The 126,659-nt window shown below is 40.0% G+C and overlaps 2 protein-coding genes and 1 long non-coding RNA gene across 5 annotated transcripts; 2 read left to right on the top strand and 1 right to left on the bottom strand.

Moving 5' to 3' along the window:
• The first annotated feature begins 31,833 nt into the window (after window positions 1-31,833).
• tm9sf4 (transmembrane 9 superfamily protein member 4) lies at window positions 31,834-50,658 on the top strand. The gene is made up of 18 exons (XM_031750123.2): window positions 31,834-31,927; window positions 35,498-35,608; window positions 37,004-37,103; window positions 37,223-37,379; window positions 37,489-37,630; window positions 38,604-38,727; window positions 38,966-39,087; window positions 39,540-39,651; window positions 40,534-40,604; window positions 40,688-40,820; window positions 42,055-42,136; window positions 42,236-42,311; window positions 42,481-42,564; window positions 45,373-45,548; window positions 45,651-45,714; window positions 45,889-46,008; window positions 46,174-46,263; window positions 47,402-50,658. Exons 1-18 carry the CDS (start codon window positions 31,910-31,912, stop codon window positions 47,549-47,551), a joined length of 1,932 nt encoding a protein of 643 aa, XP_031605983.1. The 5' UTR covers window positions 31,834-31,909; the 3' UTR covers window positions 47,552-50,658.
• A 4,248-nt stretch (window positions 50,659-54,906) lies between these two features.
• plagl2 (pleiomorphic adenoma gene-like 2) lies at window positions 54,907-107,555 on the bottom strand. Of its 3 annotated transcripts, none has more exons than XM_031750119.2 (4): window positions 107,071-107,555; window positions 67,096-67,218; window positions 66,508-66,905; window positions 54,907-64,217 (listed from the first exon to the last, which is right to left on the bottom strand). In XM_031750119.2, the coding sequence occupies exons 3-4, from the start codon at window positions 66,840-66,842 to the stop codon at window positions 62,729-62,731; spliced, it is 1,824 nt and encodes a 607-aa protein (XP_031605979.2). In that variant the 5' UTR covers window positions 66,843-66,905; window positions 67,096-67,218; window positions 107,071-107,555; the 3' UTR covers window positions 54,907-62,728. The 3 variants fall into 3 exon arrangements, with proteins under 3 accessions (XP_031605979.2, XP_039459941.1, XP_039459942.1); XM_039604007.1 differs by having other exon boundaries at window positions 66,508-66,954; XM_039604008.1 differs by having other exon boundaries at window positions 66,508-67,007.
• A 564-nt stretch (window positions 107,556-108,119) lies between these two features.
• LOC120435095 lies at window positions 108,120-114,788 on the top strand. Its single transcript, XR_005609513.1, has 4 exons — window positions 108,120-108,288; window positions 110,962-111,045; window positions 111,253-111,994; window positions 114,731-114,788. It is a non-coding gene; the product is annotated as an uncharacterized LOC120435095 (long non-coding RNA).
• The last annotated feature ends 11,871 nt before the right edge of the window (window positions 114,789-126,659 follow it).

The raw sequence follows: 126,659 nt of genomic DNA on the forward strand, positions 1-126,659 counted from the left end.
TTGTGCTCGGGCCCTAATTAAAGCTGCAAGCAGCGATATGAGGGCCCTCGCACCCCAAGCGTCGAGCCAAGCCCAACACCTAAAACCAGCGCTTCTGATCTGATGTCACATTGATGGAATTCATGCATTTAACCACCAGCTAAAATTTCATCTCATTCAACCATTATTATAGTCGTCCCACTAGGTGGCGCTCTAACCATTACTGACAAATGGCATAACAAACATTTCCGAGCTCGAGTCTTATCACGCCTGCGACCTTTGGGAGAGATTGGACATTGTGTTTTTGAGCGACAGCAGGTTACTGCTTTTTGGCAAGTGATTGAAACTCCACGTGCCGCCATGACCACCCTGTTTCCCTGAACGTAAAAGCTTCGCAATTTAACATCACAAAGGTCTTTAGATTCCACACACAGGAGATCGCGTAAATCTAATGAAATCCCTTGGAGGAGTTCGTCAAAGTATGAGGCCTGAAAAGAGGGGAAAATGTCGCCAAATTTACACCTTAATTTTAAAATGGCTGACTTCCTGTTGGATTTGGGATATTGCTCCAAGAGACTTTTTGTACATCTTGATATCTCCAATAAGCTTGCCAGGTTTCAAACTCATACATAAAACACAGAGCAGGGGCTGTTGTTTTGAAATTTTGTAGGGGGCGCTGTGGAGCCATTTTGCGCTATTCAAGGAAAATGAACATATAAAAGAAATCCCTCATCACATTAGAGGTGTGCGCCAAATTTCAAGACTTTTAAACTTTTCAAGCCCCTCAAAAGCCACTTCATCTTTCATGGTGAACTGCGTTGCCACCAGGGTGCGCCGTTCAGTTTATAGTCACAATTTTCTCACTGAAGCATCAAGAGGGACTGATGGTGATATTCACCGCTTTTGAGGTGGCCACGATGAACCTGTGAAAATCAGTACAACAAAATGAAAGACATGACATTTCCTGGTGCCACTAGGTGGCGCTCTACGTATTCCTGACAATGGGCATATCAATCTGTTCAGGGCGGGTCTGACATCATCCCTGTAAAATCTGGTACTGATCACATTGGATTTCATTGAGTTACACTAATTTGTTTCTTCATGGCGAGACCTCAATGTTCGCCATGCTGCTGGGGTCACACCCTTCAGCGAAAACTCACAGTTTTCTCTGTAACCCAAGACCAACTCCTTAAGGCTTTCCTGGAGAAATTTGAGGCTGCAGATGTCACCCATTACAATACTGTACCCCAAAGTGTAAAACATGACATTTCCTGTTCCCACTAGGTGGCGCTGTCCCTGATGTCAAATATGGCAGTTGAAATATGTTCAGGGTGGAGCCTTATCATATGTGTCCACTTTGGTCAAGGTCGGACAATGTATGACAGAACGAGAGGCAATAAGATTTTCATGGCAAGTCATCGAAATTCGCCGTGGCGCCACGGCCTCACCGTATCCCGAAAACTCAAAAGCTCCGCAATTTAACATGGCCCAGGTGTGTAGTTGACACTGACCAAATATGAAGCTTGTACAATGAAATTCCAATGAGGAGTTCGAAAAAGTTCGAGGCATGGAAATGGCAAAATTAGAGCCAAAATGTCACCTTCACTTCCAAATGGCGGACTTCCTGTTGGGTTTAGGACATGGCCATAATAGACTTTTTCTGCGTCTCCGAACGTTAGATATGTGTTCGAGTTTTATACATGTAGGTCATACCCATCTCGGGGCTCGCGTTTCTCATTTTTCTAGGTGGCGCTACTGAGCCAATTTTCCCTGGACATGTCTCACGGACATTAAAATACGTAAATTTTCACCAGACCTGACGCGTGTGCAAAATTTCATGAGTTTTTGAGCATGTTTAGGCCCTCAAAAGGCCGATTCATTTGCCGAAATAATAATAATAATAATAATAATAATAATAATAATAATAATAATAATAATAATAATTAAAGCTGCAAGCAGCGATATGAGGGCCCTCGCACCCCGACGCGTCGAGCCAAGCCCAACACCTAAAACCAGCGCTTCCGATCTGATGTCACATTGATGGAATTCATGCATTTAACCACCAGCTAACATTTCATCTCATTCAACCATTATTATAGTCGTCCCACTAGGTGGCGCTCTAACCATTACTGACAAATGGCATAACAAACATTTCCAAGCTCGAGTCTCATCACGCCTGCGACCTTTGGGAGAGATTGGACATTGTGTTTTTGAGCGACAGCAGGTTACTGCTTTTGGCGAGTGATTGAAACTCCACGTGCCGCCATGACCACCCCGTTTCCCTGAACGTAAAAGCTTCGCAATTTAACATCACAAAGGTCTTTAGATTCCACACACAGGAGATCGCGTAAATCTAATGAAATCCCTTGGAGGAGTTTGTCAAAGTATGAGGCCTGAAAAGAGGGGAAAATGTCGCCAAATTTACACATTAATTTTAAAATGGCTGACTTCCTGTTGGATTTGGGATATTGCTCCAAGAGACTTTTTGTACATCTTGATATCTCCAATAAGCTTGCCAGGTTTCAAACTCATACATAAAACACAGAGCAGGGGCTGTTGTTTTGAAATTTTGTAGGGGCGCTGTGGAGCCATTTTGCGCTCTTCAAGGAAAATGAACATATAAAAGAAATCCCTCATCACATTAGAGGTGTGCGCCAAATTTCAAGACTTTTAAACTTTTCAAGCCCCTCAAAAGCCACTTCATCTTTCATGGTGAACTGCGTTGCCACCAGGGTGCGCCGTTCAGTTTATAGTCACAATTTTCTCACTGAAGCATCAAGATGGACTGATGGTGATATTCACCGCTTTTGAGGTGGCCACGATGAACCTGTGAAAATCAGTACAACAAAATGAAAGACATGACATTTCCTGGTGCCACTAGGTGGCGCTCTACGTATTCTGACAATGGGCATATCAATCTGTTCAGGGCAGGTCTGACATCATCCCTGTAAAATCTGGTACTGATCAGATTGGATTTCATTGAGTTACACTAATTTGTTTCTTCATGGCGAGACCTCAATGTTCGCCATGCTGCTGGGGTCACACCCTTCAGCGAAAACTCACAGTTTTCTCTGTAACCCAAGACCAACTCCTTAAGGCTTTCCTGGAGAAATTTGAGGCTGCAGATGTCACCCATTACAATACTGTACCCCAAAGTGTAAAACATGACATTTCCTGTTCCCACTAGGTGGCGCTGTCCCTGGTGTCAAATATGGCAGTTGAAATATGTTCAGGGGTGGAGCCTTATCATATGTGTCCACTTTGGTCAAGGTCGGACAATGTATGACAGAACGAGAGGCAATAAGATTTTCATGGCGAGTCATCGAAATTCGCCGTGGCGCCACGGCCTCACAGTAACCCGAAAACTCAAAAGCTCCGCAATTTAACATGGCCCAGGTGTGTAGTTGACACTGACCAAATATGAAGCTTGTACGATGAAATTCCAATGAGGAGTTCGCAAAAAGTTCGAGGCATGGAAATGGCAAAATTAGAGCCAAAATGTCACCTTCACGTCCAAATGGCGGACTTCCTGTTGGGTTTAGGACATGGCCATAATAGACTTTTATGTGCGTCTCCGAACGTTAGATATGTGTTCGAGTTTTATACATGTAGGTCATACCCATCTCGGGGCTCGCGTTTCTCATTTTTCTAGGTGGCGCTACTGAGCCAATTTTCCCTGGACATGTCTACGGACATTAAAATACGTAAATTTTCACCAGACCTGACGCGTCTGCAAAATTTGATGAGTTTTCGAGCATGTTTAGGCCCTCAAAAGGCCGATTCATTTGCCGAAATAATAATAATAATAATAATAATAATAATAATAATAATAATAATAATAATAAGAAACAGAGCAGATACAATAGGGCCTTCGCACTTTTGTGCTCGGGCCCTAATGATAAGAAACAGAGCAGATACAATAGGGCCTTCGCACTTTTGTGCTCGGGCCCTAATTAAAGCTGCAAGCAGCGATATGAGGGCCCGAGCACCCCCGGCGCGTCGAGCCAAGCCCAACACCTAAAACCAGCGCTTCCGATCTGATGTCACATTGATGGAATTCATGCATTTAACCACCAGCTAACATTTAATCTCATTCAACCATTATTATAGTCGTCCCACTAGGTGGCGCTCTAACCATTACTGACAAATGGCATAACAAACATTTCCGAGCTCGAGTCTCATCACGCCTGCGACCTTTGGGAGAGATTGGACATTGTGTTTTTGAGCGACAGCAGATTACTGCTTTTTGGCGAGTGATTGAAACTCCACGTGCCGCCATGACCACCCCGTTTCCCTGAACGTAAAAAGCTTCGCAATTTAACATCACAAAGGTCTTTAGATTCCACACGCAGGAGATCGCGTAAATCTAATGAAATCCCTTGGAGGAGTTCGTCAAAGTATGAGGCCTGAAAAGAGGAGAAAATGTCACCAAATTTACACATTAATTTTAAAATGGCTGACTTCCTGTTGGATTTGGGATATTGCGCCAAGAGACTTTTTTGTACATCTTGATATCTCCAATAAGCTTGCCAGGTTTCAAACTCATGCATAAAACACAGAACAGGGGCTGTTGTTTTGAAATTTTGTAGGGGGCGCTGTGGAGCCATTTTGCGCTATTCAAGGAAAATGATCACATAACAACAAAGCCTTCATGACATTGGAGGTGTGCGCCAAATTTCAAGACATTTTAAACTTTCCAAGCCCCTTAAAAGCCACTTCATTGTTCATGGTGAACTGCGTTCCCACCAGGGTGCCCCGTTCAGTTTAAAGTCACAATTTTCTCACTGAAGCATCATGAGGGACTGATGGTGATATTCACCGCTTTTGAGGTGGCCACGATGAACCTGTGAAAATCAGTACAACAAAGTAAAATACATGACACTTCCTGTTCCCACTAGGTGGCGCTCTACGTATTCCTGACATTGGGCACACCATTCTGTTCAGGGCGGGTCTGACATTATTCCTGTAAAGTCTGGTACTGATCAGACTAGATTTCATTGAGTTATACTAATTTGTTTCTTAATGGCGAGACGTCAATATTCGCCATGCTGCTGGGGTCACACCCTTTCGCGAAAACTCACAGTTTTCACTGTAACCCAAGACCAGCTCCTTAAGGCTTTCCTGGAGAAATTTGAGGCTGCAGATGTCATCGATCACAATACTGTACCCCAAAGTGTAAAACATGACATTTCCTGTTGCCACTAGGTGGCGCTGTCCCTCATGTCAAATATGGCAGTTGAAATATGTTCAGGGCTGGAGCCTTATCATATGTGTGCTCTTTGGTCCAGGTCGGACCATGTATGACAGAATGAGAGGCAATAAGATTTTCATGGCGAGTCATCGAAATTCGCCGTGGCGCCACGGGCTCACAGTAACCCGAAAACTCAAAAGCTCCGCAATTTAACATGGCCCAGGTGTGTAGTTGACACTGACCAAAGATGAAACTTGTACGATGAAATTCCAATGAGGAGTTCGAAAAAGTTCGAGGCATGGAAATGGCAAAATTAGAGCCAAAATGTCACCTTCAATCCAAAATGGCGGACTTCCTGTTGGGTTTGCGACAATGGTCCCACTGACTTTTTTGTTCGTCTTGGCATGATACACATGTGTGCCAGATTTCATACATGTAGCTCAAACGATGTGTTCGTAGGGCTGCATTTAACAAGGCATAGGTGGCGCTCTAGAGCCATTTCCCAGTGCTCATATGTAAAACCATTAAAATACAAAATTTTTCACCAGACCTGGCATGTGTGCAAAATTTCATGAGTTTTTGAGCATGTTAAAGCCCTCAAAAAGGCAATTCATTTCAATGAAAAATAATAATAATAATAATAATAATAATAATAATAATAATAATAATAAACAGAGCAGATACAATAGGGCCTTCGCACTCGAAGTGCTCGGGCCCTAATAATAATAATAATAAACGGAGCAGATACAATAGGGCCTTCGCACTCTCGGTGCTCGGGCCCTAATAATAATAATAATAATAATAAGAAACGGAGCAGATACAATAGGGCCTTCGCACTCTCGGTGCTCGGGCCCTAATAATAATAATAAGAAACGGAGCAGATACAATAGGGCCTTCGCACTCTCGGTGCTCGGGCCCTAATTAAAGCTGCAAGCAGCGTTATGAGGGCCCTCGCACCCCGGCACGTCGGGCCACGCCCAACACCTACAACCAGCACGTCCGATCTGATGTCACATTGATGGAATTCATGCCTAGAACCACCAGCTAACGATTCATCTCATTCAATCATTATTATAGTCGTCCCACTAGGTGGCGCTCTAACCATTACTGACAAATGGCATAACAAACATTTCCGACCTTGAGTCTCATCACGCCTGCAAACTTTGGGAGAGATTGGACATTGTGTTTTTGAGTGACAGCAGATTACTGCTTTTTGGCGAGGGATTGAAACTCCACGTGCCGCCATGGCCACCCCGTTTCCCTGAACGTAAAAAGCTTCGCAATTTAAAATCACAAAGGTCTTTGGATTCCACACACAGGAGATCGGGTTAATCTGATCAAATCCCTTGGAGGAGTTCGTCAAAGTATGAGGTCTGAAAAGAGGGGAAAAAGTGGCTAAAATTACACTTTAATTTTAAAATGGCTGACTTCCTGTTGGATTTGGGATATTGCTCCAAGAGACTTTTTTGTACATCTTGATATCCTCCATAAGCTTACCAGGTTTCAGACTTATAAATAAAACACAGAGCAGGGGCTGATGTTTTGAAATTTTGTAGGGGGCGCTGTGGAGCCATTTTGCACTATTCAAGGAAAATGATCACATAACAACAAAGCGCTCATCACATTGGAGGTTTGGGCCAAATTCCAAGACTTTTAAAATTTCCAAGCCCTCAAAAGCCACTTTGTCTTTCATGGTGAACCGCGTTGCCACCAGGGTGCGCCGTTCAGTTTAAAGTCACAATTTTCGCACAGAAGCATCATGAAGGACTGATGGTGATACTCACCGCTTTTGAGGTGGCCACGATGAACCTGTGAAAATCAGTACAACAAAATGAAAGACATGACATTTCCTGGTGCCACTAGGTGGCGCTCTACGTATTCCTGACAATGGGCACATCAATCTCTTCAGGGCGGGTCTGACATCATCCCTGTAAAATCTGGTACTGATCAGATTGGATTTCATTGAGTTACACTACTTTGTTTCTTCATGGCGAGACCTCAATGTTCGCCATGCTGCTGGGGTCACACCCTTCAGCGAAAACTCACAGTTTTCTCTGTAACCCAAGACCAACTCCTTAAGGCTTTCCTGGAGAAATTTGAGGCTGCAGATGTCACCCATTACAATACTGTACCCCAAAGTGTAAAACATGACATTTCCTGTTCCCACTAGGTGGCGCTGTACCTGATGTCAAATATGGCAGTTGAAATATGTTCAGGGGTGGAGCCTTATCATATGTGTCCACTTTGGTCAAGGTCGGACAATGTATGACAGAACGAGAGGCAATAAGATTTTCATGGCGAGTCATCGAAATTCGCCGTGGCGCCACGGCCTCACAGTAACCCGAAAACTCAAAAGCTCCGCAATTTAACATGGCCCAGGTGTGTAGTTGACACTGACCAAATATGAAGCTTGTACGATGAAATTCCAATGAGGAGTTCGCAAAAGTTCGAGGCATGGAAATGGCAAAATTAGAGCCAAAATGTGACCTTCAATCCAAAATGGCGGACTTCCTGTTGGGTTTGCGTCAATGGTCCCACTGACTTTTTTGTTCGTCTCGGCATGATACACATGTGTGCCAAATTTCATACATGTAGCTAAAACGATGTGTTTGTAGGGCTGCATTTAACAAGGCATAGGTGGCGCTACAGAGCCATTTCCCAGTGCTCATTTGTAAAACCATTAAAATACGAAATTTTTCACCAGACCTGGCATGTGTGCAAAATTTCATGAGTTTTTGAGCATGTTAAAGCCCTCAAAAAAGCCCTTGTTTTGCCTGAATAATAATAATAATTAAAGCTGCAAGCAGCGATATGAGGGCCCTCGCACCCCCGGCGCATCGAGCCAAGCCCAACACCTAAAACCAGCGCTTCCGATCTGATGTCACATTGATGGAATTCATGCATTTAACCATCAGCTAAAATTTCATCTCATTCAACCATTATTATAGTCGTCCCACTAGGTGGCGCTCTAACCATTACTGACAAATGGCATAACAAACATTTCCGAGCTCGAGTCTCATCACGCCTGCGACCTTTGGGAGAGATTGGACATTGTGTTTTGAGCGACAGCAGGTTACTGCTTTTTGGCGAGTGATTGAAACTCCACGTGCCGCCATGACCACCCCGCTTCCCTGAACGTAAAAGCTTCGCAATTTAACATCACAAAGGTCTTTAGATTCCACACACAGGAGATCGCGTAAATCTAATGAAATCCCTTGGAGGAGTTCGTCAAAGTATGAGGCCTGAAAAGAGGGGAAAATGTCGCCAAATTTACACATTAATTTTAAAATGGCTGACTTCCTGTTGGATTTGGGATATTGCTCCAAGAGACTTTTTGTACATCTTGATATCTCCAATAAGCTTGCCAGGTTTCAAACTCATACATAAAACACAGAGCAGGGGCTGTTGTTTTGAAATTTTGTAGGGGCGCTGTGGAGCCATTTTGCGCTGTTCAAGGAAAATGAACATATAAAAGAAATCCTCATCACATTAGAGGTGTGCGCCAAATTTCAAGACTTTTAAACTTTTCAAGCCCCTCAAAAGCCACTTCATCTTTCATGGTGAACTGCGTTGCCACCAGGGTGCGCCGTTCAGTTTATAGTCACAATTTTCTCACTGAAGCATCAAGAGGGACTGATGGTGATATTCACCGCTTTTGAGGTGGCCACGATGAACCTGTGAAAATCAGTACAACAAAATGAAAGACATGACATTTCCTGGTGCCACTAGGTGGCGCTCTGCGTATTCCTGACAATGGGCATATCAATCTGTTCAGGGCGGGTCTGACATCATCCCTGTAAAATCTGGTACTGATCAGATTGGATTTCATTGAGTTACACTAATTTGTTTCTTCATGGCGAGACCTCAATGTTCGCCATGCTGCTGGGGTCACACCCTTCAGCGAAAACTCACAGTTTTCTCTGTAACCCAAGACCAACTCCTTAAGGCTTTCCTGGAGAAATTTGAGGCTGCAGATGTCACCCATTACAATACTGTACCCCAAAGTGTAAAACATGACATTTCCTGTTCCCACTAGGTGGCGCTGTCCCTGGTGTCAAATATGACAGTTGAAATATGTTCAGGGGTGGAGCCTTATCATATGTGTCCACTTTGGTCAAGGTCGGACAATGTATGACAGAACGAGAGGCAATAAGATTTTCATGGCGAGTCATCGAAATTCGCCATGGCGCCACGGCCTCACCGTATCCCGAAAACTCAAAAGCTCCGCAATTTAACATGGCCCAGGTGTGTAGTTGACACTGACCAAATATGAAGCTTGTACGATGAAATTCCAATGAGGAGTTCGCAAAAGTTCGAGGCATGGAAATGGCAAAATTAGAGCCAAAATGTCACCTTCACTTCCAAATGGCGGACTTCCTGTTGGGTTTAGGACATGGCCATAATAGACTTTTATGTGCGTCTCGAACGTTAGATATGTGTTCCAAGTTTTATACATGTAGGTCATACCCATCTCGGGGCTCGCGTTTCTCATTTTTCTAGGTGGCGCTACTGAGCCAATTTTCCCTGGACATGTCTCACGGACATTAAAATACGTAAATTTTCACCAGACCTGACGCGTGTGCAAAATTTCATGAGATTTCGAGCATGTTTAGGCCCTCAAAAGGCCGATTCATTTGCGAAATAATAATAATAATAATAATAATAAATAATAATAATAATAATAATAATAATAATAATAAGAAACAGAGCAGATACAATAGGGCCTTCGCACTTTTGTGCTCGGGCCCTAATAATAAGAAACGGAGCAGATACAATAGGGCCTTCGCACTCTCAGTGCTCGGGCCCTAATAAACAGAGCAGATACAATAGGGCCTTCGCACTCGAAGTGCTCGGGCCCTAATAATAATAATAATTAAAGCTGCAAGCAGCGATATGAGGGCCCTCGCACCCCCGGCGCGTCGAGCCAAGCCCAACACCTAAAACCAGCGCTTCCGATCTGATGTCACATTGATGGAATTCATACATTTAACCACCAGCTATTCATTTCATCTCATTCAACCATTATTATAGTCGTCCCACTAGGTGGCGCTCTAACCATTACTGACAAATGGCATAACAAACATTTCCGAGCTCGAGTCTCATCACGCCTGCGACCTTTGGGAGAGATTGGACATTGTGTTTTTGAGCGACAGCAGATTACTGCTTTTTGGCGAGTGATTGAAACTCCACGTGCCGCCATGACCACCCCGTTTCCCTGAACGTAAAAAGCTTCGCAATTTAACATCACAAAGGTCTTTAGATTCCACACACAGGAGATCGCGTAAATCTAATGAAATCCCTTGGAGGAGTTCGTAAAAGTATGAGGCCTGAAAAGAGGGGAAAATATCGCCAAATTTACACATTAATTTTAAAATGTCTGACTTCCTGTTGGATTTGGGATATTGCTCCAAGAGACTTTTTTGTACATCTTGATATCTCCAATAAGCTTGCCAGGTTTCAAACTCATACATAAAACACAGAGCAGGGGCTGTTGTTTTGAAATTTTGTAGGGGGCGCTGTGGAGCCATTTTGCGCTATTCAAGGAAAATGATCACATAACAACAAAGCCTTCATGACATTGGAGGTGTGTGCCAAATTTCAAGACTTTTTAAACTTTCCAAGCCCCTTAAAATCCACTTCATTTTTCATGGTGAACTGCGTTGCCACCAGGGTGCGCCGTTCAGTTTAAACTCACAATTTTCTCACTGAAGCATCATGAGGGACTGATGGTGATATTCACCGCTTTTGAGGTGGCCACGATGAACCTTTGAAAATCAGTAGAAGAAAATGAAAGCCATGGCATTTCCTGGTGCCACTAGGTGGCGCTCTACCTATTCCTGACAATGGGCACATCATTCTGTTCAGGGCGGGTCTGACATCATTCCTGTAAAGTCTGGTACTGATCAGACCAGATTTCATTGAGTTATACTAATTTGTTTCTTAATGGCGAGACATCAATAATCGCCATGCTGCTGGGGTCACACCCTTTCGCGAAAACTCAGTTTTCACTGTAACCCAAGACCAACTCCTTAAGGCTTTCCTGGAGAAATTTGAGGATGCAGATGTCAACCATAACAATACTGTACACCAAAGTGTAAAACATGACATTTCCTGTTCCCACTAGGTGGCGCTGTCCCTGGTGTCAAATATGGCAGTTGAAATATGTTCAGGGGTGGAGCCTTATCGTATGTGTTCTCTTTGGTCCAGGTCAGAACATGTATGACAGAATGAGAGGCAATAAGATTTTCATGGCGAGTCATCGAAATTCGCCATGGCGCCACGGCCTCACTGTATCCCGAAAACACAAAAGCTCCGCAATTTAACATGGCCCAGGTGTGTAGTTGACACTGACCAAATATGAAGCTTATGCAATCAAATCCCAAGGAGGAGTTCGCAAAAGTTCGAGGCATGGAAATGGCAAAATTAGAGCCAAAATGTCACCTTCACTTCCAAATGGCGGACTTCCTGTTGGGTTGAGGACATGGCCATAATAGACTTTTTTGTGCGTCTCCAAACGTTAGATATGTGTTCCGAGTTTCATACATGTAGGTCATACCCATCTCGGGGGCTCGCGTTTCCCATTTTTCTAGGTGGCGCTACTGAGCCAATTTTCCCTGGACATGTCTACGGACATTAAAATACGTAAATTTTCACCAGACCTGATGCGTGTGCAAAATTTCATGAGTTTTTGAGCATGTTTAGGCCCTCAAAAGGCCGATTCACTTGCCGTAATAATAATAATAATAATAATAATAATTAAAGCTGCAAGCAGCGATATGAGGGCCCTCGCACACCAGCACGTCGAGCCAAGCCCAACACCTAAAACCAGCGCTTCCGATCTGATGTCACATTGATGGAATTCATGCATTTAACCACCAGCTAAAATTTCATCTCATTCAACCATTATTATAGTCGTCCCACTAGGTGGCGCTGTAACCATTACTGACAAATGGCATAACAAACATTTCCGAGCTCGAGTCTCATCACGCCTGTGACCTTTGGGAGAGATTGGACATTGTGTTTTTGAGCGACAGCAGATTACTGCTTTTTGGCGAGTGATTGAAACTCCACGTGCCGCCATGACCACCCCGTTTCCCTGAAGGTAAAAAGCTTCGCAATTTAACATCACAAAGGTCTTTAGATTCCACACACAGGAGATCGCGTAAATCTAATGAAATCCCTTGGAGGAGTTCGTCAAAGTATGAGGCCTGAAAAGAGGGGAAAATGTCGCCAAATTTACACATTAATTTTAAAATGGCTGACTTCCTGTTGGATTTGGGATATTGCTCCAAGAGACTTTTTTGTACATCTTGATATCTCCAATAAGCTTGCCAGGTTTCAAACTCATACATAAAACACAGAGCAGGGGCTGTTGTTTTGAAATTTTGTAGGGGGCGCTGTGGAGCCATTTTGCGCTATTCAAGGAAAATGATCACATAACAACAAAGCCTTCATCACATTGGAGGTGTGCGCCAAATTTCAAGACTTTTTAAACTTTCCAAGCCCCTTAAAAGCCACTTCATTGTTCATGGTGAACTGCGTTGCCACCAGGGTGCGCCGTTCAGTTTAAACTCACAATTTTCTCACTGAAGCATCATGAGGGACTGATGGTGATATTCACCGCTTTTGAGGTGGCCACGATGAACCTGTGAAAATCAGTAGAAGAAAATGAAAGCCATGGCATTTCCTGGTGCCACTAGGAGGCGCTCTACCTATTCCTGACAATGGGCACATCATTCTGTTCAGGGCGGGTCTGACATCATCCCTGTAAAGTCTGGTACTGATCAGACTAGAGTTCATTGAGTTATACTAATTTGTTTCTTCATGGCGAGACATCAATGTTCGCCATGCTGCTGGGGTCACACCCTTCCGCAAAAACTCACAGTTTTCACTGTAACCCAAGACCAACTCCTTAAGGCTTTCCTGGAGAAATTTGAGGCTGCAGATGTCACCCATTACAATACTGTACCCCAAAGTGTAAAACATGACATTTCCTGTTCCCACTAGGTGGCGCTGTCCCTGGTGTCAAATATGGCAGTTGAAATATGTTCAGGGGTGGAGCCTTATCATATGTGTGCTCTTTGGTCCACGTCGGACCATGTATGACAGAATGAGAGACAATAAGATTTTCATGGCGAGTCATCGAAATTCGCCGTGGCGCCACGGGCTCACCGTATCCCGAAAACTCAAAAGCTCCGCAATTTAACATGGCCCAGGTGTGTAGTTGACACTGACCAAATATGAAGCTTATATAATCAAACCCCAAGGAGGAGTTCGCAAAAGTTCGAGGCATGGAAATGGCAAAATTAGAGCCAAAATGTCACCTTCACTTCCAAATGGCGGACTTCCTGTTGGGTTTTGCGTCAATGGGCCCACAGACTTTTTGTTCGTCTTGGCATGATACACATGTGTGCCAGATTTCATACATGTAGCTCAAACGATGTGTTCGTAGGGCTGCATTAAACAAGGGATAGGTGGCGCTCTAGAGCCATTTCCCAGTGCTCATAAGTAAAACCAATAAAATACAAAATTTTTCACCAGACCTGATGCGTGTGCAAAATTTCAAGAGTTTTTGAGCATGTTAAAGCCCTCAAAAAGGCCCTTGTTTTGCCTGAATAATAATAATAATTAAAGCTGCAAGCAGCATTATGAGGGCCCGCACGCGCGGCACGTCGGGCCACGCCCAACACCTACAACCAGCACGTCCGATCTGATGTCACATTGATGGAATTCATGCCTAGAACCACCAGCTAACGATTCATCTCATTCAATCATTATTATAGTCGTCCCACTAGGTGGCGCTCTAACCATTACTGACAAATGGGATAACAAACATTTCCGACCTTGAGTCTCATCACGCCTGCGAACGTTGGGAGAGATTGGACATTGTGTTTTTGAGTGACAGCAGATTACTGCTTTTTGGCGAGGGATTGAAACTCCACGTGCCGCCATGGCCACCCGTTTCCCTGAACGTAAAAGCTTCGCAATTTAACATCACAAAGGTCTTTAGATTACACACACAGGAGATCGGTTTAATCTGATGAAATCCCTTGGAGGAGTTCGTCAAAGTATGAGGCCTGAAAAGAGGCGAAAAAGTGGCTAAAATTACACCTTAATTTTAAAATGGCTGACTTCCTGTTGGATTTGGGATATTGCTCCAAGAGACTTTTTTGTACATCTTGATATCCTCCATAAGCTTACCAGGTTTCAGACTTATAAATAAAACACAGAGCAGGGGCTGATGTTTAGAAATTTTGTAGGGGGCGCTGTGGAGCCATTTTGCACTATTCACGGAAAATGATCAGATAACAACAAAGCCCTCATCACATTGGAGGTTTGGGCCAAATTTCAAGACTTTTTAAAATTTCCAAGCCCCTCAAAAGCCACTTCGTCTTTCATGGTGAACCGCGTTGCCACCAGGGTGCGCCGTTCAGTTTAAAGTCACAATTTTCGCACAGAAGCATCATGAAGGACTGATGGTGATACTCATCGCTTTTGAGGTGGCCACGATGAACCTGTGAAAATCAGTACAACAAAATGAAAGACACGACATTTCCTGTTGCCACTAGGTGGCGCTCTACGTATTCCTGACAATGGGCATATCAATCTGTTCAGGGCGGGTCTGACATCATCCCTTTAAAGTCTGGTACTGATCAGACTGGATTTCATTGAGTTATACTAATTTGTTTCTTCATGGCGAGACATCAAAGTTCGCCATGCTGCAGGGGTCACACCCTTTCGCGAAAACTCACAGTTTTCACTGTAAGCCAAGACCAACTCCTTAAGGCTTTCCTGGAAAAATTTGAGGCTGCAAATGTCACGCATCACAATACTATACCCCAAAGTGTAAAACATGACACTTCCTGTTCCCACTAGGTGGCGCTGTCCCTGGTGTCAAATATGGCAGTTGAAATATGTTCAGGGCTGGAGCCTTATCATATGTGTCCTCTTTGGTCCACGTCGGACCATGTATGAGGGAATGAGAGACAATAAGATTTTCATGGCGAGTCATCGAAATTCGCCGTGGCGCCACGCCCTCACCGTATCGCGAAAACTCAAAAGCTCCGCAATTTAACATGGCCCAGGTGTGTAGTTGGCACTGTCCACATATGAAGTTTCTATGACAAAATCCCAAGGAGGAGTTCGAAAAAGTTCGAGGCATGGAAATGGCAAAATTGGAGCCAAAATGTCACCTTCACTTGAAATGGCGGACTTCCTGTTGGGTCTGCGTCAATGGTCCCATTGACTTTTTGTTCGTCTTGGCATGATACACATGTGTGCCAAATTTCATACATGTAGCTCAAAAGATGTGTTCGTAGGGCTGCATTTAACAACGCATAGGTGGCGCTACAGAGCCATTTCCCAGTGCTCATATATAAAACCATTAAAATACAAAATTTTTCACCAGACCTGGCATGTGTGCAAAATTTCATGAGTTTTTGAGCATGTTAAAGCCCTCAAAAGGCAATTCATTTCAAAAATAATAATAATAATAATAATAATAATAATAATAATAATAATAATAATAAACAGAGCAGATACAATAGGGCCTTCGCACTCGAAGTGCTCGGGCCCTAATTAAAGCTGCAAGCAGCGATATGAGGGCCCTCGCACCCCCGGCGCGTCGAGCCAAGCCCAACATCTAAAACCAGTGCTTCCGATCTGATGTCACATTGATGGAATTCATGCCTAGAACAACCAGCTAACGATTCATCTCATTCAATCATTATTATAGTCGTCCCACTAGGTGGCGCTCTAACCATTACTGACAAATGGGATAACAAACATTTCCGACCTTGAGTCTTATCACGCCTGCGAACTTTGGGAGAGTTTGGACATTGTGTTTTTGAGTGACAGCAGATTACTGCTTTTGGCGAGGATTGAAACTCCACGTGCCGCCATGGCCACCCCGTTTCCCTGAACGTAAAAGCTTCGCAATTTAACATCACAAAGGTCTTTAGATTCCACACACAGGAGATCGGGTTAATCTGATGAAATCCTTGGAGGAGTTCGTCAAAGTATGAGGCCTGAAAAGAGGCGACAAAGTGGCTAAAATTACACCTTAATTTTAAAATGGCTGACTTCCTGTTGGATTTGGGATATTGCTCTAAGAGACTTTTTGTACATCTTGATATCCTCCATAAGCTTACCAGGTTTCAGACTTATAAATAAAACACAGAGCAGGGGCTGATGTTTTGAAATTTTGTAGGTGGCGCTGTGGAGCCATTTTGCACTATTCAAGGAAAATGATCACATAACAACAAAGCCCTCATCACATTGGAGGTTTGGGCCAAATTCCAAGACTTTTTAAACTTTCCAAGCCCCTCAAAAGCCACTTCGTCTTTCATGGTGAACCGCGTTGCCACCAGGGTGCGCCGTTCAGTTTAAAGTCACAATTTTCGCACAGAAGCATCATGAAGGACTGATGGTGATATTCACCGCTTTTGAGGTGGCCACGATGAACCTGTGAAAATCAGTACAACAAAATGAAAGATATGACATTTCCTGTTGCCACTAGGTGGCTCTCTACGTATTCCTGACAATGGGCATATCAATCTGTTCAGGGCGGGTCTGACATCATCCCTGTAAAATCTGGTACTGATCAGATTGGATTTCATTGAGTTACACTATTTTGTTTCTTCATGGCGAGACCTCAATGTTCGCCATGCTGCTGGGGTCACACCCTTCAGCGAAAACTCACAGTTTTCTCTGTAACCCAAGACCAACTCCTTAAGGCTTTCCTGGAGAAATTTGAGGCTGCAGATGTCACCCATTACAATACTGTACCCCAAAGTGTAAAACATGACATTTCCTGTTCCCACTAGGTGGCGCTGTACCTGATGTCAAATATGGCAGTTGAAATATGTTCAGGGGTGGAGCCTTATCATATGTGTCCACTTTGGTCAAGGTCGGACAATGTATGACAGAACGAGAGGCAATAAGATTTTCATGGCGAGTCATCGAAATTCGCCGTGGCGCCACGGCCTCACCGTATCCCGAAAACTCAAAAGCTCCGCAATTTAACATGGCCCAGGTGTGTAGTTGACACTGACCAAATATGAAGCTTGTACGATGAAATTCCAATGAGGAGTTCGCAAAAGTTCGAGGCATGGAAATGGCAAAATTAGAGCCAAAATGTCACCTTCACTTCCAAATGGCGGACTTCCTGTTGGGTTTGCGTCAATGGTCCAACTGACTTTTTTGTTCGTCTTGGCATGATACACATGTGTGCCAAATTTCATACATGTAGCTAAAACGATGTGTTCGTAGGGCTGCATTTAACAAGGCATAGGTGGCGCTCTAGAGCCATTTCCCAGTGCTCATATGTAAAACCATTAAAATACAAAATTTTTCACCAGACCTGGCATGTGTGCAAAATTCCAAGAGTTTTCGAGCATGTTAAAGCCCTCAAAAAGGCCCTTCTTTTGCCTGAATAATAATAATAAGAAGAAGAAGAAGAAACGGAGCAGATACAATAGGGCCTTCGCACTCTCAGTGCTCGGGCCCTAATTAAAGCTGCAAGCAGCGATATGAGGGCCCTCGCACTCCCGGCGCGTCGAGCCAAGCCCAACACCTAAAACCAGCGCTTCCGATCTGATGTCACATTGATGGAATTCATGCATTTAACCACCAGCTAAAATTTCATCTCATTCAACCATTATTATAGTCGTCCCACTAGGTGGCGCTCTAACCATTACTGACAAATGGCATAACAAACATTTCCGAGCTCGAGTCTCATCACGCCTGTGACCTTTGGGAGAGATTGGACATTGTGTTTTTGAGCGACAGCAGGTTACTGCTTTTTGGCGAGTGATTGAAACTCCACGTGCCGCCATGACCACCCCGTTTCCCTGAACGTAAAAAGCTTCGCAATTTAACATCACAAAGGTCTTTAGATTCCACACACAGGAGATCGCGTAAATCTAATGAAATCCCTTGGAGGAGTTCGTCAAAGTATGAGGCCTGAAAAGAGGGGAAAATGTCGCCAAATTTACACATTAATTTTAAAATGGCTGACTTCCTGTTGGATTTGGGATATTGCTCCAAGAGACTTTTTTGTACATCTTGATATCTCCAATAAGCTTGCCAGGTTTCAAACTCATACATAAAACACAGAGCAGGGGCTGTTGTTTTGAAATTTTGTAGGGGGCGCTGTGGAGCCATTTTGCGCTCTTCAAGGAAAATGAACATATAAAAGAAATCCCTCATCACATTAGAGGTGTGCGCCAAATTTCAAGACTTTTAAACTTTTCAAGCCCCTCAAAAGCCACTTCATCTTTCATGGTGAACTGCGTTGCCACCAGGGTGCGCCGTTCAGTTTATAGTCACAATTTTCTCACTGAAGCATCAAGAGGGACTGATGGTGATATTCACCGCTTTTGAGGTGGCCACGATGAACCTGTGAAAATCAGTACAACAAAATGAAAGACATGACATTTCCTGGTGCCACTAGGTGGCGCTCTACGTATTCCTGACAATGGGCATATCAATCTGTTTCAGGGCGGGTCTGACATCATCCCTGTAAAATCTGGTACTGATCAGATTGGATTTCATTGAGTTACACTAATTTGTTTCTTCATGGCGAGACCTCAATGTTCGCCATGCTGCTGGGGTCACACCCTTCAGCGAAAACTCACAGTTTTCTCTGTAACCCAAGACCAACTCCTTAAGGCTTTCCTGGAGAAATTTGAGGCTGCAGATGTCACCCATTACAATACTGTACCCCAAAGTGTAAAACATGACATTTCCTGTTCCCACTAGGTGGCGCTGTCCCTGGTGTCAAATATGGCAGTTGAAATATGTTCAGGGTGGAGCCTTATCATATGTGTCCACTTTGGTCAAGGTCGGACAATGTATGACAGAACGAGAGGCAATAAGATTTTCATGGCGAGTCATCGAAATTCGCCGTGGCGCCACGGCCTCACAGTAACCCGAAAACTCAAAAGCTCCGCAATTTAACATGGCCCAGGTGTGTAGTTGACACTGACCAAATATGAAGCTTGTACGATGAAATTCCAATGAGGAGTTCGCAAAAGTTTGAGGCATGGAAATGGCAAAATTAGAGCCAAAATGTCACCTTCACTTCCAAATGGCGGACTTCCTGTTGGGTTTAGGACATGGCCATAATAGACTTTTTTTGTGCGTCTCCGAACGTTAGATATGTGTTCGAGTTTTATACATGTAGGTCATACCCATCTCGGGGCTCGCGTTTCTCATTTTTCTAGGTGGCGCTACTGAGCCAATTTTCCCTGGACATGTCTCACGGACATTAAAATACGTAAATTTTCACCAGACCTGACGCGTCTGCAAAATTTCATGAGTTTTCGAGCATGTTTAGGCCCTCAAAAGGCCGATTCATTTGCCGAAATAATAATAATAATAATAATAATAATAATAATTAAAGCTGCAAGCAGCGATATGAGGGCCCTCGCACCCCGGCACGTCGAGCCAAGCCCAACTCCTAAAACCAGTGCGTCCGATCTGATGTCACATTGGTGGAATTCATGCATTTAACCACCAGCTAACATTTCATCTCATTCAATCATGATTATAGTTGTCCCACTAGGTGGCGTTCTAACCATTACTGACAAATAGCATAACCGAGTTTTCCGAGCTCAAGTCTCATCACGCCTGCGACATTTGGGAGAGATTGGACAGATTACTGCTTTTTGGCGAGGATTGGAACTCCACGTGCTGCCATGACCATCCCGCTTCCCTGGACGTAAAAGCTTCGCAATTTAACATCACAAAGGTCTTTAGATTCCACGCACTGGAGATCGCCTCAATCTGATGAAATCCCTTGGAGGAGTTCGTCAAAGTATGAGGCCTGAAAAGAAGGGAAATTGTCGCCAAAATTACACATTAATTTCAAAATGTCTGACTTCCTGTTGGATTTGGGATATTGCTCCAAGAGACTTTTTGTACATCTTGATATCCTCCATAAGCTTACCAGGTTTGAGACTCATACATAAAACACAGAGCAGGGGCTGTTGATTTGAAATTTTGTAGGGGGCGCTGTGGAGCCATTTTGCGCTATTCAATGAAAATGGTAAAATAACAAGAAAGCGCTCATCACATTGGAGGTATGCGCCAAATTTCAAGACATTTTAAACTTTCCAAGCCCCTCAAAAGCCACTTCAATGGTCATGGTGAACAGCGTTACCACCAGGGTGCGCCGTTCAGTTTAAAGTCACAATTTTCTCACTGAAGCATCATGAGGGACTGATGGTGCTATTCACCGCTTTTCAGGTGGCCACGATGAACCTGTGAAAATCAGTACAACAAAATGAAAGACATGACATTTCCTGCTGCCACTAGGTGGCGCTCCTCGTATTCCTGACAATGGGCACATCAATCTGTTCAGGGCGGGTCTGACATCATGCCTGTAAAGTCTGGTTCTGATCAGACTGGATTTCATTGAGTTACACTAATTTGTTTCTTCATGGCGAGACATCAATGTTCGCCACGCTGCTGGGGTCACACCCTTTCGCGAAACTCACAGTTTTCACTGTAAGCCAAGACCAACTCCTTAAGGCTTTCCTGGAAAAATTTCAGGCTGCAGATGTCACCCATCACAATACTGTACACCAAACTGTAAAACATGACATTTCCTGTTGCCACTAGGTGGCGCTGTCCCTGGTGTCAAATATGGCAGTTGAAATATGTTCAGGGGTGGAGCCTTATCATATGTGTGCTCTTTGGTCCACGTCGGACCATGTATGAGAGAATGAGAGACAATAAGATTTTCGTGGCGAGTCATCGAAATTCGCCGTGGCGCCACGGCCTCACCGTATCACGAAAACTCAAAAGCTCCGCAATTTAACATGGCCCAGGTGTGTAGTTGGCACTGTCCAAATATGAAGTTTCTATGACAAAATCCCAAGGAGGAGTTCGAAAAAGTTCGAGGCATGGAAATGGCAAAATTGGAGCCAAAATGTCACTTTCACTTGAAATGGCGGACTTCCTGTTGGGTCTGCGTCAATGGTCCCATTGACTTTTTGTTCGTCTTGGCATGATACACATGTGTGCTAAATTTCATACATGTAGCTCAAAAGATGTGTTCGTAGGGCTGCATTTAACAACGCATAGGTGGCGCTACAGAGCCATTTCCCAGTGCTCATATAAAACCATTAAAATACAAAATTTTCACCAGACCTGGCATGTGTGCAAAATTTCATGAGTTTTTGAGCATGTTAAAGCCCTCAAAAAGGCAATTCATTTCAATGAAAAATAATAATAATAATAATAATAATAATAATAATAATAATAATAATAAACAGAGCAGATACAATAGGGCCTTCGCACTCTCAGTGCTCGGGCCCTAATAAGAAACAGAGCAGATACAATAGGGCCTTCGCACTTTTGTGCTCGGGCCCTAATTAAAGCTGCAAGCAGCGATATGAGGGCCCTCGCACCCCCGGCGCGTCGAGCCAAGCCCAACACCTAAAACCAGCGCTTCCGATCTGATGTCACATTGATGGAATTCATGCATTTAACCACCAGCTAAAATTTCATCTCATTCAACCATTATTATAGTCGTCCCACTAGGTGGCGCTCTAACCATTACTGACAAATGGCATAACAAACATTTCCGAGCTCGAGTCTCATCACGCCTGCGACCTTTGGGAGAGATTGGACATTGTGTTTTTGAGCGACAGCAGGTTACTGCTTTTTGGCAAGTGATTGAAACTCCACGTGCCGCCATGACCACCCCGTTTCCCTGAACGTAAAAAGCTTCGCAATTTAACATCACAAAGGTCTTTAGATTCCACACACAGGAGATCGCGTAAATCTAATGAAGTCCCTTGGAGGAGTTCGTCAAAGTATAAGGCCTGAAAAGAGGGGAAAATGTCGCCAAATTTACACATTAATTTTAAAATGGCTGACTTCCTGTTGGATTTGGGATATTGCTCCAAGAGACTTTTTTGTACATCTTGATATCTCCAATAAGCTTGCCAGGTTTCAAACTCATACATAAAACACAGAGCAGGGGCTGTTGTTTTGAAATTTTGTAGGGGGCGCTGTGGAGCCATTTTGCGCTGTTCAAGGAAAATGAACATATAAAAGAAATCCCTCATCACATTAGAGGTGTGCGCCAAATTTCAAGACTTTTAAACTTTTCAAGCCCCTCAAAAGCCACTTCATCTTTCATGGTGAACTGCGTTGCCACCAGGGTGCGCCGTTCAGTTTATAGTCACAATTTTCTCACTGAAGCATCAAGAGGGACTGATGGTGATATTCACCGCTTTTGAGGTGGCCACGATGAACCTGTGAAAATCAGTACAACAAAATGAAAGACATGACATTTCCTGGTGCCACTAGGTGGCGCTCTACGTATTCCTGACAATGGGCATATCAATCTGTTCAGGGCGGGTCTGACATCATCCCTGTAAAATCTGGTACTGATCAGATTGGATTTCATTGAGTTACACTAATTTGTTTCTTCATGGCGAGACCTCAATGTTCGCCATGCTGCTGGGGTCACACCCTTCAGCGAAAACTCACAGTTTTCTCTGTAACCCAAGACCAACTCCTTAAGGCTTTCCTGGAGAAATTTGAGGCTGCAGATGTCACCCATTACAATACTGTACCCCAAAGTGTAAAACATGACATTTCCTGTTCCCACTAGGTGGCGCTGTCCCTGATGTCAAATATGGCAGTTGAAATATGTTCAGGGGTGGAGCCTTATCATATGTGTCCACTTTGGTCAAGGTCGGACAATGTATGACAGAACGAGAGGCAATAAGATTTTCATGGCGAGTCATCGAAATTCGCCGTGGCGCCACGGCCTCACAGTAACCCGAAAACTCAAAAGCTCCGCAATTTAACATGGCCCAGGTGTGTAGTTGAGACTGACCAAATATGAAGCTTGTACGATGAAATTCCAATGAGGAGTTCGCAAAAGTTCGAGGCATGGAAATGGCAAAATTAGAGCCAAAATGTCACCTTCACTTCCAAATGGCGGACTTCCTGTTGGGTTTAGGACATGGCCATAATAGACTTTTATGTGCGTCTCCGAACGTTAGATATGTGTTCGAGTTTTATACATGTAGGTCATACCCATCTCGGGGCTCGCGTTTCTCATTTTTCTAGGTGGCGCTACTGAGCCAATTTTCCCTGGACATGTCTCACGGACATTAAAATACGTAAATTTTCACCAGACCTGACGAGTCTGCAAAATTTCATGAGTTTTCGAGCATGTTTAGGCCCTCAAAAGGCCGATTCATTTGCCGAAAAATAATAATAATAATAATAATAATAATAATAATAATAATAATAATAATAATAATAATAAGAAACAGAGCAGATACAATAGGGCCTTCGCACTCGAAGTGCTCGGGCCCCTAATAATAATAATAATAATAAGAAACAGAGCAGATACAATAGGGCCTTCGCACTTTTGTGCTCGGGCCCTAATAATAATAATAATAAGAAGAAGAAGAAACGGAGCAGATACAATAGGGCCTTCGCACTCTCAGTGCTCGGGCCCTAATAAACGGAGCAGATACAATAGGGCCTTCGCACTCTCAGTGCTCGGGCCCTAATAAACGGAGCAGATACAATAGGGCCTTCGCACTTTTAGTGCTCGGGCCCTAATAATAATAAGAAGAAGAAGAAGAAGAAACGGAGCAGATACAATAGGGCCTTCGCACTCGAAGTGCTCGGGCCCTAATAATAAACAGAGCAGATACAATAGGGCCTTCGCACTTTTGTGCTCGGGCCCTAATAATAATAAGAAACGGAGCAGATACAATAGGGCCTTCGCACTCGAAGTGCTCGGGCCCTAATAATAATAATAAACGGAGCAGATACAATAGGGCCTTCGCACTCTCAGTGCTCGGGCCCTAATAATAATAAGAAACGGAGCAGATACAATAGGGCCTTCGCACTCTCAGTGCTCGGGCCCTAATAATAATAAGAAGAAGAAGAAACGGAGCAGATACAATAGGGCCTTCGCACTCTCGGTGCTCGGGCCCTAATAAACAGAGCAGATACAATAGGGCTTTCGCACTCTCGGTGCTCGGGCCCTAATAAACACACAGTATAAGAGGAATCCCAACTGGTAGCTGGTTCCATAATATAGGGCCTGATAGCTGAAAGGTCAAACTACAGGCAAGCCTGTAGTTTGATAGTGCTCTGTTAGAATAATAAGGTATCAGAAGAAGTGATCAGAATTCTTGTCTAAGAGAGTTCAAGCTGTGTTACTGCGTTACTAAACCATGATTTTGTTTGTGACAGTGTCTCATGACAATGACGTACGAGCGTGCGACATGCATGGTAGCAACAGACGTGTGCAGATCAACAATGGATAATATGGAGTGCAGGAGAGAGTACGACCATGCAGTGTTTAAAGTTTGGAAGTACTGACATTACTTTGAGTTTGATTTCGTAAAAAGTGACAAAAACATTTGTGTCCGTTGTACACTTCGCATGGGAAGAAAACTTCTTTCTACAGAGAAAAATTAAACTTTAAATCTGAGCAAACACCGAGCACGCTGCCATGGGAATGTGAAATTCACAGAGAAATCCCCAGATCCCCCCACTGAAATGAGGGCTGTGGCACCGGACAAACCTCCACCTGCCCCACTCTTGCTAAACAGGTGAAAATAGATTTAGGAGCAACAGGAGTTAGTGCTGCTGAATCTTTGATTTTATTTATTTTTTGCTCTGTTTTACTTGCATCTATTTGAAAGAGTGAGTGTAAACAGAAAAAAATAATTTTATTTTATATTCTGGAATATGCAGAAAATAGGTTTAAATGTTAAACAATTTCTTCAAGTCAAAGACAGTTTTTTAAAAGTAACTAAGTAATAAAGTAACTAATTACTTTTTTAAAATAAGTAATCAGTAAAGTAACAGGATTACTTTCTTGGAGAAGTAATCAGTAATTAGTAACTAATTACTATTTTCTAGAGATGGACCGATCCGATATTACGTATCGGTATCGGTCCGATACTGACGTAAATTACTGGATCGGATATCGGTGAGAAATAAAAAATGTAATCCGATCCATTAAATATCAAAAAAGCACCTCACAAAACTTGCTACACGGTGTAACTCGGCTCATAACCGTAGCATGTCGGAGCAGTATGTGTCACGTGATAGAGCGGCTGCATGTATTTGTAGCCTCTACCAAACCAGCATTTCATCTCCGAGAAAGTTATCCCAGAGAGAAGTAAAGGAAGTGTGTAAGTTCATCTCTGAATGTTTGTAAAGCCTTCCCATGTTAAGCTTAACAACCCATATATGGAGCGACTGCCTCTCTCTCCCTCTCCTGCTGCTACTTCAATCGTGAAACTGCTTAATGATCAGCTGATCGGCTTTTCTGTCGCGAGTCCGTCTCTCTTCTTTGTTTTTGGCCCACTTTGCACCAGAAAGAGGAAACCAGCGGCGGAACAACAGCAGCACATTTAAGCTTGATAAGCTGTTGTTAGAATTTATTTAATATTACTTTCTACACCAGGATCCTTTTCTAGCTGACGGCTGGTAACTGTGCAGGGGCGGATCTAGCAAAGTTTAGCCAGGGGGGCCGATAGGGCATGAACAGGGAAAAGGGCGGCACAAAGACATACTTTTCTTTCTTATTCTCATTTAAAATGTCTAGCTTTTAATAAATAATTATCTGAATCTTACACCCAAAGTTTTAATCTGATGTAAAATGTATAGAAGTCCATTACTGTATATAGTAACTGTTAGGTCTAATATACCCTAGTAAGCTATACTACTTTTTCCTTTGGGAAGGTACAATCTGTGAATTCTGCAATTCTGTTGAATCTATTTAATTAATCTTGAAAAATAATTTATTTCTGTGCATTTTTTTTCACCCTGCATCAAATTAAAGTTGATTACATCGATTAAGCATCATGAGGTGGAGGGTGGTGGGTGGTTCCCTATTTTTTTTTTTGCTGGAGGTTTGCAACCCTATTAGTTAGGTTGCTTAATATTTCTGCTAAGTACTCTTTAAAATACCAGAATAGGGAGGATGGTGCAGGTTTAAGTTTATTAGATTGATCAGTATTGCTGAACTATGAAATATTTTGGGTGCAGTGTATTTTTTACATACAAGTATAACTGAATAGCTTTAGTGTTGTTGTTTATTTAAACTTGAGGATGAACTTATACAAAATGCAGCAAGATATTAAAAAAACAGTTTTATTGATTAAAAAACACACTATATCGGATTCATATCGGTATCGGCAGATATCCAAATTTATGATATCGGTATCGGACATAAAAAAGTGGTATCGTGCCATCTCTACTATTTTCAAGTAACTTGACCAAGACTGCTTATAACAGTAACATATTAATAACACTTTCACATTACAGATTTACAATTCTTCAAATTCAACTTCTGAATGTTCTTCTTAGAATAGAATAGAATAGCTTTTTATTGTCACTGTTACAAGAACAGTGAAAGTCAGTTTGGCATCTCTCCATGTGTGTGGAGTACACAATAGCGTAAGTATTTACACAATAACAGACAAATTTACACAAGAAAGATATGTACAAGTTATACATACACCTGCAAACATACACGCACATACATACAGGGAGTGCAGAATTATTAGGCAAATGAGTATTTTGTCCACATCATCCTCTTCATGCATGTTGTCTTACTCCAAGCTGTATAGGCTCAAAAGCCTACTACCAATTAAGCATATTAGATGATGTGCAGCTCTGTAATGAGAAGGGGTGTGGTCTAATGACATCAACACCCTATATCAGGTGTGCATAATTATTAGGCAACTTCCTTTCCTTTGGCAAAATGGGTCAAAAGAAGGACTTGACAGGCTCAGAAAAGTCAAAAATAGTGAGATATCTTGCAGAGGGATGCAGCAGTCTTAAAATTGCAAAGCTTCTGAAGCGTGATCATCGAACAATCAAGCGTTTCATTCAAAATAGTCAACAGGGTCGCAAGAAGCGTGTGGAAAAACCAAGGCGCAAAATAACTGCCCATGAACTGAGAAAAGTCAAGCGTGCAGCTGCCAAGATGCCACTTGCCACCAGTTTGGCCATATTTCAGAGCTGCAACATCACTGGAGTGCCCAAAAGCACAAGGTGTGCAATACTCAGAGACATGGCCAAGGTAAGAAAGGCTGAAAGACGACCACCACTGAACAAGACACACAAGCTGAAACGTCAAGACTGGGCCAAGAAATATCTCAAGACTGATTTTTCTAAGGTTTTATGGACTGATGAAATGAGAGTGAGTCTTGATGGGCCAGATGGATGGGCCCGTGGCTGGATTGGTAAAGGGCAGGGAACTCCAGTCCGACTCAGACGCCAGCAAGGTGGAGGTGGAGTACTGGTTTGGGCTGGTATCATCAAAGATGAGCTTGTGGGGCCTTTTGGGTTGAGGATGGAGTCAAGCTCAACTCCCAGTCCTACTGCCAGTTTCTGGAAGACACCTTCTTCAAGCAGTGGTACAGGAAGAAGTCTGCATCCTTCAAGAAAAACATGATTTTCATGCAGGACAATGCTCCATCACACGCGTCCAAGTACTCCACAGCGTGGCTGGCAAGAAAGGTTATAAAAGGAGAAAAACTAATGACATGGCCTCCTTGTTCACCTGATCTGAACCCCATTGAGAACCTGTGGTCCATCATCAAATGTGAGATTTACAAGGAGGAAAACAGTACACCTCTCTGAACAGTGTCTGTGAGGCTGTGGTTGCTGCTGCACGCAATGTTGATGGTGAACAGATCAAAACACTGACAGAATCCATGGATGGCAGGCTTTTGAGTGTCCTTGTAAAGAAAGGTGGCTATATTGGTCGCTGATTTGTTTTTGTTTTGTTTTGAATGTCAGAAATGTATATTTGTGAATGTGGAGATGTTATATTGGTTTCACTGGTAAAATAAATAATTGAAATGGGTATATATTTGTTTTTGTTAAGTTGCCTAATAATTATGCACAGTAATAGTCACCTGCACACACAGATATCCCCTAAAATAGCTAAAACTAAAAACAAACTAAAACTACTTCCAAAAACATTCAGCTTTGATATTAATGAGTTTTTGGGTTCATTGAGAACATGGTTGTTGTTCAATAATAAAATTATTCCTCAAAAATACAACTTGCCTAATAATTCTGCACTCCCTGTACATATATGTGTATATATACATATTTGCATCCGTACATGCATACACACACATATTTCCACATACACGCTTACATCTATATACATACACATACATGCCATCTAACTAGCAGGTGCATTGAGAGGTGCAGTGTGATCAGTGATATTGCACATTTAGTGTGTGGGGGGGGATGATATTGCACATTGAGTGGGGGGGGTGCTGTTGAAACTATACTAAAAAATGTTATAATAAATACAGTTTAAAGAGGTAAGGGTGTTGGTTGCATTGAAGTATAAACAGAAATACGATTTATAAATAAGGTGTAATGTCCATGAGTGTTGGCAGTGCAGTTATCCTCCAATCAGGGTGGAGGTAGGGCATGTTTGACAGCCTGTGGGTAAAAACTTCTGTTGAGACTGTTTGTCTTCGACCTGATGGACCTGTAGCGTTTACCAGAGGGAAGGGGGGAAAAAGTGAGTGTCCAGGGTGTGAGGGGTCTTTGATGATGATGCTGGCTTTCTGCTGAAGTCTGCCAGTATAGATGTCTCTGAGGGGGGTTAGTGAAGTGCCGATTGCCCGTTCTGCTGCCCTCACCACCCGCTGCAGTTTCCTCTTGTCCTCTGCAGTGCAGCAGTTGAACCAGAGTGTGCAGCAGTAAGTCAGAAGGCTCTCAATGGTGGAGCGGTAGAAGTTTACTAGCAGTCTTTGGGGTAATTGGGCCTGACGTAGTTTCCTGAGGAAGTACAGCCTTTGTTGTGCTTTCCCTACCTGGTGGGAGATGTTTGTGGACCAGGTAAGGTCGGCCGAGATGTGGACTCCGAGGAACTTAAAGCTTTCTACCCTTTCTACCTCCTCCCCATCAATGTAGAGGGTAGAGTGCTCAGATCGCTTTGTTCTTCTGAAGTCGATTACCATCTCCTTGGTCTTGGCTGTGTTCAGATGCAGGTTGTTGTCATCACACCATTGCTTCAGATGCTGAACCTCCTCTCTGTAGGCTGAATCATCGTTGTTGTCGATCAGTCCTATGACAGTGGTGTCATCAGCAAATTTTATAATGGTGTTACTGGTGTGGATTGGTGAACAGTCATGGGTGAAAAGTGAGTATAAGAGGGGACTGAGGACACACCCCTGTGAGACACCCACATTCAGAATGAGGGTGGAGGAGGTGTGCTCTCCCATTCTTACGTTCTGGGGTCTGTTGCTCAGGAAGTCCAGTATCCAGCTGCACAGTGAGCTGCTGAGTCCTAAGTTGCTTAGTTTATTAACCAGTTTGTGGGGTTGAACTGTATTGAAGGCAGAGCTGAAGTCCACAAATAGCATTCTCACATAGGTGTTACTACAGTCCAGGTGTGTGAGGGCTGTGTGAAGAGCTGTTATTATGGCATCCTCTGTCGACCTGTTTGCCCTGTATGCAAACTGGTATGGATCGAGGTTTGCAGGGATGGCAGCTTTAATGTGTGACATGATGAGCTGTTCGAAACATTTGGCAATTATGGGTGTCTTCTTGGGCACTGGAACGATGGTGGCTGACTTAAGGCAGGATGGTACTACAGACTGTAGCAGTGAGAGGTTGAAGATGGTGGTTCTTGGGCACAGTGTTCACTATGCAGCGTTTACGCTTTAGTTTTTGTTTTATTAAAGCAATGTAACAGCTTCCATAAACTGTCCTTACTCTGATTCCAAGCCCCATCACTCAATTTTATCACATCACAGCCAGAAGACATGAATGTACCAGGCAGCTCTGCTAACTAATGGTAAATGTCAAAGTAAACAAAAAGTAATGTGATGCTGCTGAGAGTTATGTTATGGCAGCATTTAGTTATACTTTAGTTATACTTTTATCATTACTTTCTACTCCACTCACCACCATCTTGCTTTTTTTTCTCATCTTCCACTTTTTTCCTCTTTTTTTCACTTGCAGACGGATAAGTCCTCTTTATTTTCAGTGACTGGCATCAGTCGTTAAGTTTGTTTAAACAGAATGATAAACACTATTTACCAATGGAGATTGTAAGGTAGGTAGGAGAATTAACAGGGACTTATGAATGACTTATGAATGAATGGGCTCATTGTGGTTTCTGTTGTCTTTATGGTTGCTCTTGCCTTGGCATTGCTACAGCAATGCCTTGCAGTATTGCATAATTTTTTCTTAGGTTGCATGTCCATCTCTATATGATAGTGTCACAATCAGCGAGCAGCAATATGACAGCAATAGAGCACTACAGATGTGTTGTTTGATTTGAAGGTGATAGATAGAGAAGTGCAGAGAATGTCAGAATGAGTTGTACTGTGTCTTTGTGAATCTAGATAAAGAATATGATCACTAGAAGATCAACGCTTACAACTAGAGCTGAAATTACACCTTTGCTGAATTATATATGTATATATATATATATATATATATATATATATATATATATATATATATATATATATATATATATATATATATATATATATATATATATATATATATATACATAGTCAGCTGAATGGTAAGAACAACGTCCGGGTTATCAACACCTACACCCTGCCCATGATCAGGTACCCTGCCACGGACATCAAGACAAGGAAACTCCTGACCATGCATGGAGGGTTTCACCCCAAGTCCAGCACTCTGAGACTGTACACTAAGCGGAAGGAAGGAAGCCGGGGATTAGTGAGTGTCAGTACCACGGTCCAGGATGACACAATTAAAATCCACGAGTACTGCAGGAAGATGGCCACGATCAAAGACGTACTCAGTGAATACCTCAGGCAGCAAAAACCCAAGAGAGAGGAGCAACAGGAGGAACAATCATGAAAGGATAGGCCCCTGCATGGTATGTACCACTGGCAGATAGAGGAAGGCTGACATCCAGAAATCCTACAGACAGCACAGAGGCACTAATCATGGCAGCACAGGAACAAGTTCTGAGCACAAGATCAATAGAGGCTGAGGTCTATCACACAAGGCAAGACCCCAGGTGCGGGCTGTGTAAAGATGCCCCAGAGACAATCCAGCACATGAAAGCAGGGTTTCAAAGCAGAAGAAGATGGCCGTAGTGATAGGTGTAGAATGACAGCAACATCATAAAGAAGGAACACGAGAAGCTGGAGAAGTACCGAGGGCTCAGAGAAGAGCTGCAGAAATGTGGAGGGTGAAGTTAACAGTTGTCCCAGTGGTAATCGGAGCACTAGGTGCGGTGACTCCCAAACTAGGCGAGTGGCTCCAACAGATCCCAAGAAGATCTCTGTCCAGAAGAGCACAGTCCTAGGAACAGCTAAGATACTGCACAGGACCCCAGGCCTCTGGTAGAGGACCCGAACTTGAAGGATAGACCGCCTCCAGGGGTGAGCAGGGAATTTATTTATTATTTTATATATATATACCTATATATATCAAGTTAAACTTAACCTAAAATAAATAAAAAGTAAAATGTTATTATAGTTAATAGCTAATAGCTATACAGTTTTCTGTAGTCTAGTGAGGACTATTTAAAATAATATTTTCCTAATTATGTTTACCTAATTATAGCTAAATATTATTTTTAAAGGTGGGATTTTAACTTGTAATGGAGCATTTTCACTGCACCCCTCATTAAACACAACAGGAAACATGCCAGAGAAAAAACACTTTAGTCTACTTCCGCAACGTCAGTAATGACACGTATTCAAAATGGCGGCCGCGGCTATGGTAAGTGGAAATAAAGCGAACTCTTTTTGCTTTAAACAGTACATTGCTCTTTCTTTCATTCCAAATTATATCGGACATCGCACTGAAGTCGTAGGAAACTGTAGGTCTTCAGTAGACCGATCAAGTGCTATTTAATGTTAACTAGACTAAACTTCATTGGAATTCGCTGCTGTTTCAATGTTCATGATCCTGCTAAACGAGTTAGCTAGCTATCTAGCCTGGTTGTCAGTAAGCGGTGGCTCTTTAAAACAGATTCTTGTAATTTCTGTGGAATATATAAAATTGCCCTGACAGAGTATGAACTGTGAAACGCTGGGCTTTCAGACTGTCATGTGATGCACGGTCAAAATAAACAGGTTTTGCAATCTTTAGGGAAATGTTAGCTGTTAGCGCTGTGTCGGCGTTTGTTACAGTCCTAAAAGATGGTAAAATGACAGCACAGGAACAGCTACAAAGTATAAACTTAACGTAAATCGGGTTGGTAGCGCCTGATAACATAAATGCAGTCTTATTTTAGGATTCGTGCTTGGTAACTTCGATCACTTCTTTATCTCGAATACCTATAAATCCTAATACAAATGTTTATTTAGTGTTGAATCATTTCAGTTCATTTTTTAACATGTAGTAATAAAACGGGACGTTTTGCCTATCAGAATTAGCGCATGTCCCCAAAGTGTCTTCTTAACTACAGTAAGTAAAGGCACTCTTGTCAGCTCAGGCTTCTCTGTTAAAACATAAAGATCTTATCGCATTTACACATAGTGACAATGTTAAATCTTTGTACGAATTTCACAACAACTGTTTAGAGAACACTGATTTCAGTTGTCCTGCAAATTGGATGGAGCCAAGAAGATTTAAAAGGGTTGATGTCTGTCTCGACTATATACCTTGAATTAAGTAGTAAGCCGTGTTCCTCACTACCGGGAAGAGAAGGGGAGTCATTCTTGACGTCTGAGACAACACAAGCCTCAGCTTACACTTTTTCAACTTTGTAAAAAAAATAAAAAAAACCAGCGAGTATTAGTATTCCTGAATGAGTATTTAATGATGAAATATTACTAATGATGTGTGGGGGGGAATCTATTCATAGAACTCCTATTTTATTTTGGGTAGTCTCATTTCAGCTCAGTGTTTGAGTTTTTACTGCATTACTGCTAGTTTTGCCTTTGGGCGCTCTCACTGAGCGCACCTTCTCATGAACGCACATACAAACACACACACACACACACACACGCTGCATGTGACGTGAAGCAGACAAGTCTGTAAAAATGATCAATTGTGACTGCCACCTAACAAACGAGATGAAGAGGAAGTTGAGAATATGCACTAATGTGACTTTGTGCTGTGGCATAATTAATATACAGCTCAACTGACTGCATTTCTGAAAAAGCCGATTTAATCAAAAAATCTGAACGTGTCCCTTCCTCGAGCAGCTTACATGTGAGGAATACGTTGTGGTGGTATAGTCAGGTTAAAGTTATGTCATGTGGTCATGTGAGAGAGTTCTCCACTGTAAAGCTGCCAGTGCTTGGATCAGCTATGCAACAGTCAGACTGTGTCCCTGCTGAGGAGCACTGAAGTTCCTTTCACAGTTCAGACTGTGATGAATATTTCAGAGGATCTTTGTTGCATAGCTTTGCCAATTTATTCAAACATGTAAGCTAATCGGTTATTTTTAAAATATGTAAATGACATTTACTGCTCTGATGGGACCCCCTTCTATTTCTTAATGATGATTAAGATGATGAGATGAAAAAATAAAAGCATTGAGATGGCGTTTGTTTGGTTCACTTACGCATGTGCACAGTTGACGTTGATGAATGATTAAACTGTTGGCAGACCTTTCACATTATTGTAGTAAAGGTGTATGGAAGGTGTTCTTTGAAATGGAGAAACTCAAATAACTAGAAGCTTCTTTTTTCTTTTTTTTTTGCTTCAATACGATTCTGTAGTGCTTAGTTGTCACTGTGTAAAAGTGAGCATGTCACCCACATTTGCAACCAAAAATAGAATTCCAGCATGGCTATTGCTCACGAGGTAGAGAAGGATATCTTCTAATTGGAAGATTGGCATTTTGATCCCTGGTTGCTCCAATCGCTTGGGCATCCTTGGAACCCCAAGTTGTCCTCAGATGCATCCATCAGAAAAAATGTGGGAATGTGTGTGAATGGGTGAATGAGTCATGTTATATAAAGCCCTTTGCTTAAGTAGGGAGTAGAAAAGTGCTGCATAAGAACCACTCTACCTGCTCAGCAAGCTCCACCGCAAACTTGCTGCTCTCAACTACTGCTGTTTGTAAAATATGCAGATGTACTGTTAACTAAGTAATGATTACCTGAAACAATGTTTAAAGTGGGCATAAAATCTAAATAAAATATTAAATTAAATTAATATTTAAAAATATAATTGTCTGTTTTTTGCAATAGGAAATGTATCAGCGCACAGGCCAAGCCTCAGTTCTGAGAATGTTGATATAGTGGCTTTTCTTCATTGTGGATACACATTTACAAAAACTCATACACCTTATCTACCTCATCCAGGAGATGCAATACTGTCAGAAATTTAAGACAGGCTTCCTAGAAGATAAACTAAACAGTATTTTAATAATGCCTTAGTTTAGGTGGCATATTGATCAAGAGCTATAAGTAAGAAATAACCAAAGTGATCTGCCATAAAACCATTTTTTTTATTCACAATTGAACATAAAAAATAAATCAGATCTTTAAACTGTGTGTTGAAGAGCAATATTAGCTCATTTTGAGTTTGAATCTAGGAATTTTGTCCCGTTTTGTCAAATTGTAGCTGCTCAGCAGTCTTGGACTTTTTTGTCATATTGTTTTTGTTTTATAAACAGTTTGGACTGCAGGCAGGCCAGTTCAGCAACTAGAATTTTACTGCAAAGCCATGCTGTTGTCACAGATACAGCATGATGTGGAATCCATTTTTAATTTTCGACCTTGACTTTTGCTCACAGAGATTTCTCCAGATTCGTGCAATCTTTTCATATCATGTAGTGTAGACCATGAGATATTCAAAGTCTTTGTAATTTTACATTGAGCAGCCTTATTCTGATATTTGTAAATGTAGATTTTTTGCAGGTTGGTGAACCTCTGCACACCTCGTGAGGGACTATGCCTTACTGAGATGCTCTTTTTATACCCAGTCATGTTTCTGGTTTGTTGCCAGTTAACCTAATAAATTCAAACTGTTTACTTACTTTTCCAGTCTCTTGTTGCCCTTCTTCCAACTTTGTTGTGACGTGTTGCTCCAGTCAAATTCAAAGAGTTTATATTTTTCTTAAACAGATACTTTTTAGAACATTTTATGCATATTCTACTGTTAAAAAAAAACAAATTAGTTCACATATTTTTTTTTTTTTAAGCAGTGTCTTTTTTTTGTCACAGTTGGGCTTGTAGAAGGTTTCCAAAATCATGCCCAGAGGCATTATCAAGCTGCCGGAACTTGCTTCTCAACTTTCATTCCACTGTCAGCACACAGTACAACAGAGGCACTCGTGGAATTCATTGTCAGATCTAACATGTGTTGTGTTCATGTGTGTCCGCTCTGCAGGTGAGGTGGTGGGCCTTTTTGCTGTTGTCCCTGCTGCCTGTGAGCCGGTCCTTCTATGTTCCTGGAGTAGCTCCACGGAATTTCCATGATGGCGACGTTGTAGATATCAAGGTAAGATGAAAATTCACTGCTAAACATATCGGCTGTACTATGAGCACTCAGGGGGAAAGCTACATTCGACTCATCACAGAGGGAGGTGTCACTCATTTATCACTAGCTGCTTACAAGGGTTTGAAAAGTCCCTAGTTCTAGCGACAAAGGCGATAATTAGCAATGATGAGGTGAAATGACACAAAATGATCACTGCAGTGAGTGAGCGGAGGGTCAGGTGGACAAGGTGACAGGGTGAACTCTTTTGTTTTAAAAACAATTGCATCATCTGGCAACATCACCAGACAGTGTTTTTTTTGTTTGTTTGTTTTTTAAATCTAAAGAGTAGAAAGTTTGAAGCAACAGAAAGTTAAATATCTTTTGAACTGCACAGCCTCTGTGTGGGTGCAGTAACTGCACACAGAGTGTGAGCAGTGGGAGAGCAGCTGCTGCAGGTCTGCTGCAGAACAGTACTGTCTGTAAATTTGTCTTCACTCATTTAAAGGGGTAGATGTGATACTTCTAGGTGGCAGAGTTGCTAATAAGCATCTACGACAAGAACTGAAAAAAATATTTTGACTATTAAATTAGTGAAAATGGCTACACACCATGGCTTCTAAACATGGCTTTGATTACAAACCCCTTGAAAGATTTCACTCTAAAATCTTGTGTTTATTAGATTTTGGGTTCAGTAGCAGGAATTGGGAGGCAGAATATTCAATGTTCGGGAATGTTTGTAAGCTTCAGCAAAGTCTGGCGGGTGCGTTTAGCGTACTTCTACTCAAAGTAGATCAACTCTACTTTGTTAATCTACAAAAACACAGCTTGCTATCTGAGTGATGTTACAAATGTCTTTTCTCTCAAAAATTCACACCATGTGCTTTCTCCAAGTGAGCACTTTAATCCAGCAAACCTTGCCCTCACAGTTTGGAAGAAGATGTGAGATAGTCTGACCATAAGCCATTACTTCTGAGCCAGAGTACCCAGGATGGTTATGGGGTTAGAGCACTGGTTCTCAAACTCAGTCCCCAGACTGTGGCTCATGCTCGAGCACCTTCCCAGTCGTCTGGCAGTCCCAGGATGATCCCTGTATCTGCAGAGAGCTCTGTAGTCGATGGAGACATTGTGTGTAGTACAACCAGTCTGTGGCTCACTGTTGCTTGTGTGGTCATTGGTCTGCCACCAAGCCGCAGAGAACAGTGAAGTTCTAACATATAAAAAGATGAAACTGAGTGTTAAAATCCTTGACATACAGTTCTCCCAGGAATGGGAGAATGGGAGCCAGTTTGGGGTGTGTGAAAACCCCTGTTCTCACCCTATTCTACTCTGACAAATTTGCTGATGCTTGTCTCTCTCATTCTCAAAGATAAAACAATGATCGTGCAAACACTGGAAAGAGATCCTTTTGTTTTTCAGGCGGTAAAGCTGACCAGCTCCCGTACCCAGCTTCCTTATGAATACTACTCCCTGCCATTCTGTAAACCAAAAGAGGTTGTCTACAAGGGAGAGAACCTGGGTGAGCGCACTGCTGCTTATGTGATAAGTTTAAAGTTGTTGAAATTGTTATCATATATATCTATAAATATATTTGTGATTTTTTGTTTGGTTTTTTTGTGGTTTCCTTGTTGTTTATAGGTGAGGTCTTACGTGGAGACCGTATTGTAAACACCCTTTATAACGTGGAGATGAATAAAGACAAGAAATGTGAGCTGGTGTGTAAAAAGACAAAGCTCAGCATAGACGAGAGTAAGCTGATGGCTGAGCGAATCCAGGAGGAGTATTATGTTCACCTGTGAGCGTCCCTTCTTACTGCTTTCACCAGGCTGAATTCATTCTGGGCTGACTTGCTTCTATAGCATCTATTTTGTTGTTTTTAAATCCCTTCTTGTGTGGGATTCCAGTATTGCAGATAACCTTCCAGTTGCCACCAGGTTAGAGTATCCCAGCAGAGAGGGAGGAGAAGAGGAGGATCAGAAGAAGGACACGATAAAAGATGTCCAGTTTGAACATGGTTACAGATTGGGCTTCTTTGACAAAAACAAGGTACGTACATTACACAGACTCTTCATTTCTGCTTAAAGGAGAAGAGTGCATGTAACTTAAATTGCTGCTGGTCAGTACCAAAGTATTTACAGCATATTTACAGCATTTCCCCACAAATTCATTGGATAGTCTCCCAACAAAATAGCTGCCAAATACACTGGAGGACAAACATCAACAGGACAACACAGTGTAAAAATCAAAGAATCCTGAAACTTACTGAAACTTTATCTGTCCTTAACTGGCTTTGTGGCTTCTACTCTATAAACATGAAGAGGAAGCAGGCAGTGGTCATCAAGGCTCCTCAATTCACTTTTATTTATATTGCGCCAAATCACAGCAACAGTCTCCTCAAAGCTCTTCATATTGTAAGGCATATGGCTTACATACCCTACAATACACTGAACAATAATAGAGAGAACCCCAACAATCAGGCTCAAGGAGGAATGGGCAACTACGTGACTGTTTAGGGGTGAAGGGTGGAAGATGGGACAAAAGATGCACTGTGAAAGAGCAAGAGCTTAATAATAACTAATGATTACATTCAGTAGTAGTAGTTTAACGTTTTTACTGGCTCCTGAAATTGCCCTTCAGGTTGGAATTTTAAAGAATGATTCAAAATAAAGGGTGATAAAGAGTGATTTACTGATCGCCTGTGGCAGCACAAAGCCTTTGCTTTAGAGGCATAGTGTCAGTTCTGTGACTGAAACCTTTGCACGGGTATTTTTGCAGCTGGCCTTATGGCGTATGTAATTCCAGTTTCCCTTTCAGGAGAAGAATATTTAAATGAATCCCAAAAACATGATTTAAAAACTTTGCAGCATATAACTTTCTGCAAGTTAAACTCAATTTAAGGTTGGATATATATTATTAACATGAGAGGTCCGCTTTTGTTGGTGATGTAGTCCATATGCAGCGAGTAAAGACATGAATATATGAAGAGTGTTAAATTATTCTCTTTTTTTCTCCCTCCCAGTTTTATCTGCACAACCATTTGTCCTTCATCCTGTACTTCCACAAGGAGAAACTGGTGGAAGGGGACCTTCATGACTACAGGGTAGTCCGATTTGAGGTTATACCACGGAGTGTCAAAGTAGAAGGTTAGTGTCAGCATACTCTTTTTGAATAGCCTGAGGTTGCTTCAGGCTTGTAGTGAGTTAAACGGAAGAGGAAGAGGAAATAGATTTGTTGACTAAAAAGTTAAGTAAAGTTACCGCTTATACTTAGTATACTACAGCGCCTTGAGGCGACTTCTGTTGTGATTTGGCGCTATATAAATAAAATTGAATTGAATTGAATTGAATACTCTATCCTGTGTCCTGTTATGTTTCTCCTCAGATCTGAAGCCTGCAGAGGCGCTGAAGACCTGCACCCTACCTGAAGCCAGTGGCTCTGCCGCTCAAGAGATCGACCCTACCAAGGAGAATGAAGTCCTGTTCACCTACTCTGTACACTGGGAGGTCAGTTAAGGCTGAATGTGTTTTCAAGTCTTGCAACCCAGTAGTCATAAAAATCTGTAGCCCTGAATAATCGGCTGAAATTACTTTGTTTACATAACTGCTTTAACTTGATTATAATCCTCATTAATAAAAGCGTAGAGTACAGCGTGCAGAGTAGACTGCAGAGTTTACGAACCTTACCAGTGTTAGGAGCCTTGGTTCCTTCATTGCAGGGTTCCTGGTAAAGAACGTGCTTATAGGTCTGTGCCTTTGTTATACTCAAGTTTATTATTCCTACATATTCAATCTAATTAAATAATTTATTAATAATAGTCATAAAAAGAATGTGCAACAAACTAATATTTCAGGCACCTACTAGCAAATTTTAAATGTGTAGTCATCTAGTCATGCACAGAAATAGAGAAAGGACTGAAGCCTTTTTTTTCTCTCTCTCTGTCTCTCTCTCTGTGTAGGAGAGTGAGGTGAAGTGGGCATCTCGCTGGGACACATACCTGACCATGAGTGATGTCCAGATCCACTGGTTCTCCATTGTTAACTCTGTGGTGGTCGTCTTTTTCCTCTCAGGTATGTCCAATCCTCCGTATCAGGCAGGATCTAAGAATTCTAACTAGGCTTTGCTTTATGACCACATTTGTAAAGCATTAAAAATGAGTCTGAAGGCTTTTTTTTTTAAACACTCTTCTAATTTTTAGTGACTTTGCAGGTTTGAGAGTGCATACTTATTTATGTAATATATAGATGGTTCTAGAGTTCTCCTAAATATTGTGATTAGTTATATTATGTTGGCGTCATACAAATGCACCTGTTTTCTGTAGTTCATGTTAGAATTTACCTGTGGCTCATGGCATCTTGCTCTTACTATTTCAGTCATTTCTATTTATTTTTTATGATTTATTTTCACCACCAGTTTGCTGTCGGTGCATTAAAGGCATTAACTAATATAATATTTTTTATATAATATTTACAAAAATGGATAGAAATGTGTAAAATATGTATCAATCTAGTGGATCTAATTTGGCAGATTTACAATGAAACTTTAGATTTGAATTTGAGATGTTTTTGGGGGGTTTTCGGTGTGACACCCAGGTCCTTTTTTCCTGTGCTGTTGTCACTGCCTTTGATTTGATTGTTTTGGATAATCTTTTTAACCACTGTCACTTGTTTATTCAGCCACGTCATCGTTGATGCAAGTTTGAGCAGCTTTTAGAATGGACGTCAAGAGAACTTGCCTTTGTCAGCATAATACTGTGTATAAAATACTAAATAAACACCATCATACTATCCATGCTTCATAACAGCTCCCTAAAATAAGACTACATTCTTTGGCTAACTGAAACATATTAATTAAACTTGTGCTTTATTATATATCGAAGAGATCATTGATGGGTTTATGACAACATAAATAAATATTGCAATTGTATCTTATTCTCTGCCTCTCTCTCTCAGGTATTCTGAGTATGATCATCATCAGGACCTTGAGGAAAGACATTGCTAACTACAACAGAGAGGATGACATAGTAAGATAATACACAGCATCCGTCTCCGGCCTCTGGATTCTTAATGATCACTACCTGACCGCATTTTTCTCCTCTCTAACCAGGAGGACACCATGGAGGAGTCGGGCTGGAAGAACGTCCACGGTGATGTGTTCAGACCACCTCAGTATCCCATGATCCTCAGCTCTCTTCTGGGCTCAGGGATCCAGCTGTTTTGCATGATCCTCATTGTAATCTGTGAGTTTCTTATTTCTCTCATCAGTTTTCTGCACATCCTGACATTATTTACATTTCTGCTTAAGCCGTATTGTTCTAGCCATGTCATTTCTTCACAAAGACAAAACACGAGGAATGCTCACCTTACATATATGAATCAGCAAAGATAAGAGTGTGAAAATATGAAACTGCTCAGTGTTGCACACTTCTACAAAACAAATACACGTTATGTAGCAAATTGTTAATGTTCTATGTTTCACACAAGGAGTGTGAACAAATACTCAATTAAAGCTGAATTTCTGTCAGAAAAGTAGTTAGACCCTGTGCTGCTGGGGGTTTAGTGGTGCATTATCCACCTGTTATACTGCATACTACATGGCAAAGGTGCAGCTCTTAATGACTTGAGTTGTGAGTGGTGGATGATTCACATACCATACCACAACAGAATGTCTTTTAAAGAGGTGCGAGTTTGTTAAATGTAAGTGTTGTTAGTCATGACATTTATCCTGTTCTTTTGCTGACTGACCGTATATCTGTTTAGAACAGTTAACAGTAACATCAGGCTTATTATATTCTTTATCTGCTTTAATAGTTGTAGCTTGTGTCTTCAAAAAATATCCAGCAGGGATTATTTCAGGCTTGAAATATTTCAACAAGAACTTTTTTCAGTGATTGTCACAGTGTTTACAGCCTAGCTTTGCAACAAAGACAGTGATTTACACTCAGTCCAGTTTGGATGACAGAAACTCTGGAATCTTAACTATGCTCACTGAATAATGAGTATGGTAGTCATGAAAGCTTCATGCGTTGCGGCTCCCTCTTGGTGTAATCATTTCCTGTTTCCTGTTGAGAAAAAGATGGTTGTTCCATGTTTTTCGTTGCGGAGCTGCTCAGGGATTCAGGCGTAGCCTAGCCTATTTGTGAGATGTAGGTATTTACATTTTTTTTTTTTTTTTTTTTTTACTTGTTTATGTTTAAATAATTTTACTTGAGTTGTTTGAATCAAACAGTTAAGCTAAAATCTATAAAATGTGATGTTTTACAAAATGATCTGTTGGTGTTTATTGTAACTGTCACAAATTTTGCCAACTGCCATATTAGTCCAGGGCAAAATTGTCTTGTATTCTGATTAACATATGGAGGCTTATTTTATTTAATTGCAGTTTAGAAGAGCTCCTGCTAGCTGAAGCTTTGTGTTTAGCATAGGAGCCCACGAGTCCTGCTGTCTTCTTATCCAGCTCTCATTTGTGTTTAGTTGTTGCCATGTTGGGCATGCTGTCTCCATCAAGTCGAGGAGCCTTGATGACCACTGCCTGCTTCCTCTTCATGTTCATGGGGTAGGAGCCACATTCATCTGTCTAAAGCTCATTAAGGAATTGAGAGGCAGCGAGTTACAGAATTCTTTGATTTTTACACTGTCAATGTTTGTCCTGCAGTGTGTTTGGTGGCTACTTTGCTGGCAGACTGTATCGAACACTGAAGGGTCATCGATGGAGGAAAGGAGCATTCTGTGTGAGTTCAGGTTTCTACAGCAGTGTGTGTGTGTGTTTGGGGGGGGGTTGGGGGGTTGGGTGTGTGTGTGTGTGTGTGTGTGTGTTTGTATATGTGTAATGCGTGTATGCTTAAAAGTGTTGATGTGAGCAGTGAGGCTTAGACTGTTGTTGTTTTATTTGCCATGCAGACAGCAACTTTGTATCCTGCTGTGGTTTTTGGGATCTGCTTCATCCTCAACTGTTTTATCTGGGGAGAACACTCGTCTGGAGCGGTGAGTACCAAGACTTGAGAGTCACACATTCAAAAATGTGTCTGTCAGCTATACTTTTAACCCTCTGGGGGCGACAGATGTGCCGGCGCGTCAAAGTCACATCACCAATTTAAGACGACACAGCAACAAGATGCAGCGATCCAGAGTCTCAATTTCAACCTGTTGAAAGTGCGGACTTCAAACTATATACCAGTTTTTAAATTGTGTCGATAGGCCACGTAAAACCAGAGTTATGATAAAAAATACATGCAATGTTTTTTTTCTGAACAAAACAGTGGCGTTTACAGCGGGAAGAAACTGTAAAAACTGCGTTTTCTAAGGACAGCGCTAGCAAACACTCTCTGCTTGCGAGTGAAAAAAGAAAAAGAAAACACCCGTTTCCTTCCCTATTGGTGTTAAAGTGTACCATGTCAACCAATCAAAAAATGATATGGCAACATGTGGCACTTGGTTGTTTAGGAAGAGGGGTGAGTTTTAGGAGTGATGCCTGTGAGAGAAAGCGGGCGAGCGAAAGAAAGAGAGAGCGAGTTTTCACGTGTGAGACATTAGTGACGTTGAGTGTGTTTGGAGACTATAGTTAGTGTGTAGTTTAGTCATTGTTTTGTTTTGTGTTTCAGTTATACTAGTGAATGTCACATTTGCTCCATAAAAGCCACCAAAGGCATATTCCAGTCTAAACGCTGTCTATACATGGAAAACAGGACTGATGCGCACCTCCTGTTTTCATACCTGCAGGGTTTAGGCCTGTGGTATTCTCCTATGTCTTATAGTGGACAGAAACTATTTTTTTGGAGTGGCACAAATAATTTGTGTGCCTTCTTATTTGATGCAGCACACCTGATTGTTCTGTAAATAGATTTAAATGGTTATATAAAAAACGCCTGAGGCCTTGGCTGCATTTTTAGGTAAATAGTACCATATAACTTTGTTGTTTGCAAAACCTGTGCATAATTTTTAGAAATGTACAATTTCTATTTGCATTTCAAGTTATGAAAATGATTCGTTAAACATGTAAAAAAATATAACTTTTTTCTACTCGGATTTGTCTGAATTTAGATCAATTGTGTTAATATAGTATGTCAAAATGAAAAAAATAACTCCAATTTCAGATATTTGAGGTTGTGCTGAAAATAATGATACCAAACAAGGCAAGATAAACAGTTTTTAAAGGTGAAATATAGAGGTAAAATCAAAAGTAGTCAATAACGGCCAATTATACCCTGGACATGCTATGCTTTTATACTGTTCCAGTTCTAGATGCTCAAAATAACATGGCCAGAGTTTCAGATAATTAAATCAGTGTATGTACAAGTAATCCATGTGAGCCAAAAGCTCTAAATCCTCTGTGTTAGGCAGTTTCTTTCCTGCTCTTGGCTCACTATGATGTCATAGTGAGCGGATATTCCTGCTGATCCAAACTTTACTTTTATTGATTATGAGGTGCAGCCAGTTAAAAGAAAGCTGTTTTGAGATGAAGAGGATGAACTGAGAGGCTGCACCAAGACCCAGGGTACGGCAGAATAGTCGAAAAAACCTCCTGCCTCCTTTGCCAAACTAAGGCTTGGTGAAAAATGTCATAAGATAAAGGAAAGATGCAAAGGCATTTCAACAGAATAGTATCAGCATGCACATTAACAGTGATGGCAGACGTCCTCCAGCTGAAAGTACAGTGTTCAGCAGATTGCACATCTTCTTTACCCCATGTGTTGTTACAATGTTATTTCACAGAGGTCATATAAATGAGAACCACAAAGGGGGATTTCTAAAGACAGGAACATATTGCTAAACATGCCTTCCTCCTTCTTTGTTCAGGCCTGTTATGACCCAATCTATCTGAGCTAACCTGAAATAAAAATTATTATGTGACAATCATCTGGCTGGTAATAGGATAGTCATTACTAATACAAACTGGGCTATGGAAAACCTCAGATGACCTTTGGGGGGAAAAAAGCTAAATGAGGGTCCTGAAGAGAGATTTAGAATGAAATCACCTTCTTACACATAAAAGTTACATATTTAAAGTGAGTGTGTTTGTTTTATATCTCAAACACTCACTTTACCCACTTTTATATTATTTATCTTCCCGCCACTCTAACACAGAAAAGTCTAACTTGGGGATGATAGGTGACACCAATATCATTGATTTTCCATCATTTTTTTTATTGTAAAATTTGATACTGTGTGTTTATGCCCTTGTGAGATTAACTAAAGCTTTAATGGAACAACCGCTTCTTGTTGAAAGCGTCTTTGTGTTGGTTATTGTGTTTTGAAGCGATACCACCTCAAGTAAAAATGGAACTGGACCATATTTGCCTGTAATACCAATTTGTACCGCCAGATGGTGTAGCAAGTCAGTGTAGTGTACAGTCTGGGTCTAATGCACTAATCTGGAAGGACAGGTATTTGAGTGGATGAGACACCAAAGAATGGCTTAATGTGACTCACATCAACTGGAAACCATGTTTGGTTGCAATGGAAACTAAAGTTGGGTAGAAAAACAATTGCAGGGAATTTTGGTAGGTAAAACTGTTAAAGGAAGAAAGTATACTATCCTGTGAAGTGTCTTCTGATTTGTTACAGAATAAAGCATCTGTGCTGTAGGTGTGGTTTAACTTTAAAGATTAACCGAACTCTCACATGGATTCTTAAACATTTTGACATCATCTCTGTAGGGTCTGTAGGTCTTTTCCTTACCATATATAAAGCACCTTCAGGGGACTGTTGTTGTGATTTGCCGCTATGTAAATAAAATCAAATTGAATTTCTGAATAATTTTTCTTGTGTTCCTTATGTCTTCTCTCACTTCAGGTCCCATTCACTACAATGTTGGCCCTACTTTGCATGTGGTTTGGCATTTCCATGCCCTTGGTCTACCTTGGCTACTACTTTGGCTTCCGCAAACAGCCGTATGATAACCCTGTACGCACCAACCAGATCCCTCGGCAGGTACCAGAGCAGCGCTGGTACATGAACAAGTTTGTCGGGTAAGAGTTTAGTCTGTCTCGCATTCTTAGGTGTTCCAATGGCTAATGGTTTGCTTAAACGCGACAGTTATGATTTAATCTTCCTTCTTCTTCTTTCATTAGCATCCTGATGGCTGGGATCCTGCCGTTTGGTGCCATGTTCATTGAACTCTTCTTCATTTTCAGCGTAAGTACATGTGCACCGTTGCACGTCCGAGCTCCTCATCTTTCAGTGCTATTACACAGTTTTCAGAAGTAACACACTATTTATTTTCTATTTAGAGGATATGTAACTGATGTGTAATCCTCCCACTGTCAATAATGCTAGAATCAATGTGTGTATGTGCCCATCCACCTCCAGGCCATCTGGGAGAACCAGTTTTATTACCTCTTTGGCTTCTTGTTTCTGGTCTTCATCATTTTGGTGGTGTCCTGCTCTCAGATCAGCATTGTGATGGTTTATTTCCAGCTCTGTGCAGAGGTAAGCTCATTAAGTGCATACTATTGTCTCTGGCTGGCAGGTTTTTACTTGACATACACACATCACTCACACTTTGTTAGTTATGTTTTTCACCTGCCTGGCACATATGTGTATTATGTGAGCAGAACTTATGCACAGCCTTGTCTCTGTCTTCCTCACTGTCAGGATTACCGGTGGTGGTGGAGAACTTTCCTGGTTTCAGGAGGCTCGGCTTTCTATGTCCTTGTTTACGCCGTTTTCTACTTTGTCAACAAGGTAAAAACCACAGGGTTGTTTGAGACACTCCCACACTAAACTCTGGAGAAAGCGCTGTTCTTAGCCATGCTTTTGTCACTGCCTGAAGAGTCATCAGTGTTGACAAAACCTGCCTAATACCTGAAGTGAAAGGTGGCAGAATTAAATTTAATTTTGAAGATTTTCACCAACGACTCACTCAAAAATGTTATGTTATTTTGTTGGACCTAGTATTTTTGTTTTCTTTTAAATTAAGATTCTTTTAACATACATACATGGACTGTATAAACAAACGTAAGATTTAGTCTCTGATTGGTTTGTGGATTTCTGTTCTGTAACTTCAAAGATGGATATTTTGGACACTTTTATCTTCAGTTTTGAAAGGTAGAAAAACATATTTGGTTGAGAGGGTTCAGCTGGATCTCACTGAGGACCAGTCACAGTTTATGGTTAAGAGTTTACCAGCTCAGTGGAGCCAGCTGCCCTTATCATAGGAAATAGCAGGTAATCAGCTGGTGCTGTCTAACTGGAAGTTAGCAGGTGTTGCAGGTTCTGTGTTTCCTCTATAATACTTCCAACAATGCTGGAAAACAAGATCATGGCTAGCAAAATGAACTCTGGAAATGGCAGCCTACCAGGGGGAGTTCAGAGCATGTTATGGGGTGCTGGAAGGTATATTCAAAATGGAGCATTGGAGAGGGTTTGGGGAAGGTTCACGCAATTTCAACTAAAATCTACAACTACTGCCAAAACAACCTTTCATATGACCTTTTATATCCCAAGCACAGGCTATTTAATTCAAAGAATCAGCACCAAATCACAACAGCAGTCACCTGCAGGCACTTTATATTGGAATGAGCAAGCACTTGGTGTCGGTGTGAAGGAAAAACTCCCTTTTATCAGGAAGAGACCTCCAGCAGAACCAGGCTCAGGGAGGGGCAGCCATCTGTTACAACTAGTTAGGGGTGAGGGGAGGGAGACAGACAAACGACACACCTTCATGAAACAATGTCAAATGATAGACGTTTTCTATTTTCTAGGCAAGAATATCTTGGTCCCTACACTGTAGATACAAGTGATAAATTGCGAGAATAGCTCTTTAATAGAAATGGAAATGTGCAGCATGTTTAAACTGCTTCCTTTTGTCTTTCTTCCCTAGCTGGACATTGTGGAGTTCATCCCCTCCCTTCTGTACTTTGGCTACACCACCCTCATGGTCTTGTCTTTCTGGCTGTTAACGGGCACAATTGGCTTCTATGCCGCCTACATGTTCATCAGGAAAATCTATGCTGCGGTCAAGATCGACTAGTCATTGCTGGTGCTGCTGTTTTTGTTTGTTTTTTTTCTTTTGTTTTTTTTTTGTTTTTGTAACATTCTACATATATATATATATATATAAAAAATGTTCTTCATGTTCAACAAGCACTGACTTGAGTGCAGAAGGAATGAGAGGGTTGCTTTCTACAGTGCATCAGTCCCAACTGCTGGCCTCACAATAAAGAAAACCAAGGTGGCAGATCTAAAACAGCTGTCGCCTTGCTTCTGCCTCCCTCCTCCTCCTCCTCCTTTCCAGGACACCTAGAGGATGTCTGTTCTGCCGGGACTATTAATGTCCTCTGCTGTTTCACCTTTTTCCACAAAGACAGGGGGCCAAAGCTTGTCAAACAAGGGTTTCTGCACATTTTATCTTTTGTGTATGTGTGTGTGTGTGTGTTTGTGTGTGTTTTTTTTGATTGTAACTTATCCAGGTTTTTATTTTTGTCTTCATGGGATTTATCTGTGTCTTGATTTCTATTGGCTGCCTCCTGGGAGGCTACTTCCTTCTGGTTTCCCCACGTAAATTCTGTTTCTACACTTTCTGCTGTCTCCATTTTCAGACATGACCTTCTTTTCAGAGACTTTACAGATCAGGAAAGGATTGAGGATCGTTTCTGTGGTTATGTTGTTTGTTGTGTTGAACTCATGGATGGAAACCACCCTGGGAAGTTCTACATTGTAACACAAAAATGTATAAATTAAATCTTCTATTGTGTTTTTTTAACTTCAGTTTCCATGTCCTGGTGTAACCATGTTAACCACAACTGTAATCCAAATATTAGCTTCTCCCTCCCAAACACTGGGTTTCTTATTCATGTCAAAATATTGCTCCATTTGCGCTAAATGAAGCAGAACTGCTCAGAATGTGACTGAACTTGAATATTTGAACCCAACTACCCATTTTATATTCAAAAGCCTACAACACAAATATGTTTTTCTGCTCGTTAACCACGCCATCAGTGTAGCCTTAGCAGTGCCTGAGCCTGCTGAACTATGCAGTAATGAGGAGAAAAGGTGCAAATTGCAAAGGTTGTTTCAGAGGACCATTTTTATTAAGAAATGCCTATTTTCTTTCATTTTTGAGCCTAACGTACCATACGCTTGTTTGTATAATCTGATGTGTTTTGAAAGCCCAGCAAGATCACCTCTGTGTGGCTGGTAGCGGAGCTTAGAGGTCCTGGGATGTTTTGAATGTAATTGACAGGATTCTTATTAGATGTGTACAGCCTGTGTTTTGTGCGCTGCAGATCACGTTTCCCTTTCTTTTCAAATTATATGTATTTTTCAGCTTAAAAACATGCAGTTTGAAGATGGGTGGAACCTGATTTTTAAAAAATGCTTTACCTTCAACTCAAGGGCTTCATCTAGGCAACCATTTTATTTTACAGTAGCAAAATTACAATATGTATTAATCCAGTTGAGCAAATAGAAATAAACGTATTCGCTTCCTTTAAAAGCTAGGCTAGGCTAGGTAAGAAGACTGATACCACTCCCATGACTGTTTGTTAAATATGAGCTAGTGACAGGTTATTTTCAGTAGGCATAAAGAGGAAAGATGACATTCTTGCTATGTCTCAAGGCATATAACCCTCCCATTAGTTGGGAAGTAATTTGTCTGACTTTTCATGTTATTCAGTCAACTATCGACAACGCCATGGACAATACGCCATGGACAATACGCATATGCTGAGGTTTTTATTGACTGCCTTTCTGACCGTTTGAGTCACCCAATTTTTACAGAATACAAAATAACCTGAAACAAGTGATGCAGATCTACAGATTTCTGTAGGACCAAAAGTCTCTTTGCAACAACAGGTGCCTTCAGTTGGTAAATTAGAAAGAATGCAGGTCTAAGATTCTAAAGCACTAGCTTCACTTTTCAGCCTATGGACTAATCTAGGTTACTTTATGCAGAGCAGCTCTAACCAGATACCGCATTTCAGTTGAATGATAGCCAAATTAAAGGTAAAATATATGAGTTTGCCCCATGAAATTTCTTAAATCTGAATGTTCGTTACCAGCCATGTTTTTATTATAAACAGTGTAAAAGGTGGAAGTGGCTACTCTGACATCATCTGTTGGTTTCTAAAGTTCTGTTTTGGAGCCTCGAGTTTGACGTTTTCATCATTGCCATCTTGGTTTCAAATAACTTGATGTGACAAGGGGGGTATGGCTGACCATGAAACCCCTTGCTCATTGGCTGACTTGTCGCAAGCCTGTGAGTCTATTGAGATTTACAAAACAACTTCATTTTTAGTCAATATGACTTGAAATGAGCAACTAAGCTACACAGAAGCTATGTCCATGTTTTATATCATCTGTGGTTTTTATGTATAACTTCAACAACTTCTGTACAACATGAATTTCTTCTGTCAGAAACAAAACTTTCCAATTATTCCAGCACCACATCTGTACACAATAAATCGGCCTTGTGCTGGCGAGGAGTAGTGACCATCTGTACAGCCAGGTTACCTGGTCATCCATTTTTGCTAAGCTAAGCTACCTGGTCACAAGGGTTAGTTTAATTTACAGAAAGCTAACTGGCTGCTAGCAGTAGATTGCTACAGAAGCATTAGTTTTTGGTCTAAGGTAAGCTATCTAGTACCAAGCTTTTCTGTTTAATGTTAATATATGGGTCTTAATGCTATGCTAAGTTAACCTGCTGCTAGCAAGAACTTTGCTCAGATTGTGATGTCAACGATGCAATGCATTATGGGACTATATAAAGATAGGTGCTGCTTTTGGGTTTGAAAGTAAAACTGGGGACATTAGAACACAGATATTAGTGTTTGTGGTGTGCTAAGCTAGCCAGTAGATAGCAATAGTTTCTTAACTACACAGAGACATAAGTTTTTGTGCTAAATGTCAGTAGATGTGTGGTATCACTCTTCTTAGGAAGATGGCACCTAAGTGCAGATCAGTATCACTAATACAGTATATCTGAAGCAGTATCCATATCTCAAGTAGAAAACAATGGATGGTGTCTGCAGAATGCCAGGTTATCAGACTGTATGTGGTGTGGTTTTAAAGGAAAATATATTTGCAGTATATTTCAATTAGGACTGGATGGCTCAGGCCAAGGCCTTTTTTTTTTTTTTTAATCAAGCAAAACAAAAAGAAGCACCTTGCAGATTTATGAGAAACTCAAACTATAAACTACACAGCATGTAAGGTAATATTTAGTACATTTGTATTTGTTACAGCCTTGACACATTTAGTGGGGTTATTGAAATGCTTCACTTTTGCACAAAAGTACAGATGAGATATTTGCCTAGATAAACCCTGATTCTCCAGGGCAAGAGGAAAGAATGGCTAACTTATCCTCATGGTCTCTCCTTCATTATCATCAACACTCAAGCTACAGACAAGCTGCTTAAAGAGACCGAGAAGGCAAAATGATTTGAAGTTCCCCCTGCCACTTGCTATGTGAAACAACTAATCAAAGCCCCAAGGATCCCTCACTTGAAATGACAGGATCATTACGTTTTTATTTTCATCCTTTACTTGCTGAACCACCCTGTGTTGTGTCAGAGTTTCAGAGCTCTGATACCAGACTGCTGTCTAATATAAGGACAGACACTCCTCTCCTGCAAGTGCACACACCAGGGGAGATTTTTTACAGACTTACTTTTAAGAAGCCAAGTCATGCATGTACGATTGAAGGTTTTACAATGTAAATAAAAGAAAACAGCTTTGTATTTGTTGCATTTTGCTGTTTGTGGCGCTCTCTGTAATGATTCCTGTCATCGTTTTAGCCAAAAAGCATGATGCTCTTGATGACTTTTAAAGAAACTTGTTATTTTTCTCTTTGTTTCTTTTACAGAATGTCCAATTACAAAATGTACCACGACAAAACAATAAAGTGATGACAAGTTGAATATGAAAGTTAGCGTCCTGTGTTTTTGGAACATGCTTAATGGTGCATGTTGATTTTACAATGACACATCCAGTCCACAGAGGCAGCACAACTTTATTTCAGGTTGTTCCCTGTCACAAAATATAATTATTGTCTCTGTTGATAGTTTCTTCTTTCATAACAACTGTGATTATTATAAAACTCTAATATCTCAATACTACAGATAGGTCCTAACAGGAGGCTTTAGCTAATAAGTGTCTGCTAGGTCTCATCTTCACAAGACAAGGCTTACTGAACTGAACATTGCTAACTAAGTTAGCTTGCATTACCTATTGTTCACTTAGCACTCTGGTAAACGGTAGCAATAAAAATGCAGTGTCCAGAAATCAGTGGGCAATATCCATCTTCAATCTACAGTCTAGGGACAAAACCAGCAAAATGATCAATTAAAACTAATCCCCATAAAAGTTCATACCACACAAAAATGAGCACCAGGCAGTGGAGACAGCGCCGAAGAAGTCCTTAATCCATTTGCAGGGCTGCTCTGCTCTGCTCCTTTGTGCAGTGGAGAAACGGAGCACTGCCAAAGTCCTACAACATGACCTCCAGGAGCTCACTGGTGTCACTGTCTGTGACTAAACAATCATTAACAGACTTCATCATGAAGCTGTCCTAAGGGTCCAACGCTGTCTAACGAGCCCTGTGCTCACGGAGGGCTAAAGGGCTGAGGCCTTGTGGCACTTTAGCCCAATACTGGCACTTGCCACAGAAAATGAGAATTGGCTATGAAAAGCCCTGTGTTTTTCATAGATTAGAGTACCTTCAGCCTGAGCGCATATGACAGACGTGACAGGTTCTGAAGAAGCTGTGGACAAGCTGCCTGTAATATTATTCAGCTTGACCAGTTTGGTGGTGGGTCAGTGGTGGTCTGGGGAGGTATATTCACAGAGGATCCTCTACAGGCTAGGCAACAGCACCCTGACTTCCATTAGCTATCAGGATGAAATCCTTGGACTTACTGCCAGACCCTCCTGTGGCGAAAGGGGGTCCTGGGTTCCTCTGGGTGCAAAGCAATGCCCAGCTCATGTGGTGAGAGTATGCGGGCAATTCCTGGAGGATGAAGCAATTGATACCACTGACTGTGCTCGCTTGACCTAAATCCAAGAAAAATCCAACACCACCAGGTTGCACCTTAGACTGTCCAGGACCTTGGTGTTCTCGGGTCCAGATCAGGGAGGGGATCCCTCACGACATTATCATCTCATTATAAGCATGCACTGATGCTGTCATTCAAGCAAACAAGCACATTTCAGTAAAATGGACTAACCTGCTATGTCACGCCACTGCTCTTTTTTTTTTTTTTTTTTTTTTTTTTTTTTTTTGAGCAGTGCATATGGACAAAAGTCCCCCAGTCTAATGATAGTCATGTAGACTGCAATACAGTAACAACACTTTCAGTGTCTAGGACTGTTGTCTGTCTGTCTATGTGAGAAAGAGGCTGTCCGGAGTAGCTATCTATAAAAATATCTATGTTTTCAACACTCCATCCTCAAAATCACAATCAGGGATGAATAAATTGATTTAGAAGGGCTAAAAATTTGTGGTTTTCTATTTCAGCCTGGATCATATAATCACATTGAGCCATTATTCTTAGAAAAACAACAAAGCAAAAACAAAACATGTTAAGGATCTACCAATCAGAGAGAGCGAGGAAATTTAAATGCACCAAGCACAGTGGTCAATAAATGCATGCATTCATTTTTAAAAATTTAAGAAACTCCAGTTTCCAGTGTCATTTTGCTTCCACAAGCATTTACCTTTTTAATTCTTATATTTATATGATTATTATTATTTCTGTAGTTTTCCCTTCGCTTTTTCCCACTACTTATTTCTCTATGTCCTCTATAAAACATTTCTATCAGTGCATTGTTTCAACTACAAAGCATTCATCTTCCAGCTCTTGGTTTTCCCCACCAATAGAGCAGTACTGTTTCACACTATTGGCCTCATTTTTTGTGAGATGCCTGCTGTGTATGGCTTTTAAGGTGTTAATTCCTGATTTGTCCTTCCATAATTGTTCACTGTGTGGAAACCTGTGGTCACATGACAAAGTTTATGCTGTGGTGTCTCAAATCCTATTTACGAACCCTTCTACGAAACCAGAAGAGTTTCTATTCCTGAATTATGGCACAGTTGGCAGCCCGTGAGTACATGTGTTGGAGTCAGTTCAATTGATGTAAGTATAGGTTAGCTCCTTAGTACTATAATTAGGATGGTCTTGACACTCAGTTATGCATGCAGGCGCACTTGTATAGCTCTCTAAGACATAATCCAGACTCTGGTCCTGTACGAGGTTTCGACTCACTCACGCAGCAAGCCATATAGAAAGAAAATATTCTGAGATAGTGTTTTAAGCTATTTTAGCAAAGCAGTAAGTTTCTTACTTAAAAAAATACAATTTGCATAAATAAGAGAAATTTGTAATTTACTGTCAATAATCATCACATCATCGTACTCATGTTCGTAATTTGGTATTCTCTCGCGATAAAAAGAAATAAATAATACCCTAACTGTGGTCAAAACTCAACCCATTTCTCATTACAAGAAACAGCATTGGCATGGCTAATAAAGCCTATCCAGCGAGGTTCTCCCTGTTCCACTCCATGCACATCATATTCCGAAACAGGAAAACTGTTTCTCTACACTACTTCTCCAATCTAAAATCTGTTTAAAATTTCTGCAACTAGTGATGTGCAATATTGCTTATCTTTCAGTCTGATACAGAGTAAAAAAAAATCTTAATGCATGTTGAAAACAGACATATGATATAAAGAAATAAATATGTTTCAGATTTGAATATATCTCGTAGATCGGGTCAAGCGGTAGCGCATTCTTATTCCTGCTGAGAGAAAATAAACAATAATCCCAAAATACAGAGTTCAGGAAAAAAAAATATCCTAAATGAAAATGACTTTAAAAAAATTATTTAACAACTTATTCTGTTTTCTGAATGTTAGATTGTGTTGTCCTTCATAGGAGCACGATCAAAATCCTCTCTTCTCAAGAAAGTCCCATAATCACCTTAAAACATCTAAGTCAGGGGCGTCCAACTCCAGGCCTCAAGGGCCGCCGTCCTGCAGGTTTTAGATCTCACCCTGGGTCAACACACCTGAATCAAATGATTAGTTCATTACCAGGCCTCTGGAGAACCTCAAGACATGTTGAGGAGGTCATTTAGCCTTTAAATCAGCTGTGATGGATCAAGGACACATCTAAAACCTACAGGACACCAGCCCTCGAGGCCTGGAGTTGGACACCCCTGATTTAAGTTGATATAGTAAAAAAAAATTTCTCCTACACTGCTAAAGAGGCCAGATTCTCAAAAGGTACTGAGATCTTATGATAACATCTTATGTGAATCATGTTTTGACATATTTTAGTGTGGTTTAGTGTTTTGCAGATGAAAAAAAAGAATGCCAAGAGGCTATGAAACCACTGGTTTTTCTTTTAATCATTTCAATATAACACATGACAACTCAAAGATAGACTGTACTGTACAATAAGTCAATAGTTCTGTTGTTGTGTTCATCATCTCTTTGGATCAACCAATATACAAATCTGTCACTTTAACATTGCAGCAACTGATTGCATGTGAGATATGTAACAAAAGAAAGCAAGACCTCGCATTGTCTGTCTTATCCAAAGCACATCATTAATAGAACTCTCCCTGTAGTTGATGCTATATAATATAGTGTACGTGGATGCAAAAACTCTATTTTCACCTTCTTTTTTTTAAAATCTTGGTTATTTCGGAGGTGGCTGTAAATAGCAAGTGATAAAAATAAAATGGGCTATGTCACTAAACAAGATACACAAAGAGGTTGGAATGCAAGACTTCCGTTAAGCTAGAAATATATAAAACTACTTGTGGATGTTGCCTGCATCAGACAGTACCCAGTTTCTCATTAACAGCGAAAAAAAAAAGAGGGCAAGAAAGAGAGAGCCTCATTAAAAATCTAATCAGTTTTCTCAGATTTAAACTGATATAGAAATTCCCTTAAAATGTGTGCGTGTGCTGCACCTACTAGTTAAGAAGAAAAGGTGAGAATAAGTGCATCCCTGGTAGGTGCAGGTCGAGGTAATGGAGCTACAACCAAGCAGAGTACTAGAACAACACTGCAATTGTTTCAGAATAGGACTGATATGATATGGACATCAGCTCAAATTACAGAAGCTCATTTCTGCCAAAAAAACAATCGTAAATTGAAATTATGAAATATTGTTTTAATTAAAAATCCTCTTGTAGTTGTGTTATTACAGTCTAAATTAGGAAACGTTAGTCAAAACTTTTATATTTTTAACTTTACGTAAATAATGATAAAATATGATCAAGCAGGACAGAGTTCATAGAGCCTGAAACAAAACTCATTTTAGCAGATGTATTATTTTTTGTGCTTTTTTTTTAATTACTATGATTAAAGTTACATTTACAATTACATTTAAGTAACAAATTATTAGCATGTCAAAATACTGAAAAGTAGAGAAATGTATTGCACTGAATAAAAGTAGAGATGTTATTTTGTAATCTTTTGTATAATTTGAAGTTAAAGATCTCATTGTCCATAGTACTGTGAGATCTTATAGTAACAGGGGCGTAATTTCCAGGGGTGTCAGGGTGGTTATGACCCCCCCCAATAATCAGACCCAACCAATATAACCCCCCCCAATAAAATTCTAAATTACCTTGCATAAATAGGTTGTTGATTTTCTTTACTCATTTCAGGTATTACCAGCAAAATAGTTGCATGTTTAATCATCTGGGAATTTACCCAGATGTGTTTATTTATTTAGACAAAGATCATGATCCCCCCAATGTTCAGCACAAAGTCACGCCGATGTATAGTAATATGTACATCTACAATAGACTAGAGCAGGAAACGGAACATATAATTAACACAGTTTGAGTTTTGTTCAGATCAGTGTGTGTGTTGGCAGTACACAGCAAAATGCAAACAAATACGACCTAAAAACATGGCTTAGTACAAAGACTTTCTGTTTCACTTGAAAATTCACGTTTTTAGTCAACATGACATTTTTCAAAATATTTTGAAAAACTCTGTGAGCAGCCTGATCATTTTTAAACCAAGATGAAATGACCACATTAACACCAACATATAGATCTACTTTGGAAACCAGTACAAAAATGGAAACAATGGATAGGTAGGTCTGTTAGGCCATGCTTTGGCTGTAGCTATTTTCAGGTCCTGTTTGCACATTACCCACAAATGTACCATCACTAAACCCCACCCCACTATCACTAAAGTTAAGTGACACTGAAAAACAAATATTTGATTATTCTCACACAAGTTCTCTACACATTTTTATGGATGGTAAGTCATATTTGTTTCTGCAGCTTGTCCTGCTGAATGTGTAGGTCTGTTACAGACCAGATCCTGGAACTTTGTAACATTCCTGTGTGGAATGATGATGGAATGATTTTAATAGTATTTTAATAGCTATCTCACTTTATCACACTTTGTATAATATCTTATTTTCACTTGACTGTACTGTCTGTATTATTATTAGTATTATTTTTATTATTAGTTCTCTTCTTGGCACAAATGAGCTTCCGTACAATCAGGTGGTAAGACAGGCATGAAATCTGAATTTCACACACACACTTCACCACATGTCCAGTTTGCTTAAAATATCTAAAAAGAAACAATTATTCTTTTCAGGTGCTTGAAACTGAGTTTAGTAACATTAATTTAAATTCATTTTTGAGAGTCAACTTCACTGCTGTGACTCACAAAGTTGTTCGTTTTGGCAGGGACAACCAGTCCTGTGACCACAATGGTAAGCTTTAAAATCTATGTTGTGGGGTCGCTCTGGACTTTACTTTTGTTTGGTTACATGGTCTAAAAATGGCAGGTCTCTTACAACAGGCTTTCAGTGGCAGGCTGTGGTTGGTTTGTGGTTGTTGTCTTCAAAAACTTGGCTGTAGAGTTTGATTAAAAATCACGTGAGAGAAGGCAAAGCTGGTTACCCAAAACGAACAAAAAAAGTAAAAAGGGCAGAGGTCTTTTATGTAGAAGGATATTAGTGAAAGGTATATCAAAAATACTGTTATCCTTTTGGAAAAGAGAAATACACAAGTTGATAAAGTCTACACATCAAACTAATGGCACATACATATACAGGATCAATACAAAATTAAAAACATATGAACACATAAGCTGAAAATCTTAAAGAAAAAAAATACTCTTCTTTTTTTTTTTTTTTTTTTTAAAGGTTGAAAGTGCTAGAATTCAGATTAGCTCACAGAAACCCAGGGAGGACAAACTAAAAGCATGCCAAAAGCTTTTTCAAGACTAAATGACTGTTTGTTACAAAAATATATAAATGCTCAATTTGATTGCTACAAGTTTGGCTTAACCCAAGAGAGTTCTTATAAAACCACCTTTTTTGAGATCATAATAAAGACCAGTCTTACCTTTTCTTAATATGATAAATTCTCAGAAAGGTGCTGACAGCTAATGAATTTAGGATCAGACGTCTGATCATTTTGCAAGAGCCATCATCATCATTATCAAAAAATGACTTTCCAATGGGATTCTAATTAAGTGTAAAACCTGCTCCAATTTAGTTTGAAATTTGGATTATACAAAGGCAATTTTTAGGGATGAAGTTAAACAGTCAGACTGTGCGGGGACGCTTTTTCTACACATTGCAGTGATTCCAAATTTTTCAGCTTCTTATACCTTCTGAAAGGAGGGGTCAGGGTTAACCTGTGTAAATGGAAACTACAGAGTAGAGGTTTCTGGCGCAATTTTACCTGCTTACCAAGGTGCACGGAGAAGAGCAAAAGTCTAAAGAGGTTGAAGCAATAATGTACGCAACTTTAACGCTTGACCAATGTGTTTCCACCCGAAGGCAGTAAAGTTGCTGGACCTTGAACCCCTCCACCTGTGTAAATAACAGGGTCCATCAGCTGCTCATTGTCGGGCTTTTATATCCTACAGTATTAAACGAAAAGCACTTGTAGCATTCTTCAACAAGCAATTGTGCAAAAACATAGTTTCTTCTCCCGAGGTTTTGGTAAAACAAAAAAAACAAAAACATAAAAATGAGGTGATGTGTTGTGTTGTTTTTTTTTTTCGAGGTCCTGTTTTATACAAACAGAAAATAATATATCAAATGACAAAAAACAAAACAAATATATGAGTATAAGCGATACCTCGAGTCCTGCAGTCAAACACGTGTCCGCCCTCTTGCTTTGAATGTCAAAGCACAGAGGTTCGGCGACTGCCTTCCTCCAGATATATCACTATATTTTCAGACCCTTTTCCTTTGACTCTACGAAGCAGCTGAAAGAGGAGGAGGAAAGGAAGGAGTACGGAGGGAGTGGTACTGGGGCCGATGAACACTTTGTCGGTTTGTTTCGTGCACGTTTTCAGCTTGCTGTCCATCTTGCAGATAGAAAAAAAATGAAATGTTCTAGTGGTCTACAGTTGTCATCCATATGCAACCGTAGCTAAAAGCAGCAATATGTGTTTGACTTTCCATTTTTTATGTGCTATGTTTTTTCCTTTTTTTTTCTGTGTTTTTACTTTATGTTTGGGTTCTCATGTAGCACAGCGACTATTAAAAAGGCAGAGTTATCAGGTTTTTCACTGAAATGAGATTCACCAATAAAATGAACTAGCAAAGATATGAACATGCATATTTGTCAGTGTTGGTCAGGCCACAGAAAGACCATCTAACCTTATGAGGTTGTTACCGGTGACGACACTAACCCTAACGCTAACCCTATGCTAAAGGAAATCTAACATTTAAAAGAAAATGTCCTGCCAAGTCTTGCAAATCAAGAGGAAAAAGAAATAATCATGCTAACTGAAACACATCAAAGACTATTTACATTTTTTGCAAAAAAAAAAAAAAAAAAAAAAAGATTCACCAAAATATAGTGTTAGGGTTCAGTATTAAGGTTGGGCATCGTCACCGATGAGAAGATTAAGAATAATTCCAGTTGATCTAAACCTGTATTTCCCATCGATGTGGTTGTTATTGCTCTATGGGTCATGTTAGCAATGAACTTCTGCCTCTTACTACAATGGCAAGTACAAAATATAACTTTGCATCATTAAAATTAGACATGTTTTAATTGTTTTTCTGATTGTGTAATGTGGTTTTTGGTCTTTGTAAAAGTTTAGCTAGTTGCTAGCTAGGCCACTCTGACTGACTCCCAGTTTATGTTTATGGTTGTTGTTCAAATGTCAATAACACTAGTGTTCCTGTGGCTGTCTGATGTATGAGGTAAGTACGGATGGTAGAAGTGCTTAATTACTGGACATGTATATGTCACCCCTCCTAGGACTAAATCATAAATACTGATGACTCAGTGCTATCAGAAAATGCAACTTTTAATTCTGTTGATTCTAACTGACATACATCATAAGCCACTAACTTTTTTAAAAAGTATTTTTCTTTGTCTCTGGTTAGGGTTAGTGTTAGGGGTTAGATTTGGGGTCAACTTAGACCTCAGAGAGGTTTTTTTTTAAGCTACAAGTGTGCAAAATTTTTTTCCCAAATTCTCACCATTTCTAGAATCTCTATAAAAGAGGGACAGAGTGGAGAGTTAGCATGACCCATCAAGGCACAATAATTACATTAAAGGGAATGAATACAGGTTAAATTAAATGGAAAGATAATGAGCACCTATATGACTTTAAGGTTTATGTTAACTTTGGGCTTTGGGTTTTTAAGGACTAGTAATGAATGGTTAGAACTTCAAGACATCCAAGGTAACTGATCTTGGACTGAAGATTTTATCACAGCAGAGCAGTTTTGCTAGGGGTGTAACAATTCTTTGAGACCACAGCTTAGTTCAAACGTCAGTTTTTCGGCCTCAGTTCCTTTTTTTCAGGGGATGAAAAACAAAAATAAAACATTTTTTAACACAGGCCTATTAACTTTATCATGATTGGATCATGAACAAAGATTTCATTCTATTATTCTAAACAACCTTTAAAACATTACAGCTTTCGTTACTGTAACTATGCATTGCTTTAACTAGGCATTAACAGCTCCTCATGGGTATCATAGCATGGGAAGACTGAGCCAAGATGCAATACTGATATTTGTATTGCAATTTTGGTCTTGGTTACAGAGTTGTTACACCCCATTATAAATGTATGTATACAGTGAGATACACACTCACCGGCTATTTTCTCAGGTACATCTGCTTGTTAACACAAATATCTAATCAGCCAATCAGAAACTCGTGCATTCAGGCATATAGGCATGGTCAAAACAGTCTATCGAACCAAGCATCAGAATGGGGAAAAAAGGTGAATTCTTCCACTTGTTACAACCAAGGTATGCAGAAGAGCATCTCTTAACAAGTCCATCTTCTAAAGGCTGCTTTCACCAGGATAATGTGTCATGCCACAAAGCACCTTTGGGATGTTTTGGAATGGGAGGTTCGTGGATGTGCAGCCAACCAATCTGCAGCAAGTTTACAACAATGTCATGCCAAAAATCTCTGAGAAATGTTTCCAGTACCTGGTGGCGTCTGTGCAACGAATTAAGGCAGTTCTGAAGACAGAGGGGATTTCAACCCAATGCCAGCAAGGTGTATGTAATTTGAGTTGCCGGTGAGTATATATTCTACTATATACACGTAGCTTCATAGGTCTTCAATATCAGCATCCCTACATTGTTCAAATCCTAGGTTGTTACTAAATTACTAACAGCGTTCTATATATATTTCCCATCCATAGTTTCGATTCCTCTAAACTAACTCAAGTACATGTAATGGTAAAGACTGGATATGACAGAGAAAGCTTAAGGGAAAAAGCTAATACTTCATCCATTTGTTTGATCAAAATTGTAAGATACACACACATGTAAACTTGCCAGACATCAAAAACATCATCATTTAGTTGTAATACGTCTACCAAAAATACACCTTACTGAGATAAAAGCCATTATAATATTTTTTTGAGATATTTCGTACACTGCAATAACATTCTTCAACACATTTTTCCTCATCTGTCACTGTAACTCTTTTGCTCTTTTTTGTCATTCACATATGTCAGGGTTCATCATTACCAAGATGATGCATCTTTTTAAAAGACCGCCTAAAGATGTGGTTGCAGTATATTCAGAAAATAGAGATATTTTTCAGAGATATGCGGCACAGCTAGGAAAAAGCTGCAAACAACTATATCACTATCAGGGGAACTTGTAAAGGAAGATAAGTGAAAGACGGCCCTCCTCTAGTCTAGCGAGGAGCTCTCTGTCTCAGTGAAAACCTCTAGTCACAAGGAGGGAGGAGACAAAAGGTGAAGTGCCTTCTGCTAAGAAAAAAAGTGCTTCTCTTGAGAAACACGTAATAAAATGAAGCCAACCTGTGTCACACATTTCTTTCTCTTTCTTAGCTTTTCTTTAAAAATGTGTATGTGGCAGCCAACAGATCTCTTATCTATGATTAGAGTCTGTTTTTAACTGAGCTGACTCTAGGAGCACATCAGTTTTTGTTTTGTTTTGTTTTGGATTTTTTGTGGGGGTTTTCTGTTTTGTTTTTTTTGTTGTTGTTTTTTATGTTCGAAGAGCACTTTTTTTTTTTTTAAAGGCCAGGTCACTTTTATGGTTCTGTGTGAGCCGTCTCTGAACAGAACATAAAGTTTGTGTTTTCCTTTCAGGGGTCTCTCTTCTCTCCATATCAGTCCTGACAGTTGAAGCTATAAGCACGGGTGTTTCAAAAACTCAAAATGAAACGCATTCTACCATGTTCTTACATTTGGTAAAGAAAAATAAGTAAAACAAAATATCCACTTCAAACTATATTTTTCTGGGTCACAACAAAACAGATAATCTAAAAGTTATCTTTGATTTTTTTTTTTTATAGTATTACTTTAGAAAGTATGCAGTACCATGCCTTTTGGCTACTGATTCTGCCTTCTATAACACTAAAAAGGTGATAAAAAAAGGGGGGATAAAAGTAAATGAAAAAAACAAAAAACAAAAAAAAACAAGGGTTAATACATGGTTATAACTACAGGATAAGGAAAAAAAAGCCCAAAATAAAAGCTACTTCAACTTCTTTTCTCACCTTTTCCTTTTTGCTTAAAGGGGTTTAAATTCCTTTTAAGGCTCAATCAAAAGCTTTTGTGCGCACTTTCATTTAAGGCTTCTAAATGTTCTTTCATTTTAATTTTCCAACTTTCTGATTAGCCCGAAACATCTGTGCTGAGCTGAGGCTGGTGCGAAGGCCGTTCCTGCTGGGCAAGACGCAAGGTGCCGGCACTCTCACTGGAAGGCCTGGTGGAAGCGAGGCAATGTGGTGGTGCTAAGGCTGGAGCTGAACACTGGTGGGAGGGGGTGCAGAGATCCAAGACCCAGACTCCCGCTGGAGCTCTGCTGCTCCTGAGGTTGCGGTTGCAAAGAGGTAAGAGGTGCTGTGGCGACAGCAGCGGCTGCTGCCGCTGCAACTGCTGCAGCATGGGGCTCAGCAGTGTGCAGAGACGATGAAGAGGAAGAAGAGGAAGTTGAGGAGGTCGCAGATGAGGTGTAACCCATGACTAGCCCTCCAGTGCTCATGGGGGCACTGTAGGGAGGCAGGTTGATGGGCAGGAAACCCAGCAGGTGGGAGAAGTCCATGTTAGCAGCACACAGAGACTCAGCGATCACCGCAGGGCTCTTAGACAGAAGGGGATCCCCGCAGAGCTCATCCGCCAGGCCCGTGGCGGGCTCCAGTCCATCCTTGGGGGGTGAAGCAGCAGCGTGGGGCTCTGCAGAGGGAAGTGGGCCTGGCAAGCCACTCTGCAGATCCATGAGGAAGCTCTCCATCTCCACTTTCAAGGGCTTGTCCAGCAGGTATGAGGTAGATCCCAGCTGGTACTTGGGCGCTGGCTGGGGCTGGTGCTGCTGCTGGGGAGCCGGAGGTTGATGGTGGGGGGGCAGTGGAGGGGAATGGTGGTGATGGTGATGGTGGTGGTGATGGTGATGATGATGGGAGTGTGGGTGAAGAGATGCGGGAGATTCCATGTGACAACCCATCCCCATAGCGGCAGACAGGGAGCTTGGCATCAGGGACGGGTGTGGGTGACCCACCCCTGAATTTGACATGGCCTGGAGATGGTGGGGGTTGTACATGCCCATTGGAAAAGGTGCCCCACTAGGGAACGGTTTACCCATCATGGGGTCTTTGTTGGGCCCCATGCCACACATCATGGGGCTGAGCTCCTCCTTCACCGAGCAGGGCGGAGAGCCTGTAGCTAAGAGACCTAGCATATCGGGAGGCTCTGTCTTAATCTTCAGCAGCTCCTGCGAGTGGCTCTTCTTCACATGGCGCGTCAGATGGTCCTTCCTGCCAAAACGCTGAGCACAGTACTGGCATAGGAAGTCCTTTCGGCCTGTGTGGACCACCATGTGTCTTCTCACATCCTTCCGTGTGTAGAAACGCCGGTCACAGTGGTCACATGGGTGTTTTTTCTCCTTAGTACCGGCTGAGGACTTCCCAGAGTGGCTCTTAAGGTGCTCCAGGAGAACAGGCGTGCTCTCGTAACTCTGCATGCACACTTTACAGGTGAGATCCCCCGCCGTGGCGGAGTGCATGGCCACATGGCGCTTGTATCCCAGCTTGGTGTTGTAGTGCTTCCCACACTCCTCACACTTGAAGGCCTCTTTGTTGGGGTCATGGGTCTGCAGGTGGTTCTTCAGGTGGTCTTTGCGGTGGAACATTTTCTCACAGAACGAGCACTGGTGGGTCTTCTGCGGAGAGTGCGTGGCCATATGCCTGTGAAAAGTAGAGATTGTGAATGGAAGGGGAAATTACACGTCTGACTCTCATGTTTGTTAGTGAGGCATGCATTCTTTCAGTCAAACCCCTGGTAACTATAAATGCATACACGAGTCACAGTGGCTTCCAAGCAGGACCAGAATGGGTTTTGGAACCAGTTGCTCTGATACACCAGACACACGGACATGCTGGTGAGTTTAGTCACTTAAAAATGAATTTATGGCCACGTGAGGCTGGAAACAAGTTCATCACCTTATAAAGCTCACATAGATATATAAAGATGCTGCGGCTGGGCTTGTGAAATGTGCAAATGTGCCAAAACTAAGCAACAGGCACAACAGGTTTGCAGTATTTTATATTTGAGATCATGTCAATCTTTCAAGATGACATTATGATTTTTTGACTGTCCTGCTACGAAATTAGACTAATGCTAGCTTATTTCGGGTTTGGAATATTATATCTTCTGAAAACCACCCTAACCTTTAGTCAGAACTGTGATCACCAAATAAGTGAAACGTGTCTGTATCTGTCTAAGAGCAAGGGGCATGTCCAGATCTACATATCTACAGTTAAGCCCATAATTATTCATACCCCTGCCAAATATTGACTTAAAGTTACTTTTGTTCAACAAGCAAGTTCTTTTTTGAGCAGAAATGACACAGGTGTCTCCCCAAAGATAATAAGACGATGTACAAGAGGCATCATTGTGGAAAAAAATATTTCTCAGGTTTTATTTATATTTTAGCAAAAAGTATCATGTCCAGAATTATTCATACCCTTCTCAATAATCAATAGAAAAAAGCCTTTATGGCTATTACAGCAATCAAACGCATCCTATAATTGCAGACCAGCTTTTTGCATGTCTCCACAGGCATTTTTGCCCATTCATCTTTAGCAATGAGCTCCAAATCTTTCAGGTTGGAGGGTCTTCTTGCCATCACCCTGATCTTTAGCTCCCTCCACAGATTCTCAATTGGATTCAAGTCAGGACTCTGGCTAGGCCACTGCAAAACGTTACTGGTGTTGTCTGCTAACCATTTCTTCACCACGTTTGCTGTATGTTTTGGGTCATTGTCGTGCTAAAAATGTCCACTGGTTCCCAAGGCCAAGTTTTTCTGCAGACTGCCTGATGTTGTTGTTGAGAATCTTCATGTATTGCTCTTTTTCATGGTGCTGTTTACTGTGATTAGGTTCCCTGGTCCATTGGCTAAAAACACCCCCAAAGCATTAGGTTCCCACCACCATGTTTGACAGTGGGGATGGTGTTCTTTGGGTTGAAGGCTTCTCCATTTTATGCCAAATGAAGACAACATCATTGTGACCAAATAATTCAATTTTTGTTTCATCTGACCATAACACTGAAGACCAGAAACCTTCTTCTTTGTCCAGATGAGCATTTGCAAAGGCCAAATGAGCTTTTGCATGCCTTAGAAGTGCCTGGAGAAGTGACGTTTTCCTTGGTCTGCATCCGTGGAACCCAACAGTGTCCGTTGGACTGTCTGCCTTGAGACATTGCCACCAGCAGAGCCCAGATTCACCAGAATGGCCTTGGTGGTGATCCTTGGATTCTTTTTCACCTCTCTCACTATCCTCCTGGCCAGCACAGGTTTCACTTTTGGCTTCCGACAACGTCCTCTGAGATTTTCCACAGTGTGGAACATCTTGTATTTTTTAATAATACTTTGCACTGTGGCCACTGGAACTTGAAAACATTTGGATATGGCCTTGTAGCCCATTCCTCACTTGTGAGCAGCCACAATGCACAGCTGCAGGTCCTCACTGAGTTCCTTTGTCTTAGCCATGAATGTCCACAGACCACCTGCAGAGAGCTGCTGTTTTTCACCTGTTGGGTTGATCAAAACAGCTATTTCCAATTAATCAGGGTAATTAGGATGCTTTAGAACAGCTTTGACTATTTGGAATGGATGGAACTTTGGATTTTCCCAGAGACTGTGACAGTTTGTAAAGGGTATGAATAATTCTGGACATGATACTTTTTGCTCAAATGTAAATAAAAGCTGAGAAATATTTTTTTTCCACAATGATGCGTCTTGTACATCATCTTATTATCTTTTGTGAGATGCCTGTGTCATTTCCAGTCAAAAAATAACTTGCTAGTTGAATAAAAGTAACTTTAAGTCAAAATTTGCCAGGGGTATGAATAATTTTGGGCTTAACTGTATGTACCAAACTTGGTACATTCACTCAAGTACCTAAATGAAACAGACATGTGTCGCACTGTATTCAAAAGGATGTGAACTGAACGATGTAAATCAAGGCTCTGTACCTGAAGAGCTTGTATTTGGAGCTGAAGGCCTTGGGACAGTGTGGATGTGAGCAGTGGAAGGGTTTCTCTCCTGTGTGACTCAAGGCGTGGAGCCGGAGCTTCTCTGGTGAGGTGAACAGAGCCCCACACACCAAACACTCGTTCCCACTTGCTCTCCCCACCTCTTCTCCTCCTTCCTCCCTCTCTCTCTCTTTCTCCCTGTCTCGCTCTCTCTCTCTTTCTGTCAGGGGCAGTGGGGCGGCGCTCCCAAACAGCTTGGCAGCAGTCCGTCGTCCCTCTTCCTCCGGCGTCAGTGCGGTAATACGGTGTGAGGCATCGGCGGCAGCAGCTGCCATGGCAGCCCTAGAGTGCCGCTGCCATGAAAATTCACTTGTAGCTCCCCTGCCTCCCAGGCTCAACTTGGGAAGTTGCAGGTCGGAGGTTGTTGAAAAAGAAGACAACACAGATCTGATCACAGAAAGAGCCAATGAGCCACAGGAAACATCAAGGTAAACCAAAATCTGGGGTGAAACAGAACATACAAGCTTTGAAACCAGCTGCCTCGAAGCTTGTGAAAACACTGCACGCACTTATAAACCTTCATTTTACCTGTTAGTGAAAATCTTTCTTGCGTCTTCCTTAGACACTCCTCTCCTTCACTCTGGTGCTCACCCAGTCCCAACAGCTATGGTTGGTGGTGAGTGGGAAATATTGCTTTGCATCTTTACTGTGCTGTGGAAGAGAAAGCAAAAAAAATGTTTTTTTAATAAATAAGACAGTCGATGCAGTATCATAATCACATAACAAACCAAACACCACCCAATCAAGTTAAACTTGAAACATTACTCAGCTCACTACTCAACAGGTTTGACTTGAGTCATAATGTAATTTGCAAACTCCACTTTGAAAGCAAGCTTCCTCTGAGCTCACTAGGGGGAGCTGAATGATAAGTCTGATCAGGAGAAAAGCTGTTTTGTAAATGATGATTCCCGTTACAGCCACAGGACCTTTGTTTGTGCACCCATTAGTAAAGGCCAAATGCAATTACATAGCTTCATCCCTCATCATGTGTGTCTGTAGATGACAGATCAGTGCACAAAGCCAGCTTTGTGCGTGCACTTGTACATGTATGTACTTAAAGCTCTTGTAAGCCTTTGGAAAGCACACAACACTGAAGCAGCACTGGGGTAAAGAAAGAGAGCGCTGGTATGGATGGTAAAGCCTCTGGGGGTGGTTTGTGTTTACAGCAACTCAGGCTTCTGAAAACCTGCACTACCTGTCACCCTGATAATGACAATGATGATGAATGACCATGAACTATGAAGTCAATCCTAATGAAAACCAGCACCAAAACCCTGGCGTCTATGAACTTGTGTTTCCGAGAGACCGTATGAACTTTTTCTTACTCAGCTCATCTTTGCATTCCCTTGTCTACCCTCAGTGGCCTCTGTGATCAACCTGTGCAAGCTAACATACCAGCCAAGTCCAAGGTTGAGCACTCTCAATACTGATCTCAATGCCAGGTGTGCTCTATGCTGCAGTCATGTGAACAGAGAGTGTATCTGAGTGTGGAAAACAAATGCATATTGCAAAGATGCACAGAGGTCTGTACATGCATGCAAAACTCCAAATGTACCGGCATCTGCATTGATGAGCTAATGAAGCTAATATGCTGGAATTTGCTTTGAGCATGTTAACATTTGCTTTTATGAGAATTCTCATATGAGAATATGAGAATTAGCTAAACACATGACACGAATAGGCTTTCACAAATTTCTTGTGGCACAAATACTGTTGATGTTAACTGAACTGTTAAAAAAACATGTCTTTTCCACCTTAAACTGGACAAAACTATTACAACAAATCAAATCTTTCAAAGTTTTTCTTTGGTTCCTTTATCATTCATTTATAGTCAAGTCCTTACCTGACCATTCATAGAACAGACAACTTATCAGCGGATCATTTTTATAAAGCGACAAAACGCTGAACCATGAATCACTCAAGCACAGAAATAGCACCTAACCCAACCCGTAATGAACCAGTGCTATATCATCACAGACAACTGAGCATTTAACCAATTTGAAATTGTTTAGGCACTTTTTTACTAGACAATAGACAAAAAGTAGAAAAACATACAATGGAACACTATTGGTAATGGTTTAGCCTTCCCAGAGCCCAGACCTCAGCATAACTGAAGCAGTGTGGGAAGATCTTCATAATGGAACAAATGACAATTCCTGAAGACTACTTACAAGAAAGTTTTGTTAAAATAATGCAGACTGTGTTGAAGAATAAAGGTGATCATATTGACTTTCAAACTTGTTAGAATTCTACAAACACAGTACTGGACTGTGTGCCTGTGTTTGTAGTCATGTATGTGTGCTGTGTGTGTAATTTCTTATTTATAACACACCTTTAACACGTCTGTGTGCTCCCGTATGTTCTAGTGTGTACATGTGCATTGATGTGCCCTCATAATACATGTGTTTACAGCGGTGGTTAAGAGGAGCTGACAGCTGCAGCGTTATGTGGTGCTCATCACCCAGCAGGGGGTAAAACCCATCCCATTGACCACCCCCAGGGAGCCAGGTTCTATTGTACAGCCTACACACACACACACCGCACATTCCTGGCCTGAACCATGCTGTGTTGCCCTACCGTACCTCTCACATGCACAAAGATGGTGTACGATCCACCAAGATTCCTGGCTGCACACAAAAGTCAAGCGATGTGGGGAGGGTGCAGGCTGAGGGTGGTCGTGAAGATTTGGACTTTCCAATATTCCCAAGTTTTGGAGGGAAATTGAATAGTATATTGGATAGTACAGTAAGGAGGGGAGAAACCCCACACACCAGGTCTCACACACTTGGGGGTGAAACATGACAAACATGACCAATCGTACATCAAAATTTATGAGTAATGCTGGAGGCTTTTCCATCTTTAGCCTGTGTTGATAATTGGGATGTTACCAGTACGAATACTTAATACAACAATCTTGGCAAAGCATCTTAAAGATTGACACCTCGTCCTTTAGAAAAAGTTTTTTTGGGCTCAGTGAAGTTCCTGTTTCAACAACATTGAATTATTAAACAGTTATCATGAATGTTAACACATATTGACATAGCAATTAACCACTGACTGGCAGTCCTGTTCTATTAAATTCCTTTTTTTAGTTAATTTAATAAACACTGCAAACATACTCCCATGCAGTCCTCTAAAATTCAAACTGCACAAAGCGGATGACATATGTGTTTGCTGAATGCTGAATGGTTGAATAGTAATAAGTGGGCCAGAATAGGGAACGGAGCGACAGCAGACTTCACCGACACTGGGACAAAAACAATAAAAAAATTAAAAAATTAAGAAAAGGAACAGTTTTCCAGACGTCTTGAAGACCGTCTTGAAGCTCTTCTTTGGTTGTTGCCTGCCTTTTGTTCTGATGCTCCCACAGTGAATCAATAATGTTCAGGTCTGGGCTCTGTGGAGGCCAGTCATGAGTGATGGTACTCCATTGTGTGGTTTTCCTGCTGTGTGTTTTTCACACTGTCAATGCTTTTATTGAACTGGCAGTGCAGTTTGTATTATTGCCATGCTGGAAAATGAAACTGTTGACAATCAGACTCTTTCCAGATGGTTTTGCATTGTGGATTAAAATCTGACGGCTCTTTTCTACATTTTGACGAAATTCCCAACACCACTGGCTGAACTGTCCCAAACCATGATAGAGCTTGCACCATGTTTTTGGCTGTAGACACTCACTGTTAGGCCTCATTTCTAACCTCTACCATACATAAAACAGCGATTTCAATCAAAAATGTAGACATTTGTATTCATCACTCCATAAGACCTGTTGCTAGGTACTTTTTAAGGAATGATAGTTTAGCATGTGGATTAAACAAAAAAAAACATCTTCTGAAGATCTTGATGTACAAAGACTGGACTGAAAAGTATTTAAAAAGCAGCCAATGTCCAAAGAACAACTATGAAAGATCTTCATAAAGCCGGGAGAGCACTCAAAAACAACATTACAGCAGGTGAAAGAAAAAAAGATGGTGGCTCAAGACATTTGGGCAATATCAAGTTTAAAAAAAAATACAGGGTAAATCAAAAATGAACCTTTCAGAGCTGAGCAAGTATTAACCAATCAAAAAATATATTAAAAATTTAAGTTCTACAAGTCTCTTGGATACATTGGATTTTGGCAATTTACAGTGGAAAATGTGTGAAAGGTCAGACTGACTAGAATTTGATGTATTTTCCATTTTCAAAACTTGCTTATTCCAGCATGAAATGCTATCAAAATATTTGTAAACTAAAGAAGTCAAAATTTTTGTGACGAAAGCGCCATCTCTTGGTGGCACTGGAATGGAGCAAAAGGGGTGTGTTCACAGTCGATAGCAGATACGCCCCAAGATATAGGTACTCATAGTGGCTGGTAAATGGCTGACAGCCAGCTGGGGGTGGCTGTATCTGTAGATGGGCTTAAAGTGGCATCAAAAAAAGTTTTAGCACTAGAAAGGTGAAAATCTGTCCATCAAGTGTTTACTGGTAAAGTGTATAGCATGATAGAGGAAGCATATTCTCCTCAACACAGTGCTTTTTTGTTATTTTTCTCAGAAAAAAGGTTGAAAATAAAAGAAAGTAAGAAAATGAATGAATTTATAGGACAAAATGTAAAAAAAACCCCAAAACAAAACAGAAAAACAGAAAGAAGTTATATTATTTGACAGCTTAGGGTTACAGCTGGTATTCTCTCATACTAAGCGAACACAAGAGCTAACAACCAACTATTTATCTTCCCACTGTAAAAATGCCAGAAATAGTCATGGCAATGAATCTGAACAACTTTGCTCTCAGCAACACAACTCAGCTTGTCCACAGTTTAAATTTCTGGCTTTTTAAAAGGCTATGCAATACAAAATGATTGTTTTTAACCATAAAATATTCTATGGCATTATTTGCGTATTCAGGTGTATACAATATTAGACTGCACAGCAGAGCTAAGCAACAAATTATGCAACATGTAACTAAATGAAACAACAAACTATTATTTCATTTATTTACTTTCATTTACACTTTAAGTTAAATCTCCCTGAACAGACTGATTACTGACTAGTACGCATTAATAGGGATTCACTGGAGGATACTGGAACTACCAAATTTCGATTAGTAGATGAGCCTCCCCGAGGACCTTCATTTTTAACAAATGTTTGATTTTGTTTGATGACAGCATCTTTTCTGTGCAACTCTTGCATTTTATAATGCGTCAACACTAATATGCCAATGGAATACAACACGCTACACTCTGTGTTGTATTATCTGTGTATTTATGTTTTTGTGATTCCATTCCTTCTGGTCAATCGTTAAGTAACTTAAAACAGATTCACCTGTAAAAGACAAAAACACTTTTCCTGACATTTTCTAATATGCCAAAAACTAGTTTGTTTTAGCATCTGAAGTGTGAGGACATCCCACTTTTTTGTGTCATACGGCAGTAAACAGCATATCGTTGGATTCTGGACGAAAGACAACTTTTAGAGGCACTTTGAGAAATTTGCATGGACATTTTCCACTATTTTGTGACATTTAAGAGCCAAACGATTAAGTCAAGATGTGAATTCAGTTATTAATTAATAATGAGAAATAACTGGTTATTCCATCCCCAAATGTCAGTAAAGGATAATGACCATCTTGTTTTTTACATAACTACAAAAACTTCAATCGGTGAGATCACACAGCAATTCATCACCAGCGCTTTCCACCAGCATGAACAGAACTGCAGCCTATTCCAACCACTCATCTTACTTCAGCGTGATTGCAAAGTAACAAACGCACTGCTGTAGGATGGAAATTCACCCCCAAAATGGCAGATGCCGTAGCAGCAAAGACTACACAGCACATTCACATGGAGCCTTGCTTACTTCCCCTAATCAAAAATGTTGAAAGCAGAATTGAACCGCCTCTTTCCAACCGCCTGGGTGTCTTTGGTTTCTGTCCTGGATGAAAGAGCTTCCACATTCCTTTCCTGAGGGGTCAGAGGTCAGCCTCTGCACTGCCTGCCTGCCCGCCCGCCCGCCCAAGCTCCCGCATGCTGAGTGACTGGTATTAACCCCTTCGCTGCATGCCTCAGCCATACTGAGTAACATGGGCTGTCAGCTTCTTTACGGTCCTGGTAGCGCGATGCCAAGCCAGACCAGGAGCCTCTGCAGAATGGAGATCCACAAAATAGGACACTGTGGGTGCAGAAGCGGCTTTACCATACAGGCAAACTAATTATAGAAAGTGAGTTCAGCGTCCGGAGCTAAGGTGACAGCAGCCGCACTCATGGGGAGAGGAGGAGAGGGGGCAGGGGGGTGGGTGAAGTGCTCTGTTGCACAAACATTTCAGCTAATGTACAGAAAATAGATCTTGCTGACCCAAGAAAGGGCATCCAGTGCAGCAAAAGCTGGCAAGTTATACAAGGTGTTTTTATAAAGTAAAAGCTTCTAAATTCTATTTAAGAACAACAGGGTGCACCAATCAAAGCATGCTGAACATAAAACCAAAGAACAGGAGCATTTGAGTCTGACCTGCAAAGGGTGTGTGCAAAAAAAAAGTTTTCCAAAGGTAATACAAAGTGATAAAAAAAATCCTAGATATGGACTGAGAAACTGTGGTTAAACGTCAGTGTGAGGAACGGTTCAGTAAACAAAGGGAAAGATAAGAGGAGGGGGGTACAGAGGAGAGAGGTAAGTAAAAGAGGGACAAAGGGATGGTGAAAAAGGGAGGGAAAACTGGAGTCATTTTCAGCGGTGTAGTCAGGGGTCTTTACATCAGTCAAGTGACTCCTGAGAGAGAGCCAGACAGAGAATGAGAAAGGCAGAGAGAGAGACGAAGCCTGGTGTGTAGGGGGTGGTGTCAGAGGAACAGGTCATGGTTTACTGACCACATTGACTAGGTATAGAAGCCAGGGAGGCTTAGGGTTAGTGAAGGCAGCATGCCCACCATCAGCTGACGCACTGCACAGTCACAAACCAATTCCAGTTCAACAACAGAAATCTGGAAAGTAAGACAGATATATACCGTAGAAGTATATTGGGTGGAGTTGTGGGTGTAAGCCTAAGCCATGGTTTCTGCATCCATCTAAACTTGTGAGACTTTCACAATCTTCAGACATGTTCCACACATGAGCATCAAAAAATTTCAATATCCCTTCAACAGCAAGAAGAGTAGTTTTGGTTATTGTGTTCTGTCTTAAGTCAAAAAGTAAAAAAAAAGCAACAACAAAAAAATCCGTGTGTTTAACTGGTTAGCAAGAAATGTGAAAACCAACGTCCACCACGTGGTTTCTGGAGGTGCTGATAAAAGTAAAGAGAGCCCTGGACAGCAGCAAATCTGAGTTTGGTGGACAGACTCTGAGCAGAGAAATTCATCTACAAGCAACCACTGCTCCTTCCACAGGTCCAACATATGGAAACCTTTGGAATTTATCCTCACCTTGAACAATCTTGTTAACTCTTTCACCTTGTATTGAGCTGAACTAAGCGCTGTGTGAGCTTGCTCCACTTCCTGCATTTTTGAAGGGTTTTTACTTTACAATACACTATAAAGCACAGTGGCTATTGTTGTGACTTGGTTCTATATAAAGAAAACTGATCTGAATTTTGCAGAAAGAAATAATGTAAAAAGTCCCAATTAACTTTTTTTCATAACTTTTAGAAATGAAATTAAATTAAAATTAACCGTCTTCTCCAGAACCCTTGAAAACAAGGAAAAAATGAACTATGATAAGGTCTGAGCCAAATGCAAGAACATTATTTTAAAGACTATATGCTGAAGTTAGCATGCTAAGTATCTAGCCCTCACCCATCTGTGTTAGAATATCCCTACATTAGCTGAACTCTTTCACCATAAGCACTAGGGATGCTTTTTTTTATATATAACAACATGTGTGAAGATATTATGAGCCTGCTGTTATTAGCCATTTTACACATTAAAAAAACAACAACAAAGAAGTAATAATACGTTTCAACTATCTGCCCACTTATGTCCAGTAATTACTGCTTATGGTAAGCTAGATCATTCTTTGCCGTATGTGAACAAAGTTAAATCAAACAAATTGTACAGTGATTAACAAACGTATTAGACCACCTGTTTTTGAACTAGGAAAACACACAGCAGCTGCAGACTCCTGAAAGCTATGAAAACAGTAATACCACACAGTAGGAATAACAGATCGTCATTATCATGTAACCTTCAGAAGGGGCATTTTAAAATGACTTGACAGGGAATTCTCTTTGAACCTGGTGAGGCAACAAATGTAAAAGCACATTGAGAGCTGCTCAAACCCTTCATGTATTTAGGCAGTGCTCTCTCTCTCTCTCTCTCTCTCTCTCTCTCCATCCTTCCTCCCACCTCCTCCCCCCAGTTTCAGTTCCTCTCCTGTTTGACTTTTCTGAGGCTATAGACAGGGAGGGTTGGGGTGAGATGAGGAAGAGGAAGAGTTTCTGCCATGCCAAACCCTCACTTGTCCCGGCAGTTAGTGCAGGCCACATTGGGTCGGGATGTGGCCATAAACCCAGCACCCACTGCCCCGGTGTCCTGGCTAAAGATAGCTGTGGTCTAACTAGGGGGAGGTGGGGAGGGCAGGGCTCATCTAACTGCCACCAGGCAACACCTTCACTGCTGCACTGTCTCATTCTGTTACCAACGAGAGAAAAAGAACTTAATTTCCTTTAACTGTCACCAATTTTATGGCACCACAATGTTTGTCTACTGAAATGGAAAATTTCCTGCTGATAACAGAAGTGAACCTCTAACCAGCTCATGAACTGAATAGGAGTTGCCTGAATAGCAGCTAACGAAAACATATTTGACTGGGATATTTTGCACCCCCTGAACCGCTATTATAAACTATCTTGGCCAATCCTGATTAACAAATGTAACCCTAACCCTGAAAAGTTGAGGAGAATTTGAAAATAATGCAAGACTTGGGAGAAACAATTCAAAGCCCTTAATGAAACATTTACATCCTCTTTCAGGATGACAAGGTTTCATCCACTGGACCTGGATGGGAACTAAATGCTTTTATGAATTTGGAAATTATGGGCTTTCATGGGCACTTGCAGACTGAAATCCAGAATTCTGAGCAAAGTGTCTGCAGCCATCTTGAAATATCTCAACTAACTTATTTGGGAAGTTATTTTTAAGCCTTATCTAAATTCAACAAGTGCATGTACAGAATTGCCCATGAAATCTGATACAAACTGTTTTACCCTGTCAGGTGTGTTTTTGTTTTCTTTTTTAGACCAAGCTATCACATTCTAACTGTTCAAGAACAGTTTACCTCCAGGCATGCTGGAGATTATCTGGACTGTTTCTCTTTTGGAAAACAAACACAGGGTTTGCATTTTCTTAGATGCATTCTGCAGTCCTGATCAAATCAGTGAAACAACTAACAAACATCACCCTGCCTAGGAACCACATATTAGCGCCCCATATTCTTGTGGCAAATTGTATTTCTATAGCTGTGTACTATTATCTCTTTGACTACTCTGATGGTATTTTTAATGGTTAAAGTGCATGTTTTCTAGACACCTATATGAGCATAAGGATAGTTTGGGTAGTTGACGAGAAAAGGCAGCTGAACAACAAAAAAATATAACAGAAACACCATTGCCTCTAACACCAGTCACAGTGTTAAGGGTTTTGGTTTATTTCAGCCAAAAAGTCAGAATTTCAGAAACTAAAAGATGCTACCTTTGAAATGATGCCTCACAGTTTTTTTTAATCAACATGAAGCTATAAATGTATTTGCAGCACAACTGAGAAACACAAAAATGATGTAGATATAACCAAAGTATTGGCCATGACATTACTAGGTAAATTTAACCCGACACCCAAACGTTTGTAGTGTTAGACACCAAACCACAGTGTGACTGGAGCAGAACTTTTAACTTTTCAGCTGAAACTGTGTTTCAAAAAATGAACACCATGATTTTGAAATCTTTTAAATCCCATATTTAACTGAAAATATGAAGCCTCTCCTCATTTTGAATTTGAATTCTTGCCATTTCCTGCTGCATCATCACGATTGCTACACCTGTCTTTGATCCTCTAGTTAGCATACATGCAGAGTGTGGTTTAACACTGTCTTGCAGTATAAGGCAAGGCCACGCTGAAAAGATGTCATTTAGATGGCAGCGTATTTTGCTACAATATTCTTTTCCATTAATGATGCCTTTACAGATACACAAGTTACGCTTACAATGTGCTCCTGGTTATTAACCGTATACTGATAACATACAGATTCAATATTGGTTGTCGGCCTTGCCACAGATTTAGCCTGATTCTGTGGCTGTATTATTATTATTATTACTATTATTATTAATAATCTCCAAATTCTCTGCAATTCTACTTTGACACAGGGTTGTGAAATTGCTCAACCATCTACCCACTCAGTCCTTCATTGAGTGGACCTTGTCCAGGCTTTTTGATGACTCATCTTCTTTGGACACTAAGTCATTTTTATATCTAGTCATATTACTTAGTAATCCTTTTAGTTGTGATATTTTCCAACAGGTCAGCCTTTTCATGTTATTTTAAACCCATTTTCACTTAAACACAGAGTTTGCATTTTGTTTGATTTATGCAGTGTCTGAACCTTTGTCTGAGAAAACTATTTGACATATTAGCTGCAATTTCTTATTAAACTTTGACTAAAATATACAATGTGTGTCTCTCTGTGTGTACACATGTTATGTGTGTTTTCTGTTGAGCCAGTGAGGGGGATGCAGGGGTCAGCCAGGTTGCTGGGGGTGACACTGAGTCCACGCTGACTATTTGACACTGGGAATGTGTCTGTTAGTGATACTGCAGGTCACACACACTCTCAGATACACAAACACACGCACACACACAAACACAAACACAAACACATGTATAAATACACATACATAAACCAGTGTTTCCCAACACTTCCCACACATGAATGTACAGACCTGAAACTCTCAAGTCAAATTTAACCATACAAGCACACAGTAGACCACTTCCAACTGTCCAACTGTAATTATAAATATATGCTTAGAAATACATAATGTATTCTTCCATTCAAACCCTAAATATTTTTTAAAACAATATTGTGTATTTGAGTGGCCAAACATGCCACTGACCGGCTGCAGGCAAAGCATCTTTCAAAATGGGACGTGTACCATTTTTGTGTCATCAGTCTGTTAAAGTGAAAGGACTGATTCATTTAGTCATAGGTCACTTTTACTTGAATGTTCCCTACAGGTTTATTTAATCACTACCACAACATTGAAGAAATGAGGTACAGCGCCCGTGTGGTTTTATGTACTACGTGTAAGATTTGACAGTACATCAAGTGGCATATAATGCATGAGGTCATTGTTTTCTAGCCATCTGAGCTACATATTAATACTTTGAGAATTAGAGAGGCCTCCCCCTATATGTTGTTATGGAGAGCATTTATAAACTCACCAGTAAGAATCAGTAAATCAGTGAGACAGTTATTAGCCCTCTGAGATCTCGGAATCTAATGCTAACCTTGTGTTTTGGTGAAAAAACAAAAGGGGATTAAAAGAAACTGCCAAGACATAGAAGAACAATTAAAAAAATAAAAATAGATATTGTGATAGCATATGGTTAAGGGTAGGGTCAGCATGAATGATTTTCAACTATGTTGTCTGGTATTAGATACTACTTATTCCTGTCCCCACAGTGGGCATAACGTCTTCTAAGTAATTATTTAAGTACACAAATTACAGATATGTAATAAAATCATTTACTTCTCAAGTACACCTACAAACAGCTGAAATCAAACTAATTCCGCTCCTGTTGATGTTTGAGCTTCATTGGCTATTTGTATAGCGCCAACAACAGCAGCCTAAAGGTTCTCAAGGTTACGCTATAACAATAAGATTACCGCCTATGATCAAGCACTTGGCGATAGTGGGAAGGAAAAACTCCCTTTTAACAGGAAGAAACCTCCAGTAAAACCAGGCTCAAGGAGGGGCAGCCATCTGCCAAAACTGTTTGGTATGAAGGGAGAGAGACAGAACAATGACACGCTGTGGAAAAGAGCCAGAGATGAATAACAACAACTAATGATTAAATGCAGAGGGGTGTATAAACACATAGTGAGTATAAAAATGCTAGTGAAGAAGAAACACTCGATGCATCATGGGAAGCCCACAGCAGCCTAGCCCTATTGGAGCATAACAAAGGGAGGATTCAGGGTCATCTGATCCAGCCCTAACTACATGCTTTATCAAAAAGGAAAGTTTTAAGTCTAATCTTAAAAGTGGAGCAAGCACCTGTCTCCCAAATCTAAACTGGAAGCTGTCTACAGAGGAGGGGTCTGAAAGCTGTTAGTAAGTGACGGTCCATGTTCCTTGGATAGACAAGAGCAAAGTGGAGCTGTCTGGCCATAACGCACAGTACCATGTTTGGTGAGAACCTCAGCACAAATGCCTCACCGATTGTTTGGGCTCATTTTACAGCGAAAGGACCTGAGCATCAGTCACTGAGTTGGGTCATGCAACATGACAATGATACAAAGTACAGCAGCAAATCTACCACAGAATGGCTGTCAAGTGAAGGCATTAAATGGACAAAAGTGCCGGCCTCGACCTAAATAAAATGCTGTGGTCAGACCCTAAGGAGAGCTGCCATAACGCTGCAGTTTGACAGTGCGTTGAAGTTTGCAGGTGAACCTCAATGAGCTGTAACAACATTGTAAAGAAGACTGGGCAAAAATCACAGGGTGTAATTAGTTATTCACATGACTGCATAGTCATTTGGAAACTTATGCATTATACTGACTATGTCCTGGATATTTAACAGTGTATTATATTAATATTTCAAATGCAAGTTAAGATCAAGTTGAATAGTAAAATCTCTGACCCTTAGCTAAACCGAAAGATAAAGTTGAACATCATGAACATACAGATTATGTATATCAGGATTATTTATACCAGATGAACCACAAAGAAGAAACAAGAAAACAAACAAAAAAACTGCAGAGTCAGCGCATTAGTATTCAGGATACAGTGTTTCCGTTGCAGAGCTTTATCAAAATGTTGACATTAAAGACACAGGCAGCATAACTCAATGTAAGGCATGTGTGTCTGTGTTTTCAGCGTCTAAAGGAGTGTGTGTGTGTGTGTGTGTGTGTGTGTGTGTGTGTGTGTGTGTGTGTGTGGGTGTGTGTGTGTGGGTGTGTGTGCAGAGGTGATTCTGGGGAAAGCCCTTCTGGCAGGGAGTCCTGGCCATGACATGAAGCTCCACAGCAGCCAGAGAAGTGGGCACAGTTCCAGTGGGCGTCACGCCAAATGCCCTCACCCTCTCTCATGTTTAAAGAGTAGAACATCTACGTACTGCAAACTGTCACACTTATACCTCCTCAACTACACACCTCCTCACATGTATTTTTACTATATTAAATATGCACTTCTGAGCCCAAATAAAAATATCTTTTTAGCAACAAATTTTAACACAAAAATGGACAACAAATGATAATATGTCATAATTTGTAGAAACAGCATTTAGTAATATTAATAAAAACGATCTGATATTATCTATTATGTTGGCTGTTATGTAGCCAACATAATACCACCAACCGGTGCATTTTGCAACCTTAAAATTAGTGTTTTAGCCACTGTTGTGTTAGGTTGTTTTGTTTTGTTTTGTTTTTTTGGAGTCAGAATTTGCTGTAATTTGGACAAAAGGGTCTGGGGGTTGAAGGGATAAGTTATTAGCTACAAGAAGTCTTGGATGGCAAGCTACATTCACTGCAAGGTGCAAAGCACCGACAAATGTATCTGCAACTTAATACGAATTAACACATTCATAAATGCTAGTATTTGACTCAAGCAAACAGATGCACAAACTTCTCTGACCTCAAAAAAAAAGGTATTTGATAGATATTTGCATTAAAATGCTCCAAAAGGCACCAACAGCACAAACATTCAGGAACTCAACTTCAGCAACTTCTATTAGCAAAAGCGAGACCAAACAGACAGCAATCAGTTACAGCTCCCTGTCAGGACCCTTGACAGTCAAAGAGGACATGCCTCTTACTCCAGTATCCATGTGAATAAAAGATTTACCGACCAAACACTTGTGGTTGTGAATGAGAAACCAGGCTGCTTTGTAATTCATTCTAATATGGGCATTTTAACATGGAGGTCAGCCTCAAATGGCCGTTGGAGGAACTGCAACTTTTAGCTTTTCTATGTCAGCTCAATTTTCCAGCCCCAGAGATGAGATGATCTTGTCACAAATCTTCAAATGACAAATCTTATAATAACATCCTTGGTCAGAAATACTGAAAAAGACATTGTACAGTGAGGTAAAATACTGAACTTTAAACAATGCAAACATGAGAACACTCATGTCAAACCCACACACGGAGTCATTATGTAGCTGCTCTGATTGAAACACATACAGTGGCTTGCAAAAGTATTCGGCCCCCTTGAACCTTTCCACATTTTGTCACATTACAGCCACAAACATGAACCAATTTTACTGGAATTCCACGTGAAAGACCAATACAAATTGGTGTACACGTGAGAAGTGGAACGAAAATCATACATGATTCCGAACATTTTTTACAAATAAATAACTGCAAAGTGGGGTGTGCGTAATTATTCAGACCCCTTTGGTCTGAGTGCAGTCAGTTGCCCATAGACATTGCCTGATGAGTGCTAATGACTAAATAGAGTGCACCTGTGTGTAATCTAATGTCAGTACAAATACAGCTGCTCTGTGACAGCCTCAGAGGTTGTCTAAGAGAATATTGGGAGCAACAACACCATGAAGTCCAAAGAACACAGCAGACAGGTCAGGGATAAAGTTATTGAGAAATTTAAAGCAGGCTTAGGCTACAAAAAGATTTCCCAAGCCTTGAACATCCCACGGAGCACTGTTCAAGCGATCATTCAGAAATGGAAGGAGTATGGCACAACTGTAAACCTACCAAGACAAGGCCGTCCACCTAAACTCACAGGCCGAACAAGGAGAGCGCTGATCAGAAATGCAGCCAAGAGGCCCATGGTGACTCTGGACGAGCTGCAGAGATCTACAGCTCAGGTGGGGGAATTTGTCCATAGGACAACTATTAGTCGTGCACTGCACAAAGTTGGCCTTTATGGAAGAGTGGCAAGAAGAAAGCCATTGTTAACAGAAAACCATAAGAAGTCCTGTTTGCAGTTTGCCACAAGCCATGTGGGGGACACAGCAAACATGTGGAAGAAGGAGCTCTGGTCAGATGAGACCAAAATGGAACTTTTTGGCCAAAATGCAAAACGCTATGTGTGGCGGAAAACTAACACTGCACATCACTCTGAACACACCATCCCCACTGTCAAATATGGTGGTGGCAGCATCATGCTCTGGGGTGCTTCTTTTCAGCAGGGACAGGGAAGCTGGTCAGAGTTGATGGAAAGATGGATGGAGCCAAATACAGGGCAATCTTGGAAGAAAACCTCTTGGAGTCTGCAAAAGACTTGAGACTGGGGCAGAGGTTCACCTTCCAGCAGGACAACGACCCTAAACATAAAGCCAGGGCAACAATGGAATGGTTTAAAACAAAACATATCCATGTGTTAGAATGGCCCAGTCAAAGTCCAGATCTAAACCAATCGAGAATCTGTGGCAAGATCTGAAAACTGCTGTTCACAAACGCTGTCCATCTAATCTGACTGAGCTGGAGCTGTTTTGCAAAGAAGAATGGGCAAGGATTTCAGTCTGTAGATGTGCAAAGCTGGTAGAGACATACCCTAAAAGACTGGCAGCTGTAATTGCAGCAAAAGGTGGTTCTACAAAGTATTGACTCAGGGGCTGAATAATTACGCACACACCCACTTTTCAGTTATTTATTTGTAAAAATGTTTGGAATCATGTATGATTTTCGTTCCACTTCTCACGTGTACACCACTTTGTATTGGTCTTTCACGTGGAATTCCAATAAAATTGATTCATGTTTGTGGCTGTAATGTAACAAAATGTGGAAAAGTTCAAGGGGGCCGAATACTTTTGCAAGCCACTGTATAGCTTGTGCGTCTGAGCCAGTCCGTCCAGCCGCTCGGACTCGATCACTTTTGTTTTCCATGCTGCTGCTGGCGCTCTCTGATTCAGATGGGGTCAGCAACAAACAATCTCTAAGTTTGGCAACGTCAGCTCAGCTTAAAACAACAGGCATTGTTCAACAGCCTTTTGTTTACAGAAATCTACAGGTTTCAATGAACTCAGAGCCTTTTCCACTTTTTTTTAATCTTTCCTTGCCACTTTTGTCCTACATCTAATTTTCCTCTGTTTTGTCTCTAGTTTGCTGAATGCACACACACTTTCTCTTTAAAGGATGTTCAAGGTAATGGAACCATGGAAAGAGGAAAGTGGTGTGTAGAAGGGGGAGGGGGGTTAAAGGTAGAGACTTGTAAAAATAACATTCTTGCATAAACAGGACCTTGAAGAATTGGGCAGTGGGCAGATTGCATTCTTTGAATTTTTTTTGAAACTCGATCACGTTTAGTGAAAGTGTTGACTGTAGGCACCTTCGGGCGGATGACAGCGACAGGCAGAAGAGAAGGAAAGAGAGAGAACATAACACAAAAAGAATGAGATGAAAAGAGTAAGCAGCCAGCTGACAGGAGCAGAGCACACGCCAAAACAGGAAAAAAAGGGCAGATAACACAGATGTTCAATGCGGGGGTATTTCAGTTCAAAACAGGAGCGTGACAGTGCTGTAATCATTCAGAGTTATAATGTTAGAATCCTTCATCCAGCTCACTTCTTATATGTGACACGAAGATGCAATATAAATGGGGATACAATAATAATAATTAAAACTAATTGAGGTTATGGTGAGAAAAAACAACTCTGTTTTTACATACAGTTGAAAGTACAGTGGCTTCATATAGCCAGCCACAAACTGTCCTGTTGTTGTTATCTGCACGATGGGCAGATAGAAATGGGTAGTGTTAACAAACAACTGGCAAACTAATGTGAAACCTAACCATGAATGAGCTCCGAACCTGAGATTTTCCACAACAAAAAGCAATTCAACACTACGACAGGCCTCAAAAACAGAAAGGCCTAGAGTGCAAATCAGTACTTGTCGTAACCTGTATGATTATGGACATAGCATCAGACGATAAGATCAGATCAGCCAGTAGGTGATGGGGAGATGAAAGTGCAGAAGAAAATGTCAGCATACCATCTGTCAAACATGGGGTATTTTAGCTTTTGTATGTAGGGTTATAGTGATTATGTCACTGCAGATAGCCCAGTGTTAACGTACATACACTGCTCTGCATTGCAACCACTTTGGTCCAAGCTGAAAAATGACAACAGCTGTGGAGTCTATAGAGATATGGCTGTAAAGGAAGTTACACACAGCTAAAGAGAAAGCCCTGTTATCGTGCTTGGTTATCTCCTACTCTCTCTGACTTAGAACAGCTTTCTAGCCAATTTCATAATATTTTTGCTAAAATAAATTGTGTGCTGTTATCCAAATATTGCTGCAAAAACTTTGGCCTTTAGGCCATTTTTTTCTTGCCATTTTATTCGATTTATCTAGTAAATAATAATCACTTGATGTGTGGTACAGACCAAGATGTTTGTGCTGCAGTTTTGGCGAGTGAAATTCCAGAAATTATTTAGTCTATTTCTTACTGATTAGTGAGTATTACTTTCTAAAGATTATGGATAAATCTTAATAATCAAAATAGTCTGGAAATTAGCTCAGGACTCCACCTTCTTCTCCAAATGTGAACCAAAACCAACAGGTGGTCATGGTGGCCACATCCATCTTCTATAATGTAATCTAGTTATGGTTTCAGACAGTGGTTGATTAAGTGAGAGGCTGCAATAAGACACTGTTTAAGATAAACAAGGAAGATTTTTAACTGTTCATCATGCAACGATACTCTAGAGTCTAAAAAGAAAAGTAATTAACTGGAAATAAACCCAGTATTGCATATTTAAAAGTAACACTAAGGTTTTGAAGTAGTAGTGGTTTTAGCATTGCACTAAGTACCATTAGTTACAATGTAAAGCTTTAATTGGAAATTACAACCATTTGTTCTACAAAGTTAGCATTGTAGAAAACTTCTTGAAAACTTCATTTATCATTTTGTTGAGCCATCATGCTTATATACAAGATATTTCCACACAATTATAAGAACTTCAAATATCTCTTTGAAAGTGACCACACTACTATACTTGAGGGATGCCATGTGTTTTTTAAAACACTTTCTGACCTACAAGACTTTGGCTGACTGGAAAAAGCAAAACGTAAGTAAGGAGAACCTTGGTGACAAGTGTAGAAAGTTTCACTGTGAGTGAGTGAGTGAGTGAGGAAGACTTGTGCAGAGCCTGTGCAGAAAGAGTGCTGAGTTCAGGAGTTATTCATTAACACATTTTTACACAGCTCTTTTCTTCTCCTTTCTTCCAGCCCCCAGAGATAAAAACACACACTCATTTGCATGACTGGGATGCCAGAGGGTGGTCTTCCACCTCACTACCTCTCCAACACTTTAAACGTGTGTGTACGTAGCAAGGGTGTATATGGGTGGGGGATGTAAGGAATTCTGTTTGAAGCTCTGTCCTTCTCTGGGAAAGGTTTAAATTTCAGTCAGAGAGTAAAATAGTTAACAGACTGCCCTGCATCCATACCACAGCTCTTTATTTCATGCTCATCCCTGCATGAGACCTACGAAATCAACTCCTGCTTCTGCAGGAAGTATTCACCTGCATTCCACTTCAGTACTAAATGGTGAATTAACCTGTGATAAATCTACATATTCATTGGGATCTAGTAGCCACGCTGCCATCTAGCAGACATTAATATAAAAAGATAAATGTACTTCCTGAATATCATCATGAGAGAAATATGATTATCCTTGACCATTGAGCCCCTATTGAGTCCATCTGAATCCTCTTACATGAAGTGGTGCCGGGCACCCATAAGAACACCTGAGGAAGGCTTGTTTTAACCAAGACTTTTTGCCAGTGTATTACAACGCAGGCAGCCTTCTATGGCCTAAAGCACCAACTATAATTTTGTGTTTGTTGACCACAGGTGCTGTTTAAAGTTTTGCAGAACATTTTTCAATTGAATTACATTGAATCCCACCAAATCATGTAAGTCACTTCAAGGTGCTTTATACTGTAAGGTAGAGAAAAGAAAAGACCTTAAAATAATAGAGAAAAAACCACAACAATCTGAAGACCCCATATGGGAAAGCATTTGGCAACAGTGGCAAAGAAAAACTCCCTCTGGCAGAACCAGGCTCAGGGAAGGGCAGCCATCTGCTATAACCAGCTCAGGGTGAGTGGAGGGAGCAGAACAAAAGATGGAAGAGACGATATGATAAGAGGTGTATGAAGAAGAGATGCTTGGTGCATCATAGGAAGCCCCCAGCAGCTTAGGGTTATTGCAGCACAACTCAGAAAGGATTCGGGTCACCTGTTGTAGCCATAACGGTAAGATTTATCAAAAAAGTTTTAAATCCAAAGTGGGAGCTGGTTCCCAATTTGGATAGGCCTGAAAGCTGAAGGCTCTGCCTCCCATTCTACTTTTAAATTCCCTAGGAGCTACAAGTAAGCCTGCAGAAAGTGAAATGCTCAGTTAGGGTGATTTGGCACAATGAGTTTGTTAAGATAAGATGGGGCCTGATTATTCAAGACCCTGTATGTCAAGATAGGAATTTTAATTTAAATTCTGGATTTAACAGGGAGCCAGAGAAGTGAAGCCAGTATAGGAGAAATACAGGGAGAGCAGAATTATTAGGCAAGTTGTATTTTTAAGGAATAATTTTATTATTGAACAACAACCATGTTCTCAATGAACCCAAAAAACTCATTAATATCAAAGCTGAATGTTTTTGGAAGTAGTTTTAGTTTGTTTTAGTTTTAGCTATTTTAGGGGATATCTGTGTGTGCAGGTGACTATTACTGTGCATAATATTAGGCAACTTAACAAAAAACAAATATATACCCATTTCAATTATTTATTTTTACCAGTGAAACCAATATAACATCTCCACATTCACAAATATACATTTCTGACATTCAAAAACAAAACAAAAACAAATCAGCGACCAATATAGCCACCTTTCTTTGCAAGGACACTCAAAAGCCTGCCATCCATGGATTCTGTCAGTGTTTTGATCTGTTCACCATCAACATTGCGTGCAGCAGCAACCACAGCCTCCCAGACACTGTTCAGAGAGGTGTACTGTTTTCCCTCCTTGTAAATCTCACATTTGATGATGGACCACAGGTTCTCAATGGGGTTCAGATCAGGTGAACAAGGAGGCCATGTCATTAGTTTTTCTCCTTTTATAACCTTTCTTGCCAGCCACGCTGTGGAGTACTTGGACGCATGTGATGGAGCATTGTCCTGCATGAAAATCATGTTTTTCTTGAAGGATGCAGACTTCTTCCTGTACCACTGCTTGAAGAAGGTGTCTTCCAGAAACTGGCAGTAGGACTGGGAGTTGAGCTTGACTCCATCCTCAACCCGAAAAGGCCCCACAAGCTCATCTTTGATGATACCAGCCCAAACCAGTACTCCACCTCCACCTTGCTGGCGTCTGAGTCGGACTGGAGCTCTCTGCCCTTTACCAATCCAGCCACGGGCCCATCCATCTGGCCCATCAAGACTCACTCTCATTTCATCAGTCCATAAAACCTTAGAAAAATCAGTCTTGAGATATTTCTTGGCCCAGTCTTGACATTTCAGCTTGTGTGTCTTGTTCAGTGGTGGTCGTCTTTCAGCCTTTCTTACCTTGGCCATGTCTCTGAGTATTGCACACCTTGTGCTTTTGGGCACTCCAGTGATGTTGCAGCTCTGAAATATGGCCAAACTGGTGGCAAGTGGCATCTTGGCAGCTGCACGCTTGACTTTTCTCAGTTCATGGGCAGTTATTTTGCGCCTTGGTTTTTCCACACGCTTCTTGCGACCCTGTTGACTATTTTGAATGAAACGCTTGATTGTTCGATGATCACGCTTCAGAAGCTTTGCAATTTTAAGACTGCTCCATCCCTCTGCAAGATATCTCACTATTTTTGACTTTTCTGAGCCTGTCAAGTCCTTCTTTTGACCCAGTTTGCCAAAGGAAAGGAAGTTGCCTAATAATTATGCACACCTGATATAGGGTGTTGATGTCATTAGACCACACCATTTCTCATTACAGTGATGCACATCACCTAATATGCTTAATTGGTAGTAGGCTTTCGAGCCTATACAGCTTGGAGTAAGACAACATGCATGAAGAGGATGATGTGGACAAAATACTCATTTGCCTAATAATTCTGCACTCCCTGTATGCTCTCTCTTTCTTGTCCCTGTCTGTAGTCTTGCTTCACCATTCCGGAAACCTTTTCAGGGAATTTTTAAGTTTAGTTCTGCTTAGAAATAATAAATACATGAGCTAATTTTTCTGAGAAAATTCTTTTTTTTTTTTCATTTTAGAGATTCTGCAAATGCAAGACAACAGTCCTACATATTTCTTTAATCTGCACACTGAAGTCATAATACCGATTAAAACTGAGTCCAAGTTCATTACAGTGTTACTGGAGGCCAAAGTAATACCATCCAGAGTAAGTAATCTGGTTAGACATCCTGTTTCTAAGATTTAATAGCTGAGTATAAAGCCTCACTTCTATCTGAACTTAGAAGCAGGGAATTAGAGGTCATTCAGCCCTTTGGGAAAACCTGCAGTTTACCTAATTGGTGTGTGTCATCTGGCTTCATGGATAAAGCTCAGTATCATCTTCATAGCAATGAAAATGCAAGCCTTCTAATAATACTGCCTAAGGGAAGCATTTATAATGCCTGTATAATGCAAGCAAGGTAAGCAGTGGTTGTCAAATCTAAAAACAGATATAAATTTAAAAAAAAAAAAAAAAACTAACTGAAGGAATTTCTTACATTGTAGTCATAAAGCTTTTTGCCTGTTTGTATTAATTAATCCTTTAAATTACTGCAATGTATTATTATTATTTTCATAGTTTTTGTTGCTTTCTGGTTTGAAAACATTCCTCCATGGACTAATAATAAATATTTTATGATACTATATTAGATATATTTGTAATCATATTTATAGTAATAGTTTGCAAAGGTGAAAACAGGAAGCACAAATGGTGTTTTTTTTAATGTGATCCAATTTATCCCGTTAAATTGTTAAATAGTTGAGGCAAGTTGATAGTTGATGTTTTGTTAGTAAAGGTGAAGTAAAAGTAAAAGTGACTTTTACAGAAAGTAAAAGTCAATGCACATAACTGATTAATTAATGCACAAATAGAACTGGTCCCAGCAGAGAACCCTGAGGAACTCCATAATCAAATTTTACATCTGTTACATATCCATAATCTTTCACTCTGTTATAGTTTTATTGTATTGGCTATAGTTACGCTAACTGTCCAAACAATGATGTCTGATTACAAGAAATTCCAAATAAAGAGAGTAGAAATAAAATTAATAAAACTGTTTTTTTAAAGACCTACAGGAAATGTGATTACTTGAAATCATTTTAGTTGCTAACTCTCTGTTTATAATGATTATCACAGCCCATCCACTGCTTTGTGTGAATAGAATTAACTGTGATTCGGTGCTCTCTGGCTTTTACTTTATCCAGATAAATAAACTGCCCAGTGTCTCATTTTCTCTCTCACACTATCTTTGTGCATGTGCAGCTACAATTCTCGTACACCTGTTTATTACATTAATTATATTAATCAAGTAAATCCTTATGCCCCTAGCTGATGACTTTGATTTGACTGAAGAGAAAATTAAACAAATATATATTCCTTCAGCAAGAGTAGAGCTTCATATGAGATCAAATACATGCTAAATCAAAGATTAGCATTAGCAAATCATTTTGTAGCCAAGATATGAATTACCATAAAACTGATTTTTCTAAAAAGACAAAAACAGTGGTGCATTGCAGCTAACTTGGAAATTTATTTACACTTTCCTCTCACTTTCTGTAACCCACTGTGCCACTTCTGCTCATCCTTATGACTATGTTAAACTCAAGTTAGAAGTCTGTCTTCTGAGTAGATCAGAGGGTCTGCTAATAAATACACAAACTTTCTAAACAAACTAATAACCACCAGCATTGTCACCAGAGAGGGGCATTGCTTGGCACAGCCAATGAATGAAAATATTGTATTTTGTACTGCATACCATTTATTATAAAGGTTTATTTACTAAACTTATAATATCTCCATATTATTGCCAGTATATTTTAAATCTTACTCTACAATTAAAAGACAAAAAAATCTGTGTGTCTGTGAGCAGACCAGTCTTACTGTGATTCTGTTCACGGAGTTTGCTCTGATATGAAAAAATGCTCACTGAAAACAAATACAATCACACCGTAATAACATTAACCATGATCTCAGTACAGTGTAAATATAAATATGATTGTCAGACAGCTATAGAAGAAGGCATAATACTTTCTTCCAAATACAAGGTGATCACCCATCAAGCGTTTGTCAATCAATCCACTTACTGCGACACAATCTCACATCATCTGTAGACAGGAAGTCAAAGAGAAAATGATAAAGCTGGAACAATTCATTAACGGATTTTTTTAGTTTCTCAAAATACAAACTGCATGAGACCAAATGTGATTTTACTTTTAGCTGTAGTGCATTTAATCCCATTTTTTTAAGGTCATAAGGTAAATATTCAGCACTTTTAAATGGGTACTATTAATAGTTGTATAAAAGTCTTAGCAGTCATACCATAGTCATACCATCATACTGCACGGAAATTAACTGCAATTCAGGCAAACATGCTGAAAGAAGCTTTTTCCACAAAGTTCGCAATGAGTTGGAGTGAACGAAGCTAAAGGACTACAACAATTAATTACATCTGCTTACAGACAAAAGAAGCGCAAATATTTTACTTTAGTTTCATAAATACATGTAAGTAATCTGGAATGAAACAAAACAACAACCATGATTATTTTAGCCATCAACTATATCTAAAATTTTTCACTTAGTTAGCAAACATGTAATTATTGAACTTGTAAACATTGAAAATATGTATTTCAAAAGTGATTGCCTTGAAATTAAAATACATAAATATATGGAAAAAAGAGGTGGCTGGGTCTCCTATACAAGAATCAGGCCCAGAGTAACAGGTGGTTTGTTTGCTTTTTTTTAATGTTGGCCATCTTGTAGCTGCCAGTCACTTCTAGTCTTGAGCCTCGACTACATGAAATCTGTGAATGGAGACAGGAGCAGTAAGCAATGGATCATGCACCTGCAACTGGCAGGTCAATCAAGAGTCGAGTCAATCAAAATCACTTGAAGGCAACCAAGGGTCTTTCCATAGGTCCACATACTGAAACTGTTTATGTTTTTTACGTCCTCTAGACAGATCTTGATGATCAAAGGCCATCTTTCTGCCATCTCTGCCTTTTGGCAACAGTTGAAATTTCACCACTTAAATGAACTTATTCATAACAGAACACAAAACAAGCACTTCATGGCAAAAATGAATCCCAAAAAGTAACAGATTAATCACCACTTTGTTTTTCTTACACAGAAGCAGATGTAGTATAAGACACTAGCAGTCTACTAATGCATGCTGGCTAGTCAGTTAAGGATTTATGACAAATTCTTACATAGACAGAAGCATAGTCAGACCACAAGTGAAACTTTAATGTGTGTATAAAAAGCGGTTGGTTGTGGTGACTGAAGGCTATTGATATCAAGAAGCTGTGCAAGAAATTCTGTGCCACTAAATTCATGTCTTAAATCAACATGGCAAATGCTATAAAGTGGCTTGTCGTGCTGTGACATCCCTAAAACTCAGAAAATCGCATTTACCTCATAAAAAATTGGAAAAAAAAGTAAATGCAGATAGCTAGCTAAATAGATACACAGATGTCCTTTCTATCGAAATAGAAGCACTGCATATCATTCTCTGATGACATTGTGAGCATCTACTTTTAAGCTGCCCAAGTCAAGTGACTTGGTGTTCCTGAATATTCAGAAGTCTTTGGGCAGCATTCTCAAATTTCTTATATGTCTTTAGAAATATCCAAACCTTTTGGTAACCCTAAAACTGTCAAACACTCTATAGGTGAAAGGTTTCAACTTAGATCAATAAGATGTGTCAATTCAAAATATAGTGCTTGCTTTCACTTCCGTTTTGTGATATAGTTTTTCTATATCGCCCTGGTAACCTGACAGCAGTGGATGGATGCTCAGGCCTGAGGACATTTTGAGTTAATAGATACGTACAGTATACACACACACACACACACACACACACACAAAGAGATTCACTCACTGGTAAAATGGGAACATCCAACCAAACCAGCAGGGTGAAGAAGAGGCTGATGATGTGACCGGATTGGCCAGGCCACACTGAAACAGGGAGGAGATGAGATTGGGGGGGGACAAAAAGGGAGGAGGGGGTGAGTAGCAGGGAGCAAGGCAGTATCACGTGACCGAGTCCAGCAGAGAGTATTATAATAGGCCCCCTCTCGGAGCAGAGAGGCAGAGGCTGGATGTGAACCAAAATCCCTCTACCACACACAGGCTGGCCATTGTTGGCTATTCAGTGGACTCCATCTCGGGGCACTTTATCATTCAATTAGGACAGCTTTCACACTGCACACCACAGAAAAGAGGCCTTCAATCAAACTGAAAACTTCACACTGGCCCTGGAGGGGAGGCAGAAAGGGGACTCGCAGTTGTCACCCCACTTTCATTTTTCCAACTTGTTGTTGTCGTCGTTCACCAAGGCCTTGAGAGGAGAGAGAGAGCAAGAGAGAGAGAATAGATGGAGAGATGTGAGGAAAAGAGGAGGACAGCAGAGGAAGTACCATTACATGTTTGGTACCACGTGTGTGTTTATGAAGCTGATGGAATGCATCTAAGTGGGTGAGGGGTTAAATTTGGTAAGTGGTCGTGGAGGAGGGGGAGAGACAGAGAAAGAGTGAACTGAGAGGGGGAAAATTCAAAGCTCGGCAAAGAGAATGGCACAAAAGAGTATACTTGAAGGAAATAATGAGAAGTATGTTTGGGGGGGGGGGGGGTAGGAGCTCACCAACTGATCAAAACACAGCGTGAAGAGCGAGAGGTACGAGGGAAGAGAAAGGGAATACGCAGACTGATAAACAAGTTAGTGAAGGAAGCAGAAAAGCTACCAGGGAAGACTGGAGGAAGGAGACATCTGCACTGTAATACACCAAATGACAATAACTGTTTGGCTTAATATCTAAAGTTTAAACTTAAACATTTTCCTTTGGCATACCCAAGTAACATATTATTATAGATGATCTCAGTTCCCTCAATTTTTACTAAGACATGACTCAAAATAATATAACTCAACTATCACTATTTATTTTATGAGGTAACAGGTTGTCTTAAGGCCCACTGTAAACCTAAGCGCTAAATAATAATAATAATAATAATAATAATAATAATAATAATAATAATAATAATAATGATACATTTTATTTGAGGCGCCTTTCAGAAACCCAAGGTCACCTTACAGAAACACAATTAATAAAAGGAGCAGTAGTCATAAAATACATATTTTATGTATATTATGACTACTGTTCCTTTTATTAATTGTGTTTTTTGTAAGGTGACCTTGGGTTTCTGAAAGGCGCCCTCAAATAAAATGTATTATCATTATTATTATTATTATTATAAAATAAGTTAAAATTACAAAACAGAGCGTGACAACAGATAAAATCAGCATTAAAGCGAATAAGCCAGTTTAAACAGATGTGTTTTGAGCTGTGTCTTAAATACGGAGAGGGAGTCAATATTTCTTAGTGCAGGGGAAGAGAGTTCCAGAGCCGGGAGCAGAGCGACTGAAAGCTCTGTTCCCCATAGTAATAAGGTGTGAGGACGGAACAGTAAGATGAATAGCAGATGATGATCTGAGAGGGCGGAAACAGTGGTGATATGGAGCAGGTCACACAAATATGAAGGAGCAGATTTATGGATACACTTGTAAGTAAGGAGTAAGATTTTAAAATTTATCCTGGCTTCTATGGGCAACCAGTGAAGCTGCTGAAGAACTGGGGTAATATGAGCACTTAACGGAGTACGGGCTATGATCCGAGCTGCAGAATTTTGAAGAAGTTGGAGTTTATGAAAGGACCTTTTAGGGAGACCAAATAGGAGGAATTACAGTAATCAATACGGGATGTAATAAGACTATGGACAAGGATGGCAGCAGCATGAGGGGTAAGGAAGGGACGGAGTCGGTTAATATTACGTAAATGGAAGTAAGCAGACCGGGTTGTGTAATTAATGTGAGACTGGAATGAAAGAGTATTATCAAGTATGACGCCCAAACTCTTAACCTGAGGGGAGGGAAGGGTGGGAGAATTTTCAATGTTAATGGAAAAGCTGTGGGATTTGGTTAAGATAGATGGTGTACCAACAAGTAAAACTTCAGTTTTATTACTGTTAAGTTTGAGGAAATTGGAGGAGAACCAGGAACTAATCTCAATAAGACAGTCTGAGAGGGAGGTAGGTGGGAGGGATGAATTGGGTTTAGAAGAAAGGTAGAGCTGGGTGTCATCGGCATAACAGTGGAAATTTATATTATATTTTCGGAATATATAACCAAGAGGAAGCATATAAATAATGAATAAAAGAGTCCCCAATACTGAACCCTGGGGTACACCAGCAGAAACAGGAAAGAGAGTTGAAGAATGGGATTTAAGTTGGATAAACTGAGTGCGGTCTGAGAGATAGGAGGTAAACCAGGCAAGGGGGGTATGACTAATACCAATGGAAGCTAACCGGTTCAGGAGAATATTGTGAGAAATGGTATCAAACGCCGCACTAAGATCAAGAAGGATGAGAATGGATAGGAGACCAGAATCTGCTGCCATCAGAAGGTCATTGGTAATTCTTAACAGAGCAGTTTCTGTGCTATGATTGGGGCGGAAACCAAAATAATGAGTAATTTATATCAGTAATTGCAATATGTAATATGTAATTGCATTATCGCGTTTGCCTAAAGTAATTAAATTAAATATAATCTATTATTTATTATTATTGGTATTACTATTATTATTATTATCATTAATATTTTTTATAGGTATTTCAACTATAACTAAAATATTACAAATATTACATAACAGGTAATAAAATATTTGAATTCTCTAAACTTTTGACTTTTGAATTTGTTGCTCTAATTTTTGAGTTCTTTTCCAGCTCAAATAATTTAGCCAAAAAGTGTTTAACTATTAGGTGAGCATACTGTCCACCGGCCATTCAATAGCTTAAGGCTTACCTGCGTATTATTTTGTGTGACAACATTCTAAAGCTACTGGTCCAATAACAAAGGTTTATCTCAACCTCCTCCTAATTAGGTGAATCTTTCCCTCACCCCCAACCGGTCATGGCAGTTGCCTGCCCCTCCCTGAGCCTGGTTCCGCTGGAGATTTCTTCCTGTTCAAAGGAAGTTTTTCCTTCCCACTGTCCCCAAGTGCTTGCTCAAAGAACGTCGTCTGATTGTTGGGGTTTCCTTTGTATTATTGTAGGGTCTCTAGCTTACAATATAAAGTGCCTTGAGGTGACTCTTGTTGTGATTTGGTGCTATATAAATAAAAGAAAAATTGAACTGAATTACTTACAGTTATCTCCTCACACTTATATACCACTCTTCTAGTCTTACTAACCACTTAAAGCAATTTAGACAATAAAGCACATATAACTATAAATTCATACAGCATTTTATCCTGTAAACTGTAAGCACTTTATCTGTCACATCCAGGCCCACTGTAGATTCACTAGTGACCCAACATGCATGTCTCTGGACTATAAGATGCCACCAATCAATAAGTTACACATCAATGTTATATATCAATCAAGATCTTAATATGCATTGTTTACTGTGTGCTTGCAATGTGGCAGCACAATTAGAACTGGTGTTCTCCTTTAATAGTACTTCATTAATACAGTCTACTTTAAAAGTCTTAATCTACCAGTCTACAACTGTTAATTGTTCTTAATTACACATATGTCCCACTCTAAAGTGAAGCCTTGCTCATAACTTATTCATAGTAGTTTGACACTTAATAACATGCTCAGGTTCCTTAAAGCAGCCTTTTAGATCCATTGTAGTACACAGAGCCTGCAGTCACGAGACCCTATTTCTAATGAGCAACCTTAAAAAATATGGACATGTATCGAGACACAACAGGTTTTTATCCCATCTAGTAAAACACAAAGATTTTCAACCATACACCAAGATAGTTGTTATTTTAATAAGAGGAGTGATGTATTTTAACCATTTTACAAAGGTCAGAAAAGAGCTTCATGTGTTGCTCCTTTCAAGCGGTAAAGAGTTAATTAGTGTTACAACTGATTGAGCCGAACTTTATGAAGTATAAAAATTGTTTTTATACATAGCTAGGTTAGCTTAGCAGAGTAGCCTTTGGTCTCATGTGGTTTAAGTTCATATGGTTTAATCACATATTTTATTTTATTAAAAATTAATCCATGGTACCGATAGCAACACGTTAGATGCAGATTCTGTATTTTTTCCTCGCGTTTTTTTAAAAATAGAGAGCATTATCTTGCTAATCAGGTTTTCAGCTATTTTTAATATTATTCATATTAACATTAGTAACAGGACTACTATTATTAAAAATCATGAAACAAGTTTAATTTTAGGGTTTTACAAAGCATATATTTACTTAAGGTTTTCAAAAACTGAAGTAATAATGTACTCTACTCAACAAACGTTGAAGTAAATAAACGCAAATACAAGGGCATTTTATGGCATTATATTTATAGTATTTAATTATCACTGTCTTACTGAAACAGAGGTGGCCCAAAATGAGTTCCTGCCCCAGAGCAAAATGTTTATCTGGCCATGCTTAAACTTGATCTATTCAGATTATTTTGAGCAATATATTTTTTATTCTTGGACTCTACCAGAATAGCTTTGCTTGATTCACAGTTTAAAATAGTACCTATTTATCTTATACTGGGCCTTGGTGCTGTCATTCTGTTCATTCAACTCCATGAAAAGTGCTGTTTTATCTTATCTGTTGTATATAAAACTAATACTTATGATAGAGAAATAACAGTTTCAACCTCCCCCTTAAAAAAAAATTTTCTTTAATGGTGCAATGTAATGATGATTACATGATGTAATGATATACTTACTCACAGATACCTTAAAGATATTTCCCCTGCAGTATCTCTATATATTGATGTTACTGCGTCCTTTTATGTACAGCTTATAAACAAATACATGTATATTTCAGTGGCACCGCCACATACTTTTTAACTTTGTGTGCACTTTGCTTTATATGTCACAGCAGTTTTACGCCGTGGTGATGCACATTTTTGAATAAGAAATGCAAGTATTTTGTCTACCAATGAATTCACTAAAGAGAATCTGTTGGTTAAGTAGCAACTGTAAAATGAAAGCAACCACAACTACGTTATAAAGGCACAGATAAACACTGAGTACTTGCAAGCAGAAAGCAAGTCCTACATGAATCATGTTCCCAGTGTTTAAAATCAGAAGTGCATAGGTACGAGCTGATGATGTGCCTCTTTTTCTCCATGCTCAAAGTCATCACTCACTTCAGCTGGCACAAGCAGCAGAGAAACTTACTTCTACTGAGGGAGCTGAAGGTTTTGCTTGGCAATACTTAGCAAGCACTGGATTGTTGAGCAGGGTGGGGTGGCACAGGCATTATTAAAATCACTTCAGAGAAAGGAAGAAGCACTGTGTCATCAGACAGTGTGGCTACATTCTGCTTTTTCTATGCTGCCCGCTTTTTCCTGAGGATGACTCAGGAGCGGCGCACTCATGTATCAGTACTACTGTAGCTGAATGTGTGTGCGAAAGAGAAAGAGAAAGGGGAGGGCATGTGTGAGTCAGGAGTGTGTGTGTGTGTGACTGATTTCATTCGACATCAGGTCCATATTCCAGATATTACTGTGCCAGTAAAATACACACACGCATAATTCTGTTCTGAGTCACGTGTTGATCCCAAACAACTCTCTGACATACTTCACTGAGCGTGTGTGCACTAGATGGTCCGGTACTGGTGCATTCCTCGGCTACAGCGCACCACAGCAGCGCACCACAATACTTCCACTTTTGGCTCAGATTGAAAACTTTGCACGTGAACAGATGATATTAGGAATGCTGATGATCGCGAACACATCACGCTATTGGCACAGTCACGGAAAAAATATTGAAATTTAACAAAATCTGGATAGAATGGTAGTGAAGAGAAAAGAATAAAAACACTTCAAAGGTGCTACATTCCCTGTTGTTGGACAACATTCTGCTTTTTAGAAAACCTCCTGTTCCCGATTACAAAAATTAGAGAAAAGGTCTACAATTTTCACATGCAAAAATTAAAATTCCAAAAATTTAAATATTTAGAGTTAAAACTATTTATATTGTAAATTTTTATGATCTCAACATGCCATTTTAAACATGCTTTGAGGACTGACAAAGTCATTAATCAACTATTTGTAGCCCTAAAAATAATTAAATATGTTTGGCTGTAAAACTTTGTTCCATCAAACTTTTAATAATAATTCAATCACCAGACAACCAACCTGTAACAGATTGCAGAATTGTTTGTATTTTGTATTGACAGATTTGAAAATATAATATTATATTATATAATAATATAATTAAAAATCACTAGTTGTAGCTTCTCTTATGTAAATATTTCTTATGTGCCAGTGCACTGAATGAATCTGGGTTCTGTACTGCTGGTACGAACAAAAACGTTTTCTTTGTTGTTTTAAACAAGAACTGAAGATAATCCCCATCTGCAGCCTAAACCTCCAGCAAGAAACCTATATAAATGCCAACCAGACATCAGGCATTTCATTAAAAGGAAAAACACCTAAAATGCTCTTTTACAATGAAAAGTTTGCGTGAAGTGAATTAAAAGAGTTAATGCTCAAATAGACAAGTCATTAATAAAATATAAATAACTATTAAGAAAAAGAAACACACAAACTTGTGTTTTAAACAGTCCTAACATGTTACAGACTCAACTATTATTCACTTGCTTGAAAGAATAAATTTCAGTGATAATGAAAATAAAAATTATGATTTCAGTGAATTCATAGACACCAAAAGCATAAAACAAGTGTATTATTCTGTTTTGGGGTTTTTTTTCATGGCAGAAATGCACAACTGAGGTCATCCTTGAAACTGGCTGCAAGGATAATGTCAGCTAAAATCAACAGCAATTAGTTTTTTGTCTTGTTTTCTTTCTTTTTTTTTCTTTTTTAAAAAAGTGCTCCTCTAAAGGACAGTCAGTTTATGCAGATGCTTCTAAAATATTTTATCTTCTCTAACTTGGACCTGATTATTTTTTTTTACCTTCCTATGGTACCTCGTAAGGTTACAAAAAAATGCCAAAAGGTTTATAGTTACATTTATAGTCAAGTAATGATATTTTGTTTTTAACAAAAGAAAACAAAAACTCACCAAATAACAACTGTTGAAGTATATCTTAGCAAAACCTAAAACAGCTTGACAGGCCTTTGAAGCTCTATTTGTACTAAGAGTCGTATATATAAAAATATATTCAAATATATGTATATAAAAGTAAAGGCTTTTTTTTTTAAATTTTACAAAGCTCAAAGTGAATCTCACAGAATCATTTACATAAACTATAAATGTAGCATACCCAGTTAACTACAGTTTACAACAGCAAACCAAATTGTATGTCCTGACCGTATTTTTCAAAGGGAGATGGGATTATAATAATTTTCTAGTAATAGATTTTAATCCACCCTGGGTGTCATTTTTTCAGCAACTCCAATTGAAGTTACTGCTCACCTATTACAGAAACTTTCTTCAGTAATGTAAATCATGATTGGCACAAATTCCTGCTATTTTAAGAATGTACCAATACACTGGCTTTTAGTTTTCTGGTTTAGCGTATTTGCTTTCTTTTTTCATGTTATTTTTAAAACTAGTTTCAAATGTATGAAACTAGTAAGGCACTTGTGGATAAATCATAAGAATGTCAAAGACTCTTTTTGTTATACTTTGGCATAAATTTATGAGTTTGTAGCAGAGGTCTAATCCCACCCCTTCTCTGTTACATTTGGGGTAGTTTAAAAAGCCGTAATGTAATACAGGAACTTAGCAGTTCAGTGCAATACAAGAAAAATGCAATTTCCTTACTGTCATGCCTTTTAATGGCTCCGTAGCTGGTAAGAATGCTGATGTTTGCCTGTTATGTGGGAAGTAATGTTTTAAGTTTTTACTTTGGGTTTGTTTGTTTTATTGTTTTGGTTTTTTTAAGATAAGCAATACAAATAATAAAAGATTACCAGGAAAGTTGGGTTAATTTAGAAATGTACCAATACACTGGACGACCATTAGTATAAGCAGAAACTCACCTTCCAAAGTTCAGATCACCTGACTTGAATTCAACCAATGGCAATCACTAATGTTTATGCATTGTAGAAATTTAGCACTGGCTAACTCTTTTTGAAAAAAAAAAAAAAAATCCCTATCACAAAAGGGAAACTTTAAAAAGTACATTAAAAAACAATATTGCTGTCTGCATCAGCTATAATATATATCAATCTACCTTTCTATTTAACATTCACACACATTCAGACTCTGATGGATGCATCAGAGAGCAACTTGGGATCTTCCCCATGGATATACGGCATGTAGACCCTGCTCCACCTCCTAAACTACAGCCACCCCGTATCGAATTAATGTCGCAGCTCTCAGCCCTTGAGCTGTCATGCGGTTAAAAGCAATGTACACCCTGAATAGGTCGCCAGCAACGACAGCTATAATCTGTTAGGTATATCAATGGTCGTCTTTGTAAGAAATGAGAGTCCCAACTTTGTATACTACTGACTATGATCAAAAAAATGCAAAAACGTTTGTTAGTCCTGTCCTTTTAAAAACAAATCTCTCCATTCAGTATCTATCTTTAAATTTGTCTCACCATTTATTTGATAATATTACCTAACAGTCAAGAAGTTTGCTGACTCATTGAAACAGTAAAAGCCAAGTTATAGCACATGATTATCTGAGCAGACTGTTCTTTTACATTTCACATCCTCTCTCCTAATCTCTAATCTTTAGGTTCTCTTTACTTTTTTATGTTAGTAACACAAAAATGATTTTTTTTTTAAACAAAAAACAGCCCCTTTCTTGGTGTCAAGAGGTCAACATCATGTTTTCTAGGTAGGAATGTGTCCATGAACCCCCAGTGGTATATACACAGAAGCTTGTGCTAGTCTGTTTTGAGTTTACAGAAACCATGAATTGACCTTAACTAAAGGGGGTTTGGGCATAGTGAATGATCAGTTAAGATGGACCAACTGTTTCCAACAATATTTAACATAAGTCCATGACAAATGGGAAATCTCCATCTGTTGTTGTCATGTGGTGGCATAAATCAATAGTAGATGAACAGGGTGAGGTGTGAGCTGTATTGCCTGTAGTAAAATCGCATGACATTTTTTACATTTCATCCCACTTCTGCCACCTTGTCCTTTCACCTACCAAACTCCACCTGACCAGATGTGTACATTTTTCAGTCTTTTACTGCAAACTATTTCCTACTTGTGTTTATTTCCAACTGTTCCCCTCTTTTACTTGGTCTGCAGTGGATCATCCTTGGAACCAACAGACCTTCTATTATTCCCGAGTCGGTCAGTGCCTAAGGTTAAGTACAAGTCTATCAGTGCCTGAGAGACGACCCCCTAAACCAATGCTGTGTTTACTGGAGAGAGACGAGCCTATTAATAAATCTGTAGCAGACAGCCTGGCGGAAGTGGCCTGGGGCTGGATGAAGGGCAAAAGAGAGGGGGAAAAGGTGGACAAACTTTGAAAAAAAAAAAGCAAGAACGATAAAAAGCAAAAGAGAGAGGACGGAAAGAAATGAGGATGTATTGAATTGGAGAAAGGGGGAAGGACTAGAGGTGAATGAGGGAGAGGAAAGAGGGTGTGTATGTGTGTTTTGTGTGGTGTAAACCATGGGTGCTCGTTGATGGATGAATCTAGGTTCTGAAAAGCCACAGCTGCCCTGTTCTTCCTAGAAAAAGATCCACGAGGAAAAGTGGCAGTATGTGGTTCAAGCATCTCACATCCTCATACTATTTCTGACCAGCACACTGCAGCACCCATCAGAATGTGCACGGGTCCGAAAAACCTCTGCAAGAGTGAGTAAATGAGAGCATGTGTGCCTGTATTATTAACTTTGTGCCTATGCATAGTAAAAATGACAATGTGAGTGTTCTTTTGTTGTTGTTGGGTTTTTGGTTTTTTTTTTTTTACTTTAATTAGCCTTGTAAATATCTGTGCGTACGTGAGAGTTTATGTGCCTATGTAAGCTCCTCCACTCATTTGTATGCCTGTTTTCAATCAGTGTAATATACAGCAAAACATCGTTTTCTCTCTGTCATAGCTGCCAGCTAAATGTTGTAAATGTACATATTGTTGTATTTAGTAAAAATGGGGATAAAGATTGATGTTTTGGACATATTTATGCACCCAACAATCTTTGTCCCCAATGCCTCAACTTACTAGCTTACTTCTTAGCCTTTAATATCATGTGAACTAAAAACCATCTAAATTATATATGACTTCAACATGGGTTCTGTCCATACACATGGTGTTAAGAATATCTGGTCAATTAATTAATTAATTAATTAATAATCTTCCACACTAAAAAGTCATAAACTCAGCATACAGACTTAATAGTAAGGTCAGTCAACTTTAGCTAATATTACCCACCAGTTACTAGCCACATTTAGCTAAAGCAGCAGTTCCACTGGTATTGTTATTATAACGATAATGTTATGATTATGATGCACAAGAACAAAAAGTCACCAAAAAGTTTCAGTAATATTTTCCTTGTTCTATGTACTGAAACTTTGCTAATGTTACCTGACATTAGCTTTGGTAGACATTAGCAATGGTATTAGCTATGGTAGGCTAGCGATCACATTGCAATCTATACAGCAAAACCATTCCATCCAACAAACGTCTGATGTGTAATGCTATGTTTAATAGCCCACAAATTTAACATTTGAAAAAGGTAGGATATCCAAGTCTGTTTTTATCCTATTTTAATTGAGTATGTAATACTTGGACTTCAGACTACAAGGTAGACTTGATTATCAGGCTTCATGGGACAATAAAGCTTAACTTTTTGGATTCTACAAAGGCGCTTATATTAATTTAACAAAAAAATACTAATTTCATAATAATAGTAATAAAGAAGTTGCACGACCAATTTTCCTAAATAAAATAAATACAGTCTAATACTGGAAAAACTATGATTAAAACCAGTGAAAATCATCAAGACGTCAAATATAGCTTTTGATAATATTCGCTTGTTTTAATCAAAGAAAGCCCAGCAGCTAATGTGTGAAGCCTCACATACTGCAAATAAATTAAATGAAATATCTGTTTCCCTGCTAGTCCCATGCAGTGTTGAGTGTAATGTTTCTGTAATCACATTACATTTTTCAGTAACACAGTGACATGTTAGTTACAATTACATTGTGACATTGTTTTACAAAGATTCTTTAGCTGTTTGCACACCAGGCAGACAGAAAGAAAAAAGCATCAAGTTAACATGTTTTCTTTCTTCCTGTGCACTTGCCCTACTATTAGCTGATTTCTGTCTGTATGAAGAAAGGAGGAAAAATGCGGCGTGGGCTACAGCTTTTAGGAAGTGGAAATATGGACAACAGATAACAAAAACAGTGACGAGCAGTCAGGCTTGCACCATTGTAGCCTTCATTTCTACCTGTTCATGTTTCTGCAGCTGCATCACTATGAACTCTCTTTGGGCTCAATTTTAAAACTAAAAGATAGGGATTATAATTATAGCCTATGGTTTATATAGATAATTATGCGATAATGTGTTTAAAGTCATTTTACAGAGTAACACAAAAGTAATGTATCAAATAGGGTAACAAATTACCTTCTCCGGCAGGTAATTCGTTAAGAAGAAACGAATTGCATTACTTTTAGGAAAAGTATCAAATAATGTGTAAAGCATTACTTGTTTTCAGTAAAAACCTGAACACTGATCCCATGACACCAAATGTACTTACGTCCACACACTCTTGTATGGACGCTGCCCAGTGCTTACACATGCACACACTTAACAGCTCTAGCAATGCCCTGTATTCTGTTGCAGTGCTCAGGTTCCCAGTGCCACTCCTGAGAAAGTAACACATAGTACAGTTTTCCTACAGCCTGTCAGGAAGCCGCATCCATTCTACCATGAACCCAGTGTCCCTTGCTCCCTCACCCACCCCCTCCAACCCCATCCCATCCGTGCCTCTAGAAGGTGAAAAAGTACAAAGCGAGGGATCAGAGCTTTTCCGATTCTTCCCTGGTTATTAACTACCATTTGTCCCCTCAGAGGGCTGTCCCTCCCATTAACCCAACTGATGCTCCTTTCTCATGGTAATCAGCCTGCTGTTGCTGCTGCTGCCACCGCCGTCGCTGCTGTCGCTGCCGCCACCACCACTGCTGCCCGAAGAGGTGCAAGGAATTGTGAGGGGGATTTTCAGAGAAGAAGTCCTCCCTTGGACTCAAAAAAACAGCGATCTCTCATTCACACACACTAAAAAGGAGCGCAGACACACACTTGCACACACACATATCTTGCAAACAGGCAAGTGTGTGTGCTCTCGCAGGCACCCACGTTCGCTCAATCACAAAGGCAAACATGAAACGTGCTGCCTCTCGACCACAGGGGCATGGAAGTAATGTAAGGCAATGCATGGAAGTTAATGAGAAGAAGCTGGCTCAGTGGACTCAAGCAAAGACTGTGCTCAACTGAGCAGAGCAGATCTGAAAGCTCAGGCAGCAGAATAACATGAATCATTAGATGGTTATGTGTGAGGAAAAAATATATAGTAGGAGTACTGGAGTCTTGGAGTTTCTTGAGGGTTTTTTTGTGCTTTAGAGTGCAGATAATCATTCTGAAAACACACATACTGATGGGAATTAGCGTGAGCTTCTGTGAATTTGTGGGGGAAAATACTATTCTGTTCAAATACCATTATTTTCATATATCATCTGTCACTGCATGTAAAAAAAAATAAAACAGCCATCTTCTTCAATGCTCCACGTGTGAGAATTGAAATCTGGCTAAAGCTCCATGGGGCAGATCCATCGTCAGCCGAGCGGTTGTAGTGAGAGAGCAGCAAACATCAACACATGGGTCTCAACTTGCAGAGCGACCAGCAAAGGCATTGTCTCGTGACAACCTCACTTCCATTTCCTTATTATGTAGCTGGAGGCCTTGATGTTACATGCTTGGCTCAGACATGTAGGCGTGAAGTTGGAGGGAAAAACCTACCTAAAGTTCATTACATGCTGATCTGAATTTAGCCTTTTAAGCTACCTTTTATACCTGAAAAGTGAGTATGACTTTTCTGACTGGTAGTCCAGCTATATCACATTATTCATATGAACTATAACAAAATGTTTGACTTGATTTATAGCTGCATGCACTGAAATTGTGTTTGTGGATTTAGTAGCAAGCAAAATATGCATTTGACCTTGAACCATAAGGCAGAAGTTACCTTCAGTTCGAAAACTTTATTGATTCCAGTAAAATAAATTAATTGACATCTTACTAAGTGACTCATCGCATCATTTTCTACACAAATCAGCAGGATTACCTAATGTCAAGGCAAGATTTATTGATATCAGGAGCTGATATTTATCTTTAATTGCACATTAATTTTGTACTCACTAGATGCACAAATATTGTGCAATAAAAAGCTGAAAGACTAACACAGATTAGCTTTGTTTTCAAATAAGATTACTTTGTGTCCTAACAACAGAAACAAAATAAAAATACTGAAAAAATATCATCAGCTACCAATCGAATTGCTAATTTAAACATCAGCATCAGTCTAGAATTTCACAACCTGTGCATGTCTAATATATCGTGTATGTATTTTCTTAATAACTCACAAAATGACTAATGGCTTCTTAAAACTAATGTGACACGTCATGTGGTATTTCTCCTACATTAACTGAAAAATCAATCAATCATTTTTGAGCCTTTATGTTTGTGGAAGTAAGTTGATCTTTTGTTTTTGTTTTGTTTTTTTGCTTTTAGGTTACATTGATCATCAAAGTCTGGGATGATTTCTATGTTTAAAATAACAATCTAGCCAACAGCAGATGCTGACACAAATGTCCACAGTTCTGTTCTTGTTAACTGTCCTAAAGTACCTTCCTTTCCTCACAGTATCTTTGAACATTTCCACGCTGCTACAAATGATGGAAAACAACAACAATACGCAGCTATATCAACAGCTGATACTTATGTTGGCCGATGTACTTCCATATTGTCATTTTTAGTGTGCTCAAATGATGATGGATAACTTGGTAATGGAAAACTGTGTACGCGTATAGTGGAATCTCCCACCGTGGATGTGCACTTTCCTGTACAATCACAGGATGTCTGCTTATAGTTTACAGGTGATGTCACGAAAACACCTTAAATATCCCAAAGTTCAGCCAGAGTTCATGCTTTATGCAGAACAGGGGAAAAGTTTGCTAATCTTGAAATGTAATGTTGCTGGAATAACAATATGAAATGCAAATGAAAAACAGCACAATGCAACAATCTCCCAATAGGAGAGACAGCTTTCTGTTCAGTCCTCTGCAAAGTTGGTTACTTTTGGGTTACTTCCACCGTTGTTTGTACTCATTTCCTCCCTCCTGAGTGACAGTAAATACGCAAAAAGCGTGCAGCCAAATCAGAAACAAGTGCACAAACTGAACCCCCACACTGTGACCCCAACCACCACGGCTCTTTGGCAGAGTCTTGGTTGTTATTTACCCCCCTCTTTCAAGGAAAAGCGCACACTCTCCCAGCAAAACATCCGAACTGTGACATAAACCACAACCTAGTGGACGGCTCGATTCAGACAGCAACAATGGCTTCAGGGTTCAAGGAGGGCGACTGAATATCGGTCGCAAAACTTATTTAAAGAATCTGTGATGGGCATAAACATCCGTGCACGTTTCAGCAAATTTGTTTTTTCCCCTCTGGTCAACAAACACACGCAACAGGACGTTCTCTCGATCTCCCTCTCCCGTGCAGCGGCACTGCACACTTCATGAATGTTCGAAAATTGCTTAAAAATCACAAGATCGCCGAAAACTTGCAAAAGTACATCAAACGTCAACAGCGAGGGGCCGCTGCACGAAGTGCGCCGTGTGGAACAACTTTACAGATCGCGTTTGCAACATATTCATCGAGCAAAAACAAGAAAACGTTTTTAAAAAAAACTGAAGAAGAAGAAGACGAGGCAGAGGAGACGATCGCGTAATTGTGAATTAAATAGCCAGGCTTCTTACACGGTGCCACTAAAGAAAAAAAAAAAATAGCGCAAAGTCCGATCGTGCGACGGTAACAACACGTTCACAACAATTCAAGTGTCACTCAGAGACAACTGAGGGCTGATACGAGGCTCGGAAAGTTGTAGCAAAGGCACACATGCACACGGGAGGACGTGAAGCCACAATATGAGCGCTTAGAGGAAAAAAACCAGCAGTTTACCCACCAGAAAGTTTCCAGCATCGCATTAGTCAATTTCACAAGGACTCCCGGTAGCCTCCCATCCCGGACCGGACCAAAAACCCGCTGTGGGAGACCCCACGCCACCGCTCCACGCTCTTTTCTCCTCCCGATCTGTTGCTTGGGTATTTTTTCCGATTTTTCCCAATAATTTTTCTATATTCAGGGCCTGAGAGTGTGTCTGGCTCTCCTCAGGCTGCAGCGGAGTTATGGGGCGGTAAGCATTATGGGAGTGTGACGTCAGGCCACTTTCACAAACTTTTTTTTTCTAACCAGCGACAGCTTTACTGGTTTTTCAGCAGCTTGCAGCCAGTCCTCCCAGTTAGCAGTACTAGTTTCAGTTATAACACCTGCAGCTTATCTTCACTCTGCGCGTTCATTTTAAACAAGGAAACCTTTAAAACAATTAGAAAGATGCTTGAAAACAGAAGCTTCTAAAATGTCTAAAATGCAGACTGTGCCCAGACTTGAGTAGTTTAGAGAGAGAGGGGAGGACTTAGTTGTTAAGCTATGAATGCACTTGTTCGATGCTTTGCTTCTTTTTTTTTTTCTTGTCTTTTTTAAGAAACTCAACAATAATGAGGAAACCACTGCTAATTTAAAAAAATGTATTTTCTGTTTATTAAATGTAGCATTTGTTTATTTGAGCCTTTTTTGGAATAAGTACATCAATATTTAGCTACAATTGGAATCTACTTTTTAAGAACCATCAAGAACATAAGATTTCTCATAACACCACTTCATCATCATTTCTCGATTGTTATTTTTAATTGGGGGGGGGGGGGCATTAAACTTGAAAAACATTTTTACCCTTAAATGCGTTATACAAAAATGCAAAACCACTTTATTGAAATTAATGTGCTGGTATAATTAGGGTGCTTTTTAAAGGTATCAGAAAGTGAAAACATGGTGCCAGATAACGAGCAGGAGTTCCAGCCCACAAGCTGGAATGTGGATGATCACCCCGGGTCCCCACGTGCTGAAGGCTACCGGTGGTTGGTGATGGTGGTCCCGTTGCTCTCTCTCCCATCTTGTGTGTCCTTTGGGGAAGGGGGAGGGGAGAAGGGTGAAAGAATTACTTCCAGGGCACATCAACTCGTTTCCTCATCACCCTAACCGACTCTCACTTCCCAGCCCCTCCACAGGCTGCCAACGCTCCCACCGCCGAGCCCACAGGGTGAACGTGTTTGTGCACAGCGACAGAGTGAGTGAAATGAGAAGGGGGGTGTCTTCAATAATGCGGCATTTAAGTTCTTATGTTCTATTTTCATACAAAAAAAATAAAATACTGTTTTTAAAGATCGACACTCATATTTGTGTAATTTTTGAATTGCATAAATGATTCAAGGTATTCCGAAGCCTTTGCATCATGTTGAAGTGCAAGTTGCTTTTAATAAAAAGAAACACATGATTCAAAATGATGCATTTAGGTGCTGACTGGCCAGTGAACAATTAAAATAAAAAAAATACATCACCATGCAGAATGCACTTATCCAGTTATTCGGATTTTCATGGGCAATTAGTCTTAATTTGTATAATTTCCGACAGAACATGAAAGCATCAAAAGCCTTTTGGCTTGTTCAATAAAGGGGAGCGGGGCAGAAAGAGTTTGTTGTTCAGGGCTGCTGTGCTGCACAACTACAATAGACGTACCTACTGCAGCGGTGTGCTGGAAAGAGCTTGCGGAAATGATGATGACGATGATGATGATAGGCTTTTTGTTCCCCGAACCACTTTTTTTTCGTTTTTTAAAGAAGAAGCTGCTTATAATTAGTCTATATTGAAAGTTGTCGTCTCGGACCTAAATGTTACTCCACTGGATCGGACCGGATATCTGTACCTGACGTCGCAGACTCTTTAATGTAAAAAAGACAGGCAGACTTTAAACACGAATAGTGTTGAGCTGTTTTGTTTTCTGTTTGTTTGTTTTGTTTTTTGTTTTTTCAAAGTTTACTTTAAAAAGTCAGGTCGGTTTTTTGTATTCAAGCAGACTTTTATTTTGGGGGAAAACGGTTAAATATTTAACTGATAGACAAAGAAAGGCAGGTCTGTCAACACAAGATCTGTAGGAATTAAAATTTCTCACAAAAATAAATAGAACAAACGCATATTCAATAAAACCACATTTGTATAATTATTTTAAAGATTCATTTATTATTAAAACAATTAAGCAACTGATACTAATAAAATATTCAGACAAACATAGAAAACTCAGATTTAAAAATAAATAAATAAGGAAGTTATGAATAAAATAAAGAAGGAAATAATTTTTATACCCATTTTTTTCTATTCATTTTTATTCTTAAATTAAGCCTGGACTTTCCATGAATTAATCTCTGAATACCAAGTATAACAATTTGAAACTGTCCAAAAGCAATGACAAGAGATGGAAGTTTGTTTAATGAAGAATTCTCTTTAACCTGATGCTACAGTTGTAGGAATTATCTGTGGATATAATAATGGTTTTAATGTTTTGAATGTAAAAAACTTGGAAAATCTTCCATTTTTGGACCACTTAAACCCACAAAGGCCAAGGGCCGCTTGCAATGAAGTAGGGAAGTTTTGAGAATTTTTTATCTCCCCAAAACTACAAATACTACACTCGATGTAATATTCTCAGAATATTCAAGGATTTTCCAACCAGGCTGTTAATTAAAATTGCCTTAATCTGATAAATATTTGTGGGAATTAGGCACTTCAGCTGGAGTTCAAGCACCTGTGACTTAAAACTAATTAGTGCCATTTTAAGAGGGCCCTATTTTCTTTACTTTAACCACTTAAGGAGCAGGTTTCTTTTTAAAAAATGGATCTGCTTAAAAATGTAACTAAACATTAAATCAAACTGAATCTTTAAATATATAAAATTTAGGAAAAAATGTTAATTTTGGATTTAATTCCAGCAAAAAGAATTTTAAAAAAGTTGGTGAAAACCCAGGAAAACTTATGCTTAAAGATCACTTCAAGAACCTATAGGTTACTTAATAACCAGTAGGATATTCAAACAGGTTATTAACATGTGATTTGATAGAAAAAGAATGTTCTAAAGAAGTTGTGTCTTCTTTAGGTTGAAAATTAAAGGTAGCAAAGGTTCATTACAAAAAAAATCTCATAAGCAAATAGTTTAACAATTAAGGAACAATATCTTGATGTAAAACATGAACAGCTGGTAGACTTCACCATGTGTAGTGACATTAAAAGGCCCCAGAAAAACCATAATAAAGTAATGCACTTATATTTATTTAGTACATTTGCAGTCTTACTGAGCAAAACGCTTCAGAGGACATTTTAACTGAACACACATATAAGCATTTTCTCAGCTTCACATTCACGGCCAATTCCGAATCAGCAACGTCTCTAACGAGCATGTGTCAGACTAACGGGAGGAAACCTCATGTAGGCACAGGGAGCACGTGCACTCATAAGAGCACCAACAAGGGTTTGAATCAGGAACCATCTTGTTGTCAGGTGACAGCACTGACCAATGCACACCACTGTATTGAAACAAAAAGACAAACCAAAAACAAAAATGAGGCAACACACCATGCCACTGTTGTAACTTTTTCTGAAATGTGTTTCTGGCATCAAAATAAAAAGGGATATTTCTCATAAGCAGTCTGCGTCGTCTTTGCACATTTATTTTCATTATATACAAGATTAAAAGATTAACTGCATTCTGTCTTTGTGAATTTTTTGCAGACCGGGCTGTAGGACTTTCTTTGACATCAGCTGTATATTTTGCTACCATCAGTTGTACTTTCACAAAGATTACACATTACAGATTTTACCTGTGGTACGACTAATGTATGACTAAATTCAGCTGACCACACTGCCTTTGGTGGGATCTGATGTAACCGTTTGGGTTGTTTTTCCCCTGCAGCTTCTTCTGTGAGGATCCTATAAAGCAAACAGAAACTGGACAAGAATAGATGATAGAGAAACAGAAGGTCTGAAGATGGATGAGGTGAGGCAATTTCCCGGCATAAACAGCGAGATTTCTTTCATTATGCCTTTGTTTGTTTATTTGGATTACAGTGTGGTTGCTGCAACCGCAGTCAGGTTGATTGCAGCTGTTGCGTGGTGGGCTGTTATTTACATCTGTGGAGCAATTTTTACTAACCTATGAAATGCCACAACATGACATCCTCTGATTCCTCTGTCTTTTTCTCAGCCCTGTAGACCATGCAGGAAAAGCCCTCACATGCACAGCAGCAGCCACCACTCCCTTGCATGTTTCTGGCTACCACACACCTAATCAGTCCTGATTAGATGCACTGTGAGGGACGAGGAAGCCAGAAGGTTCCTTTGAGAAGTTCTGATGACAGGACAGAAGAAAGCAATGGGCTCCCTTAAATAAAGTCTTCATCAGGCTCTGGGAAGAAACATGTGGCTCTGTTTATGGCAGGGTATACCACTGTTCTGCTCTCCAACTGATCTTGCAGTGTCATCTTGATTTACCTCCTTCCTTTAGCACGCTTTACTTCACAGCTATTACTTTAACACCGTCAGCTTCATATAGACGCACGCTCAAGCTCCTCTGTAAGTACACATGCACCTCTAAACTTAACATATTGTGGCAAGCACTCGCACACCCATCTACACAAACCAAAGAGATCCAAAATCAGCATCAGCAATCACAATAGCAATTAGTAAGGGGGACAATTTGTTCACATCTGGAGTGGATTTGCTTGCCACCAGAATACCCAGCAATCTCTTCTTTCAGGGTCTGGCACAGTGGGAAATGACTATGTGTGTTTTTATGTGTTTTGTTTAAAACAGATGGGCGGTTTACATTAGTGGAGATGGGCGATAAACAGCTCAGGAGGGATGGCGGGGAACCACCAGGACATCATTGTCCCGTCCAGCTACACAGACATGGTAGAGCATGATTTTCTCACCCAGTCTTGTTTGAGGTGAGCATTTTTATTAATTATAATTGCATACTTTATTTAGGTAGTATGCTTTAATGAGCTTGGGTTTCGGGGTGTAGTTAAATTGAGCTTGTTTGATTTATATCAAAGAAGAAGTTAACTGGAAAAAGTTGCCTTTTTTTTACTGATGTTTTAGACTTAGTATGCTTCTCACAAGTATGCTTAAAAATCAATGAAATGAGAGCTCCAATGTTACAACATTGGTTTCCGACTGAAAGCTAGATAGAGACGATACATCTGTATGATGTAACCACTGAGCATCTGGTGTGTGATAATTTCTGGGCAGCGCAGAGCAAAAGTTCTCTGCAATGAGGTGGGGTGTCAAGTCACAGAGAGCAAACATCAGAGGTCTGCAGGAGGTTGATAAGGTAGATGGGTGGAGCTGCAGAGCTGTCCAGTTACACAGTCATCAGTTACATCATTAAGGCACTCTGCCCCAAAAAATATTTTTAAAAAGTGTTTTAGATTAATAGTTAATGAAACTACTCAGTCATGAAATGATTTATGTTTTTTGCTTATATGCAAAAACAGGACAGAAACAGAACACTTATAGAACAGAATACTGGCATAAGTATATCTGATAACGTGCTTGAGGGAGTGTTTGTAGGTGTGCACAGTTTTAGTAAGCCCAGAGGTAAGCATTTGTGAAAGAGAATGAAAAAATAAGAAAGACAAGATGAATAACTGTATAAATAAAACCAATAATAATTAAAGCTGCAAGCAGCGTTATGAGGGCCCTCGCACCCCGGCGTGTCGAGCCATGCCCAACACCTAAAACCAGCACGTCCGATATGATGTCACATTGATGGAATTCATGCATTTAACCACCAGCTAACATTTCATCTCATTCAATCATGATTATAGTCGTCCCACTAGGTGGCGCTCTAACCATTACTGACAAATGACATAACAATCATTTCCGAGCTCGAGTCTCATCATAACTGCAACCTCTGGGAGAGATTGGACATTGTGTTTTTGAGTGACAGCAGATTACTGCTTTTTGGCGAGTGATTGAAACTCCACGTGCCGCCACGACCACCCCGTTTCCCTGAACGTATAAAGCTTCGCAATTTAACATCACAAAGGCCTTTGGATTCCACACACTGGAGATCGCGGCAATCTGATGAAATCCCTTGGAGGAGTTCGTCAAAGAACGGTGCCTGAAAAGAGGTGAAACTGTCGCCAAAATTACACATTCATTTCAAAATAGCTGACTTCCAGTTGGATTTGGGATATTGCCAGAGGTGGGTAGTAACGAGCTACAATTACTCCGTTACATTTACTTGAGTAAGTTTTTGAAAAAAATGTACTTTTTAAGTACCTTTTTTGCACAATACTTTTTACTTTTACTTGAGTACATTTATGAAGAAGAAACGGTACTTTTACTCCGCTACATTTGCAAAATTTGACTCGTTACTTAAAAAAAATAATTAGTTTAACACATTAGATAACATGCCGTCAGTGGAGTTTCCGGTAACTTTTTTACCAATGAGACGTGGCCATACAGTCACATGACCAGTTTGAAACCGTGGCGGGCAGAGCGGCCCAAGCGTTTCAAAGTAGCGGACACACGGAAAGAAGAAATGTGATGGCAGAGTCTACGCTAGAGCTGAAGAGGACGAACATCTTTGGCCTCACATACAAAGAATGTTTCGCTTAAAAGCAGCACAAAAGAACAGCTATGTCTTCAGTGAGAGCCAAAACAAACCAGCGTGAAACAACTCAACTCGTTTAACCTGAGGAAACGGTAAGTTTTCTCTAAATATCTTTTTAGCTGTGGTTAGCTGGATGTCAGTCTTATGTTACAGCAGCTGTGTCGAGCTCGAGCTGCGAGTCATATTTTCGGCACTACGTTGTAGTGAGATAAGTTTGTGGGTGTTTTGTGCAGCTTCAGCTGTCTTTTTAACTGCTCGCTGGTTAGCTAGCGTGAGCTATAAGCTAACAGCTAGCCTGGTTAATGACGCTAGAGTTCCACGAACATGTAAACAGCTCGTCTCTACTGCTTTAACTGTTAAAACAGAAGGCAATACTGCGGCTGACAGGGTTTATTATGTGAAACAGTAGCTTGTTTAGTTTAAACAGTCTGCATTAAGCTGGGCAAACACTGCGATTTTTTTCAGTCACGTTATTCAGCTCTTGCTCAAACTGTACAATTAAATCGCAGAGGTTAGAAGTTCATAGGTCACGATGCAGGGTCTCACACTATACGGCCTGATGCTCTGATGCGACCTGAGTGCTCAAACTGTGCGTCCATAACATGAAGCTTATCATACAAAATCTGTCCCTCGCTCTCCCTCTCTGTCTTTCACTCACTCAGACACACATCAACTCTGCTAAATTACTAATGAAAAACATTGACCAGCCAGCTGTGATTGAGCAGCAATGTCCATTCAACTCTTGGTTGTTGTAGTCGTGGATTTCAAACTGGTTTGATTATCATGCGACAATACGATTGATGATTGGGAGCTGGTCGTGAGGTGTTAGCTGCTTTTTGTTACCCCATGTATACTACACGATGCACACACGATTAAGGCAAAACACGGCCGATCCCCAAAACTGTTGCGCAACTGAAAAATCGTCTCAAAATGGGCCAAAAATCGCACAGTGTATGGGCAGCTTTTGGAGGCTAGCTCCAAACAAACATCTGCAGCTTGGCAGTGTATACAGCACTATGATGACCAGACCTAATTCTTTTGAAAACCTTACGTCTTTCCACAGGTCTCCACTTCATCAGACATCACCTAGACACAGAGCTGGATGAGGCCAGGACAAACAGCAGCCTAACCGACGAAGATGATGGATCCATGGGGTCAGGAAAGCCAGAAGCAGAGGAACTGGAGAGGTACCTTTCATGTCCATTCACTGGAGGTGTGGATCTATTGCATGGCTTTCCTCAGATCAAGAAGCTGTCGATCAAAGTCAATACAGCTCTTCCTGCATCTGCAGCCTGTGAGAGACTTTATAGTCATGCAGGATTCCTGTTCACTGCCAAACGGTCACAGCTTCACAGCAAGAACCTTGAGAGCCAACTGCTGTCTGATTTGATGTTACAATTAAAAATGTTTGTGTTTTTATCTGAAGAGTTTATAAATATCTGGTTTCCACTGTATATTTGATGAATGTCAGCACAAAAGAGGAGAGAGAGGAACAAGAGCAGGTGAGACACACATGTTAGTCAAATGGTTGTTTACCAAAAGTATCACCGTATCACAGAAACTCATGTATCTCGTACCTAGTGTTTCTTTTTAGGTTTGTTATTTTTCAAATTCTATATTTATTAAGTTATGTAGGCTTGTTTGCACAACAAGGCTAAATAATTATATAAACTTTTCTGAATCTAAATAGTGGACTTTGGTAGAATTAAAAAATAAGTGTAGTGCAGGTCTATGATGGTTTTAGTGCTACTATCATCTAGTTCTGGTTCTAGTTCTGTCCTGGTTAAGTCCTAGTAGTCCTGATTTTGAACTGTTGTAGTCCTGTTTTAATTCCAGATCAGTTCTGGGTCTGGTTGAATTGGGGTTTAGTCCTGTGTCTTGATACAGCCCCGACTTTGTTCTGCCTTGCTGCTTAATTTAAAAACTAGTTTAAGGTGTCCTGCATATGCGATATATATTTTTCCCTATATGAAGTCATTCTTTTTTTGAACAAAACTGAAAACAGAGGCAATTAATCTTTCAGCTGAAGCTGAACCACCATTTCACTGAAGAAACAATTTATGGTAAAGTGAGCCATACACATATGAACATCCACATAGTGGAAATTTGTATTTGTCTTTTATAATTAGTTTTACTCTGATTTCAGTGTTTATTTGTGAGTGTAGTTTTTACATTTTTACATATTACATTGTGTTAATCCACTGTCTATACTTCAGGGTATTTTAGTATACAGAATAAGTTTTGTTAGAATGTCTATTCTTATGGAATTTTAGCACAGATGTGTTTTTTTTTGTTGTTTTTTTTTTTATTCCTGTGGTCCGCCTTGGGAATAAACTTTTCCTGATTATACCTGTTGCATCTCTTTGTCATTTGTTTCTGATTTACTTCCCTCCTTGTATTTAAAAGAACCAGCCCTAGTATGACATTCTGGCGCATCAGCTGTAGTCTGTTATGTTGAAGTTGCCTCGTTCTAATGTTTTCTCTGAGGCTGCTGTAAATGCGAATATATTTACGGTGGGTTTTGCTTGAAAAAGCTTTACGTTGTGAAAAAGTGAAATCTTGAAATTAGAATTGTTGTGCCTTATTTTGTGGATCTTTTTACATATATTCCTTTTGAAAATACTAAAATTTGTATATTTATTTATTTTTGATTGTCTGATAGCATTTATTTATAAAATAAATCGGACATTTCAAACAGTTACTCGCTAGATACTCTTACTTGAGTAGCCTTTTCACCAAGTACTTTTTTACTCTTACTCGAGTAACTTTTTTGACGACTACTTTTTACTTTTACTTGAGTAATAATATTTTAAAGTAATGATACTCTTACTTGAGTACAATTTTTGGATACTCGACCCACCTCTGGATATTGCTCCAAGAGACTTTTTTGTACATCTTGAAATCTCCCATAAGCTTACCAGGTTTCAGACTCATACATAAAACACAGAGCAGGGGCTGTTGTTTTGAAATTTTGTAGGGGGCGCTGCGGAGCCATTCTGCGCTATTCAAGGAAAATGATCACATAACAACAAAGCCTTCATGACATTGGAGGTGTGCGCCAAATTCCAAGACATTTTAAACTTTCCAAGCCCCTCAAAAGCCACTTCATTGTTCATGGTGAACTGCGTTGCCACCAGGGTGCCCCGTTCAGTTTAAAGTCACAATTTTCTCACTGAAGCATCATGAGGGACTGATGGTGATATTCACCGCTTTTGAAGTGGCCACGATGAACCTGTGAAAATCAGTACAACAAAGTGAAAGACATGACATTTCCTGTTGCCACTAGGTGGCGCTCTGCGTACTCCTGACAATGGGCATATCAATCTGTTCAGGGCGGGTCTGACATCATGCCTGTAAAGTCTGGTACTGATCAGACTGGATTTCATTGAGTTACACTAATTTGTTTCTTCATGGCGAAACATCAATGTTCGCCATGCTGCTGGGGTCACACCCTTTCGCAAAAACTCACAGTATTCTCTATAACCCAAGACCAACTCCTTAAGGCTTTCCTGGAGAAATTTGAGGCTGCAGATGTCACCCATAACAATACTGTACACCAAAGTGTAAAACATGACATTTCCTGTTCACACTAGGTGGCGCTGTCCCTGATGTCAAATATGGCAGTTAAAATATGTTCAGGGGTGGAGCCTTATCATATGTGTGCTCTTTGGTCCACATCGGACAATGTATGACAGAATGAGAGGCAATAAGATTTTCATGGCGAGTCATCGAAATTCGCCGTGGCGCCACCGCTTCACCGTATCCCGAAAACTCAAAAGCTCCGCAATTTAACATGGCCCAGGTGTGTAGTTGAAACTGACCAAAGATGAAGCTTATACGACCAAATCCCAAGGAGGAGTTCGAAAAAGTTCGAGGCATGGAAATGGCAAAATTAGAGCCAAAATGTCACCTTCACTTGCAAATGGTGGACTTCCTGTTGGGTTTTGCGACAATGGGCCCACAGACTTTTTGTTTGTCTTGGCATGATACACATGTGTGCCAGATTTCATACATGTAGCTCAAACGATGTGTTCGTAGGGCTGCATTTAACAAGGCATAGGTGGCGCTCTAGAGCCATTTCCCAGTGCTCATATTTAAAACCATTAAAATACAAAATTTTTCACCAGACCTGGCATGTGTGCAAAATTTCAAGAGTTTTTGTGCATGTTTAGGCCCTCAAAAAGGCCCTTGTTTTGCCTGAATAATAGTAAGAAGAAGAAGAAGAAGAAACGGAGCAGATACAATAGGGCCTTCGCACTCTCGGTGCTCGGGCCCTAATAATAATAATAAGAAGAAGAAGAAGAAGAAGAAACGGAGCAGATACAATAGGGCCTTCGCACTCTCGGTGCTCGGGCCCTAATAATAATAATAATAATAATAATAATAATAAACAGAGCAGATACAATAGGGCTTTTGCACTCTCAGTGCTCGGGCCCTAATAAGAAGAAGAAGAAGAAACGGAGCAGATACAATAGGGCCTTCGCACTCTCAGTGCTCGGGCCCTAATAATAATAAACGGAGCAGATACAATAGGGCCTTCGCACTCTCAGTGCTCGGGCCCTAATAAGAAGAAGAAGAAACGGAGCAGATACAATAGGGCCTTCGCACTCTCGGTGCTCGGGCCCTAATAATAATAAACAGAGCAGATACAATAGGGCCTTCGCACTCTCGGTGCTCGGGCCCTAATGAAATAAGAAGAAATGAATAGTAGAAAGATACTGTCAAGATACTGTCAAGCTCTGTCAGTCTTCAAAGTCACTGCACCTATAAATAAAAGTCTGTTTCACATAGTAACATGTTGAAATAAGCACTGTGAGAAACTCACAAGGGAAAGTGTTTATATTTACTACACTGTTAAAAATGAAGTAATGTAAATAATGTTATATTTTATTTTAAAGCTATCATTTATGTAATAATTATTGTATGAATTAAATATTGTCACTTCTGGGGTACCCTGTACATTTGTCAGTATTCTTGGCAATACTGAGAATCAAGTAGTTTTGGTGCATAACTTAATCAAACAGGAAGTGAAAGGAACATTCTGCTTATCCAGGTTCAAAGGTTTGCAATTCAGAGCACCTGCCTACACATTTGCTCTTTAAAAGCACAGTAATGTAAGTATCAGTTACAAAAGCAGTACAAAAAAACATTCTGAGCCATTTAAAACGTTTTAGAACCACTTGTAGCTTTATCCAGATGTTCATAGATGGCTTAGTTTAATTAGTTTAATTATCTACTTACCTTTCATTAATGTTCGTTATTGTGAGAACTACCAAAGTCTTATGTTACAGTCTTCATGTTTGCCACTCAGAAACACTAGGGCAAATGGGATATTTGTGTTTAAACAGAAAAATAAAGTTTGTTAATTTGAGTAGTTTTATACAACCTCTCAAATATACATATATATATGCTACTGTACTACTATAACTGCTATTACTACTTTTTTAGTTTTTTAGTTCAGCTTCACTTCATTACAAGAGTGGCTTTGGTCATTTTAGCATTTACACTTTAAAAGGTTTAAAATATATTGTTTCAAATGTTGATTTTTGCTTATTTGTTATTAGTTTCATGACTGTCAGTGTCAGCGCTTGTTATGACAGTAATGGTATTTTTCAGCCTTTATGACGTTAAGTACAGACACATGTCTCAAACATGCACTAAAGCCTTCTGTTGTGTTAACAAATTCAATCAAACTGACAAGATATTTCTCATGTGTTTTAATTTTACTTTAGTTTGCTTTCAAATCTAACCTAATCACTAGTCTAAACCTTTGTAAAGTTTGTAAAGTTTCTTGTGCGTTCAGTTTTTATCCATGTCAGTAAATTATTATTAGCATGTATTACTAACATTTTCTAGAGGTAGATATTGCATTTTTGTTTGTTTTGACATTTCCAAGTTTAAATTTAAATAAATCTTTCAAGTGGGAAATATTTCTTACCATTGATAGCTTTAGTGCTTCAAACTTTAGAATAGACTTTAAAGAGATAGTTTGGCTTTTTCAAATTTCACTAATTAGATAAAACTCCTGATATCAGTTTTGATACTTTGTGTGTTACTTTTGTTACATTCAGTCTATGTGTAGCTACAGCAGATCACTGAGAGGAAACAACAGACCAAAATAAAATAAGATAAAACACACACAAAGCTTAACATCCCTAAATACAAGAAAACCGTAAAAGGTGAAACAAGTTTGTTTTAATTTTTGTCTATATCACTAAAGCAAACTGCTTCCAATAGATGGACATACAGCAGCTGGAAACTAAAGAAAATTAACAGTAAACAGTTATTAAATTTGACCCATTATCTACTACTTTTAAATTTAAATAAATCTTGAAAACCAGAATGATATCGTAGGTAAAGTCAAAAGTAAAACCAAATATGAAAATCTGGTTAAAATACAGGTAAGTTGAGTTTAAAAAATTTTTTTTTTTTTAAATCACAGCTTTGGGGCAATCTTTAATACTTGAAATGACAATTAAAAGTTAAATCTTTATAATCAAAATTACTATAAAGTTACTTTAAAAATACTTGGTTTCCAGAACTTGTCAGGCTTGCCGTTTTCAGAGCAGACAAGTCCTCTTACAGCATGGATTTCATTGGTTTTTCCAAGTAATTTTGTGGATGCCCTCAAAGGCATCCACACTATTGAGTTCCTGTTTCTCTTTAAACTTTATTCTTCAAGTTGCTCCCCCGTTTTTCGGCACTTAACTACTCCCTCAGTTTTCAGCCGATTTTCTCCGTTCAAACTCTAAACTGTTCTGCTATTTCTGCTAATTCCAGCTATGTCTTTTGGTGTTTATTACTATTATACTTTTTAAAATATTACACTTTTTTCCTTTTTTTTGTCCCATTGAAATGAATGGAAAACTTCCACAATTCTGCCACAATTCTGCTAAAACTTGCTTGTCTTTGAAACTTAACTACTTCCTCATGCTTTCACCTAGAAACTCCATTCAAACTTTAAAATGTTCTCAGATTATTGGGCTATTCCTGTCTGATTCAGCTTTTTCAGATCTTCTACCGTTTTAATCTTATCTCTCTTTAAGTTTTCAGTTGCAAAATTGTGATTTTTCAGAAAATACATGCGTTGCTATGGTTGCTATGCAATTAACTCAGAGTGAGTGCTGGTCCGTTCTGAATTTTCTCTTCATGTCTAAACAACTTCTTGCTACTCGCTCAATTTCCACTCAACCCCCACAAATTATACATCAAAACGTAGGTATTTTTGCTGGCTTTCAGAAAACGCCACTATAACTGTTGTGGAAGTTACAGATTTTTATCAAATCGCCTCAGAACAACACAAGGTCTGAAAACACTCCATTGAAAGTCAATGGAGAGTTTGTTCAAAATCACAGCTGGAATTCTCTAATGAGAGGCATTTTCAAATTTTCATATCTCTTAAACAAAGCAAAGTTAGGACATGAGGCTTGTGCCAATATATCTTCAGACACTGCTGACACTCACAGTGGAAGCAGGTTTTACAATTATCTTACCGTTGAGCAATGAATTACGTTTGTTTGAGGGGTGGAAATCTGTCCTCCTCTCAGATTTCAAACTCTGGAAATGAAGCCGTTTCTTCTCTCGTCATATCTCCGCGACGGAGGTACAAAGAGCAATGAAAATCACAGACAAAGTACACCAACATCCGCTGATTCACCCAGTACAAGAATTATGCTGCTAGCCCTCCTAGTTTTTGAGTTACACGACGTTTTGTAACACCAAAAAACGGCGTTTTTCGCCTCTCACCGCGATTTAATTGTGACTGGTCATGAATCTGTTTTTCAGACACCCACCCCCTGTCCAGGTGGCGCAATCGGTAATGACACGAGTCTGCAGCTCAAAGGTCATGGGTTCAATCCCACCTTGGTCCACATGTTTTTTTTTTCACTACAAATTTAGACACTATTACAGACCTGTAATTTATATTGCTAATTTATTACAATTCTGCAAAGTTTTATGATTTTAGCAGCTTTTCTAATATGGACCTCAGATTCTTGTTAACGCTCCATGGCAGAAATACATACAAGTACCCACCTGATGAAGCAGACAGAGGCAGTACCTCTGATTGGTGAATTTGAGCAGAAACAGGTTGTTTTGCCTCTTTTCAGCAGAAATTCTGCTGATTCACCTCTTTTCTGCAAAATTTTCAACCATTTCACCTCTTATCAGCGCAATTCTCAGCAGTTTCTGCTCATTTCACCATAATTGTCAGTCTCTCCATCTCTTACCTTGTGAGAGTGAATTTGGCACAGTGAGATGAGTAGCCGCCTTGCGCCCAGGAGGTCCAGGTTCGAATCCTGCTCAGGGTGACAATTTTTTTTCACCAACATGCAACTTTTCATCTTTTTCAGCTTTTCAGCAGACAGCTTCAGCGTTAAGGCATCCACACAGCATTTTCGCAGGAAATGCAAATTTTTCTAGTTGTGTGGATGCCCTCAAAGGCATCCACACTATTGAGTTCCTGTTTCTTTTTAAACTTTATTCTTCAAGTTGCTCCCCCGTTTTTCGGCACTTAACTACTCCCTCAGTTTTCAGCCGATTTTCTCAGTTCAAACTCTAAACTGTTCTGCTATTTCTGCTAATTCCAGCTATATCTTTTGGTGTTTATTACTATTATACTTTTTAAAATATTACACTTTTTGTGTCCCATTGAAATGAATGGAAAACTTCCACAATTCTGCTAAAACTTGCTTGTTTTTCAAACTTAACTACTTCCTCATACTTTCACCTAGAAACTCCATTCAAACTTTAAAATGTTCTCAAATTATTGGGCTATTCCTGTCTGATTCAGCTTTTTCAGATCTTCTACCGTTTTAATCTTATCCCTCTTTAAGTTTTCAGTTGCAGCTTTGTGATTTTTCAGAAAATACATGCGTTGTTATGGTTGCTATGCAATTAACTCACAGTGAGCACTGGTCCTTTCTGAAGTTTCTCTTCATGTCCAAACAACTTCTCGCTACTCGCTCAATTTTCACTCAACCCCCACAAATTATACATCAAAACGTAGGAATTTTTGCTGGCTTTCAGACAATGTCACTATCTTTATTGTGAGATTTACTGTTTTCTCGCAATTTGCCTCGAAGTGACACAAGGTCTGAAAACTCCCCATTCAAAGTCTATGGGGAGGTTGTGAAGTTCAGAGCTGAAATTCTGTAACGGGAGGCATTTTCAAATCGTCATATCTCTTAAACAAAGCAAAGTTAGGACATGAGGCTTGTGCCAATATATCTTCAGACACTGCTGACACTCACAGTGGAAGCAGTTTTTACAATTATCTTACCGTTGAGCAATGAATTACGTTTGTTTGAGGGGTGGAAATCTGTCCTTCTCTCAGTCTTCAAACTCTGGAAATGAAGCCGTTTCTTCTCTCGTCATATCTCCGCGACGGAGGTACAAAGAGCAATGAAAATCGCAGTCAAAGTACACCAAAGTCCGCTGATTCACCCAGTACAAGAATTATGCTGCTAGGCCTCCTAGTTTTTGAGTTACACGACGTTTTGTAACTCCAAAAAGCGGCGTTTTTCGCCTCTCACCGCGATCTAATTCTGACTCCTCAAGTCTCTGTGTTTTAGATGCCCGCCCCCTTTCCAGGTGGCGCAATCAGTAATGACACGGCTCTGCAGCTCAAAGGTCATGGGTTCAATCCCACCTTGGTCCACATGTTTTTTTTCACTACAAATGAGTAGTGCAAAAACATACTATGTCTGCAACATCACAGTATATCTGTTATGTTATAGTATTACTACTAAGTCACAGTATTTCTGCCAAGTCGTAGTATTCGTACTAAATCATACTACTCGTGCCAAATCACAGTATTCAAATCAAAATATAGTATTTGTACCAAAGCACTGTATTTGTACAAAGTATAGTATTTCTGCCAAATCATAGAATTACTGCAATTTCATAGTAATTTTGAGGAATCCCTTTTCTTATAGTATTACTTCTAAGTCATAGTATTTCTGCTTTGTCATAGTATTTGTACTGAAACATAGTATTTCTGCCAAATCATAGTATTACTGCTATTTCATAGTATTTGAGTGAAATTACAGTGTTTCTGCAAAAACATTGGTTGGTATTGGTTTTAGTTACCTTTAGCGTATGTGCTAGTTAGCAATAGCTATGGCAGCCCAGTTATTTTATTGTTTTGGGCTTGTTCCTGCTTTGTTTTTTCCCCCCTGCAAATTTATGTGAATTTGTACACTGTAATATCGCTGTATTACGTAATGGCTAAGTAGGAGGCTGACTGTTACTAAGTGCATCAGTGTACATAGGTCATCTCTTGTGTTGGAGTGCCCTCTTGTGGCGCCTTTTGGGTAGTGCCTTAGTAAACGTGAACACTGCAAAGAAGTGGTATCAGACTGGTTTGTAGTGGAGGAATTTGTTGCCAGTTTCTTTCATCTTTAATCCGTATTCATGTTGTAATGTAGTAACTTTTGTGGCACAAATACCACAATATGGCAGAAATACTATGTTTTGGCACAAATACTTTGATTTGGTATACTTTAGCTTCTTCACCCCTTTTCAGCAAAATTGTCATTTTTTTCACCCCATTTTAGGAGTTTTTCTAATATGGACCTCAGATTCTTCTTAACGCTCCATGGCAGAAATACAGACAAGTACACAGCCTGATGAAGCAGACAGAGGCAGTACCTCTGATTGGTGAATTTGAGCAGAACCAGGTTGTTCTGCCTCTTTTCAGCAGAAATTCTGCTGATTCATCTCTTTTCAGCGCAACTTTCTGCTTCTTTACCTCTTTTCTGCAGAAATTCTGCTGATTCACCTCTTTTCTGCAAAATTTTCAGCCTTTTCTCCTCTTATCAGCACAATTCTCAGCAGCTTCTGCTCATTTCAGCAGAATTGTCAGTCTGTCCACCTCTTCTTTGTGAGAATGAGTTTGGGTCAGTCAGATGAGTATCTACCTTGAGCACAGGAGGGCCAGGTTCGAATCCTGCTCAGAGCAATGTTTTTTTTTCACCACCATACACCTCTTTGCAACTTTTCATCTTTTTCAGCTTTTCAGCAGACAGCTTCAGCGTTAAGGCATCCACACAGCATTTTCGCAGGAAATGCAAATTTTTCTAGTTTTTCTTGTCTTGAGCAATGTTGGAGTAGTCCATCACAGTAAAATTTCTCTCAGCTTGCTGATACTAAGCTCTCTTGTAGCATCACCTGCAGGATTTCCATTTCCTGTATAATAGTTCCACTGTGTAGGTTCAGTTAAACTCTTTTCCACATCCTCTGTTTAGCCGAACTCTATATCTTCTCCAAAGTTTAACTTGGCTCTCTTCTATGTCAAGGTGTGTCAAGATATATTTACTATGTCTAGCTACAATAAGGGCACCTAGTCGTTCCAGGCTGAGTAGGGTAAAGTTTTTAAGGTGCATCTGTTGTTTTAAATGTTTTCCAAGTTCATTACCAGTTTTGCTTAATACCTTTATCGCAGAGGAATGGGTTGGAAAAACTCTTTCTCAGATGGTCACCTTCAGCCATTATTCTTTTCTGTTGTCTGCCTTCTTAATTGTCTGCAACTACCATATATTCATTGCTTTGTTTCTTGGGTTTAGGCATTAACTTTTGCATCTTAAAACTCACTGAAGACAGAAAATAGGAGAACTGTTTCTCTTCTGTTTGTTCACAGAGTATTCACCAGGACAAAAAACATACCCCAGATAGTTCATGGACAACTGGTGTGTAACACGATGCCTTTGAGGAGGTGTGTTTGTTTTCTTCACCTCCATAGTTACAACGTGGAGTTTTATTATTTTTAAAAACACATAAACAAACAAAAATGCTTTTATTATTGACAGTCTTTTCTTCTAAGTGGACAAATTTGTCTGAAAAACCTGTTTAACATGTGACCGCTCTGCATGCTAGATCTGTAAAATGACAGCACACCATACAGATTTCAGCTGAACTGAAAGCTGGGTTGTCAGGAACAACACAGAAAGGTCAACAGGAGGCGGGTTGTTTTGAGGTTGACTACCTTATTTCCCTCTTGTGAAAGGCCACAAACAGTGTCAGGCCTACTCTGCAGCAGCAGAGAATATGAAAGAAGTTAAAAACATAGCAGACAAATGGGGAAACATAAGTGGCATGTATGCATATGTAGATGTTCTAATGCTGAATACTACTAACTAAAAGCTTCTTCCTCTGCAGCTCGAAGAGTCGAAAAAGGAAATGAAAGTGATAAAACCTTGGATAGTGAGGAAGAGCTGCACAAAAACTAAAATGCAAAAACAGTTAGGTGAACATTTTTGTGTTTGTTTGATTGTTGTCAGATACACTTATGCCAGTTTGATTGTTTGTTTGATTGTTGTTGTTTGATCCTGTCACCTCAAGGAAGTCTCACGCTCTCTCTCGCTGTCTCACCAACTTTCTGTCTTTTTCTCAAACTCCGGCAGTGAGTTGTGGTTCTTTGTATTGTTATCTTCGCTGTCATCTGTAACAATGAGAAACAGTGTGTGTTCGAGGGATGGGGGAGGAGCAGACATCGAGAACGACACAGGAAAAGAGGGAAAGAGCAGCCAGCTGTTGAGCATCAGAGAAAAGAAAAACGAGAGTGATTGAGTACAAAGAGAGAATCCGTTAGAACGGGTTGGCTGACCTGGAGGATGCAAAGGGATTAAGAATCCTTCAAAGCCCGACAAGAAAACCTCAGAGTCCTTTTCATGAGAAACTCACAAAAAAAGTTCTGGACTTTGGTTATAATTTAAAAATATATAGTCTGTCTACTGTTTTAGCTGTTTTATGTAGATGTACATGTTCAGTTGTCCTTGGAGTAATTATAAAAAACAAACTATATACAGATCATTCCAGCCGTGTCGCTCAGCTGCTTAGCTGTGCATAGCAATCTCTTTATTGTGACATATTTAAGCAATTATCAGTTGATTCAGTCAAACAAGGCAGGCTGGCAGAGAATCATCTGAATATAAGTAACAAAAGTTTGAGACCGCACCCAGGCCACATGTTGTCATGCCTACCCAGTACACTGG

Source organism: Oreochromis aureus, linkage group 20, assembly GCF_013358895.1.
Source record: "Oreochromis aureus strain Israel breed Guangdong linkage group 20, ZZ_aureus, whole genome shotgun sequence".
Taxonomy (NCBI): domain Eukaryota; kingdom Metazoa; phylum Chordata; class Actinopteri; order Cichliformes; family Cichlidae; genus Oreochromis; species Oreochromis aureus.

What these genes read in the sequence shown, in the direction of transcription:
- tm9sf4 (XM_031750123.2), top strand. An exon ending in GCGACGTTGTAGATATCAAG is followed by an intron (nt 35,609 to 37,003) that starts GTAAGATGAAAA and finishes TTTGTTTTTCAG; the next exon opens with GCGGTAAAGCTGACCAGCTC. An exon ending in ATTTCCAGCTCTGTGCAGAG is followed by an intron (nt 46,009 to 46,173) that starts GTAAGCTCATTA and finishes CCTCACTGTCAG; the next exon opens with GATTACCGGTGGTGGTGGAG.
- plagl2 (XM_031750119.2), bottom strand. Translation starts at nt 66,842, where the DNA reads ATGGCAGCTGCTGCCGCCGATGCCTCACACCGTATTACCGCACTGACG. An exon ending in TCCAAATACAAGCTCTTCAG is followed by an intron (nt 64,218 to 66,507) that starts GTACAGAGCCTT and finishes TACTTTTCACAG; the next exon opens with GCATATGGCCACGCACTCTC.